This window comes from Hyaena hyaena, unplaced genomic scaffold (assembly GCF_003009895.1).
Source record: "Hyaena hyaena isolate Hyena2069 unplaced genomic scaffold, ASM300989v1 scaffold_1202, whole genome shotgun sequence".
Classification (NCBI taxonomy): domain Eukaryota; kingdom Metazoa; phylum Chordata; class Mammalia; order Carnivora; family Hyaenidae; genus Hyaena; species Hyaena hyaena.
The window spans coordinates 366,373-505,375 of NW_024081840.1; the positions used below are offsets into that span (position 1 = coordinate 366,373).

The 139,003-nt window shown below is 36.3% G+C and overlaps 2 protein-coding genes and 1 non-coding gene across 4 annotated transcripts; 1 reads left to right on the forward strand and 2 right to left on the reverse strand.

Annotated features, from left to right (window-relative positions):
- The first annotated feature begins 38,396 nt into the window (after nt 1-38,396).
- CHD1 (chromodomain helicase DNA binding protein 1) lies at nt 38,397-111,159 on the forward strand. 2 transcript variants are annotated; one of them, XM_039222868.1, is made up of 37 exons: nt 38,397-38,805; nt 40,907-41,102; nt 63,654-63,855; nt 64,817-64,918; nt 65,793-65,857; nt 68,269-68,418; nt 68,548-68,819; nt 70,159-70,384; nt 70,791-70,891; nt 71,406-71,584; nt 72,448-72,575; nt 73,553-73,769; nt 74,371-74,460; nt 75,496-75,686; nt 76,411-76,599; nt 78,410-78,572; nt 79,652-79,804; nt 82,323-82,394; nt 82,831-82,980; nt 86,623-86,771; nt 87,165-87,261; nt 87,366-87,461; nt 89,437-89,613; nt 91,912-92,072; nt 93,359-93,400; nt 94,477-94,607; nt 95,322-95,460; nt 95,685-95,835; nt 96,583-96,705; nt 97,529-97,657; nt 98,108-98,371; nt 98,726-98,866; nt 104,129-104,307; nt 105,996-106,092; nt 107,081-107,132; nt 107,636-107,846; nt 109,598-111,159. In XM_039222868.1, the coding sequence occupies exons 2-37, from the start codon at nt 41,050-41,052 to the stop codon at nt 109,941-109,943; spliced, it is 5,388 nt and encodes a 1,795-aa protein (XP_039078799.1). In that variant the 5' UTR covers nt 38,397-38,805; nt 40,907-41,049; the 3' UTR covers nt 109,944-111,159. The 2 variants fall into 2 exon arrangements, with proteins under 2 accessions (XP_039078799.1, XP_039078800.1); XM_039222869.1 differs by lacking the exon at nt 98,108-98,371 and having other exon boundaries at nt 38,400-38,805.
- Nucleotides 38,682-39,485, reverse strand: LOC120224608 (translation initiation factor IF-2-like). Its single transcript, XM_039222870.1, has one exon. It carries the CDS (start codon nt 39,483-39,485, stop codon nt 38,682-38,684), a length of 804 nt encoding a protein of 267 aa, XP_039078801.1.
- TRNAE-UUC lies at nt 86,402-86,486 on the reverse strand. Its single transcript has one exon. It is a non-coding gene; the product is annotated as a tRNA-Glu (tRNA).
- Nucleotides 111,160-139,003: the final 27,844 nt, after the last annotated feature.

The following is a 139,003-nucleotide window of genomic DNA, read 5'->3' on the forward strand; positions in this document are numbered from 1 at the left end:
CCAGGTTCAAGTCTCAGCTTTACCACTATCTCTGAAACTTTGAGCAAGACATTTAGCCTCATTTACCTCATCTCTAGATTACAGATGATAAATCTTTACCCTGACTCTAAGTGTTATTGTAAGACTAAGTTATAGGTTGTGTGGTTGACTGCCACATAGTAATTGCTCGATTAATATTATCTAGCCATATCTTGATTCTATTTTCATCTGCATTAACTTCAATGTCAGATAGGCTTTCCTTAAGCAGGCTTTTCACACATGGTGGCAAAATTGTCACCAACAGCTCAAGATTTTTATTATTGGTTTAAATCTGTTATGAAGAGATATTTTCAGTCCCCCAGCAATTCCAAATATAGCTCAGAAATTATCTTCCTATCTTCTATTGCATCATGGTCCATGACCCAAGTACTGTGGCTAGATTAATGTGATTCCTCAACTGGATCACATAATCAACCCTGGATCAAAGCCAGGAGAGGACTAGTCCCCACCTAATAAAGTGAATTGATAATGGAAGGGAGGCAATGCCCTAAAAAAAGCTGATGGTTTTACCATAAGAAAAAATAACATGCTGGCCAAGCTAAAACATTAAATGGCCAAGAGAAGGAGGGACCTTATAGGTTTTCTTGAGCAGCTCATCCAGGTAACAATTAGAGCTTTGTTTTTGGGAGGACAGGAAATGGGGAATAAGGATGGAAGCTTTGACTGCATGAATGTTGTGATTAGTTGAATGGGTAGAGCAACACACTCTTTGAAAATTATACTGTAGTGGATTATGCCTTGGGCCTGTATAGTAAGTAGCAGTGGAAATAATCTTCTAAAACATGGTTGGTGTAGTAACTGGTCTAAGATGGTGAGTGATGGACAAATGGATCCCAAGATACAGAACTTTGAGCAGTGACTGCTGGAAGCATGAGGAGAAAAGGGGTTAGTGGTAGGGTATCAGGATTAGGTAGTTTTCCTTAATAAATCATATGACAGTGACTAGGGGAACTGAGGCTTAGTAATGAGAATGAGGCCTGTCATTTTGCTGAATGCATGTACCAAATTTGTGATGTGGTCTTTGAGAAGATGTAAGTATTTTATCATCCTAGGGTGACTGTTCTGCAGATGGACTAGGGGGATTGGAGTGAATAAAGAAAGTCTTCCAGAATTTCTTAATCCCAAAGAAAGAGATAGCTGGGTGGTGTTACAGAATAGGGCATTGTGTTTAAAGAGGGAGAACTGAAATTTCGAAGAGCAACATCAGCATGAGAGTACAATTAAGACTTATGCTTGTATTTCCTCATTTAAATGGTGGAGCATGGTGTTTTTGTCTAGTTTAGGACCTGATTAAGGCTGTGTCTGGCTTACTACCAGATACTAAAAGGCATCATCTCCACTTGTTGTTTCTGCCTAATTGTCTCAATTATTGTCAGCTGTGGCCAACTAGTGGCCACAGTTTGGGCCAGCTTCCCAGTCAGCTCTCTCTTGAGGTCCTCCTGATCTAAGGCATAAAGTATGGGCCAGTTTCAGGCCAGTTGCTGCTAGAAGAACTTAAATTCTACACTTATACTTTCCAATACAGATGTGCTAAGCATTCTGTTAGGGTAGGCTGGATATTTCAAACATAGTCTAGAAGATGGCCAGAAACTCCCACACAACTCACCAATAGGAAACTGCCAGGTTATCTAAATAAAAGTATGCATTTTTTCTATAGCTAATTATCAAGAGACTAAATATATTGCTTTTTCGATTCTATTTCCATTCATTAGAAAAATATTTATTGAGCATTTTTTATGTGCCAGAAAACTTTTTTTAGGTGCTGGGAATGTTTCTATGATTACAGCAAATAAAAATTGCTGCCCTTGGCTAGTTCACATTCTAGAAAGGTAGGACAGACATTTTAGTCGTAGTAGGTAAAATGTACAGTATAGAAGGAAATGTCATACATAATGTCTGAGGTTTGCTTTAAAATATATCAGATGTAAAAGTAATGGGGATATAGGTTAAATAACATTAGTAAAATATTGATAATTATTGAAGCTTCATGATTGGAACATGGTAATTCATTATACTATTCATACATACACATGTATACACTCACAATTATTCATTTGTAATAAATGCTATATAGAAAACTAAAGCAGAATAGAAGAATAAGTTGTAGTTGGGGTACAATTATAAACAGACTGGTCAGAGAAGGCCTGTAGGGAGGTGACATCTGAGCAAAGATCATAGGGATAGGGTCACACTTTTACTCCCCATACTCAGATATGCAACAACAGCGAGCTCCTTTCATTTTCTATAACCTATCTGATCTTCCTTGTAAGCCCCCACTAGTCTTTGGGAAGCACATAAGAAAGAAAAAATCTAAACTTAATCCAGTCCAAGAAAACCTCAGCCTCATCTACTTGTTGCTTCAAAGGTGCAGGATGGGATACACTAATGAGGCAAGGCAGACACACAAACTTCTATTATCTCTATATTAAACACAACCTTCTCAGTTAAATATAACAGGGCAAAGGCACCCAAGTACTTTCTATGTATGCAGGTCTATATATGTTTATGCCTCACCTGACTTTATTATCATTTTTATGTTCTCATCTTTCTTCCGCAATTTCTCTCCCCCATACCCTCTGATTGCTACCTCATTTTTCCACAAGGTGACAATAACTAGAACACAGGTTGCTCTACCACTGTTCAACAACGACTTCATTTTCTTACTTTATCTTATTAAAATATCATTATCATGAAGAGGGATTCCATTGCTCAGGACAACAGGAGTGGGGCCTTCTACCGCGTAAGTCAGTTAGAACCTCTCCTTTGGTCAAACTCCAGTTGTGCTCTTTAGCTCTTCCTATGCTTATCATCATAAGAATGTAAACATTCTACAGTTGCTTCATCCTTATCTATTTTTCACAATGTTTTGGTGACCTTACACTTTCACCTGAATTCAGTGACCTCATACATTTTGCTCTGGATAACCCACATTAATACAATTTCATCCTCTAATAGAAGATATTTTCCTTCTGATCAATTCTACTCCACACCACGGATTTGAATACTCCCTCTGATTCTCTTCCTTAAGCATTCCCTCACCCCAGCAGCCCCCTCCAAAAGCTGACTCAACTTCTCTCCTTTTTCTTTCTAATTGAATTCTCCCTTTTGAAAAAACTGCTAGGCTAGGGGGTTTTTTGTTGTTTTTAACTCGGATCACAGTTCAGTGTGTTGTGAATAGTGCACTAAAAAGAAATGAAATCATAGTGGATAAAGTATATCAAAATGCATTGCAAACAACAAGTCAGTATTTTATATAACAACTTTGTTTCAGCTATGCCATAGACAGATGATAGATAGATAGATGATAGACATAGGTAGATGGTTGATAGATACATAGATGATAGATAGATAGATAGATAGATAGATAGATAGATAGATGATGGATAGATAGATAGTGAATGTAATACATACATGTGAATTGGGTCATAACACAATGTTTTCTATTGTGATTAGTAGCGCTTTGAAAGCCCAGTAGCTATCAGGCCTAGCTTTTGATATGTTAAATACAAGTAAAAGGAGTTTTGGAAAACCTTTTCACTCTCCAGGTTTGCAAGACAATTATCTTCCTAGAGAGGTCAAGGAAGTCAGCTTTTGAGTCTAAAGCTCTCCAATGTCCTTTTTTGGTGCAGCTCCTTTTGTGTAATAGCCTCTAGCTTTTTTTGTGTGTATAATAAGCCCCAAACCCTGGGGGAGGAAAGCTGTAAAAAGAAAGCACTAAGTTGTTTCATATTATATTATAAAAATCACCCTATTAAACATGTCAAGTATAAGTCTTGGGCTTCCATGTGGATTTGCAGTTGCTTAAGCAAGAAAGGCATTTTTTCACATTGACCCAAGACACGTTTGAGGAGATGAAGCAATGGTGACTTGCAGATCCCTTGGACAGCTGTGGAAGAAGATGCTGGTACCTGCAGAACAAGCAGTTTCTCTTTTTAACTAACTAGTTCAGCTGGGTGGATAGGTATAAATATTATGGTCAGCATTCTCCTCCCTTATCCTTGGGTTTCAACAGATGCACTTATCCCACTAGACCACAAGTATTTTTGTTGACTGCTGTATCATTAGTAGTCAGAACAGCATCTAGCATATAGTGTACGCTCAAAAATTTTTTTTGTTGAAAAAACTGCTGATTTAAAGTGTATTTTTGCACATATCTTTAGGAAAAGTATGTTTCTAGAATCAACAGCAGCAGAATGTCCATTGTCCCCACACAGGGATTAAGTATTAGGCTGCCCTGGGCTACAGACCTTTAAGCATGGGAATGACCATGGTAGTTACATTGCCTTCAGAGGCCCAGAATAAAAAAGAAAAAAAAAAAGGCAAGTCAGAATCAGAATCCCCAAATTCAAGATTTAAGAGCCAGAACATACACACAAATGCCAAGTTTAGGAAGTAGAAGAGATGGAGTGAGGACTCTGTGTGTGTAGAAGAGATGGACCAGAAACAGGGAAGTGGGGCCCAGAAGGGTTTTTGCAAACACCACTGAGTAGTGTCTTTTAGAGGCCAATGGTTAAGTGACATATAGTGAATAAGACTAAGAGGTACAGGAATGAGAGAGAAAATGGGAGAATGGTTAAAGGAGCAAAATTGGATATACAGATGGGCTTGTGGGCAAAAAATGTAAGGAAAAAATGAAGGTCTGAATAAAGCAGAGGAAAAAGTAGATTTGAGACCCATTTTTTTTAACCACTTGTCAAACATTTACTGTTTCTGAGACACATTTTTTATTATAATCTTCAAGACTAGGTGACCAAGTGTTAGTAAGCTCTTAAGGAAGAATAATGATGATTAAGGTAATATAGTTTGAGGAAGTGAGAAGATAATGATTGTATTAAAAAGGGATGGAGACTATGGGGAAGCAGTTTTGTTCACTTTATGAGTTTACTTTTGAACATAACGAATTTGCAGTGTCTGTAAAACATTCAACTTGCGAGGTCAAAAAGCCCTTTGGAAATTTTTATGTAGGTCTTAGAAAAGACATCAGGGCTGGAATTAAAGATTTAGGAATCCAGAGCACTTGGGTTGCCCAGTCCATTGAGCACCTGACTTTTGATGTTGGCTCAGTCATGATCTTGTAGTTCATGGGTTCAAGCCCCAAGTCAAGCTCCTCACTGACAGTGCAGATCCTGCTTGAGATTCTGTCTCTCCCTTTCTCTGCCCCTCCCTTGCTCTCTCTCTCAAAATAAATAAATAAACTTAAAAAAATAAGAAAGATTTTGGAATCTATTCATAAATGTTAATGAATTTAAATGTAATTTGAATGTAAAGATTGCTCATGGAATCATATAGAGAAAAAAAATGAAGCATGGAAAGATGAGGTAGTTTAACATTTAGGGATAAATGGAAGAAGATCATCCAGTAAAAGGAATATAGATAAAACAGGGCCAGTGGTATTTAAGAAAGTTAATTTGTTATCCAAGCCTTATTTCCTTATCCTTCCCCCATGATTATGCTACCTATTATAGCTAAAATTAATCACCTTATTCAAATTTCTTCCTTTCTCTCTTCTATTTCCACATACAATTGCAGGTTGCGATACCAGGAAACAGACTCTGAGATTCTAAGAGCTGCATGTAGGGATTCCATGCAGGGGGGAGGTCCTCTTGGAAACAAGATCTGTGAGAGGTAAGAGAAATAGGATTGGAAAGAAGGAGAATTTGTTCATTTTTTAAAAATGTTTATTTATTTTTTGAGGCCAGAGCAGGGAGGGGGCAGACAGAGAGAGAAAGGGTAAGAGAGAATCCCAAGCAGGCTCTGCATTGATGGGGGTAGGTGAAAGAGAAGGGTTCAGTCTCACGACTATGAGATCATGACTTGAGCCAAAATCAAGAGTCAGACGCTTAACCAACTGCCCAGGCACCTTGGAAAGAGGGAGAATTTGAACTGTGCTGCAGTTGTAACACAATCCTGTTAACCCAAGGGAACTCTGAAGCCCCTTCCGAGAAATTCCCCACATCAACAGAGGGAGTGTAAATTTGACATAGGAGTTTTTTAGATCAAGATAAATTTCCAGATAATGCAGCTATAAGCAGTCAGCAGCCAATACTCTAGGCAGATCCAAGCATTGGTGTCTCAGGCCTTAAAGGGTTGAAATCTAGGTGTCAAAGTACAGTATCCTCTACAGATTCTCATTATCTTCACAGGTGCGTGCATGCACATTTGTCATTTGTGTGTGTGTGTGTGTGTGTGTATTTAGTGATTCTCTGGTTTATCGTTGAGTATATAATAAAAAATGATTACTGATGACAAAAGCACTTTGGTGATTTAACAAATATGTCAGTACACTGACTGCACCTGCTGTTGTTGCGAAGCTACTAGTAAGAACAATTTTCCAACTTATATCCCAGAGGTGGGAACAACATAAACCTGGGAGGGAAAACCAAGGTCAAGGGAGCTTATCTCTTTCCTAAAAGAAAGAGTCAATGAAAATGTCTGTCTTGGGGTGCCTGGGTGTCTCAGTTGGCTAAGTGTCTAACTCTTTATTTCAGCTCAGGTCATGATCTCATAGTTCGTGAGATCGAGCACACTTTCAGTGTGGAGCCTGTTCAGGATTCTCTCCCTCTCTCCCTGCCCCTTCCCCATTCTCTCTTTCTCTTTCAAAATAAATAAATAAACATTTTTTAAAAAATGTCTCTCTTATGCCCTGATCTTTACAGTTTGCTTATACTGTAGCATCAGAATGATAAATGTATTATATTATTCAGAGCTACCAACATAATAACAAACAAGATTTTTGCCAGAAATTTTCACAGCCTATCATGGTGTTTACTAAGAATAATTTTTCACAAACACATAGACATAATGCATTGCAATGATTTCTTTTTTTCTGGAAGGGACTTACACTGTTTCTTTTGGGGTCACTTGGAGCTCTCAGCAGCACTCAGATGACAGTGAGGGCCAGGCTCTGGCCAGGACTTTGGTGTCTGGAGGTTATGTGCACACAACATATCCAGGGTTTCAGCTTTTTTTTTCAGGGAGGAAGGGGAACAACAGTTCAGAGCAGGGAAGGCCCCCAGATGCACCATAAGAAGGGCAATGCAGAATTCTTACTGACTGAATAATAAAAGAAGCATCTAGTCAAGCGAAGTAGTACAGATGTGGGATTTAATATGCAGTGATTTTTATAGATCATCCAAACTTGATACTACAGTACAAAGCAAATCTAAGACTCTCATGCTTTATGAAAATGTGTTTCTGGGTTGTCTCAAATCCCCTCTGTAAAAAATTCAGATGTATGTAAATACTAACATAGTAGTAGAAATACTAATAGTCAGCAGAAACCAGGAATAGGATCAGGAAGAGGCATCAGATTTATTTGTGAATTTGGGTAATGCAAGTTAATAATTTTTGACTCATTTTAAAAAATTATTAAATAATTCTGAGTGGATAAAGTTGACTTTATTTAAGCCCAAATTTCTCCAGATCTCTTCTGGAGAAAGAGATGGACACATATGAAAATGATGTTTGTTATGTGGGTAGGATTAAGGACAAAATTAAATTCTGCCATCAAGTAGTTACATAGTTTTGGATACATCACATAAGCTCTTTAGGCTTTCATTTTCTAACCTATAAAATGAGAGGTTAGACAATTACTAAGGATTCTTCATGCCAAAGGGATATATCAGAAGCATAACGGATCCATTAGTAATGAATTTAAAGATCTTAAAGCACATGTAACTGAAGGAAGCATCTTAAAATAAGAATTATAGAATTTTCCCTTTGACATATATGCTAAGCTATAGAATTCTTGAAAGTAGTCTATTACTGCCCTCTCCTGTTAATTGTATGGTGAAGATAAGAAATAAACAGCAAGAAATCTGAAAGGTACTAACAGGTACATGAAAATATACACAATATCACTAATCATTTGGGAAATGAAAATTATAATCACCATGAGACATCACCTCACATCTGACCATCTTCAAAAAAACAAGAGACAAGAAATGCTGGTGAGGATGTGGAAAAAAGGGAGACCTTGTGCACTGTAGGTGGGAATATAAACTGGTACAGTCATTACAGAAAATAATATTGAGGATACTCAACAAATTAAAATTAGAACTATGGCATGATCTGGCAATTCTACTTCTGGATATACATCCAAAGGTAATGAAAACCAACTCGAAAACACATGTGCACCTCCATGTTCACAGCATTATTTACAATAGCCTAGACATGGGACAATAGAAGTATCCAACAATGGATGGGTGGATAAAGTAGTCATCTACCCCCCCCACACACACACCTATACACACAATGGAATATTACTCAGCCATAAAAAAATCCTACCATTTGTTTTGTGACAACATGAACAAACTTCGTAGGCACTATGCTAAGCAAAATAAGTCAGACAGAGAAAGACAATCACTTGTATGTGGAGTCTAAAAAAACCCAAAAACCAAAACCAAAAACCAAAAATCGAAACTCATAGAAAAACAGATCAGACTTGTGGTTAACAGAGGCAGGAGTGTTGGGGGGAGGGGTAATTGGAGGAAAGTGGTCAAAAGGTACAAACTTCTAGTTATGAGATAAATATGTATTAGGGATGTAATATATAACATGATGACTATAGCTAATACAGCTGTATGATATATAGAAAAAAAAGTTATAGTAATCCTAAGAGTTCATCACAAGAAGAAAATTTTTTCATTTTTTCCTTTTCTTTTTATTATATCCTAATGAGAAAATGGATGTTAGCTGAAGCTATTGTTGTAATCATTTCAAATATATATAAGTCAAACCAGCATTCTGTATGCCTTATTGATGTACGTCAATTATTTTTCAGTTAAAGTGGAAAAAAAGTAAACCAACTATGAAGCATTTTTATTTTAAACTAACTTATTAGATTCCTAAAACCCTTCCCAGCAAATATTCATTTACTCAAAAAGGAGGAAAGATATTAAAATACTGCATTCATGTTGAGATTGATCAAACCTTGGAACTTTTTATAGTTAATAATATAGTTAATAAAAAAAGCCCATGACTATCACTGCATTAAGAAATTGATCCAGTCAAAAAGATGTGGTTTATATATACAACGGAATACTACATGGCAATGAGAAAGAATTAAATCTGGCTATTTGAAGCAACATGGATGGAACTCAAGGGTATTATGCTAAGTGAAATAAGTCAGGCAGAGAAAGACAGATACCATATGTTTTCACTCATATGTAGAACAGGAGAAACTTAACAGAGGACCATGAGGGAGGGGAAGGGGAAAAAATAGTTACAGAGAGGGAGGAAGGCAAACCATGAGAGACTTTTAAATACTGAGAACAAACTGAGGGTTGATGGGGGGTGGGGGACAGGGGAAAATGGTTGATGGGCATGGAGGAGGGCACTTGTTGGGATGAGCACTGGGTGTTATATGGAAACCAACTTGACAATAAACTATAAAAAAATTGATCCAAGGAAATAATATGTAATACATGAGGCATCATGAGTTCATGTTATTAAATGTAAGTGTAACACTTACAAAGGAAAAAAAATTTTAAGTGCCATAAAGGAACACAGCTGATCTAGTCACTATTTTGCCTTTGAAAAAACAGCAAGGAAATTTCTATTATATACATGCTTGCCAAAATCTCAAAGTTCAAGCATGTATCTCAAATATCTCCAATATCTCCTGACAAGTAATGCTATTAGGTATTTTATGTAAATTTCCTGTTTTTATCTTGTTTTATTTTGTTTTTGATTGTTGTTGTTGTTGTTTTATTCTTAGTGTCAAAAATCAAAATTTTAAAATTGCTACATGAATTCCATTTTACATTCAAAATGCAACATTCTATTCACTCAACACCTTTTTAAAAAATGTTTATTTAGTTTTTGAGAGAGAGAGAGAGAGAGAGAGAGCACACACACATAAGTGGGGGAGGGGCAGAGAGAAAGGGAGACACAGAATATGAAGCAGCCTTCAGGCTCCAGGCTGTCAGCACAGAGACTGACACTGGGTTCGAACTCACAAACCACGAGATCATGACCTGGGCTGAAGTCCAAAGCTTAACCAACTAAGCCACTCAGGCACTCCAGCAACTTTTTTAAATTGACACGTAACTCACATACCATAAAATTCACTCCTCTAATGTATATAGTGCAGTGGTTTTTAGCTAAGTCACAAGGGACAACAACTATTTATTGAATGCCTACTATGTGCCAGATTTCTGGTCAATATGATCCTCATGTACTAGCACAGTTTTCAAATCACAACATGAAAATTCCTTATCTATGCCAGATGAATCAGGCAACGTTGGAACAATTCTTAGATCTTGACCAGAGATGAATTTAGCCAATGCAAAAAATGAAATATGCTTCCAGAGTTAAAGACAATACAGAGTACAATCAAGTTTTGTTTCCCCTTTGGCATAGTCTGCCTTGCTCATGAACCTAGATTAAATCTCTGTATCACCTGGATAGATGTGGAATGGATTATAATCAGGTAGAAGGAGATCATAGAATTTTAGAGCTGAGAAGTGCCTTAGAGATCACCTATATCTTATATCTCCACTACACAAACCAGGAAACCTATGACCAGAGAACGTTAATAACCAGCTCAAAGTCACAAACTCAAAGCACAGCTTCCAAATTCTTACCTTGTGCTTATTTCTCTATAACAGTTTCCCAACTGTATTTCTCAGTGGCCCAGGATTCTTGGAGGAGCCAATAGGACTTCCAGAATGACAGAGAGGTGGCTGAGTGGAAGAGCCTCTGCAGCCCTCCCTAACTTCAATTCTAGAATCTCTACTTTTATTTCCTTGATTGCTTATGATTCTAAACAAGCTTTTGTTGAAAGATTAGCTTCATTGCTAAAAAAATAAATGCATTTAAAATTTTGGAAATGCTTAACACCTAAAAAATAAATAATCTACTTTTAAAATGGGAAGAAGACATTAATAACATTTTTCTGTTTTTTAAGATGTTTGATGGCGGGCCTGGGTAACTCAGTCGGTTAAGCATCCAGTTTTGGCTCAGGTCATGATCTCATGGTTTGTGGGTTCAAGCTCCATGTTGGGCTCTGTGCTGACAGCTAACTCAGAGCCTGGAGCCTGTTTCAGATTCTGTGTCTCCCTCTGTCTCTGACCCTCCCCTGCTCATGCTGTATCTCTCTCAGAAATAAATTTAAAAAAAAAAACATTGAAAAAAGATGTTTGTTTATTGAGAGAATGAGAGGGAGAGAGGCAGATAGAGAGGGAGAGGCAATCCCAAGCAGGCTCCATGCTGTCAGTGCAGAGCCTGACATGGGGCTCTATCTCATAAACTGTAAGATCATGACCTGACCCAAAATTAAGAATCGGAGGCTTAACCAATTGTGGCCATCCACGCACTCCATGAACAACGTTTTTCTAAAGAAGACATACAGATGGCTAATAGACACATGAAAAGAAGCTCAACATCACTCACCATCAGAGAAATACAAATCAAAACCATAGTGAGGTATCACCTCATACCTATCAGAATCACTAACATCAACAACATAAGAAACAACAAGTGTTGGAAAGGATGTGGAAAAAAGGGAACCTTCTTGCACTGTTGGTGGGAGTGCAAACTGGTGCAGCCACTGTGGAAAACAGTATGGAGTTTCCTTAAAAAGTTAAAAATAGAACTACTTTATGATCTAGCAATTGCACTACTAGGTATTTTCCCAAAGAATACAAAAATACTAATTCAAAGGGATACATGCACCTCAATGTTTACAGCAGCATTATCTACAATAGGCAAACTATGGAAATAGCCCAGGTGCCCATCGACCGATGAACATATAGAGAAAATGGGGTGTATATATATATATCTATATACATGTACATATATCTATATACACACACACACACACACACAATGGAATATTATTCAACCATAAAAAGAATAAAATCTTGCTATTTGCAACATCGTTGGAGCTAGAGAGTATTATACTAATCCAAATTAGAAAGTCAAATACCATACGATTTCACTCCTATGTGGAATTTAAGAAACAAAACAAATGAGCAAAGGGAAGAGAGAGAGAGAGAGAGAGAAACCAAGTAACAGATTCTTAACTATAGAGAACAAAGTGTTAAATTATTATATTGTATACCTGAAACTGATATAACACTGTATGTTAATTAACTGGAATTAAAATAAAAACTTTAAAAAATAAAATAAATTTTGGAAATGCCTGAAGTACTCCATATTGTCCAGAGGAGGTATGCACCTTATTACTTCACACAGTGTAAGTATTCTGCCTAGAAAACTGCTCAACACCACCTAAACACGTGAGAGGTTTCTTAGTAAATGATATGTTTTACAAATTGCTCCTTTTTCATGCCACCAAAATTTAAAAAATATATTGTTTATATTTGAAAGTCTAAAGAGGAAAGCATTTTTCATTTACTGACGTCATGTTCAGGTACTGAAACTATAGAAAACAAATACAGACGGGTAGATGATTGTATTTATTAACTGAATGCAAATCTACATAAAAAACAGATTCCTGAGTATAGTTTCCATAGTATTAATCAGAACTGAAAATATATTAGCATCTTCCCAAGAACACCTGATTTTTAAAAGAACTTATAAAGGCTTTAAAGTCTAATTATGCCTAAAGGAGTAAAATAGACACTTTGCCAAATAGTCTACTCACATACATACTCTAGTACTAGTACAGTACTTCTCCTAATACTGTGTTTATTTTCTAGGGGAACCAGTCTTCCAGGAGCACAAAAGGCTGATCTGACACATAGAGTGCCCAGCTGAATTTGGGGATAAAAAGAGTGGGGTGCAGACACTCGGTAGATCAAAGCTCTTTGAAAATCATGTCAATAAATTGTCTTCTGTAAGCTTCGATGCTTTCTGGGTTACTTACTATATTAGTTTTCCCAAACAAAGTACCACAGATTGGGTTGCTTAGAAAATAAAAACTTATCTTCTGAGTTCCGTGATGCCAGAAGCCCAAGATCAAGGTATCAGAAGGGTTGATTTCTTCTGGAGTCTCTCTCCTTGGTTTCTTGGCCATTTTTTCCCCTGAGACCTCACATGATCTTCCCTTTGTACCCATTTTCAAATTTCCTTTTCATGAAGACACCAGTCATATTGGATTAGCTTAATTAATTAATTCCCTCTTTTAAAACCTTATCTCCAAATGCAGTCGCATTTGACTTCAACATATGTATTTTGGGAAGGAACAATTTAGATTACAATGCTTACCATGAAGGAATAAATGCTGCTGGTAAATGTTTAACAAGCAGCTCTCAAAAAAGGAAAGGTACTGCTTGGTAGCATTTGCTTATTTCTGTGGTTAAAAATTCTCCCACCACAGCCAATTTCAAGCCACCATTGTGATTTCTCTGAACACAGATTTGGGAAGGAGTATGCCATAACATACCATTTCTAAATTATTTCTGCCATAGAAAAATGTAGGCATAACTAACCTTAAGAGACCAGGAATCAACGAACTTTTCCATACAGTGCTAGGTAGTAAATATTTCGATTTGCTCAACTCTCGTGTTGCAGGAAGAAAGCAGCCATAGGCAGTAAGTATATAAACAGATGGGCATAGCAGTGTTTCGGTTAAACTCCACTTTGTCATTGGCGTTTTCCAGGTGATACGAACTTGGGGAGATCTAGTGTTGCAATTGCTTCTTCAGTAGCTTTCAATCAGCCCTCGGTGTTTCAGCCTTCCTTCCCATCTCCTTGATCAAGCGCTTCAGCTACTCGTTGCTGGCACACCTGAGCCTTCTCAGGCTAGATCAGTAGGACAGCCATCATAGTGCACTACTTCGATCTCCTTTCAAGATACAACTTGTAGTTCAGCTGCAATTAATGCCATTAAGGTAATTGCCTCTACCTGCAGCATTTTTGAGTTTTGATACAGCTTTCCAGTTGAGGCAACCTCTTTTCTGGCAACCCTTGGCCAATGACTCAGTGTGGCAATCATACTAGGGCTCAGCCATTTCTCCCAATGTAGAATTTCCCAACAGACAATATTTGCTCCAGAGCTCCACATTGTGTTGGCTGAGCTTTTGTCAGATTTGTACCATAATCTTTAATCTTTGTTTCCCAATGCTGCTGTCTTTCCTTTTATCTTTTTTCCAACAGACTTCCTGTACAACTAACTTCATGTTATATTTTACTTAGAACACTCAAAGTGACACAGTTGATAAAAGGAGTCACCTGAGAAAGCAGTAAGATGGGTTTGGGAAACTGGATCAAAACTGTCCCACTGTCCATGAACCTTACCACACGTGGTATCTGGGCACGGATAGGCCCTGGTAGAATGTGGTGGCCTAGTTACACCAGTTGGTACTAAGGCGATTATTCTGAAGCAGAAGAATGCCATGCCTGGGACAAAAATTGCAGGCATTTCAAAAGTGTGTGTATGGAATTGAGAACTCAGAAGTGGATCCAAAAGTATACAGCCAACTGATCTTTGACAAAGCAGGAAAGAATATCCAGTGGAAAAAAGACAGCCTTTTTAACAGATGGTGTTGGGAGAACTGGACAGCAACATGCAGAAGAATGAAACTAGATCATTTTCTCACACCATGCACAAAAATCAACTCAAAATGGATAAAGGACCTGAACGTGAGACAGGAAACTATCAACACCCTAGAGGAGAAAGCAGGAAACAACCTCCTTGACCTCCACCGCAGCAACTTCTTACTTGACACATCCCCAAAAGCAAGGGAATCAAGAGCAAAAATAAACTGTTGGGACCTCATCAAGATTAAAAGCTTCTGCACAGCCAAGGAAACAACCCAGAAAATTAATAGGCAACCAACGGAATGGGAAAAGATAGTTGCAAATGACATATCAGATAAAGGGTTAATATCCAGAATCTATAAGGAACTCACCAAACTCCACGCCCGAAAAACAAACAACCCAGTGAAGAAATGGGCAGAAGACATGAACAGACACTTCTCCAAAGAGGACATCCAGATGGCCAACAGACACATGAAACGATGCTCAGCATCCCTCCTCATCAGGGAAATACAAATCAAAACCACACTGAGATACCACCTCACGCCAGTCAGAGTGGCTAAAATGAGCAAATCAGAGAACTCTAGATGCTGGCGAGGATGTGGAGAAACGGGCACCCTCCTACACTGTTGGTGGGAATGTAAACTGGTACAGCCCCTCTGGAAAACAGTGTGGAGGTTCCTCAGGAAACTAACAATAGAACTCCCTTATGACCCAGCAATAGCACTGCTAGGAATTTACCCAAGGGATACAGAAATGCTGAGGCATAGGAGCACATGTACCCCAATGTTCATAGCAGCACTCTCCACAATAGCTAAAACATGGAAAGAGCCTAAGTGTCCATCAACAGATGAATGGATCAAGAAGATGTGGTTTATCTATACCATGGAATACTACATGGCAATGAGAAACAATGAAATCTGGCCATGTGTAGCAACATGGATGGACCTTGAGGGTGTTATGCTGAGCGAAATAAGTCAGGCAGAGAAGGACAAATACCATATGTTTGCACGTATAGGAGGATTAGGAGGAACTTGACGGAGGAACAAGGGGGAGAAGAAGGGCGGAAATGGTGGGGGAAAGGGAGAGAGGCAAACCATGAGAGACTCTTGAATGCTGACAAAAACTGAGGACTGATGGATGTGGGGGGGAGGGGGGATGGGCATGGAGGAGGGCACTTTGGGGATGAGCACTGAGTGTTATGTAGAAACTAATTTGACAATAAACTATTTGTAAAAAAAAAAAAAAAAAAAAGTGTGTGTATGTGTATGAACAATAGATACAAGGTCTTATTAAGTTGTACAAAGGCCTCTCCAGAAGGTTCATGAAAGCCAGAGAGTAGTTAACCAAGTGAAAACTCACTACTTCACTAGCAGCTTCCAAAGACACTCTTACCTCCTGCCCTGAGAAAACAGAAAAGGCTTGAACAGCAAACTCCAAACTTAATCAATCAAGAAAGTTTTAAAATAACTGAAGCCAAGGATAGGTAACTTGCTGGAAAACTCAGGACCCTGACACATGGGTTATGGACAGCTGCGTGGATGCCCCTAAAGGTTCTGGCTTCTGAGACTCATCTGACCACTCAGAGCCTAGAGAGATTGCCCACTTTTCTGATGAAAAACTAGCACTCCCTTCAGGCAGAAAGTTACTACATTAAGTGGTTCTGAACAAAGCAAAAGAAGGCTCTCTCAGAAAGTAACTTCTCATGGCTTCTCTCATGACTACCACAGCAATAACTAGGGTTAAGTCATAGCATAATGCACCTGGGAATAAGCTAGGCCTGATCTATATCCCAAAAAAGCAGCAAGAACCAGTCAGCATATACTGACAGCAAACAGGAAAGTATTTGCGACTGGATTTTCAGAGTGCTTGATCAAGAGAGCTAGAACATAAACTAGACAAGGGTGAACTTACTGACTTGGAGGCATTCTTGGGATGTGGGATTTAACATCCTGGCAGGGTCTCAGGGGATGGTGCAAACCTCCTGTTAGGATGGTTCCTAGAAGTCTGGACAAAGTACTGGTCTATGCTGAGAGATGCCGAAATGCCTGAATTGCCATGGCAAACAATGGAGGCTGTGATTTAAAAGATCAGAGAAGTAGATATATTACTGAGGCCAGAAGCCCACAGGGAAGATTATGTTCCATGAGAGAGGTCAGAGGATACACCATTCACCAAGACAATTGGGTATGCCCTGGTAAGAGAGACACTACCCTCACAAAGAAGTTCAGTGACAGCTTGCCTCTAAAGGCCAGGGTTCATAATACATGATACTATCATAGAAGTGGGGTTATTAATAGCAACAGGAATGGTGGGGCCCAAATGCACAGTAGATCCGGAAGATAGAACTTAATGCCAGAAGTCAGGGTACTCACAATGATCCTACTGACTGGCAAAATCAGCATGAGAGCCAAAGGAGTCAACCCGGAAAGAATTGTGGAGATGTTTTCTAGAACTCAGTGTTCCTAGGGGGGGAAATTGATGGGCAGGCAACAAGGGTACTGCCTAATATATATAATCAAAGAAAGCAAGAGTGGATAAGGAGACTTGGGGTGGTCATGAAAGGAAATATCATGATACCTTGCCCCGTTCCCAGATCTGAGCTCATCTTCTGGCTCAGAACCTGATTACAGAGGTAGCCAGGTCCTGGAGGAAGGATTCCACAACTATACTGATTCTTCTAGTAAGTCCTTCTCCCAAAGGAACCTTGGCCATTTTCTCAGGTGACTGAACATAAAGGAAAAGGAAATATTCAGACATTTCCAGGAAAATTGTACACAGGGTATGAGTTGACATTGATATTTGGAGACCAAGAGTATAACCCTGGCCTCCCCATTAAAAATAGAAACATGTAAAGGCCAGGTAATAACTGTAGTCCTGGACAAATACGGGCTCACAGGGAGTATAGTGGGTCTATGGAAAAAGTTAGTGCTCTAATTTCTTCAATCCCTAAAGATTACGAGTACAATTGACATACGAGGCAGTTGGAGTAATTTCTACATTGGGTTTTAGCTCCTAAAGCAAAAGCTGTTATAGTGAGGAAGGCTAGATAGGAGTCTTGGAAACTAATACCCAGTTTACTTCTGAGTAAACAACAACAAAACAAAGCAATATATGATGTTTTGGATATAGGTGGTAAAGATGCATGTCACTTTTAAAGCTCACAAGGATGCCTGGGTGGGAGTCTGTGATGGTTAATTTTATGTGTCAACTTGACTGGGCCACAAGGTGCCCAGATATTTGATTAAACATTCTGGGTGTGTTTATAAAAGTGTTTCTGGATCCGAAGTTACATTTGAATACGTGGACTGAATAGATTGTCTTTCCCAACTTGAATGGGCCTCATCTGGATCTACAAACAAAAAGGCTAAATAAGGGAGAATTTTCTCTCTCTGCCTGTCTTAGAGTTGGGACATCAGTCTTCTCCTGCCTTTGGACTCAGACTGTAACTTAGCCCATCAGCTCTCCTGTGTCTCAAGGCTTTGGACTAGGACCAGAACGATACCACCAGCTCTCCTGGGTCTCCAGCTTCCCGAATGCAGACCTTGAGAATTAGTCTCTAAAGCATGAGCCAATTCCTTAAATAAATATATTTTATATATTATATATAATATATATATATTTTATATATTTTTTCCTATTAGTCTGTTCCTCTGGAGAACTGGAATACACTGTCCCTGTCACATTTTCATTTAATTCACTGTCTGTCCCCTGCAAAAACTGGGTGAATCCTGGAGAATGATCATATACAACTGTAAGCCCAACCAAGCAGTAGTCTTGACTGCAGCCAGGGCTTGGTCTGTCTCTTTACTAGAGCACATAATATGACTTCAGTTACACAGTATAAGGTAAATCAAATTGAGCACAGAATCTTCTACATGTTTACGCTATTTTACTTTTTTTTTTTTTAATGGTTGCCTCACACACACCTCATTTATCTGAATATTCTTAGTGAGTTGTCTTTCAGGTTTTCAAAAATCATTCCACAAAATTTTCATAGAAACTAGTTTGCCTTCTTAGTTCACCAGTTTATGTAATTTTTTTCAATTACATAACTACAATAACAAGCACAACTAGCATTAACAGGCTTCAAAGAACAAACACATAATTTAAAATATGCAATTCAATTTACAAGAGCAGAAATGCACCTTTAAGCATTTAGAAGTTCAGCATGCTGGGGCGCCTGGGTGGCTTAGTCAGTTAAGCGTCCGACTTTCGCTTAGGTCATGATCTCGCGGTTCGTGGGTTCGAGCCCCGCGTCGGGCCCTGTGCTGACTGCCAGCTCAGGGCCTGGAGCCTGTTTCGGTCTGTGACTCCCTCTCTCTCTGACCCTCCCCTGCTCACGCTGTCTCTCTCTCTCTCCTAAAAATAAAAAAAAACATTAAAAAAAAAAAAAAGAAGTTCAGCATGCTGATGACAGCAGTCAGTATTTTTTTACAGAGGGAATGGAGAGGGTGGGTTCTTCATTCCAAGGAGTTGTAGTAGATTTAAGATTAAGTGGCGCTCAGTTATGAATGTGTTTACACTCAGAAAGGACATGATTCTCCTCTCCTTCCTAGCACCATGTATGTGTGTATGGTGGGGGTCGGGATGAAATGAAAAGGAGTGGTACAGAAATGTACTTTTGATCTTTCCAACCCTAAACAGATCTGATCTTATCCTTTGCTGCCCGAGACCATTGCTAGTTCTCATTGCTCTCAAAACAAATAAAAACTCCTTGAAAGTGGTGTGTAAATCTCTTCACCAGTTCAGAGTCCCTATGTTTTCAGTCATATTTGTACCTTGATCCACATCTCCCACCGACCCTCCTGCCCTTGCCAAAGCAGAGGGGATCATGTTTTTCCACTTGCTTGTGATTTGCCACTCAGTCTAGAATGAAATTTTCTTTCCTTTTTAGGGTGACTATATAATTTACTGTCCAAACTGGCACATACTTGACATGAACCAGGTGGGACAATGGGAGAAAATATAAAAACTGGGGTAGTCAACAAAGCACTCTACACATTCAATGCAATTCCAATCAAAATTGCACCAGCATACTTCTCAAAACTAGAACAAACTATCCTAAAATTTGTATGGAACCACAAAAGACCCCGAATAGCCAAAGTAATACTGAAAAATAAAACCAAAACGGGAGGGATCACCATCCCAGACTTTAGCCTCTACTACAAAGCTGTCATCATCAAGACAGTATGGTATTGGCACAAAAACAGACACATAGACCAGTGGAATAGAATTGAAAACTCAGAGCTGGACCCAAAGGTATACAGCCAACTAATCTTTGACAAAGCAGGAAAGAATATCCAACGGAAAAAAGACAGCCTTTTTAACAGATGGTGTTGGGAGATGGTGTTGGGATAACTGGACAGCAACATGCAGAAGAATGAAACTAGATCATTTTCTCACACCATACACAAAAATAAACTCAATATGGATAAAGGACCTGAACGTGAGACAGGAAACTATCAACACCCTAGAGGAGAAAGCAGGAAACAACCTCCTTGACCTCCACCACAGCAACTTCTTACTTGACACATCCCCAAAAGCAAGGGAATCAAGAGCAAAAATAAACTGTTGGGACCTCATCAAGTTTTTTTTTTTTTTTTTTTTTTACAAATAGTTTATTGTCAAATTAGTTTCTACATAACACTCAGTGCTCATCCCCAAAGTGCCCTCCTTCATGCCCATCCCCCCCTCCCCCCACATCCATCAGTCCTCAGTTTTTGTCAGCATTCAAGAGTCTCTCATGGTTTGCCTCTCTCCCTTTCCCCCACCATTTCCGCCCTTCTTCTCCCCCTTGGTCCTCCGTCAAGTTCCTCCTAATCCTCCTATACGTGCAAACATATGGTATTTGTCCTTCTCTGCCTGACTTATTTCGCTCAGCATAACACCCTCAAGGTCCATCCATGTTGCTACACATGGCCAGATTTCATTGTTTCTCATTGCCATGTAGTATTCCATGGTATAGATAAACCACATCTTCTTGATCCATTCATCTGTTGATGGACACTTAGGCTCTTTCCATGTTTTAGCTATTGTGGAGAGTGCTGCTATGAACATTGGGGTCCATGTGCTCCTATGCCTCAGCATTTCTGTATCCCTTGGGTAAATTCCTAGCAGTGCTATTGCTGGGTCATAAGGGAGTTCTATTGTTAGTTTCCTGAGGAACCTCCACACTGTTTTCCAGAGGGGCTGTACCAGTTTACATTCCCACCAACAGTGTAGGAGGGTGCCCGTTTCTCCACATCCTCGCCAGCATCTAGAGTTCTCTGATTTGCTCATTTTAGCCACTCTGACTGGCGTGAGGTGGTATCTCAGTGTGGTTTTGATTTGTATTTCCCTGATGAGGAGGGATGCTGAGCATCGTTTCATGTGTCTGTTGGCCATCTGGATGTCCTCTTTGGAGAAGTGTCTGTTCATGTCTTCTGCCCATTTCTTCACTGGGTTGTTTGTTTTTTGGGCGTGGAGTTTGGTGAGTTCCTTATAGATTCTGGATATTAACCCTTTATCTGATATGTCATTTGCAACTATCTTTTCCCATTCCGTTGGTTGCCTGTTAATTTTCTGGGTTGTTTCCTTGGCTGTGCAGAAGCTTTTAATCTTGATGAGGTCCCAACAGTTTATTTTTGCTCTCGATTCCCTTGCTTTTGGGGATGTGTCAAGTAAGAAGTTGCTGCGGTGGAGGTCAAGGAGGTTGTTTCCTGCTTTCTCCTCTAGGGTGTTGATAGTTTCCTGTCTCACGTTCAGGGACCTCATCAAGATTAAAAGCTTCTGCACAGCAAAGGAAACAACCCACAAAACTAATAGGCAACCAACGGAATGGGAAAAGATAGTTGCAAATGACATAGCAGATAAAGGGTTAATATCCAGAATCTATAAGGAACTCACCAAACTCCACACCCGAAAAACAAACAACCCAGTGAAGAAATGGGCAGAAGGTATGAACAGACACTTCTCCAAAGAGGACATCCAGATGGCCAACAGACACATGAAACGATGCTCAGCATCCCTGCTTATCAGGGAAATACAAATCAAAACGACACTGAGATACCACCTCACGCCAGTCAGAGTGGCTAAAATGAGCAAATCAGAGAACTCTAGATTCTGGTGAGGATGTGGAGAAACGGGCACCCCCCTAGACTGTTGGTGGGAATGTAAACTGGTACAGCCCCTCTGGAAAACAGTGTGGAGGTCCCTCAGGAAACTAACAATAGAACTCCCCTATGATCTAGCAATAGCACTGCTAGGAATTTACCCAAGGGATACAGAAATGCTGATGCATAGGAGCACATGTACCTCAATGTTCATAGCAGCACTCTCCACAATAGCTAAAACATGGAAAGAGCCTAAGTGTCCATCAACGGACGAATGGATCAGGAAGTTGTGGTTTATCTATACAATGGAATACTACATGGCAATGAGAAAGAATGAAATCTGGCCATGTGTAGCAACATGGATGGACCTTGAGGGTGTTATGCTGAGCGAAATAAGTCAGGCAGAAAAGGATAAATATCATATGTTTGCACGTATAGGAGGATTAGGAGGAACTTAACGGAGGACCATGGGGGAAAAGAAGGGGGGAAATGGTGGGGGAAAGGGAGAGAGGCAAACCATGAGAGACTCTTGAATGCTGAGAACAAACTGAGGACTCATGGGTGTGTGTGGGGGAGGGGGGATATGGGCATGGAGCAGAGCAGTTGTGGGGATGAGCACAGGGTGTTATATGGAAACCAACTTGACAATAAACTATTTGTAAAAAACAAAACAAAACAAAACAAAAACTGGGGTAGTCAACATACCTATTCATTTATGATAGTACTTAACACTCAGAGGATGCTCCAAAAATTTTGGTCAAAAATTGATTATATGTTCTATAACTTTCTCCTCTTGATTTTTTTTATTTCCCTCTAATACATATAGAAACTCTGCGTGAATTATCAAATGTACCCTTTCTTCCCAGCAGCAAATTCCAGACTATGTAGCAAGCTGACACAGGCTGGATTTCAGCCACTACTTTCCCCTCATGTGGGCATTTTTTCTGTAGTGAAAAAAAATTAATGTGCCTCCAATTATTTATCCTGTATAAAAATTAAGTGGTGGTGGGAGATACTGAAACACTCCACTAAAATATATGTCAGGCGACTTTTGAAATCTGGATGAGAAAAGATGCAAAGCGAATTTGAGGTTAGAGGATGAAAGTATTAAATATTCATCTAGAATTTTATGCACAGTGAACATGAGAGTGCTATGAAAATCTATTGGGGAACAATAAATTTGCTTCACATTGAAACAGGAAAATATTTACAATTGGAGCATGGGGCCATAATATTACTTAGAGGAAAGCATACTATCAATATCCATCTAAGAAAAAAGAAAAATTGACACTCTTATTGCTCAGAAACAGGTTATGACAAATGCACACATAAAATGCTTATTTTGTTTTAAGAAATCTTAACAAAGAAGCATCTAGTATTGTTTGGGTTGCTCAATACTTATGCAGCATACTACATAGACTTAAAGGTATTATCCACTGGGCACTTTAAAAACAGCCAAAACTGCAAACTTTTTATCCTTTAAGAGCCTGCCTTTCTTTCTATGTGCACTCTATATACCCCACTCCTGCATTACCATTCTCTACATCTAAAACATCAAATACTTTGATTTTTAAATTGCTTGTATTAAGTAGTAATTAAAAAATAATTTTTTTAAATGGACTCAATTTAAAATTCTACACTTCAGGGTGCTTGGGTGGCTCACTCAGGTCATGATCCCAGGGTCGTGGGATCCAATCCCCTATCAGGCTACATGCTGAGTGTGGAGTCTGCTTGGGATTCTCTCTCTCTCTCTCCCGCTTGGAATTCTCCCCTTTCCCGCCCCTCCTCATCCCTCTTCCCTTCTCATGCTCTGGCTCTAAAATAAAATTAAAAATTCTAAACTTCATTGGTTCTTTTTGAAAAAGCCTAAATAATTAAAGTACCTGGTTAAAAAAATCAAATAGTTTTGATGGACTAACAACTAAAAGAATAACCCATGCCTCATTTCTCTTCTCTTCATCTCTGGGCCCTGAGGCAAACACTTTTCAGGTATTTAAAGCTGCTTTTTTGTTGTTGTTGTTGTTGTTAATGAACTCCATTTTTCTAAATAATATATATGAAAAGCTATTTCTTCATTTACATATATTAGACAATGTCTCTTTACGTGTTAAGAGACTTGTTGAGACAGGCCTGACAGGGTTTTGTCAGCTAGGATGCCTCAACTTCTAGTAATAGCATCCATCTCATTAAAGAAATAAGAACCGCACTGATTTCCACAATTGGAAGCCCAGAGTTTTTTGTGCACCTGAGTCCACTTCCAGTGGCACTGGCTCTACTTCTCTGTGGTTCCCTCAGTTCTATTATCCTCGGTGTGATGTCCCCATCCTCAGACTGCCTCTCCTCTGGGGGCAAATGAGTTGTAGCAATTCCTGGTTTCACATTAACACAGCTGACACCCAAAGGAAGAAAGAGGTTCATTTTCTGATTTTTCACATCAAAATAAAGAAATCCCTTTTTCTGAATACATAGACAAGTCCCTTATAGACCTTTACTACAGATTGGGTAGTATATTCATTCCTGAACCATTCCCTATAATCTAGGGAATGCCATGAATTTATTGGCTTAGAACTGTCCATCCACAGATTTATTAGAGTGGCAAGGGGAATTGGATTACAATAATAAATTTAATCAGGCTGAGCTCTAAAGGGACTACTGGGCTACTATGCAATGGGGAAAAGGTGGAATGGATGTTGGATCAACAAGGCCAACTTCCTCCTTAGGCATTTAGCACTCATGTACTACATCCACCCCCTACACTCCAGGAGCATTACAGCACCATATGTATTTAAATCTGTAATAGTGTTAACTTTATGATAGCCATGAAAAAGATGGCAATAAATAGGGCACTATAATTTTATTTTCTTTCCTTTTTTTTTTAATGTTTTATTTATTTCTGAGAGAGAGAGAGAGAGAGAGAGAGAGACAGTGTGAGCAGGGGAGGGTCAGAGAGAGAGGGAGATACAGAATCTGAAACAGGCTCCAGGCTCTGAGCTGGCATTCAGCACAGAGCCCGACGCGGGGCTTGAACCCACGAACCGTGAGATCATGACCTGAGCCGAAGTTGGACACTTAACCAACTGAGCCACCCAGCCGCCCCTTCTTTCTTTCTTTTTTTTTTTTTTAATGTTAATTATTATGGAGACAAAGAGAAACACAGCATGAGTGGGGGAGGGGCAGAGAGAGAGGGAGACACAGCGTTTGAAGCAGGCTCCAGGCTCTGAGCTGTCAGCACAGAGCCCATCGCAGGCCTCAAACCCACGAACTGTGAGATCATGACCTGAGCAGATCAGACATTCAACCGACTGAGCCACCCAGGTGCCCCAATTTTATTTCCTTTCTGTAGAATGTTTGTTTTATCCGTAGTTCTTAATTGCCTTTAAAAATCCTACCACAAAAAAGTTACTTTTAACATGTCCTGAAACTTTTCCAAATGTTTCATCGTATCAATTGATCAGGGAGTTTACCTTGTAGTAGGGGAGAAAACAATAGACCAGTAAGACAAGTAAAATGAGGTAATTGTAAATCCTAATCGCTATTTGTATGAGGAAAATAAACAAGGGAACTAGCAAAACTAACTGAGGAAAGCCTCTTTAGAGAATGCTGTTTAGAGGGCTTCCCTAAGGAAGTGACATCTGACCAGAGGCCTACAGGATGATGGATAGCCTGCAGGAGTAGAGCTGAGAGAAGCACTCCAGGCCTAGAAAGGACCAGAGCAAAAGCCTGAGAGTGAGAAGAATTTGGCAGGCTTGTGGATAGAAAGGAGGCCAAGTGGCTGGGACATAATGAGTAAGAGGGAGAATAATGGGGTAAGTAAGACTCTGCAGAGCTAGACTGAAGTGAGGTCATGTAGGCTCTTGGAAGACCATGGAAAGAAGGTTGGGAAAGGGTGTCAGACAGTGGAGCAATAGGATTTGCTTTAAGTTTTTAAAGACACTCTATGGATTGTTTGTAGATTCAGGGGGTGGGTGGGATAAGAGCTAAAACGGAAATATGAAAATAGGCAGGATACTGGCTGCCACACTCTTCCTTACAGCAATTCTACTGACTGTACTCTTCATCCTATGTTTCTTAAAAAGAAGTTAGAACAGTGTTGAAAATGCTTAATCTGCTTTATTTATTAATGACTAGATGTTAATTTAACTATGGAGATCAAAAGAACATCGAACTTAGACAAAGTACTTGTATTTGTTTCTCTTATTCACTTATTTCAGATGAATCCTGTAGCCTCACCTACCATCTCCTCTAAGTTTCATTAGTGACATATATAAAAAGATAGTGTCATGTAAATTTTACTTACATTTCTCTAATGAAAGTGATCTTAACTAGTCAGAGTCAAAAACAGGTGATCTGCGGGGCGCCTGGGTGGCTTAGTCGGTTAAGCGTCCGACTTTCGCTGAGGTCATGATCTCGCGGTTCGTGGGTTCGAGCCCCGCGTCGGGCTCTGTGCTGACTGCCAGCTCAGAGCCTGGAGCCTGTTTCAGTCTGTGACTCCCTCTCTCTCTGACCTCCCCTGCTCACACTGTCTCTCTCTCTCTCTCCTAGAAATAAATAAAACATTAAAAAAAATAGGTGATCTGCAATATTAATATTAAGGAAGCATAAAATCTAATTGATTTTTAGGGTTTTTATTTTAAATAAAGCATTTATGCCTTAATATGCCATATCAAATCTCTAAATACTTCACATTTCAGGGTAAAAAATTAACCTCTATGGAAAACTTAAAATGTGAAAAGCTGGGTGCCTGGGTGGCTCAGTCAGTTGAGTGTCTGACTTCAGTTCAAGTCATGATTTCACAGTTGGTGGGTTCGAGCCCTGTTGTCAGCCTCTGTGCTGACAGCTCAGAGCCTGGAGCTTGCTTCAGATTCTGTGTCTCCCTTTTTCTCTGCCTCTCTGGTGTTCTGTCTCTGTCTCTCTCAAAAATAAACATTAAAAATATTTAAAAAAATAAAATGTGAAAAAGAGAGAAGCTTCTAGCTAAATGAGCACTTTTACTTCCTCAGTGTTAATACAAAAATTAGTATAAACAAACAATTAGTATGGGAGTGCTCACTCTACTGAACTCAAATTAGATACCTTGCTGTATCATAAACATAATAAGTATCCTCTGGCCTTAGGGCTTTCGTCCTTGCTCTTCCTTCTGCGTGGAATGTCCCTGCCCCTGACAAATACCTGCAAAACTCCCTGCTTCACTTTATTCAGTTTTTGGCTCACATATCTATGACCTTATCAGAAAAACTCTCTGTGACCTTGTTTAAAATATCATCTCCATCACCCTCTCTTTCTCTGAAAATACATATTTTTTCTTACAGCACTTACCACTACTAGATATGATGTATATTTAATTTCCAGCTCCCCACACAGGAATACAAGTTCCAAAAAATGCAGACACTTGGCTTTTTCGTTGATTGCTGCATCTCAAACACCTAAAACAAACAGCACAATATATATCTTTTTCACATATAGTTGTTGAATAGAATGTGTCCTTATCAAATTAGGACCTACATTCTTAGCATTAAATGAGTCTAGGCTGTATTAAATTAATAATGGCTCAACTATATTCTTTTCAACAGAAAACTTTCTTTGCCCCTTTAAAGTGAATCTCAGGGTCAGGCTCTGGGCATGTCTTCCTTGTCTCTAAGAATATAAGGTCCTCTAAAGCTAATGTCAGCAGCTCTATCACTGGTCAGCCCTCCACAGCTGTCCACTTCTAGTCATTCTTTTATTTATTGACATCTTTATTTCCTGGTTTACTATCCTATTTCCCCTTTCCGACACTATACATAGCCATTCGTAGTGGCTTTCAAAGTATATTTAGATGACCCATCCGATAGCATAGTCTCTTAGTTCTTTACTGCTATGTTTTTGTTTGTTTTTTAACCTCCAGCATTTCTTTTTGTTTCTTTCTTAGGATTTCCATCTCTCTGCTTACGATGCCCATCTGTTCTTTCATACTGCCTACTTTGTTCATTATTGTTCATTGTATATTAATCATAGTTGTTCTAAATTCCTTGTCTGATAAGTCCCAACAACCCTGCCATGTCTGGTTCTGATGCTTAATCTGTTCAAGTTGTGGTTTTTTGACTTTTGGTATACCTGGAAATTTTTTCTTCATAGTTGGACATAATGTACTGGATAAAAGGAATTGCTGTAAATAGACCTTTAGTGATGCGGTATTGAGGTGTTGGTGGAGGAGAAACAGTCTACAATCTTGTGATTAGATCTTAGTCTTTTAGTGTCCCTAGGTCTCTGGACTGTGAACCGGGTTTCTCAGTTTTGTTTTGTTTTTTTGTTTTTTTTGTGTTTTTTTTTGTTTTTTTTTGTTTGTTTTTGTCCCCCTGAGGTAGGACAGGATGGCTAGAGTGGGTACGAGTTGGGTATTTCCCTTCCCCTAGGTCAGTTAGGCTTTGATAATAGCCCAGCAGGTTAGGGGGCTGGTAAACTAGTTTCCCAGAAGGCAAGCCTATTTTAGAAGAAAAGAATGGTGTGGAATATTTCTGAATGGTTCTTTTCTCCTCCCCCTGCAAAAGGCACAAGGGGATTCTTGTCAGATATTTATTGTGGGAACTTAGTCAAACTCTTGGAGGTAAATCTCACAATACTCGGGTGGGCCCCTCTATGACTGGGTCCCCTGAAGATTTTAACTCTCAGAGTTGTCTACACAAAGCCTCCATCAATTCATCAATTACAGTTCAGATTTCCTAATCTGTGTATTCGCTTGTCTCACCAATCTTAGTGGCAGGGGTTTGTCCTGTGTCATCACTTCTTTTACTGATCCAAGAAGAGTTGCTGATTGTATAGTTTACTAGCAATAGAGTGGAGACTTCCAAGCTCCTTACACGTGGAAACTTCATCATCTCCAAAGACCATTGCCAACCTCAGTTTATATCCTGCACTAACCCTGGATCACACAAACACTGATAACTGTACTCTGTGAAATATCAATTTTGAACATCCTTTTTGGTCTACTACTTCCTAACTGTCCAGCTCACTTTAGCTTGGTTGTTAAGTCTTTAGCTTCTTAGAGACCTCCAGTTCATTGACACCTTCCCGCACTTCCACTGCTTTTTAATTATGTGTTCACTCCCACATTTACCCAGCTTGGATTTCATTTTTTCATCATATGATCATTCCTCTTGAAGCAAAATCAACTGCCTTGGCTCCCATCTCTCTTTGTTGAGCTCATTTCACAAAATCTGAAACCTGCTTGAATTCAATTATTTGTTTCTTTGTGCAGAGACCCAAGCAATTTAGTAAAGAAATAATACAATCAGCTGACTCATTTCTTTTTAAATTCCTGACCACAGACTGCAAACAGACACCCAAGATAACCTAGAAGTCCTACTATGCTTCCCTGGGACGTTCATCTTTACATCATGTAAGGGGAAGATGTCATATTTTTTCCCTATTATGTCAGACTCCTTCACTTTTACATACTTTCAACCAGTGATCCTATTTCCATAATTCCATGGTAAGTACAGAAACTATAAGAGAGGATTTACTTCATTTTCATTACAAAAAAATATTCCAACCTCTCTGCATCTGCACTCGCCTTCTCAGCCTTCTTTTCTGTTAAAATGGAAATAGTGTCATTTTCCCTATCATGGGCAATTGTAACTCTTGACACCTATATTTTTCTCTTCTTCTCAGTGTTGCTTCTTTAGTTATTCCATTTGTCTACAGCACATCATCAAACTTTCATTCTCTGCTTATTATTCATGCCAGTGTACCAACATACATCAGTATTTTCAACTGAAAAAATGCTTTGTTGATTTACACCATCTATTACCACACACCTTTTCATAACAAAGGTTTTATACACACACACACACACACACACACACACACACGCTTTTCCATTAAAAAGTGATACTGAATGTTTATGGGAAAAACCAGCATCTCCCTCTCCCAGCCCCCTCTACTCTCAAACACCTTCAACATTTCTAGCTTTTTGATATTTATATCCGCATTTCCAAACAATATACTTGTTTGCTATTTACTGCTATATTTAGATACTAATATATAGCAAATGAGGACCTCAACTCAAATGTTGTTACTCTTCCATCCCAAACTAATCTTGATTCCACTTTTTCTACATTTCAGAGATACTCCTCTAATCCTGACAGCTACTGGACTACTAGAATAGCTTTATAAATGGAGAGTTAGAGCCACTTTCACTTTTGCCACTATTATCCATTTTCTACATAGCAGCTACAACAATTTTGTAGAAAGTAAATCAGATTATGCTATTCTTTGGTGTAAAGCCTTTCCATACCATCTTCTTGTGTTTGGAATTAAACCCAAATGCTTTCCAGAGACCATAAGGTTCTGGACCAAAGGAGGTTCTTTGAATGTCTTTGAGTCCATTATCAACTCAACTTCTCACACACTATGCTTCAGCTATACTTGCCTCCTTTGGTTCTTCACATAGAACCAACCCTTTCTTGCTTTAGGATCTTTGCACCTGTTCGTCTTCCTGCTTTTCCCATTCTTTATACAGTGGGCACTACCTCATCCTACAAGTTACAGCTCAAAGAAGCCTTCTCTGATCACTCTACTGCTCTTTTCATTTAAGTGTCTTTTTCCTTTCTCTGACGTTACCTTGTCTTTCCCCTACAGAACCCATCCCAATTTGTAAACTTATTTCCTTAATGATCTGTCTTCTTTCCCTCCCCCAAAGTAGAATATTAACTCCAAGTGAGAAAAAAACCATGGCCATCTTAACAGTGCTTTCCATGTACCTACCCCAAGGATAGGCATATAAAGAGCACCTAAGAAGTACTTGGATTAGTTCAATATGGGAACTAGACATAATTTCAACTAGTTCAACTAAATTATATATTATATCCAGCAGGAATGGGATAGTAAAGAATAGCCCCTTGAAATCCTATCAGGCATGAGCTAATGGGCCCACTTCCTAGTATGTTATTAGGAAATCTGTCTGTGCCCAATTGTATTCTCATTTACAGAGTCTTCCAGGGACACCCCTGACAAGGGACACTAAGGTCCTTCATCTGGGTCAAGGGTACCCACTTCTGGCTGGTACAGATTCTTTTGTACTAGAGAACGAGAGGTGCTTAGGGGATTGAGATGGTCTGTGATTGGAATCTACTTTGGTGTTTATGGCATGCAACTGCTCCACTGTGGAGGACTGCCTGCCAATGTTCTTTTAGGGAGACTTGTTTTGTATTTAGCTAATGCCGAAGACCTCAGTGGGTCAGGTTTCTCCTTAAGTTGTCAATTCTTCTGGACTTCTGTTTCTTAGCAACAGCTGGGACTCTGTCCATCCTCATTGTTCTCTGCTTTAGCCTCAAAGCAAACAAGAGAAAACGTGTGCATGGCAGCTTGCAGTGTGCCATTGAGTAATATTCCCAGACACATAGTGCATTCCAATCTTAGTAGCTATTGATAGACAATCCAAAGGATCATCACACTTTTGTAAGGCATGGGAGGAGATGGGCAGTGAAAAATGTTTTGGAGGGAACTGAAAAACTGGAGTTCCTTAATATCATTTGCTCCTTCCTGGTGCTCTATTGCTATTAATAAAATTTCACTTTCTGGTATTCAATGTAAAAACTTCAGTGTTAGAAATAAGGTGGCAAAAAAATATGTCACAATTCAATAAACCCCTTAACTAATTTCTTGATCTGTTTACATATTCTCAGACCAAGGGCAAATTGGCCTCCAATAATTGTCCAATGTGCTAAATTTGGCATGAATAGCCAAATTTGGTGCAATTGACTTTCATCTGAGACTTTTGTTTAGAATTTCTCTTTTCTAATGGACTTTTAAAAACTCCACATATAGTAACCAATGCACTTGACTTTTTTTTAAATGTAGCTACAAAATTCTCTAATGCCTTGCCTCAATGTATATATACTCTGAGTTCTAAGATGCTATTGGAGAAAGCCTAGGTAAAAGATTCACAATTGTATAACACAAGCTATCAATTCCCCATGTTAGGGCAGGAAAGTATTGCCTGTGGTTCTACCTTGATTCAGCCAAGTTCATTTCCTCTGAGGTTTGTTATTTTCAATCCCATTCACAGTCAAACTGGACAAAGAAAGATTCTTCTGGCAGAAGAATCCACTTAAGCTAGTTTAAGCAACGACATGGAATTTTATTATAAGGATAAATTATGATGAGAAATTCGAAGATAGAAAGCAAACTCAACTGAGATCAAGAAATAGAAACCTATCTGGAACGAAGGCTGCTATTATAGCTGTGTCTGATCCATCAGCATCGCTTCATGGAAGCGGAGACTTGAGTGAAACTGCCTGAGTTTTATTTTAGCTTCCTCACATATTTACTTTGGTGACAATTCTGATATTCCTAACCTGTAAAGTAGGGATAACAGTACCAACCTCACAAAGTTAGAACACTTAGAACACTGAATGACCTTGTAATCTGAGATCATTCTTACTCTGTAACACAACTCAGATTCTGAATTTGTACTGGAGAATGAGAGGTGATTGAGGGGTTGAGAGATCTGTGGTCTGACTTGCTGCTCCCAAGTAAGGTAGTCTTGACCTAACTTCCTTTCTCAGAACAGATCAACTGTCTGATGAACTTTCTCAATCCCAACTTTATTATTTTAATTTTTTTATTGAGAGAGAGAGAGAGAGAGAAGGGGTCATAGAGAGAGGGAGAGACAGAATCTGAAGCAGGCTTCAGGCTCTGAGCTCTCAGCATAGAGCCCAATGTGGGGCTCGAACCCATGAACCGTGAGATCATGACCTGAGCCCAAGGCGGATGCTTAACTGACTGAGCAACCCAGGCACCCCTCTTTCCCCAATTATTAAAAAATGGGGATATATCATATACACAGTAACAAAATTGAAATGTTCAGCTCAAACATTTCCATATGTTAACACTCATACAAACAGCCAGATCAAGACATAGAAAGACCATTTCTCTCATTTCATCATTTATGCCCCTTCTGATACCCATGCCCTTGTGTTTAGTTGCTCATTGAAAAAAAATTATATTTTTTCTCAAGTCAGACTTTTAATGTATTTCCTTTTCTGACTGATGAATATGTGTAAATCCTTCCAGCTAATTCTTATCCCTAACTCTTCTCTAATCAGCCTCTCTCTAAAGTGAATTTCTCATTGTCCCTAAAACATGTTAAGTCTTTCACTTAAACAAATAAAAATTCACAACCTTTCCCCCATCAAAAGCAAACAGAACAATTCATATTTCCTCCCAAGTCAAAGTTAAAGCATCTGAAAGACAATTTTAGACTCAATGATCCAATTTCTTCATTTATCACATTCTACTCCCATCTGGCTTCTGGCCCTATTATTTCAACAAAATAGTTCTATGGTAACAGATGCTTATTGTGTTACTAAATTCAATGGATATTCTGACTTTATTTCATATGATTCACAATAGTGTTATACACTATTTACCGCTCTTTCCTTTAAGTACTTATGTCTTTGCTCTCCATTGCACAACACCCTTGACATCTGTAACTCCTTATCCAGCTCATCTTCCTCTACCTAGCCAAAAATTAAAGTTCTTGACTGCATACTCCTAGGCTGTCTTCCAAGTTAATTTCATATATACTTAAGACTTTGACTTCTCCCCACACATTTTTTTTTTTTTTACATCTCTTTGTCTCCTCACACATTTAACAGTTTTTATTCAGTCCAGATCTCCCTTCTCAGTTTGACCTCTATCTTAAAGACTTAGATGGCTCAGAGGCATCAGAAAATCAGTAAGTCCCAAATTTATGATCCCCACACCTACCCATCTCCATATTACAACTGCAGTGAATGTCATTACCATTGGGTCCATTCCATTCCATTATATGTACAACTTCCCTCTTCCTCCTACCCTTGAATCCAGTTGCGTCAACAAATCCTGTGGACACTTCCTTCCAAATCTACTCTCTCTTCTACCATTATCAAGTTATTTTTTAGCCTAATTTACTTAAGAATGTTGTGTCTTCTTTGATATGCCACTAATCTTTTCCTTTAAGGCTAAATTTTCCAATTTGCAAATCCTTCATTACCACAGTTTAAAATCCTCCAGGGGCGCCTGGTTGGCTTAGTCGGTTAAGCGTCCGACTTTCGCTTAGGTCATGATCTTGCGGTTCGTGGGTTCGAGCCCCGCGTCGGGCTCGGTGCTGACTGCCAGCTCGGAGCCTGGAGCCTGTTTCAGTCTGTGACTCCCTCTCTCTCTGACCCACCCCTGCTCACGCTGTCTCTGTCTCTCTCCTAGAAATGAAAAAAAAAAAAAAACTTTCATAAAATCCTCCAAGTTTCCCTTTATTCCAAGAAAATAACCCACTTCTTTACCTAGCTTTAGGCCCTGAATAGCGCGGCTCCTACACAGCTTCATCTCCCTCATTACTGTTTGCTCCAGGAGTACTATGTTACATGTAGTCCGAACTAGAGCACTTCTAAAAGTGAAAAATGCCTATCCTTGGCAAACTAGGATATAAGTTGACCTCATCGCTCTGGCCCCAGCATTTTTGCCCATGTTATTTCTTTTATGTGGAAAACTTTTTAAATCTCTTTTGTTTACCTACTTCATATTGATTCTTCAGTTCTCAGATCATGTCACTTCCTTTGGGGGGACTTTTCTGACCAGGGTTCTCCATTATGAATTCTCATGATTGATTCTTCATACCATTTTTTCTGTTATGATTTCATAGTATGATTGTGTCCTGTACTAGACTTTAACTCTTTAAATGATCTGTTTTTGCTCTATTATAATCCCCTCACAACTCCACCCTCCCCCAGCAGAATGTCTGGTACGCAACTTACTGAATGTCAACATAGTGCACTGGGGAGGGGGAGTCTGTACTCAAGGAGCTCACGATGTAGTATGGAAACAAATGCTTTATTACGATACAAAGACATGCTGCACTTAGAGAATACACAATTAGATGTCTTAAAGGGGACATGATCAGGGACCTTACGCTGCCTGATCTGTCTTATAAGGTGTACAACTGCATCAGGACACTCAACAATCCTTGATTAACTTAAACCTGTAAGAGTCTAATTCATAAGAGAGATGGACTATATCCATTTACAATTAAAAGTGCCTTTCCAATGACCTAAAGAAACATATGGCTAGAGTGTCATGTGTCTCGTAGGAATGAGAGGAGGCAATGCTGGGGTCAGATTGTGAAAAGACTAAATAATATATTATGTATGCAGATTTGTGGTATATTTAAATATATGTGTTTAAAGCAAGGGAGTGATTCCATTGTATTTCAAGTCTGAAGGAAGCCTACAAGGTGGACTAGGGGAAGAGAAGTAGAGAAATCGGGGCCTATATAAACAAAGTATTGAGGATTAAGAGAAAGGCTGAAGACAACATATATGGAGTAAAATGGACAATGAAGAACCTGCAGGAGAGGAACGATATAGCATCAATGTACCAATTTGATATTGGCTAAACTTTTATCTATCTGCACACTTAACTTTGAAACTAGAAGAAGTAGAATCTCCATATAAACTCAAACGGTTAAGAGTTTATATATTGTTGTCCCTTAGTATCACCTCTTAAAACTTTCATTTAAACTTTGATTCAAGAATTTCAGTAAAAATCCCCAAATACAATGGCCATAAACATGGTGGATGACTTGTTGGTAGATGTCAGAAAAAATTTCTAAAGACTATCCAGAACCTAGAAATTCTGTGCATCAGAGAAGGGAAGTAATGGGAGTGTCCAATATGTATTATTAGGAAAAAAACTTCCTAGGTTTCAGACTCCTGCCCCTTGCCCAACATTGGGAACCATAGCTCCTGTTCTAAAATTTTAATGATTAGGAAAATAGAAAATGTAAATATTCACTATATGGTGACTTAGAATTTCATGGTTTCTATTTATAGAGGACTTTGTAAATTTAAGTATCATATTTGGAAAGCTATTCCTCTGTTTGGCAAGGATCTGGGGGATGATGACATAGGTTTAGATTCTAGGCTATTTTAATACTATTCTGATTGTTTTAGTAGCTTCTCAAACACAAATCCTCTAGGCAACAAGAACATAATTATGGAATTAAAATCCTATCTTGGCATCCAAAACATTTATGGGAAAAACAAGAGTTACCATTGTCTTTATGTTGAACATCACAATTACGGATACTCATCAGTAACTAGTCCTAGTAGAGCCTATCAGAATCAAGGACCCACAAAGTGCTATCCTAGATTTTTAAAAATGGAATATGCGTTCCAAAGAGTACATTTCTTAAATAGGAAATGATAAAGATTTCCTGGGTTGAGATTTTCAGGGATTTTTGCTAGTCATGTGCTGAGATTATCAACTATCTTTATTTTTTTCTTAAAAAGTTTATTGTCATATAATATTGGTTTCCACCCAGTGCTCATCCCAACAAGTGCCCTCCTCCATGCCCATCACTCCCCTTCCCCTCCCCCCATCAGCTCTCACTTTGTTCTCAGCTTTCAAGAGTCTCTCATGGTTTGCCTCCCTCCCCCTCCCCAACTATTTCCCCCTTTCTTCTCCCCCACGGGTCCTCTGTTAAGTTCCTCCGAATCCACCTATATGTGCAAACATATGGTATCTGTCCTTCTCTGCCTGACTTATTCTGCTCAATACTTATTGGTACTATATCTTTTTAGTACCAATAGACAGAGATAAGAACAGAGTTTGTTCAAACAAAGTGAACCTAAACATTTAACTGTGCAGATAACAAATAGTCAAAAAATACTCTTGCTTTATTCATCAAATAACTCAAAAAACTCAACTGGAAGTGTTCCCATTTTCTACTTACCTTGTATTTCTCCACATTCTCAACAGTCATTCTAAAATTCTGAGGAGTCATAAAGTATATTATGATATTACCAGAAATGTAAATCTCCAAGGTTCAGTATTTTATTACAAATGTTTTAAGACTATTTTTGCAAAAAAAAAAAAAAAAAGTGCCTAGTGTTTATATGTAGTATATCACATCCAAATGGCAATCGATTGTTTAAAAAGGTTTTCTAGAAACATAGAGTAAGTTCATACAATTGTTTCTGTAAGATAATGACAAACTGTAGTACAGTTATAACTGAAGACTTTATTATCTGAATCATGCTTCTGATTACAAAATTCTTTATCTGCAATGGTTACTGTTTTTCTGGGCCTTTTTCTTTTTACTTAGCACTCTAGTAATCCAAGGAAGAGATTAAAGGGACAGGAAGCCCCTATCATTAAGGCATCTTTATCAGATTTTCAAAGCATAATATTAAAAACTAGCAGTTATTCCTACTTTTAGGATCTTCAGAGATGGATATCTGTTATGATCCTATTATTCTTCAAAATCCAGCATTAGAACTATTTAACAACTAGGAAAAAAGAAAATAAATAAAAAGAAGAGGCTGAGCACACATCATTTTGCAAATTATGGTAGTGTTACATTTGTTTTACTACTCATTGATTAATGTTTTTGAGAAGACCACGTGTTTGCCTTTCCCTACTCCCCAAGAGTGAATATACTCGTCCACATAATGAATATGTATTTGGAGCTATGTTTTGAGATCTCTTTGAAGGATTTAAACCAAACTAGTCAACAGTTGGTAGACTAAAACATGAATGTTTCCCAAATGAGAAAATCATTATTTTGACGATGCAGCTACCGCATTCAAACTCCTTTGGCTTGGAAGGTGGGTCTTTGTACCAAATACAATCACTAGGGAATAGGATTAAAGAGTTTATCATTTACCTCCACTGATTCAAGACTGATCAATGGACTGTAAATAAAGTATAAAACAATTCTGATTTAAAAAATGCTTTCAAACAGAGTGAAACGGGAGACAATTAGGCCTGAAAAGTGTTTCCGTGACACCTCTAAAGGGTTGTAACAGGCTCGCAGTTACAGTTATGAAAGAAACCGTCAACTAAATTGCAGCAGGTTAAACCGACAGTTACTAACGTCCATTGAGTTGCTTTTCTGTTGCGAGTTGGCACCGCACCCTCCACCCCGCCCTCCAGGAACGGACTTAGAAAGGCAGTAAAAGCTTTTTACAGATCTAGGCAAGGGATACCCACAAATGAATCAAGTTATAGGAGGTCAACAACTCGGTCTCTATTTTTCTCCGTCTCCTCAGGTGCCCCGCCCAGTCGATCAACAGACCCCCAGGGAGCCTGTGTCGCAGGTCGCCTAAGCGTCGTAGGCGGCGGGAGGTGACCAAAGTTGCCCAACAGTTGGGTTCCCAGGCTGCCTGGTGTGACGCACAACCCCTCCACACCCCTCCGGACAGACGCTCAGTCTGGTCCGGGAGTCGGAGGGAGATGCGATTCGATTCCTGGGCAGCGGAACCCACGCAAGACCCTGCTCTCTCGACTTATCCAGTTCAGCCCTCACGCTGCACCCCGAGCCCCAGCATAGTTTTTAGCATTTCCCCACCCCCACCCCCCTGCTTCCCCGGTAGCTTCTCAGTCTCTCCGACGCGACGTCCTTGCGCAACCGTTCCAAGTGACAGTAGCGTCCATAGGCGCACGGAGCGGGCCCGCAGCTCCCACTTCCCGGAATTCAATTCCGGGCCTCTAAGGGAGAGCGGCCGAGCAAGGATCGGCTGCCCACGGCCGTGGCCAGAGTCCGGCGGCCTCCGCGCGACCGGCGTGCGCGCTCCCATGCCTGCGCGTGCGCGCCTCACTCTCCGCCCGCCTCAGCACCAATAGCATTCCTTCTATACCCCACGGCTCCACAACGTAGCCCCTCCCACCGCCCGCGCGCCAGCCGGAGGTGTTCGGCGTGCGCGCGTCCGTTCGCCCGCTGGCCCGCCTCGCGCAGAGTGGGGAAGGGGAGTGAGCAGAGGCGCTTACGTCGCGCGGGAGGCGGAGGCGACGACGACCTCGGTGGTGGTGGCGGCGGAGGCGGCTACGACGGAGACGGTTGCTCTCGCTCTCTCGGCGTCATGGCGGCTGCCGGGAGCCGATAAGCGGCGGGAGCGGGAGCGCGCGCGTGGCCGCGGCGACGACGACGGCTCGTTACTTCTCGCTTTTGCTGCCTTCGCCGTTGGTGCTTCAGTAATGAATTGATTGTTGGATCCGCTCCGCAGGGGATCGCGCGTTGGTGCCGCGGCCCGGGGCTTCCCCTTCCCCTCCGCGTCCTTCCCCTTCCCCCTCCCTCTCACGGACTCTTGCTTACCCCGAGACGCCCGGAGCCCGAGGACTCACTCGGCGGCGGAGACCGCGGGCCCGGGCGCGGGGGAGGCCGCCGATCCCAGTGGGCTCTCTCCGCCCCTTCGCGAAGCCTGCACGCCCGCCGGTAAGAAAGGGGGTGGCGGGCGGGTCAGGATGTGGCGGGGAGGACGGGAGCCGGCCAGGCGGAGGGCGGGGGCGGCGCGGTGTCCGGGCGGCGGCCCAGCGGCCGGGCGCAGGGCGAAGGCCGGGGCCGCTCTGCGAGGGCCGGCGGTGGCTGACGGGCTCGGAGCACAGGGGGCGTGTGAGTGGCGAGCGCAGGCCGGCGCCGAGGAGCGCATCCTCGCGCCGGACGGGCGGCCAGCTGGGCAGTCGAGCCCGGGCCTTCTCGGCCTGTGGCTGGCCAGGCCGCGAGGCGAGAGCTGCAAGGCTCGAGCGGCAGGCACTTGCCGGGTGCGTTGGTCCCGCCGCGACTCGGGCTTCCAGCACGTGGGGAGCGGCGGGGAGGGGGAGGGGGCGGCGGTCCGGGCGAGCCCGGGAGGGCGCGGGGCGGGTCTGCGGGAAGTTTGAGGCGGGAAGAGAGACTCTGGGACCGGGATGAAGGCCCGGAGAAGGACGGGTCTGGAGTGGGGTCGTGTACGCCTGGTTGGGAGGCTGATTGGAGCGAAGCATAGATGACTGAGGAGGAAGATTTCCAGCCTCTCTTCGAGTATCGCTTCGAAAACTTAGCAAGAGCAAAGCAACTGTTAAAAGACGGGGCGCAGAAAAGGAAGATTGAAGAGGTTTAGCCACTTTGGGAAGAGTCATTGTTAAGACGCGTGAAAGGCAGGAGAGAGCTGCGTGCGCCTGGAGCTTCACAACTTAAGGTTGTGAGAAGGCTCTCTGAAAGAGGAGTTACTCAGACAAGGAAGATGAGGAGGGAAAAGGAAGTTACAATGTACGGAGAAAGCCATTTTGAGGGGCAAAAGGAAGGTGAAAAGGAAAGAACGAAAAGATGAGTGAACTTTCTCGATGAAGAGAGACTTTAGGGGAGGAGGCAGTTTATTAGAGTACCTAGATTTTTAAGACATCATTGTTTCGGAGTGTAAAGCTCTTTGACTAGTTGGAATTAATATTTAACGTGAAGAATAAATGTTGTGGGGAATAGTTACTTTTTGGGTGGCCAGTTTTTGCAGAGCGTCTACTGGATTGTAGTCTCTGGAGAATTACAGTCCCAATCAGGATGCAGAGTTTACTATGATGGAGTTGGCAACAGTATAGTTTCCCCCTCTTTTTTGTGGAGTGGAAATAATCGTAGGAGTAAATTCTCTTTGCTGAGGTCGGCGGACAGCTCTGCTTTCAGTCGCCTGTCTCGGTACTTTCTGGCTGGGGAAGGATCTGACGTCTCCTTCCCCCGCTTCTTCCTCTCCCTCCCCTGCCAGAGATCTCCTTTGTTTATTCGTGGATGGCTTGTAGGTGACTCTCCACTGTTGTGCTGAAATCTTGAAAGGTGGAAATGCTATGTCTTGGCTCATGATTTCTACCCCAAACCCCTTTCCCCTTTTCTTAAATAATCCTAGTGTATGTTACCTTTCTCTCTCTCTCTCTCTCTCTCTCTCTCTCTCTTTTTTTCCAATGGAACCTCTACAGGCCAAAACTGTATAAATATTATTTAAATTTTATCACTCCACTCTCGGTTCACCTGTGAAAGAACACATTTGTTTTGTCCTATACATTTTTCGCTAACTTATATTCTGTACTTATGTGAGCATTTTCAGAACTTTTCCTCACTCAGGTACATGAAGTTCTTGGTAATAGGAATTAGTGCTTGATTAAAGGCAACGTTTCCCCCCACCCCCCTTCATTTGTTCGACTAAGTATCCAATAAGACTTCATTTTCGGTTCTGGGGACGTATGTATATGTTATGTACTACCACTTTGCTCTAGTTATCTATTTATCTATAATGTGTATATATGCGTATTGATACACAGTCATAGTCTGTCTAAAAGTTTTATCATTCCAAATATTTTAATTTTTTTGCCCAAAATAGCAATGATGTGCTAAATTCTAGTAAGTAGGCAGGAATGTAGTTAATAGAAGCCTTAGTATTTTGAGTGAAAGACCACCTGCCTCTTCCTTACCATCTCTAATCTAATTGACCTAAGTAGATTTGTATAAATTCTAAACAGACTTATTTATCTTTTTTCTACAGGATATTTTCTTAACTTTCTTAATATATTTTCTTTAGGTAAATCAAAAGGGCCCCAGGAAGCCTGTGAATGTTGGAGAGAACTCATCTGTGAATTTTTGATGTTTAAGGAGTTCGTATTTGTATTCATCTTTTAAACTGGGAAGATTTGTATTTTACTTTAAAACTTCTTGATATTTACAATGAATGGACACAGTGATGAAGAAAGTGTTAGAAACAGTAGTGGAGAATCAAGGTAAGCTCTTTATTATCAAGTATGTGTTATGAAGAGAATGAAAAACTGGTGTGACTCTAATAAGTGGCAGAGTTTTCAGATCAGATTCATTCTCTTAGTTATCCAAACAGTTAAAAGTTTCTGATAAGTTTTGTTGATAATACATGTTTTAATTATTTATTTTCTCATTGAGCTGTACAAAGAAGAATTTAAATACAGAAAGTTTAGGTGACTTAAATCTCTTTGGAGGTTTGTATTGTTTGGGTCAATTATTGAAACTAGAGCCAAGTACAAAGAGACATTTAAATTGATTTGACTGTTAGTGCACTCTCCAAATAAAGGCAAGAAGAAGTTGTTTACTCCCTTTTTCCCAGGATTTTGTCTTCTATACTTGTCCTGTCCAGTATAGGAGCCACTAGCCACATGTTGCTATTTGATTTAAACTATTTAAAATTACAAAATATTCAAAATTCAGTTACACAGTCATGCTCAACACAATTCAAGTGCTTAAAGCCATATGTTGTAATGGCTACCATGATGTATAGTGCAGATAGAAAACATTTCTATCACTGCAAAAGTTATTTTGGGCAACACTGATCTGGACATTTGTTTTAATCCTTTTTTTCTCTGTTTTCTTTTTAAATTGGAGTTTTAATTATATATGAAAAAGTAACTTGGGTCATGTCTTTGCAAAGAAGATATATATATAGTTAATAGGAACAAGCCATACTAAGTTATTTGAATGTGTAAGAAACCTCTTCAAAGCAAAGACTCTTTTATTCTTCCCCAAAGAGTTATCTGCAAATTTTGAGTTATCTGCACATTGATACAATCCACGTAGTTATATATACTTCTCAGTAGAGATAAGACCATTGGAATCAGAGTACCTGATTACTTTTCCCAGTTCTTCTTAGCAGTGTCAGGACAAATTATGTTGCCTCTGAGGCTTTGATTTTTCACCACAGGAGGGGAATTATGGTATTGTTTATTTTATGTAAAATTGAGAATAAGCGAGGTGTTCTGTGTAGAGGTTTTAAAATAGTTCCTGACATACTGAGTCCTCAGTTATTTATTATAATTAGCATCATGTTTTATATGCCATAGGATACTACATACATAGCTGGAACATTAATTATAGTGGCGGAAAAATGTGGTAGACAAGAAACAGGAGAGTTTTGGCAGTTGGGAGGATTTCAGAAAAAAATGTTGGAGAGAAAATGCAACAGTGGTATAAGTATTTGACTTGAAAATTGTGTTTTCTGGTCATGTTAGGTGTATTTTATCAACTTTCACAGGCAGACTGTTTAGATAACAAGAACATCGTAGAGAAAAAGGAACAGTTATGGAAAGCAGTATATTTAGTTAAACAGATATTGGTCTAAACATTACAAAACCTGAGTTGATACCTCTGTGTTAACTGATGTCTTAACTATAAAGAAACACTTAAACCAAATGATTTTGAAGTTTCATCCCTCCACTTAAAAAGTATAGTAACATGTCAGATAGTGCACTTCCAGAATCACTGGAGTTGAGAGGTTCAATTAAAAGAGTTGTGAATCTCATCTTTGATTCATATCTCTATGGGTGTATTGATTGTAGTAAGTGATTAGAAGAGTCACCTTGTCCACATTGTTTATTCATTAGTGAGCAATGAAATGGTTAATAGTAGAACTATCTAGGGAAAACCCACGAATTAAACTACTCACAAAATAGGAAATAAGACTTGTGAGAGTAAATCTTCTAGTTGCATAGAAATTGTGTACTTTTATACTGTGAGCCCTTACTTGCTCCAATCATGTTTTATGTATTTTGCTGCCATATCCAAGCAAAAAAGGAATAATAGTAAGTCAGATCTGGTAGTATAATTGAAGAAAAAAAAAGTCCTGTGAAATTAAATTTACTTAAACCATTATTTTATGGTGCATACTTATTTAAAATAATTGCAAATCATATTCTCTAATTATTCTGAGTCATTATTTCTACTGTACAAGTTTTATGTGCTTCTCAGAAGTGTGCTTGTCAAGTTATCTTGTTCTTGCAACTGCCTTGGTGTTTATCAGAACGTGGAAGACCTACTTCTAATTTGCTTTCATTTTCTTCCTTACTGGTGTTATGCTATCCTATTCCTCTGCTCTACTGTCATTGTTACCAACCCTCAGCCATCATCACCACTCACCCTAGAAAAAAAGTTTTCATATTAAGGCAGTAAAGAGAAGGGAGATTGTGCCTAGTTAAGAGTGAGGACATGAATTTATAGGTAGGGAGATTTCTTGCAAAAACAAAATTTATTGTAACACTATTAATACAGAGTTGAAAGAGGAGAAATATGCTTTACCTTTAAAATTGATATACATTATAAATAGCCTTTGAAGTAAAATTTGATTTTTGTTAGCTAGAAGTTTTAAATGTACTTTTGTCTTAGATTTTCTTTTTTACTTTGGGAGGTTCCATGTATTTCATGAAATGAAATAAAATTAAGCAAGTAGTCATTTGACAGTTTTGGTTGGTATAATTAGCTTTCTGCTAAAAGTTTTTTGATTCCATGTAGAAAAGTATCTATGATCATTGACTGAAAGGAGGAAGAATACACAGGAAGATGTCTCTGGCTATGCTTTAACTGACAGTTTTGAAACTTATTTACTAAGAAATGTGGGTCAGGATGCACCTGCACAGTTTAAACTCAGCATAAAGTTTATTATATAACTGAAGTTAAGCTTTTTTCTTTTTAAGTTTTTTTTTTTTTTAGCGTTTGTTTATTTTTGAGAGAGAGAGACAGAATGTGAGTGGGACCAGGAGAGAGAGGGAGACCTAGAATCCGAAGCAGGCTCCAGGCTCTGAGTTGTCAGCACAGAGCCCAATGAAGGGCTTGAACTCACAGGCCGAATGATCATGACCTGAGCCGAAGTCGGATGCTCAACCTACTGAGCTACCCAGGCGCCCTGAAGTTAAGCTTTAAAAATGCTTTTGGAAGATTTCAAAGCATCAATTTCTAGCTGTGTGGATTTGAAAAAAAACAAACAAAACCCCAAGTTTTCCAAATCCTGGTTAGACTTTTTATTTTAAAGTTCTTTTGAATGATGATTTACTCCAGGAATAGATTTGTGGATGAAGACCAGAAATACAGTCACATTTTGCTAATTTTCACTGATTACTACATGCTGCTTCATCCTCAGAAGAATTTCTCTTTTGCCTGCAGATTAAATTTTTAATAGTCTAGAATTGTTCATGTAAATTTGATAACGTTTTGAATCACTTTAATGTCTACATATTATGCTCTTGAAAAATTTTTACAGAATGAGGAAAATTGTTGGTGATGTGCTACAGTGGTTTTAAGTATTTACACTTAGTCTGTGTCAGGCAATTGAGCTTTATCAACCTGACTCTTAAAATTCTTAGATCTCAACCTTTAAAGGTTTTTGTATAAGCATTCAGTAGGAAATACGATCAATGGAAATGTTCTGACTGAAAATCTCCTTTTGTAGAAATTCAGAGTTCATAAAAGGCTTTTTAAAGGCTTTCGGAAGCCCTGTAGTCTAAAAGACCTGTTAAATTTAAAGAACACCAAGTTAAAGTTAATTCAAACACAGGCCATGTTGTGTTGTGTTGTTTTGTTTTACATATATTTACTTGTTAGTGTTTTGTTGAAAACTCCTATGGTATACCATTTTTGGAAACATTGCATTTATATGCACACGTACCAGAAAGATTTCTTGTATCAACAGTTTTTTTCACTAAGTAAATTTGAATAATTTTTTTTTTTTTTAATATTTTTATTTATTTCTAGGAGAGAGAGAGAGACAGCGTGAGCAGGGGAGGGTCAGAGAGAGAGGGAGACACAGACTCCGAAATAGGCTCCAGGCTCTGAGCTGGCAGTCAGCACAGGGCCCGACGCGGGGCTCGAACCCACGAAGCGCGAGATCATGACCTAAGCGAAAGTCGGACGCTCAACCGACTAAGCCACCCAGGCGCCCCAAATTTGAATAATTTTTAAGGGCAATACTAGTTAAAATGGTAATTTCTAAATTTCTTTGCATTTATCTCAGTTTTAAAAAAAGGTAATTCATTCTTAAATTTTTTTTTAATGTTTATTTATTTTGAGATGGAAGGAGAGCAAGCAGAGGAAGAGTAGAGAAGGAGAGAGAATCCCAAGCAAGGTCTGCAGTTTCAGTGCAGAGCCCCACACAGGGCTCAATCCCACTGACCCTGAGATTGTGACCTGAGCTGACAATTGAGTCGGGCACTTAACCTACTGAGCCATCATGGCGCCCCTCAGTTCATTTATAAATTTCAAATTTTGTGCTAAGGAACATATTAAGGAATGCAGGAAAATATGAAATCAGGTAGCGAGCATGGCCAGAAATCATTGAGTTATAGAAGCTGGTTTTAAAATTTTCCCATGGTGTCATTATTTACAGAAAAGTGTAGCTCTTTTACGCCACATCCTATTAATCCTGTTTTTCAACTCTGTATGTACTTTCTTCATCTTTTCCTATTAGTTTTTTCCTCAAATATTATATACATGCTACTTAATCTGAGATCATCTAAGGTCATTTCTTATATTTTGAAAATTCAGTAAGATGTTAACCAGGAGCTTTAGCAATAGGTTATTCTCTCTCCAAATAGAATTTATTGAGTTAAAATTTTCATAGTATTTCCTAGGATTGTGGTTAATCTAGATTACTGTAAAGTGTTTAAAACTTACTTATAACTGATAAGGATAAGAGAATTGTATATGATTTGACTTTCAAACACGTTATTTTTACCTACATAAGTGTTAGATAATTTGGAAGCAGACATTAATTTGTAATGACCCCTTTTTATACTGCTTAAGTAGTTGCTTGTTTAAGGTCTTGGTGACTGGTGGGTTATATCTGGCACAGTTTTGTATTTAAAAATAAAGAGTATTTCTTTGTGGTGAAGAGATAAAGAATAGATGGAAGAAGCTTTTTTACCTATTTTAAAGAAAATTTTAAAAAATACTTAAATAGAAAAGTTAAAGCTCCAGTTGTGGGCCTTAGACCAGTAGCATCATCTGGGAGCTTGTTGGAAATGTACAACCTTGCCCCCCCACCAGTCCTCCTGAATCAGAATCTTCATTTTAACAAAATTCACAAGTGATAACGTGTTCATATTAAATTCTTACGTATGTAGATGAAGCTTTTTGCCCAGAGTCATTCAACACCTTGCCATTTTTTGTTCTTGTTGTTATTGAAGTTGCTGTTATTACACATGCATTTTGTCCCCTGTCTGGGAACACCCAAAGGATGGTGTCATGGCCCATGCCAGCAAAAGGCTGAGTACATGTCATATCTCTTGAAACAATAATGGCATGCAATAATTCAAAAAAAAATTTTTAAATGTTTTATTTAAACATTAAATAAGAGAGAGACAGCATGAGTAGGGGAGGGTCAGAGAGAGAAGGAGATACAGAATCTGAAATAAGCTCCAGGCTCTGAGCTAGCTGTCAGCACAGAGCCCGACACGGGCCTCGAACCCACGAACCATGAGATCATGACCTGAACTGAAGTCGGACACTTAACTGACTGAGCCACCCAGGCATCCCAATGGCCTGCAGTAATTATTGAGCCCTTATTCTGACTGAGGCAGGCATGATGCACACAGTGCGTGGTGTATTACATGCATTTATCATACTTCATCCTGATAAAATTCCCGTGATATATGCAGTATTATGATTCCTACTCTCCAGAAGGGGAAACCAGATTTTTAGCCATTTTTAAAAATCTTTTTAAGAAACTACTAACTAAATTCCATACTTTACTTGGATTTCATTGGTTTTTTCCATTAATGCCACTTCTGTTCCAGGATTCAGTCCAGGGTACCGTGTTGCATTTAGTTGTCAACTCTCCCCAGTATCCTCTGGTCTCTGAGAGTTTGTGTCTTTCCTTGATTTCCTTAACAGTCTTTCTTTTTTTTTTTTTTTTTTAATTTATTTCTGAGAGAGAGAGATATCAGGGGAGGTTCAGAGAGAGAGGGAGACACAGAATCTTAAACAGCCTCCAGGCTCTGACCTAGCTGTCAGCACAGAGCCCAACACGGGGCTTGAACCCACAAACCTTGAGATCATGACCTGAGCCGAAGTCGGATGCTTAACTGACTGAGCCACCCAGGTGCCCCTCCTTAACAGTCTTGAAAAGTGCTGGGCAGGTATCCTATAGAATATCCCCCAGTTTGAATTTTTCTGATGTTTTTATTAGGGTAAACTGGGGTTATCAGTTTATAGAAAGAATATCACAGAGATGAAATGCTCTTCTAGTCACATAGTATGAGAAGCGTAATATCCACATGATATTCCTGATGATGTTAACCTTCATCATTTAGCCAACGTAATATTTGCCATAGTTCTCCAGTTTAAGGTACTTTTTTTCCCCCTTCAATACTGTATTCTTTGGAAGCAAGTCACTATGTCTATCCCTCTCAGATCGCTGGGGGAAAGTTGAAATTAAGTTCCATCTCCTGTTGAGAGGGAGTATCTAAATATATTAAATGGAATTCTTCTGTAAAGAAGTCTCTTCTCCATTTTTTCAGTCATTCCTTTATATAAGCCTGGACTTAATGCATCTGTGTTTTATAGTTTGGGTTATAATCCAGTAAGTTATTTATTCTGTTGCTCAGATTATCTAGCCTTGCCCATTGGGAACTGACTTTCAAGTTGGCCACTGTATCCTTGTTACATACTTTTATCCTTTTGCTCTAGAGCCAGCCATTTTTCCAAAGAGTCATGGATCCTTTTATTGGAGACAAGGATACTAGAAAACCAAAGTTTGGGTGCTAGGTATGCTTGCATACTATCCAGCCCCTCGGTTCTCTCAATGGAAAAACCAGACAGCTATGTAGTATATGTATGTATGTATGTATGTATGTATACTAAACCACCTGCATCTACATATTTGTAGATTCAGTATCTATCAGTATGCAGGTTAAGGTAAACATGGGTTTGTTCTGATGTCTTCAACTCTAATTCCGCTCCAACTCTCCAACTCTAATTCTGACTACAGGATTCATCCTAACCTTCCTTTCTTGCTCCTTTATAATTTCAATCTCCTTCAAAGAGAAACCTGGCTCCTACCATCCACCATCCCATCATGCACTTCAAGCTCATATACAGGTAAAGCAGATTCAGAATTTTTAGGCCATACTCTCAGAAGAAACAATTTATCAGCTAGAATACAGTGTTTATGTACAGTGTTTACACAGTTCATAATATATTTAGTCTTACAGTTTCTAGTCAAAACACTGTTTTTTAAAGTTACTAAAGTTAGCTTCTTCCTCCGTTCAGTGTGGTTGTCATAAATTTGTAATAAAGTTAGATTCATTTGGCACAGTTTGCATTCCATTCTGTGTTCTTCAGTCACATGGGTTGTTTTTTTTTTAACTTGCATATATTACATTTATTCTGTAATGTACAGTTTTATGTGTTTTGACAAATGCACAGAATCGTTTATCCTCCATCCCATTACTATACAGAATGATTCCTTTACCCTAGAAGTTCCCCTCTGTATCCCAGATCTACTGAATCAGAATTGTCATTTTGACAAGATTCCCAGGAGATTTGTATGCATGTTAATTTCATATGCATAAAGGAGAAGCTATCCACCTGGAATCATTCAGTATCTTGCCATATTTAAAAATTATAAATTAACTTGAAGAATGATTATTATTGTTGAGAAGTGATAATGGAATAGCTAGTTTTTAACACACAGTGAAGTGAATATACATGGAATTCATGGAATAAACAGGTGAATTCATGGACCCATATAGGTATACAAGTGAGGTGAAAGAAAAAGGAATTGGGCAAATACTGGAGTAATATAGTAGGCTATAGGGGAAGTTTTCATGGAGCTCTTCAATTTTTGTAGTCTTGAAGAAATGATGTAGTTTGGAAAGAAACGAAGAACAAACAGTATGTATTCAGTAGTAGGATGCAGAGGAAGGTTTTTACAGAGGTCATAGCACCCTGGTAAAAAATTGCAAGTTCCTCATAAAGAGAATGTGTTGGACCTGCTAGCTTTGCAGTTCTTTACTCTGACATGTAGTCCCAAGTGAAGGAAGGAGGAAAAAGGAAGTATAGCTGAATAAATGCAACATGTATTTTTTTAAATGTTTATTTATTTGAAGAGAGAGAGCATGTTTACATGCAAGCAAGTGCAAGTGGGGAAGGTGTAGAGAGAGGGAGTGAGAGAATCCTAAACAGGCTCCACGCTTGGCAAGAAGGCAGACGTGGGCTTGATCTCACAACCTTGAGATCATGACCTAAGCCGAAATTAAGAGTCGAACACTTAACCACCTGAGCCACTCAGGAGCCCCAAATGCAACATGTATTGAGAGAATATTACTCATGTGAATGGATTGGTCAGAACCACTGGTTTAAAGAGATACTCTAGAAGTTTATTGTACCGGAATCAGGTTCTTAATGTATGAACGACTGAGAAAATTGCTGTGTGTGGTTAAGGATATATTAGCTGTCACTGTGATATAGGGTGATTGCTTAGTCAACTATAAGTAAATGGTAAACTATTTGAAAGTTCTTTGGTGTGGATAGATTAAGATCTAAGTTATCATTGAGATTAAAGTACAAAGGCGTGCAGAGTTCTGCTAAACAGTACTGACTTCTGGCATCCAGTGTCTACAGTAACTCTCAGAGATGAGACATAAGGCACAAAAATAGTGGGGAACTCTTCTTTTTTTTAAATTTATTTTATTATTTTTAAGTTTGTTTATTTTGAGAAGGGGAGAGAAAGAGAATTCCAAGCAGGCTCTGTGCTGCCAGTGCAGAGCCCAGCACGAACCATGAGATCATGACCTAAGATGAAACCAAGAGTCGGATGCCTAACCAACTGAGGCATCCAGGAACCCCTAGGTCAAATAATTTGCAGCGTCAGATGGTTATAGTCAATGCAAACAGAATGACAGCATGCGTCAATTCAAAGGTAGGAGACAGAGAAGTTTAATTGTAAGGCATATGGTTAATTTCTACATCAAGCCCAATGTCAGAATGAAGTTTTTTATTATTTTTAAAAATTTTTTAATGTTTAATATATTTCTGAGAGAGAGAGAGAAACAGTATGAGCAGAGGAGGGTCAGAGAGAGAGGGAGACACACAATCTTTGAAGCAGGCTCCGGGCTCTGAGCTAGCTGTCAGCACAGAGGCCAACGCAGGGCTCGAACCCATGAACTGCGAGATCGTGACCTGATCCGAGTCGGACCCTTAACTGACTGAGCCACCCAGGCGCCCTTATTGTTGTCTTTTAAAGAGATCATGTAAAACCCTAGTCATCTTAGATTTTATGCAGGTTAAAAATTGTGATAATGGGGCTTTTATGATGGTGAGGTGTTTTGACAGGCTTAGGCAAAAAGCAAAGAGAAATTTTTATACCCAGGAAAATGATGTTAGATGTCAGTAAATACTGTGCTGAAGTGTTATTGTGTAAAGGAATGGGGCCGTTGTAGAAGAGTAGAGTTGCAGTCTAAGTTTCCTCAAAGAACACTGTTCTTTTTGTGCTTAAAGAGGATAATAATGATTATTGCCATTTGATGCAACTACTACAGTATTCCCATTTCTAAATGAGTAGATCCTGCAGTAATAAAAGAAGTATCTGAAAGGAAATTTTATAAGAATTACAATTAGTTGTATATGAGTACAAAAAATGTAAATCTCTTACAGTTTTAGTATGTATTTTACAGCAAAGGATTGACTTAGTTTTCAGTAGTTTATCTTAGTTATGTTATATTACATTGGTGATTTTACTTAAAAATTTTTGTTTTATTGAATGGCTCACAGTAAATGGAAGTTGTTATGTGCAGCACAGCCCCATGGGTATCTGCAGACTGATGAAAACCCACAAATAACTTTGCATATAGTGCTGGGAGCTTAGTTTTTTGCAGTGGTATTCATTTAAGTCATAAAACATATATACAGTATATATTTCAAAATCTTTTTAAATTTTTTAATATTTATTTTTGAGAGAAGAGAGAACATGAGTGGGGGAGAGGCAGAGAGAGGGAGACAAAATCTGAAGCAGGCTCTGAGCTGTCTACACAAAGCCAGATGTGGGGCTCAAACTCATGAATCATGAGATCATGACCTGAGCCGAAGTTGGACACTCAACCAACTAAGCCACCCCGGAGCCCCTCAAAAATCATTTTCAAAACAAATTAGTCAAATGGATAATCTCTTGATTTATATTTGAGAGAGAGAGAGAGAACTCAAGCTAGTGAAGGAGAGGGGCAGAGGGAGAGAGAAAGAATCTGAAGCAAGCTCTATGTGTGTGAAGCCTGATGTGGGGTTGATCTCATGACCTGAGCTTAAATCAAAAGTTTAACTGACTGAGCCACCAAGATGTCCCCTGGATAATCTCTTTAAAATTGAATTTTAAATATAGTCATTTATTTTATGATTACTGTTAACTTAAAAGTGAGGATAATTTTAAGCATATGAAAAAGTAGTGACCAGTAGTAAAATGAACCCTCATGTACACATCATCTAGCTTCAACACATTTCATCTCATGCCCAGTCTAGTTTAATATCTGAATTCTCCCACTCAGTTATTTTGAAATATCATAATTTCTACATGGATTAGATTTATGGTAGATAATACGTATGGAGAAAACATAAATGTCATCAATTAAGCTTTATCTACTTGTTTTTTAAATTACAGAATTAGAGATTTGTATCATGTCATTAATATTACAACAAATTTTATGTGTTTTATGAAACTACTATAGGGTAACTTTCAAATGTACATAGTAGCCTTTATTTCTCATCGGACTCCCTGAATATGTACTAGAGAAACTTTTGAGTTTACTATCTTCACCTAATATTCAACATGACTAAACCCAGTCATTTTTGGAATTAGTGATGCTAAATGTGACCCTTTCTAGCATCTGTTTCTAGCAGTTTTATTCTCATTTATTCAACTGGAAACTTTAAGGTAGCAGAAGCATACTGTATTTTGAGTTTATAGTAGAATTTTGACTTGGATTTGTAATTTAGAATGCTAAAAGAAACTGTTGGGTTGCTCTTCAGTGTTTAACGTAGCAGTGGCATTAGTTGGTTTTCAGAACCATATAGATGGGTAGATACATTCGAGATTTTTTCAAACCTTTGATATTTATTCGATAGCTTATAGTGAAAAATAAGCTGAATAGCAGATTTTAATACAGTGTTTAATTTTATTAAACACTTTAAAATACAGTACTTTAATTTTAAAGAATTAAAGTAGTCTGATCTTAGTTATCATCTAGATGAACTCTTCTCATTTTTTATTTTTTTAATTTTTTTATTTTTTTTCTTTTTACTGGAAAAAAGGTAATAAATGTTTTATTCATAAATGGGCATGGAGAAGAACTCTTCTCATTTTTTAAATGATTGTTCTAGGATAATATATTTTAAATAGTAAGTTTCAGCATTTAGAGGATTATGGTCAGTTTTTTTTTTTTGTTTTTTTTTTTTTAGTGAAAGAATAGTGTAACCTAGAATAGAAAACACAGTGTGCCTTTTGTAGAGTACTAGTTCATCACACTTTTATGCCTATGTATGCACACATGTGTATATGTATGCTGCATCATGATATAAAATGTATTATATAAGTCATAGTCAAGAGAGTTGGAAAGCCATTGCCTTTCACCACGAATTCATTTTTTTTAGTTTTAAGTATTTCCTAAGTACCTACTAATTTCCATATTGTTTCTCTAGTCCTGTTGAAGTAGATAATGGTCTATAAAAATAAATGAAGTCCCTGACTTCATGAATTCTAGGATGTAGTTAAGAGATATATGCATAAAGATAATTGTAATATTATGAAGGAATTAATAATAACATGAGAAAAATTCTGTGAACATGTAGGTTGGTACAGTGATGTGCCTGGAGAAATTGAAGAAGGTTACATAAAGAATATGATATTGTTGAGTAGCCAGTTGCTTCAGAGAGGAAAAGTATAGGGAATACTACCAGTGAGTTCTAAGATGACTGTCTCCATAAAACCGTGCCCCTGATTCCATTTCCCTTACCTCTGGTTCCTTAATCAAGAATCAGTCTTTATATTTTTGATTCTTATAAGTTTTACTTTTTCCCCATAGTATTTTGCCTAAAAATTCCTGTTAGTTGAAGAGATGAGCCAGTGAATTGACATGGTATATGTATACAACTTATTCTTTCAATAATGTTAAACATTATTATAGTATATTAACTAGAGAACCAGTCAAGGTGCTGTATAGAGACCTCAAAACACAGGGCTCACATAGTTAGTTCACATAGTTACTGAGAGTTCACTCTCAGGTAAGTGAGCTCTATTCCTTGAGGTATTGTGACTAGTAGGACAGTTTTTTTATCCTTAATACATGGCTCGTCTTGCTCTATTAGTTGCCATTTTCACACAGCAGGAACAAAGTGAGGTAAAGGAGGATTTAAAGCAAGCTACTTTATTAAGGCAATGACATAAGATTCTCACATCACTTCTAGCCATATCCCATTGGCTGGAACCTGTTCACATCTAGCTTAAAGATAGACTGGGAAATCTAATCTTTAGCTGGGTGGGCAGGCGTATACCAATGAAAACTGGACAAAAGTTATGCAGTACTAAAGGGCAAACAAAATGGATACTGGGGGAGTGTGGAAGAGCAAGTAGACAACATATATAAATATAAGGCACAAATATAAAAAGTTATTTTAAGATAAATGACATCATACTAGGAAATTAGTGGTTTCAATTTTTCTGAATTTTCTTTCATAGGTGTTTATAATTTGTACACTGTTATAATATTGATATTGGTTTCTTCATTTACCCTTCTCTGAGCCTCAGTTTATTTATTATATGAAAATAAAAGGATTAAATGAGAATCCAGGGTCTGGCACATAGCACCAATTAGCAATCACCTTGTTTTCTTTAAAGTAACTTGTATTGAAAATTTTAGTACATCTATAGATGTTATTCATAGACATTTTATATATTTATAATTACTGCAGCCTGAAGAACAGTTTAAAGCAGAACTTGAAGTAGTGATTCTGATCTTGAACTCGAAAAAGACCGATGGTTTTTTTGTTTGTTTTTTTTTTTTGCTTTCTGGTAGCTATTAGTATTGAATTCCCACAGTACATCAGACTATATGCTTTACATCTCTTTTAATCTTCACAGTAATCCTTAGGTATGTTTATTATTTCCATGTGGCAGAAACCCAGGGATGGTCTAATGGGTGTACATATATAAATATAATTAACAATTAGAAGAAGGAGCTTGAAAGCTAGGAAAAAATAGGTTACAGTTGAACTTCAAAGCACTCACTCAGGTTAGCCCTGAGTTTCCCCCATAATTGTCAAAAAGTTCTTTCAAAACTTCCCCCAAAGAACTCCTTTTGAATGGTATTGATCTTAGTACTTAGATAGGGAACAAGGCTTAAAGTGAGCATTTAGTATAGTATGCTTGTTCTTTAGCATAGTAAATACAGTTGTTTATGTATTACTATGTTTGTTAGACATTTAATCTTCTATTAATATTTCTGTGGAAATATCTTCTATCAGTGTAGCCAACAGCATTCCTTCCCTATCTTTCCACAGTGTAGCCTGCAATTTCTTGACTTTTTCAGTCCACCCCTAGTCCTTTATCAGAGCTAGTTTCTTCTGTTGCCAGTCTGATTGATGTTAAGGAAAGCAGTTGTTCATTGTTGCCATTTTCTTAGAAGATCATTCATTCTTCCTTTGTGTGCCATTGCAGACTTAGTTTCCAATTCCTGTGATAAAGAAAGCAAAAAATACTTGAAGACTTTTTTTTTTTCCTGTAATACAGAAGAATCTTTGTTTTTTTCACTTGAGAATATATTCTTTTTATGTACCCATTATAGATCTTGTTGTTTTTTTTTAAAGGACTGATTTGAATGGAGAGTTGAATGCAAGGAAAGGAGGTATTGCTATTCTATCATATGCTAGGTTAAGCTAATAGAGTCTCCTAAAGTATTTCCTACGCACAAGCATATGAAAATCCTAAATAAAATAGTGCAAATGGGCAAAAAATAGGTATACTGCTGAATTTCAGAGAAGACTTCATTGTGCCAGGAATTAAAAGGACCTCATTAAATAAAAAACCGGCATTAGGAGCAGTAAGCTCTGAACAAACATGGTAGCACAGGGGTATTTGGAGGGGATACAGGGTCTCTGGACAGCAGGCTGATATTGGAATCGAAAGTAAGTGTTAGACTATGGAATTAAGTCTCCTTAAAGTTGGGACCCTGTGTTGTATGGATAAATTAGAGTATAGTGATGGAGACATTTTGAAATCTATGAAGAACTACATTAAGTTTTGTTTAAACTAGAGTATAAGTGAGAGAAAGGACCAGAGATTCCAAGCAGGTAACATAAATGAATGAAACTGTCTTGGTGTAAGACACTTGTTTGGGGGAGGTGATGAGTGAAGATCATGCAGAGATTTGGTGATAATATATATCATTGGAAGTAGCCAGTGCTCCTTGGATATAGACAATTGTGACCATGTGGGAAATAGATTTGTGTTCTAGATTTTTTGATTCCTCAAAATTATTTTCCCCCAAACAATTTTTTTATTTTTTTAGCAATATTTATTTGTTTGTTTTATTTGAGAGAGAGAGCAAGAGCATGTGAGGAGAGGAGAGGGTCAGAGAGAGAGAGAATCTAAACAGGCATGAGGAGCCTAATGCAGGCCTCAATCCCACAACCCTGGGATCATGACCTGAGCTGAAATCAAGAGTTGAACATTCAACCAGCTGTGCCACCCAGGCACCCCACCCCAAACAATTTTAAATTAGATGACTTAGACAAAGAGAAAATCTGAAAAAAGAAAAATAGAGGCAGAGAGACTAGGAGGAAAGAACAAGAACATTTTGAAAGACTTAGGCTTAAGATATTTTTGAATAAAAAGCAAAGAGGTGGTAGTACTATTAATTAACTCACATATTTTTAGAGTCTGTTAGAGTTCTAGAAAGTAGGGGTAGAATTCAGTGAAACACTCCAGCAATACAACTGTCTTAATCATGTACCACTGCCAGAAATCTTGCTATATATTTTATGTAATCTGGCGGTGGAGATCTAGAAAAACTTGATTGGAGAAGTGAGGGATGAGTAGAGTAGGAGCACTAAGGAGGAGTAAAGAAAATTTGCAAAAATAGTACCAAGTAATTCTTTATGTACCTTTTCAGATTTGCTATTTTAACTTTTTACCTTTATATATATATATTTTTTTATATGTGATATGTATGTAATACATGTTTATTTTTTCTAAAGTATTTAAGGAAACATAGGAAAAATGATGCCACTTTACACCTTAGAATACATATACCCTTAGAATATATGTAGTCTAAGAATAAAGGCATTCCCTTACATAAGCCATGTATAGTTATTAAATTTACATTACATTGATAGAATACTTTAATCTTCAGTCAGTAGTCAGTTTAGTCAGTCCTGGTCATCTTTCCATACAGAGTCCAGTCTGAAATCACATACTGTATTTGACTGTCATGTCTCTTTAATCTCCTTTAATCTGGAACACTTCCTTTTCATTTTTCATGGCATTAGTATTTTGAAGAGGATAGGCTAGTTATTTTATAAAATAAAATTCTTGCTTTCTATTCATTTATGATTAGATCCAAGTTATGCATCCCATACCACATGCATCCGTGGCTGGAATACTGTGTAAGTGGTGATAAGTCTTTCTCAGCTCTGTCTGGAGGCTCATGTTGCCTGTCGGTCCCTATTGATGATGCTTGTTTTGATTACCAGGACAATTGGTTTCTGGTTTTTCAACTAGTTTCTCATTTATTAGCTACACTAAAAAGCAGTGTCTGAGAAGATTCTTTAAGACTGCAGATATCTTACTCATCAAACTCTCTCCCTAGATTTAGCATCTCTTGATGATTCTTGCCCAAAGTAGTATTTTCTACGGTAATTGAAAATGGTAATTTTTTTTAACACTACTCTCCTGGCCACATCGACCAGTTGGCATTCAGACCCCTCCACTGTCTATATATTTCTGCTTGTCTACCTACCTACCTGCTTATTAGCAGCATGGACTTGAGGATTCCTTTTATTTACTGGGTAATAAGCTTTTATGGACTGTTTTGATCCTTAGATCAGATTTGGCCAATGAAAGCTTCTTCAAGTTGGCTCCTGTGTTGTTTTGGTTTGGTTTGGTTATCCTGTTCTTTTGAAATGCCTTCATTTTCTCTCTCTCTTTCTTTCTCTTTATTTCTCTCTCTCTTTCATTTTGCTTTTTGGTATAGCAAAATAGTTTAGGTTCATCTTGTACTTTCCCAGTCCCTTGAATCTGCCATTTTTCCAAGGACTCCCAGTTTATTTAAGTGTGGAATAGTACTTAGCTATCAGGATCTGGGTGCTAGGCAATTATAAAATTTAAAACTTCAAAGGGGATATGTTTACATTGGTAAATGTAGCAAATCAAAACATAGGCTGTCATAAATACAAAATGATATATGCAGTAGGCCATGTTTTTAGGCTTGGAAGCAAAGCATATTCATTCTTTGAGGGACACATTGAAACTTTGATACATCTACAAAATGTAGTATGTGCAATTACATAAACGAAGAGGGAATGTATCTACTGCTGTGGAATGATTTCCAGAATATAATGTGTATATATCATTTTTTTAAGAGTGTAAATTTGTTAATGATTATTTATGAAAGAGGAGATACAAATATTTCCTTATTCATAATTTGCTTATATTGAAAAAAAGGAAACATTCACAACTTTTTAAAAAAAGAACTCTAGGGGGAGACGACATTGTGTGGAGAAGACAAAGATGGAAAGTAGATTTTGACTTTTATCTTCTGTAGCCCTCAAGTTGAATCCAGGTAAATATTAAAGCAAAATTAAGTCAAAATGAAAAGCAGTCTCTAAAATGAAGGAAAGGCAAATGACCCTGAGGAAACCAAATTGGTTGCTATACAGAAATAAATTATTTCAGTTGATTTTAAAGCAGTAAGTTAATTCTAGGAGTATTCTTGAAGGACAAAAGAATTTTAAAGAAATCTTAACATTTAGTAATCATATTATTAATAATGTGTCATGTTGAATCCATTATATACATTCTAAGATAAGCAAATAAATAATTTTGTTAGTGTCATTTGGAACCAGGAAACTCAATCCAAGTGGTACTATAAATATAAAACCAAAGAAATAAAAACCCACAAATTTAAATTTGAAATGTTAGGATAAATTATTTTTTTATTAGTATAAATTCTTACTGCATTGTCTTTGATATATATATATATGATATATACACACACACACAAACATATATATATATTAGCTCATTCCATTAAAAACAATCTTAAAAACAATGACCAATTCCATAGTAATAGACTCACCTAGGACTCAGATTGCAATTTAAGTTCTAATCTAAACAAAAGTATTTTGATGACATGGTTGAGTTACATTCTGAAACAAGAAATCTACAAGATGAGCCTGGTTAATCTTGTCAGTCCAGAAAGTAAGGAAGCTATCAAAGACTACTTGAGGCCTTTTCAAAAGGACTCTGGAACTAATAAAGTATTTCCTTTTGGCTAAAGATGGGACAGTTTGGACATCAAGAATGATATAGTGGATTAAAACTCATCAAATAATTCAAATCCATGAGTTCATTAGACATAAAAACTATAGGTCAACTTTGAAAGGGTGCTAGCAACTTAACTCACTTTCAAAACTAATAAATAAGGAAAATAAATAAAAATGACTTTCATGTATCAACTACTTCAAGGTTAACAAACATGAGGGAAAGTTATGATAAGTATTCCACCTATTAATGAATATATGGTATAATGGTTAAGTGAAGAATGGTATATCACCACTTTACTGCCTCTAAATAAATAGGTGATAAAGCCATATGATCAGTGGCTGCTAAAAACATTAGGTGTAGAGCTTATAGGAAACTATAATGGATAGATAGGGCTGAAAATGCCACAGCTAAAATTTATCCCCTTGTTAAAAGAGACAACCAAACTTAAGTTTCTTCTGATATAAGTTCACAGGAACTCTTAAAAAATATCCTTCCTAAAAGAAAAGCTGAACTTGAATCTGAACCTCTTGATCTAACAGTTTACAAGAAATACAAGGGCCAGAAAAATACACCACAAAGTTACAGTAAGCAAAATCTGAAAAAGCAGAAAAAAAAAAAACCTAATTTCTTCCACAAAATAAATTGCGGGGAATGCAAAAAGGAAGAGGAAACTGTCATGTTAAGAAGACTTAAAGAGAGGCGCCTGGGTGGCTTAGTCGGTTAAGCGTCCAACTTTCGCTTAGGTCATGATCTCACGGTTCGTGGGTTCGAGCCCCGCATCGGGCTCTGTGCTGACTGCCAGCTCAGAGCCTGGAGCCTGTTTCAGTCTGTGACTCCCTCTCTCTCTGACCCTCCCCTGCTCACGCTGTCTCTCTCTCTTAGAAATAAATAAAAATATTAAAAAAAAAAAAAGAGCCAGAGAAAAAACATATACCATATGACGTCACTCATATATGGGAAGTTAAGAAACAAAACAAATGAGCAAAGGGGGGGGGGGGGAAAGAGAGGCAAACCAAGAAACAGACTTTTAACATAGAGAACAAACTGATGGTTACCAGAAGAGAGTTGAGTGGGAGGATGGGTGAAATAGGTAATGAGGATTAAGGAGTGCACTTGTGATGAGCACAGGGTGATGTATGAAGTGTTGAATCACTGTATTGTACACCTGAAACTAATATTAGACTGTTTGTTAACTAACTGGAATTTAAATTAAAATTTAAAAACAAATGAAAGAGACTTTAAAAAAAAATGAAGTGCCGTGTGTGAACCTTATTTCGGTACCTACCTATTCAGTCAGTGGCAGAAATGGAATCATGTGACTAAAGAGATAAACTGAACTGGGTATTTAATATTATTTAATGTTCAGGAGTAACTGACGTTTTAAAGGTATGGTACTGTTTTTGTGGATACTTAAAAATAGTGTTTTATAAATTTATAATACTTTAATACCTAAGTATTTATGGATAAAATTTTACAGTGCCTGAGGTGTGTCTTTGGGAAACTGGATTATTTGAAACAAGATTGGTAAGAGTTGATAATTGTGAAGCTGGTTTTTAGATACATGGTAATTGATTATATTGCTCTCTCTTTTATATTTGAAGTTGAATATAAAAATAAGCCCAAAAAGAGACTTTAATTTGAATTGCTTTTTTTGAATCTTGTGTTACTATTTAATTTACTTTAAGAAATAATATAATTTTATCAAAGCACCTATAAATTTCTTGTAGGTTTTGTGTACATTGAGAAAGGTGAGGAAAAGAATTCAGAATTTCTAGTAATCTATTGCTTTATTGCTATCGTGCTAGTAAGATTTAATATAATTAATAAGGATAACTCTTAAGTGGCTTATGTTACTGAAAAAGTTATAAGTATTGGTTATTACCTAAATAAATAAAATGTTAGTTGGAGCTCGGCAATAGTTCTTGTAGGCAAATTATAATTGTGAATTTTATACAGGAATTTGAATCCGTATATCTTGGATTTATGTGTAAATCCGTCTACTTATCAAACATTTTTTTTAACGTTTATTTTGAGAGAAAGAGAACACTGGTATGTGGTAAGCAAGGGAGGGGTAGAGAAAGAGGAGAAAGAGAATCCCAAGCAGGTACCACACTGTGTGTACAGAGCCCATTGCAGGGCTCCATCCCATGAAGTGTGAAATCATGACCTGAGCCAAAATCAAGAGTCAGGCATGTAACGGACTGAGCCACCTGGGCATTCCTCCCTCCCCCCCCCTTTTTTTTTAATTTTAGAGAGAGATCACTAGTCGGAGAGAGGGGCAGAAGAAGAGAGAGAATCTTAAGCAGGCTCCATACTTGTAGAGCCTGACTCAGGACTTGATTGAGATCATGACCTGAGCTGAAATCAAGAGTTGGTCGCTTAATTCACTGAGCCACCCAAGTGTCCTCCCTTACCCATCAAACATACTGAGTTCTTTGTTTGGTATTAAACATACAAAGGTCAACAAGTAAAAATCTCAACACTCTAGGAACATATGCTAGAATATGAAAGGTAGGATACGAAAAACAAACAAAAAACATGAAAGAAAGCAAAACAGCAGTGATCATTGCATAGTGTACTCACAACCAAGATAGTAGTATCTATATAATGTTTTGGGAGTGCTGAGGGAAGATACCTGATTTACGGTTGGGTTGGGAATACTCTGAAATCAGAAGAGATTTGTTGGAGAAGTATCTCTGAGATGAGGCTCAAGTAGAAATTATATAGTGGGGGGGAGGGGAGAAGAGAAGTACTTGCGCAAAAGCAGGAAGTGGAAAGAGAAACTGGTTCTCAGAATTACATAGTTTACCATTGCTAGAACTAAGGGTTTAAGTGGGAAACTGGCTGATGGAAATAGGTTGGCAAAGATGATTCCTGAAAGGCCTCATGGGTGTTTGCACTTTATTATAGAAACACTGAAAACTTAAAAAAAAAAAAAAAAAAAAAAAGTAAGGCCCTGCCCAGATTTTATGCTGGAAAGAGCATTTATATCAGTGGGCTGAAACAGAATTACTTTATTAGGGAAATGTTAGTCAACAATTTTAGCTCAGTATTTTAGGTCTGAATACAGATTTTTTTTTCCTAAATCTGTGACTATTTTTCTTAAAATTTTTAGGATTTTCTTTTTTAAAAAATTATGTAAAATATATACATGGTTAGAATCTGATGATTCATTTCAGACCGTATTCTTTCTACTCTCTTCCCTCTGTCCCTCCCTCTGTAGATAAGCGTTTTTAACTTAATTGTTGGTTTATCCTGCTGTTACTGCTTTTTTTTAAAAATATAGGCAAATATGTATGTTTTTCCCTCATGCAAAGGAAGCATACTATAAAACATTGTTTTTTTTTTAATTTAACTATATCCTGGAGATTGTTCTTCTTACTTAATCTTTGTATATCTTCTTATTCCTGTAGAGAGCAACTAAATAAATTATACTTTTAATACGTAAGGTGAAGATCTTCTATAGTAAATCTGTGCCATTAGAATAACCTAGATTCAGGCTGTTAGCTTTTATCTCCAGCCATAACTACTTCTACCTAAAGGTGTTTACACTTTAGGTAGTAAAAAATCTTAACACTGTAGGAACGTATAATAAAATACGAAAGGTAGGATGCCAAAAACAAAAAAAAACCCAAAACCATGAAAGAAAGCAAAACTACTTTCTTACTTTTGCTTAGAATTTTGATATATTAACAAAGAATTTTGACCACCCATTCATCTGAAATGGCTGATCAAGATGTAATCAAGAATATAGGCCCAGGATAACCCCCCAAGTTCAGTCATATTTATGTGTCTGCTTTTCAAGTGTCTATTGAACACCCTCATTGTGTAAGGTGGTGCTGTTAGGTATCATAGCCTTTAACAGGCAAATTTTGCTTACTGTTTTCTATGAAGAAAAACATTTATTCCACTAGATTCCCAGATTTAAAAAAATAAATGATTCTGTTGGAATCAAATGTCTTCTTTCAGACTTTTATGTCTGTGTTTCCATGTGAATACTAAACTCCTTGCTCTAGAAAAGAAGATATTACTATTATAAATGAATTACTTATACTATTGCAATCTATTTCCCTAGAGTAATACCTCCATCTGGTGGTATTTCTGAAAATTACAGCAGAGGACATGAAGCTTGAATTTAGCTGTGGATACACAAACTCTGTATTACCTGTCGTTTGTCTTAAAGCCAGGTGAAATTATATCAAAAGCTGAGTCTACTGTGTGCATAAAAAATTTAATGCCCTCTAGTTTTCAACAATTCAGTTGTAAATACTTTGTGAATAAACAGCCTTGGGAATATTAGTAATTTACACAATCACCTGTTTAGGCCAGACCATTTCTAGGTTACTTTGGACTAAAAATTAATTTTGGGGAAAAAGGGTAGTTTGTCAGTGAAGTGTTAATCGCTTTTATAAGTACATATACAGAGGTTAAGAAAGACTGTGAGAATTTACTGTTATTTCATATTTACTGCCGTGGAACCATTGACAGTCCAGTGATATCCTCAGAGATGCAATTACTGATTTTATCAGTAAATTGTATTTGACCATAGCATAATTTCAATAAATTATTTCCCCCTGGAATAATAGAACATAGATAAAGTTTGAAAACAAGTAGAAGCTACAAAATTTTTTCTGCTTGTGACTGAGAATTTTCAATAAATGTATCCTTTATCTCACACAATTTCTACATTATATTTACTATAGTTAAATAGCCTTTTAAAGATAGGGATTATGGCTTCGATTTCTTGTTTTCCCAAGTTCATAGCCCAGAATTCTGTAATTTGATAGGTTTTGCTCATTATCTTGGAGGAAGATTGTGGTCTGATGCTTATGTTTTTGTCAAAATTGTACTAAATTTATCAAGTATGTCAATTACTATAGATTAACATTCTTTTTTCTATTTGGCTATAGAAAGTTGAAATATGAAATAAACAAGATTTAATGATTTGGGGCTTTCTGCTGACTTTTAAGGAAAATTGAATTCCTAATAAACAGGAAATCTCTTTATTTTTAAATTGTAGCCAGTCGGATGATGATTCTGGGTCACCTTCAGGCTCTGGATCTGGTTCAAGTTCTGGAAGCAGTAGTGATGGAAGCAGTAGCCAGTCAGGTAGCAGTGACTCTGAATCTGGATCTGAATCGGGCAGTCAGTCAGAGTCTGAGTCAGACACTTCCCGAAAAAACAAAGTCCAAGCAAAATCACCGAAAGTTGATGGAGCTGAGGTAATAAATACAATATCCTGAAAGGTAGATTTCTTGTATCGCTTTGGGAAAATTTATAACATTGGTTTATAGTATTCTTAATCTAGCTTTTAGAAAACATTAATTTTAAACATTAAAATTTACTTTCAGTTATTCTCAAACTTGTGGTTAAATGTCTCAAATTTGTGGTAAATTGGTGTTGAAGAGAAACTGTCAGCAAGTACAAAATAAACACACAAAACTTTCTAAAGCAGAAAGTGGATCTCATAAATATTTACTGTCTCGTGTATAAAAATTAAAGGCTTTATGCAGTCTTTCTTTTAATCTTAGCGTGTCTGACCTCTACTTTCAAGATATTCAAAGAAGATACTTTATTGCTAATAGTAGGAGAATCTAATAGACTTGCTTCCTTGAAGATACTTGGTGGAGGAAGCTAAGGGTCCCTCTGAACAAAAAGCTTCTATAAGATTTATTATAAACTATGTATTTTTCATAATAGAATACAGTAGTGTTACTTAGAGCACCGATCGTAATAAGATGCTTATCTTATCAGAATATACCTCAACACACTTCTTTTATGGAGAAAATCTTGTTACCTAATAAATAAAAAGTTGAACTGAAACTGTGCTTAGAAACATAGTTGATTTGCATTCTGACACAAACTCTGCATCTTCACATCAATTAAAAAACTAGGCAAACACTTTTTGAGTGGCACTCACATATTGTCACTTTGTTTTTTGAAAATAATATTCCACACCAAAGAATATGTTGATTAATATTGTTTGTATCAGCACACTGTAAGTTTTTTTATATGCAGTGAAAACTCAGAATTTTAATTGCTATAATACTGTATTACATATAATGTAAAGAAAATAGTCTGAATTTATTATTTGAAGGCAGTAAAAATGTTCAGTAATTTAACCTTTTAAAAACTTTTTGCAAAACTTCATTCTTCATTAGTTCATATTTCTTTCTATTACAGTTTTGGAAATCTAGCCCTAGTATTATGGCTGTTCAAAGATCTGCAATGCTCAAGAAGCAGCAGCAGCAGCATCAAGCTTCATCTAATAGTGGATCAGAAGAGGTGAGTTTTTATTCTGAAAGCTTTTATTTTAAAAGGAGATACAATCTATCATCATTCAACTAGATGTAGATATTTAGGAATTAATCCAAAAAAAGCAGTGAAAGCGTGTGTGCATTGTACATCACAGCAAAACTAGAAATAAACTATATGTGAATATTATGGCAGTCTGCACAGATACACATGTCTATTAAATATTTGTTACTCATAAGGAATAACAGAATTCTCACCATGTCTTTAAAAATACAGGCTACAGCTTTAAACAGTATAGTTCCTATGTGTACAAAAGCACACTTGCATGTTTGCCTGGAAAGATTTAGGAAGAGTTGTATCAAAAATTATCTAGGAGCACCTGGGTGCCTCAGTCAGTTAAGCATCTGACTTTGGCTCAGGCCATGATCTCGTGGCTGGTGGGTTAAAGTCCTGCATCAGCTCTGTGCTGACAACTCAGTGCCTGGAGCCTGCTTTGGCCTCTGTGTGTCTCTCTGTCTCTCCCCTGCTCATGTTTTGTGTCTCTCTCAAAAATAAACATTAAAAAAAATTAAAAGAAAAAATGCTAATGGGGAAGAAAAATACTGAATCAAAATTTGACATACCAACAATTAGAATTCCTTTTTAAGGCCATACTAAGAAATAATAATGGTCTCTAAAGATGGTAGATTGTGATATTTACCTAATTTCAATGGCTGTGTTTTAAATTTGTGATAAAGATGTTATCAGTTACTTTATGTGCGAATGGTACAAATGTAACAACATGGGAAAAAAGCTTTACAGTTATTAGCAAAGTGAATGTTAAATAGTATGACAAGCAAAAATTTGATATCATGGTCAAATTCTAATCATTAATAACGTTAACCTTGTATTTTTTTCTCTGTAGGATTCTTCTAGCAGTGAAGATTCTGATGACTCATCAAATGAAGTCAAAAGGAAAAAACATAAAGAGTATGTTGTTTTGTTCAACTGATCACTCTCATATCAGGAAGACCCTGTTGATTTTGTGTTTTTTCTTTTTTGAAAAATAATTGTCAAATGTAGACTTTTGTAAATTCTTGGTTTATTGCATTTTATTAGGTTAATTTAAACCATTAATTTATAACATTTATCTTTCTGTGAGGACCTGAGATTTTTTTTTGTGTCACTTGTTTACCTTCTATAATCTCACTCTCCTGAGGGATGTTTCTAAACTCCAGAGATCCACTTAGTCATAATATCAGAAAATATTAATGACTTGGGAAACCTATATAGAAACGTAGGGACAAGTGAATATGAATATTGGGTATTTCTGTTAAGTTTATGTTAACAGCTATCCTACTATTCATTTGCACATGAATTATGCTTTCTCTGTAGAACTCATGTAGAAACTCACAATAATTTCCTAAAGATCTTGACCTAGGAAGTGCTTAATAGTTCAGATTCTCAGTTATTTAGATGGTCTGAGGTGGGGAGGGGGGTTTTTGTATTTTTTTTTTTAAAGTTTATTTATTTTGAGAGAGCGAGTGTGGACATGCATGAGCAAGGAAGGGGTAGAGAGAGAGAGAGAGAGAAGAAAGAATCCAAGCAGGCTCTGTGCTGTGAATGCAGAGCTTGACATGGACCTCAATCCCATGTACCAGGAGATCATGACCTGAGCCAAAATCAGGTCAGACACTCAACTGACAAAGCTACCCAAAAGCTCCTGGTCTGAGTTTTTTTCTCTCTTGTTTTGTCAAAAATGCTATTCCATTGTCTTGTGTCTTATTTTTCTACTTTCCTTGGATATTCTGCAGTTTCACTTTGGTGTATCTACCTTTGGATTTTTTATTTATTTGTTCCACTTTATTCACTCCTTTTATAAAACATCTTTAATGTGGAGATTCCTATCTTTTATTTCTTCAAATTCAGTTATTGTATCTCTGGACATTTTCTCATTTTGTAAATCTCTCTACTTTAATATACATCTTTCTTACTGGATTATATTTGTGGTATATATTGGATCTTCCATCTCCTCCTGCATAAATCTTACTGTATCATATTTTTTGTCCCTTTATTGCTATGTTACATCTTGGCTTATTTCTTCAGATCTGTCTTCTGGTTTACTAGAAGTTTACTAGTTTACATTTGCAACTATTGTGTCTCATTAGCTCTATAACTTTTCCACTGAGTAATTTCTAAACTTGATGTAGGTGCAGGCAAGGACTATTTTTAAATACTAGAGATTTGGGATGGTTAGGTTTGGTTAGATATAAAAGTCATAATGTGTATTATAAAAAACATGGAAATAATTTTCATATATTTAGCTGTTACTATTTCTAATGTGCATACTCTGAAAAGATCTCAAGATAAAAAGGGAATTACTTGCCTGTTATGTTTTCACCATGAACTAGATTTTATCTCATGTGCTTGCTTATGAGTTAGGGTTATGTTAACCCTTAACATAGTTATAATTGATGCTTGAGCAGCGGAGTAGAAGCAGTAGCTGAGACCAGATAGGGAGTATATATAAGAATTTAGTGTGTATCTTATCTTCCACTTGAAGTTGATATTATAGCAGATATTAACATGTGCATCCAGTAATTTTTCTCTGCGTGTTTACTAGAATTAAATAGACTGAATAGACTAAAACTAGCAATAAAGGTAAGCTAATAATGAAATGTTGGTTAAAATGGACTAATTTATTTCTTACATTTTTTTATACTGTATTTTAGGCTTAATGAACATGTACTACTTTAAAAATCAGTTTCAGAGTGCATTTTTTTAGGTTTATTTATTTATTTTGAGAGAGGGAAAGCACGCGTACATGGGGAAGGGACAGAGAGAGGGAAAGAGAGAGAATCCTAAGAAGACTCCTCACTTCACCATAGAGCCCAGTGTGGGACTCAGACCCATGAACCATGAGATCATGACCTGAGCTGAAGTCCGATGCTTAACCAACTTGATCCACACAGGCGCCCAGAGTGTATATTTTGAAAATCACAGTCTCCAGAAAATTAAAATGAAAGAGATTAGAATTGGAATCTTGTTTTTTTGAGAGAGCAAGTAAAATTATATAAGATTTTCAAAATTAACCCTGTGATTCTTTAAACTAGCTTTCCATATTTTCATCTATAGTTATAATCATAATAACATTTACCTATTTGCCATTCATTGGGGTATAACTAAATGATTAACAAAACCCTGGAGTTATAGGAGAAATGTATGAAGAATATTTTACAGCATTTTTTTATTCTACACACATTTTAATATGTTGGTGTGAATGAAAGCAACATTTTTTATATTAGCTGAAATATAATTTTGTTTTTTTGTAGTTTTATAAGAGGTAAAATTTGCTATACAACATAAGGAAAATAAACATACTTTGTATATTCTGTATACAGTGAAGATTGGCAAATGTCTGGGTCAGGATCTCCATCTCAGTCTGGTTCAGATTCAGAATCTGAGGAAGAAAGAGATAAAAGCAGTTGTGATGAAACAGAATCTGATTATGAGCCAAAAAACAAAGTTAAAAGCAGAAAACCTCAAAATAGGTAAGTATAGTTCTTGATTTGATGTTAAAAATTGTTGGTTACAGAGGTATTCTTTTTGTATATAGTATCTTATGTCTTGTTTTATGCCATTGTTTCTGTAAAACACCTCTATCTCCTGGTCTTCCCTAGATCTAAGGCAAAAAATGGAAAGAAAATTCTTGGACAAAAAAAGAGACAGCTTGATTCATCTGAGGAGGATGATGATGAAGAAGATTATGATAATGATAAAAGAAGTTCTCGTCGCCAAGCAACTGTCAATGTTAGCTATAAAGAAGATGAAGAAATGAAAACAGATTCTGATGACCTACTGGAAGTCTGTGGAGAGGATGTTCCTCAACCTGAGGAAGAGGAATTTGAAACGATAGAACGTTTTATGGATTGTCGGATTGGGAGAAAAGGAGGTATTTTCTTAACAAACATATTTATTATTTGAATATTTCAGTGATATTTACTAGAATAAATAAAGTGTTTCTTGAAGTTTTTTCAGTTTTGAAAGCCAGGAGGAGGGTCGCTTTTCTTCTGTTTTACTTATTTTTTATAAACTTTAGCGTGAGTACTTTCTCCCTTCAGAATGATCCATTTAAACTCACTTGACCTCACTTGATTTATTGCAGATAATTAGAAAAATTTTTAACCTATGTGTTTTGAGTTTTTCTGTTGTCATACCCAAATAATAATTGTTATTTAGGTACTTTGAATTTTACAAATGGTTTGGTTATTTTTAAATGCTTTTATATAGGTTATTTTTAGTTATCTTGACATGCAGTTTTTTCTTTTCAATATTTGAGATATGACATAGAACATTGTATAAATTTAAAGTGGACAGCATAATGACTTACATATATTGCGAAATGATTACCACAGTAAGCTTAGTTTATATTTTTCCACTGTTTCATATGGGTAGAATGAGAAAAAAAAAACTTTGTTATGATAATTTAGAATCTTTTCTCTGAGCAGCTTTCAAATATACCATATAGCAGTGTTAACTATGGTCATTATGTTGTACATTATAACCCCAGTACTTTTTTATTTATCTTATGACTGGAAATTTGTATGCATACACATACACACACAGGCTGCCTCTGGTAACTACAGATCTGATCTCTTTTTCTGTGAGGTTTTGTTTGTTTTAGATTCAGTGTATAAGTGAGATTATCCAGTATTTGTCTTTGACATTTCACTTGGTATAATGTCCTCAGTGTTGTATTGCTGCAAATGTCAGGATTTCCTTCTTTGTGGCTGAATAGTATTCTATCCGATATATATGTGTGTGTGTGTATATCATCACATTTTCTTTATTTGCCTGTTGATGGATACTTAGGTTGTATCCATGTCTTGGCTATTGTAAATAATGCTGCATTGAATATGAGGGCTGCAGATATCTCTAACATAATGTTTTTGGATATGCAATTTTTAAAGATGATTTTTCATTGTTTTATTTCCAGTTATCAGGCTGCCTGTCATCAGTTATTTATAAATTGCTGTATAATCTTTGGTCTGCCACTGTCTTCACCTTGTTTTTTCTAATTTTAAAACTGAGGGGATTAAATTAGATAATATTTCCATTCTAAAATGCAGAATTTCTTTTATGTATGCGTAATATAATTTTCCTTAAATTCTTGTACCCTGATACTTACTTGAAAGAGGATATATTTTTCTATTCATATTGAGTTTTTGAGTTGAAAGAAATAAGCTTCTAACTGAATTACATGGAATGTATTGTGCTTTTTCTTTTTTCAGCTACTGGTGCTACTACAACCATCTATGCAGTTGAAGCAGATGGTGACCCAAATGCAGGATTTGAAAAAAACAAGGAACCAGGAGAGATCCAGTATTTAATTAAATGGAAAGGATGGTCCCATATCCACAATACGTGGGAGACAGAAGAAACCCTTAAGCAGCAGAATGTTAGAGGAATGAAAAAATTGGATAATTATAAGAAAAAAGATCAGGAAACAAAAAGATGGTAAGTGTTTTATAGTATACTTAATATTTTAACCGTTGAAAGATTATTACTAAGCTTTTTGTTGATAAAGAGTACATAGTCAAGAATCGAGTAATAACCTAAAATAACTATTTATAAACTTATGTGTATTTCCTCTCAAGGTAAAACTTTTTTAGAAATAGCCATATCTAAATTTCTTCTTGGTGACAGTCATGTAGAATGTGTCTCATATATATAAATTACATGTTTTTAAAATTAACAATTAATTATGCTTCAGTTTATTTTTATTTCATTACTTCATTATTCAACTGACTTCTATTTAGATACGTGGCAAAATGGGAGATTTTGTGCTACAGATAGTATGTGGGGGAATGGGTTCTTTAGGGGAGATTTTGAAGTCTAATTCTGGATTAAAATAATTTTTCAGGTTGAAAAATGCTTCTCCAGAAGATGTAGAATATTATAATTGCCAGCAAGAACTTACAGATGATCTACACAAACAGTATCAAATAGTGGAACGAATAATTGGTTAGTAATAAATGATTTTAATTAAATTCTAATTTAATTTCTGTTTGAAATCAGAAAAAAATTAAATTTACTGTTTATACATCAAATACAGTAGCTTAGGGGCACCTGGGTGGCTTAGTTGGTTAAACGTCTAACTTCGGCTCAGGTCATGATCTCATGGTTCATGGGTTCGAGCCCCAGGTCGGGCTCTGTGCTGACAGCTAGCTCAGAGCCTGGAGCCTGCTTCAGATTCTGTGTCTCCCTCTCTCTCTGACCCTCCCCTGCTCACACTCCCGTGCGCGTTCTCCCTCCCTCTCTCTCTCTCTCTCTCTCTCTCTCTCACTCTCACTCTCTCTCTCAGAAATAAATTTTTTATAAAATTAAGAAAAAAACAAATACAGTAGCTCAGTCTTACTGTAATAAGGGTATTATAAACCAGATGACTAATTTTTGCTTGTGTTGTTTTTTTACTAAAAATTAGTCCTTGGATAAAATTCATTGTAAAAATAAATAAATAACTTGATTTTTCTCACAGCTCATTCCAATCAAAAGTCAGCAGCTGGTTATCCTGATTATTATTGCAAATGGCAGGGCCTTCCATACTCAGAGTGCAGCTGGGAGGATGGAGCTCTGATTTCCAAGAAGTTTCAAGCATGCATAGATGAGTATTTTAGCAGGAATCAGTCAAAAACCACTCCTTTTAAAGATTGCAAAGTGAGTATTATTTGAATTTTTTAATTGTTGAAAATAGTATTTGTGCATCATATAAATATTAGAAGCTCAAATAAAGAGATGGATCCTGTCTGATTTCAGATAGACTAACAGAACTGCTTGGTTGGTAGGTCATAATAGAAATGGTGTTCCTATAATTGGCATGTGGTCTTAGATATGGCACTCTCATAGCTCTGTTGGGTGAAACTACATCAAGATGATAAGTTGGTGGTGGTGTTGTGAGGAGTGGCCTAGGAAGACCAAATAGGGAAAAATCCCTGGAAAATAGATATATATGTTTGATTTAGAAGATCGTATTTTCTTTGAAGGTAGGAAAGAAAAAGGATGTACCTATAAGAAAAGAGATGTAGTACCCAGGATTACCTTGCTTAATATAAGATCTTTATACTTAAATTTATTAGTAATAGTTTTGAGGACCTATATACTAGTAAAATTTGTTTTCTAATTACAAGATTGAATTAAGTTGATAATGGTAATTGAGAAATCAGAAATTTAAACCATTTGTATGGTTTATTTCTGGGTCAGGGCTATAGCAGCAGTTAATTGAATGAATTAAACATAGGTTTTCCTTGTGAACTATGTAAGACTCAAATATTTCGACCAGAACTTACTTATTATTCCTAACATTTTTTGTCAAAAAAGTGCAAAATATTTCACTATACATTGTTGTTATAGTAATAGAAAACAGTCTTTGAATGAATCCTGAGATACATTTTGAATCATGGAATTTCTGAGTTTGATGATTTGAGTTGAAATTTCAAAATTTATGGTAAAAGCTGAGATTTTCATCTTTCGAATAATTTCTCACATTTAATAGTTCTTGTTAACATTTATTTCTTCTTAAGGTATTAAAACAAAGGCCAAGATTTGTAGCCCTAAAGAAACAGCCATTGTATATTGGAGGACACGAGAGTTTAGAATTAAGAGATTATCAGCTGAATGGTTTAAATTGGCTTGCTCACTCTTGGTGCAAGTAAGTATATTTTGAATTATCTGTTTAATTTGAGGGCATACAAATTTAATAAAAAGTTTTTCCTTTAGTGTTTATAATTTTTGAGAGACAGAGTATGAGCGGGGGAGGGGCAGACAGAGAGGGAGACACAAAATCGGAAGCAGACTCCAGGCCCTGAGCTGTCAGCACAGAGCCCAAAGCAGGGCTCAGACTCATGGACCTCAAGGTCATGACCTGACCCAGAATGAGACCCTTAACCAACTGAGTCACCCAGGCACCCTTGAGGGTGTAAACGTTTTACAAGTAGAGGATTTGGAAAAGATTTCCACCAATATAAAGGATAAAGACTGGTTTTTATATGAGATTTTTAAATTTCCTTAGTATATAAATAATACTACATAGTAGAAGAAGAAGATCCAGTGGAGTTTGAGTTTAACCTGTTTTCTGTACTACTTCATACAGAACTTAAAATCAGCATATGTATATATATTCCTATCCCACATTAGTCCTGGACTATTTCTCTTCCAGTTACTTCTGATACCCATTTAGGCCTCTTTCCTTCCAACTCTCTCCTGTGTTTCTTGTTCTGTTTTTGGCAATATTAGTGAACCTAGTGTGTAAATTTTTTGTTTTTAAATTTTACTGGAGCTATAGTTTTTCCTGCTGTATATTTTCTTTCTGCTAATTTTTTTTACTTATTTAATATGTCTAGACTCTATCACTTGTAGATTGTGTTCTTGGCTACATAACTGATTAAAAATAGTACTGTTAATCTTTAAGCTTTTTTTGACTAAAATGGTAAACCTTATCCACTTCTTTTACATTGTTACAAAGGCCTTTATATTTATTACTTATAGGTGATAAAAGTGGCATATTTTTTGTATACCTATCAGATTTATTTTAACTGTTCATATAAATTTGTACATGGGTTATGTAAAAAAGTTTCTTCACAAATTTGAATCTTAGTGCATATATAATTTTTGTTTTTAACTTTGTAGAGGAAATAGTTGCATACTTGCTGATGAAATGGGCCTTGGAAAAACAATACAGACGATCTCCTTTCTGAACTATTTGTTTCATGAACATCAATTATATGGACCTTTTCTATTAGTAGTACCACTCTCCACTCTTACTTCCTGGCAAAGGGAAATTCAGACATGGGCTTCTCAGATGAATGCTGTGGTTTATTTAGGTGACATTAACAGCAGAAATATGGTAAGTTGTTTCTCCACAAATTTATAAATCTAGATATACTTGTCTTTGAGGACAGGCATCTTATTTGTCTTTGTAGTCTTAGTTTCTAGAAAGAAACATACCACAGAGAAAGTGCTCCATGTTTAATTGGCTGAACACTAAAAGTCAGTTTTCAGTTGAGTGTTACTTTATGTAATAATTTTTTTGCTAATTTATTATGGAAAGTTTCAAATACACATGAAAGCAGACAGAAGAGTATAATAAACCTCCATGTGCCCATCTCCAATTCCATAGTTTTAATGCATTTCCCGTTTTGTTTCTCCTCCCAAATATTGTGAAGCAAACTGAATATCATATTATCCATAAATGCTATGTTAAATGAATTAATCACTTGTGTTTTGTTAAATGAGGACTTCCTTCAGTGGAAAATGAAGTAAGACTAGTTCAGCTTGTTGAGCTGTGTTAAGAATAAAATAATTTTAACTAAAATTTAAATTAAAAAAAATTATTGCATAAACATACACAGAAAACATTGTTTTTTTGTGTATTTTGAATAGATTTTGATATTCAAGTACACTTTTTGTAATGTTGTCTTAAAATTATCTTTATAATTTCTTGATAGATAAGAACTCACGAATGGATGCATCCCCAGACCAAACGGTTAAAATTTAATATACTTTTAACAACTTATGAAATTTTATTGAAGGATAAGGTGTGTATTACTTATGGTTTTCTGTTTGGTGTATATCCACTTTTCCTTTACCATATATTGTGGATAGGATGAGAGGATAACTTAAACCAAGGGTCAGCAGACTACACCCTGTGGGTCAAATCTGGTTTATTTTTTATGACCTTTGAACTAATGTTGTTTAAATTTTTAGTGGGTGGAAAAACCAAAGAATATGCAACAGAGATCACCACACATTTGTCTGCAAAAGCTAAAATATGTACCATCTGTGTCTTTACTGGAAAAGTTTGCCAACTGCTGACTTCTGTACAACTAGTTGGGCATAGTGCTTTGATTTGTAAGGTCTTTTAAAGAGGAGGAAAATACCTAAGACGATTAAGCTACTCCTGGATGAAGCACTGTACTAAATGCTTTATAGATGTTGTCTTATTTCTTTATAGTTAATATCTTAAGTAATCCCCATCTATTTTATAACATCCTGCTATTGTCTCTACTTCATTGGAAAGAAAAATCCAGTCTCAGAGAGGTTAATGAACTAGTCTCTTGGGTCATACAACAATTAAATAGTATAGAATCTGTCCTGTCTTTATTTTAAGTCAGAGACCCATATTTTTATACACAGATCCACAGTGTTCAAAGGTCATACAATGAATTACTACTATACTTGGAATAAGACACTTCCAAATTTATATTTTATTTTCTCTAAATTGACAGTAATAGAGGCTTCTGCTGGCCTTAGGCCAAAAATATTTTTTATTAAGTGATACTATTTTAAATGACACTGTTTTTTTCTTATTCTTTTTTTTTGATAATGTGCAAGCTAGTAAAAATTTTCATTTCCTCTTCTCTGTTTTCCAGCGGGTGAGTTAGTCATGGAGGGAACTTTATTTTGCATGTCGAGTTACTTGATTTGAGGATTCCAATATATCTTGAAATAATACATAGTTTTTCTCTGAAACAAGACAAAATATTGTTTTTAATTTTAATTTGCCTTAGTTTAATAATTTGAATTTCATTTTTCTCTTAAAACATCACCTGTATTCTTCTGTTCGTTTTAAGGCATTCCTTGGAGGTCTGAATTGGGCGTTTATAGGTGTAGATGAAGCACATCGATTAAAGAATGATGACTCTCTTCTGTATAAAACTTTAATAGACTTTAAGTCCAATCACCGTCTCCTTATTACTGGAACTCCTCTACAAAACTCCCTTAAAGAGCTGTGGTCTTTGCTACATTTCATTATGCCAGAAAAGTAAGATAAATTGGGATATATAAATTTAATGTTAGTTTTGAATGTTAAACTTAGTAAGAAAATACTTAGTATAAGTAATAAGGTCCGTAAGAAGTTTTATTGTCCTAGAACATTAGATCACAGATTTTTAAGAAAGGGAAGGAAAAAGAAGAAATGGGATGCAGCGTTTCATATACCTAATAATATTTTAACTTTTCAAGTTAATAAATGAATAAGCTTGAGTCATTTATGTGTAATAAATTACAACAGTTGATTTCGCCCGTGTTCAAAATATACTTTGCTTGAAAAACTGAAACAGTATCATTCTTAGTACTTAACAGTAGAAATAACAACAATAATAAGGTGCTGGTAATCCCTTTTTCTAAATGGGGAAAACTAGACTAGGTAAGGATAAATAACTTGTCTAAGATCACAAAATTATTCTCTTTGAGTAGATTCAGATCTTTAAAATTATATTCTTTGAGAAATATTTTAGTGATAATTCTGTATTTGAAAATACTTTAATATGTTTAACTCCAGGAGAATCATAATGTTATAAATCTATTTTTCACCTTTACATAGATATAAGATGGATTTCTTGGGAAGGATAGTTCTTAGAAGTGACTATTGTTAGCTAATCTTTTTTCCTGAAAACCTATATTTTGCTTATAGATGACTACCCTGAAAAATCTCGTATGCAGTATGACTCTTTTCAGTGCTTCTTCCATTTTCTTAAATTTTTAAGGTTTTCTTCCTGGGAAGATTTTGAAGAAGAACATGGAAAAGGCAGAGAATATGGTTATGCAAGCCTCCACAAGGAGCTTGAGCCGTTTCTGTTACGCAGAGTTAAAAAAGATGTGGAAAAATCTCTTCCTGCCAAGGTTGAACAGATTTTAAGAATGGAAATGAGTGCTTTACAGAAACAGTATTACAAGTAAGTCGTAAACAGAGTGCATGTTCTGGACCTTTTTTTTTTTTTTTAATTTTTTTAAAATGTTTTATTTCTGAAAGAGAGGGACAGCGTGAGCAGGGTCAGAGAGAGAGGGAGATACAGAATCTGAAACAGGCTCTAGGCTCTGAGCTAGCTGTCAGCACAGAGCCCGATGCGGGGCTCAAACCCATGAACCGTGAGATCATGACCTGAGCCGAAGTCAGATGCTTAACCAGCTGAGCCACCCAGGTGCCCCTCTGGACCTTTAATTCTAACTAATCCCACCATCCTTATGGAGGTGCCCTCTCTCCCCCAAGTAGGGTCTTAGAGCAATAACAATTATTGAATATTAGAATAGGTTTATTTCATGGCACATTGAAGCAAAGAGAGATTGAATTACATGTCCAAGATAATGGGTAACCTAAGATTAATCCATCATAAATTGCATTTGTCTACTTTGTAATGCTCTTGTAACATATAGAGAATTTCTCCTAAGTATTAGTTAATATTGGTTACTTAAGTGTTAGTAATAGTAAGGCATTATTATATAATTATGATAGTTGCAGAATTGACAGAAGTAGAGGACAGAAAAAGAAACTTAAAGTTTTAGGACACACCGCCTTTCTCCCCCATGTTGAAGAATATTAATCACACTTTAGATAAATTATACATGTCAGATCTATACATAATGTTTCAAAGAATCAAAAAGAGTATATTTATCAAAAAAATCCTGATATCTGTTTAAACATTTAATTGTATAAAGTGCTTGGCTACATGTGTTTGGATTATCATTTATTTTATGGTAAAATCTATAAGCATCATACTACATTACAAAAATTCATTGCATGAATTTTAGGTTTGTATTACGGAAAATCTCAAACATATACAAAAAGTGGATGACATAATAAACTCCCAACACCCAACTTTGTTTTCAGCTCATATAGCCAATCTTATTTTATCTCTAGACATTCCCACGTCCTATCATTTTGAGGCAAATCAGAGATAAAATTGTTTTAAGTCCCTTCAAAGATTAACCTTATAAAAATAAAGAAAATAAAAGGTGGTAGAAGACAAAGTACATCATAGTGAGAGGAAATGTTATATAGTTATATAAATAGTTTGAAGTAATAAAATCAACCCATAACTTTTCTCTAAGTTATTATTGTGTCACTGTAATTTAGAGAAAGCGGTGTGGTTAAACCAGGTATGCTCATGAGGTTACTTATAGGTCTACTTATTGGTTGCCTAATATGCTAAGATTTGTAGGAAGGTTAATATAGATAATAGGTAACCATTAAAAAAAATTTTTTTAATGTTTATTTTTGAGAGAGAGGGACAGTGTGAGAGAGGGGGAGGGGGAGAGGCAGAGAGAGAGGGAAACACAGGATGTGAAGCAGGCTTTAGGCTCTGAGCTGTCAGCCCGGAGCCCGATGGGAGCCCGATGTGGGTTTGAACTCCCAAACCGTGAGATCACAACCTGAGCTGAAGTTGGACGCTTAATCGACTGAGCCACCCTGGTGCCTCGATAGTTAAACATTTTTTAAGTAACTTTGGGGCAAAAAGGAATAATATACTCTACTTACTATGTTACATTAAGCCTTTATATTGATCAGATAACAAGTTATGTGTTCTCATTAGTCTTATGAACAAAGTTCATGAGTCTGTCAATGAGGTTTGGACCAAAGTATATCCAGTTGTGAACTTTATAGTGGTGCAATTTTGCTTTGGTTTTTTTTTTTTTAAATGGTTTTAGAATTCATCCTGGTAACTGTTCAGCTATCATTTTCATGGTATTTTTTTTTTCTTTAAACAGATGGATATTAACTAGGAATTACAAAGCCCTCAGCAAAGGTTCCAAGGGCAGTACCTCAGGCTTTTTGAACATTATGATGGAGCTAAAGAAATGTTGTAACCATTGCTACCTCATTAAACCACCAGATAATAATGAATTCTATAATAAACAGGAGGCCTTACAAGTAAGGATTTTAAAATATTTTACTTTTTAGTAAAGCAAAATTCTAGAAATGTTTATTTCAGTTATAACTGAAAATGACATGATGCTTTAATATATTGGTTAGAAGTTCTCTTTGGTATATTAAATAATGGTGTTAATTATTTTCTTTGTCTTTATTTAAAAAGCCTTCAAAATTATAAGTTATCCAGTTATTTTGATTTTTTTTTCTAAAAATGGATTTGTATGGACTACTGAGATTTATCCAGCAGAAATCCCCTAGTGTATTCTTAAATGACAAAAATTCACATTGTGATGGTGAATTTGTGATATGGCAAATGAGAAGTTTTTTTTTTTAATATATTTTTTTAATGTTTATTTTTGAGCAAGAAAGACAGTGCGTAAGTGGGAGAGGGGCAGAGAGAGAGAGAGAGACCGAGAATCCAAAGCAAGTTCTAGGCTCTGAGCTCTCAGCACAGAACCCGACACAGTGCTCGAACCCACTTACCACAAGATCATGACTGGCTGAAGCTGAAGTCGGGTACTTAACCAATTGAGCCACCCAGGCGCCCCAAATGATAGTTTTAAGAAAGGCATCTTGACGTCAGAGTTTATCCTTCCTGTCAGTTCTGGAAGACAAATGAGAAATGTGAATAAGGCCACAGCTGCCATCCAGCTACCATAGTGCTTTAAAAGTGCTAGGTTCAATGGCTGATACATATAAATTAAAATCTGTTTTCTTCTTCTTTTAAAACCTTTAGTTGCTTAGTTGTTGCTGGTTTCAGTGTATTGTTTATCAGCTGACATTTTTGGAGAAGTAGTGCAACAACTAGCAAATAGAGTGAAACTCAACCTCTCCCCAAAACAAAACAAAAACCTAGGTGCTAAATGGCAAGGAAAATGTAGTTTAAATTATAGATAAAAATGATCCTAGAAAAGGCTCTAGAAAATTTTGAAAACTGAAATAAACTGTTTTCCAACATTATAAAAATACAATATATCAATTTTCAATAATTAAAGAAGCTGAAGTATAAAGTGGGGCATTTGTTTCATTTGATTGATTCTTTTCAAATGCTCTAACCATTGTGATTTATTGTTTCCTAGCACTTAATCCGTAGTAGCGGAAAATTGATTCTCCTTGACAAACTGTTAATTCGCCTAAGAGAACGAGGCAATAGAGTTCTTATATTTTCCCAAATGGTGCGGATGTTAGATATACTCGCAGAATATTTGAAATACCGTCAGTTCCCCTTTCAAGTAAGCATTTCATTTTTTCCTTTTTGTTGACTTAAATTTCATCAGATTATTGAGCATGTTCTACAAAATTACCTGTGAAATTATTTTGTAAACGAAGTATAGATTTTTAAATAAACTGAATTTTCAAGATACTTTTCAAGATAATATGTCTATTTTTAACATTTCTATTTGTCATTATTCCCTTTTTTCTTCTTGACCTTATATTTAGCAGCAAAGTAATTTTTCTTTTCTCCAGTTTTATTTTAATTCTTTATTTCTCTTCTTTATTTTGAGGAAGGGGGAGAGCGTAGTCTTCGTGAATGTTACCAGGACTGTTGCAGATTCTGAAGAATAATGTTCTCATAATTATTCTAATGCATAGTTTGCTGGATATAACTTCTAGATGACTCTAGGGAAGCTATTAAAGACCAAAGTGAGCTCATATTCAATCTGAATACTTAGTATTTATTTTGAAATCTCTTCAATGTAATTAAAGCTAGTATGAGTGTTTAATGTTAGAGTCAGGTGCTAGTTTCAGTACCTACTAATAATTTAATCCTTTCTTGAACAGTGGCTAGAACATAGTGAATATTCATATAGCTAATAAATGATGAATATTAGTACAGGCAATAAAATATAAGTAGAATTATAATGATGAACCTCAACAGATAAAATCCCTGCTCTATTGGAGCTTACAACCTGATATGGAAGTTAGATATTAAGCAGGTCAGTACAAATAAATATAATTGGTAATGTCTGCTTTGAAGGACAGGTCTTTGGTGATATGAACATGATTGAGAAATATATGGTCATTTAGGCTAGGGAAAAAGTATAGAAAAAGTACCATTGTTTGACTTTCTTAACAGCTTTATTGAGATATAATTTCCATTCCATGCAATTCATCCCTTTAAAGTATACAATTCAGTGATTTTTAATATATTTACAGAGTTGAGTAGCCATCAACACAATATATTTTAGAATGTTTTCATGACCTCAAAAAGAAACTGTACGCTATAGCTATCGCTCTGTCCTCATTCCACCTCTTTGTCCTTACCCCTGCCCTGTGCTGGTTTGTTTTTAGAAAAATTGCTGTGTGTACATGGTCAAAGAAAACCTATAGTAAAAGAGTGCTTGTAACCAGTTCTCTGCCCTAATCCCTTCTCATTCTAGGATTACTTCCCAGAGAAAATTATTTTTAACATTCTTTTGCTTTAGATCATGCCTTAATAAATGATGTTGGATTTTCTTTTTTTGTTCCGTTTTGTTTTTTTTAAGTTTCTTTATTTTGAAAGAGTGAGCAGGGGCGGGTCAGAGAGAAGGAGAGAATCCTAGATAGGCTCCATGCTGTCAGTGCAGAGCCAGATAATGGGGCTCAAACTCACTAATCATGAGATCATGACCTAAACTGAAATCAAGGGTTGGATGCTTAACCTGCTGAGCCACCCTCTGTGGTGCCCTGATATACCACTGTTCTTAAGAAGTTTTTACTAATTGTAAATTTTAGTGAAAAAGAAACAGATGGCACTATTTAAAGGTTTTTTTTAAAAATCTTTAGTTATTTATTTTGAGAGAGTATGTGTTAGCTGGAGAGAGGGAGAGAGAGTCTTAAGCAGGCTCCACCTTCAGGGTGGAGCCCAAAGAGGGGATGGGGGCGGCTCGATCTCAACTGCAAGATTACTACCTGAGCCCCCAGGTACCCTAAAACTTTTAAAATTTTGTACATCAGCTAATGTTTAGTAAACATTCAGTATATGTCAGATACTGTGCTAAGTGTTTTACTGTGTTCTTTAACTGAATCCTCTGAATTTTGTGAAGGAAGTACTACTGTTATGTTCTTTACCTGAGAAGGAAACTGACAAGGTGGAAAAGTCAGATCACTTGCCCAGACACCCGTGGATACTGGACACTCAAATGCGGGCTTTTTGACTAGAACCCATTGTGCCTCAAATCATTGACTTTCAGACTTCAATCAGGGGCTTTGCTAGGCCTCTTTCTCAGTCTCTGATTCAGTAGATATGAGATAGGAGCTCAAAAATATGCATGTCTGAGTTCTTAGGTGACAGCATGTTGGTAGAGTAACCACACTGGACTTCATCAATGTTTTTAAAACTGTGGGATGTAACCTATTAATTGATCTGGGAATCAGTTTAATGAGTTGTACCAGCATTTTGAAAAACTGAAATAGATTTTAATATATGAGGGCATATCATGGTACATTGTGTCATGTAACTTGCTTTGGATGTACAGCTGTGTATTCATTCACGTGTAAAATGTATTTCTTACAGTGAGACTCAGGCATGATGATAACCAGTGCTATTATTTGCTGTTCTTATCTGGGAAAATAGTCCTACCAGTTAAGAGCACAGACTCTAGAGACAGAATGCTTGGGCATTGTTTTCTTGCCTAATAAGTACCTTTTACTCTTATAGTCTTAATGAAAGTAATGCTGCATTTTCATACTTAATTTCAAAATTGATTTTAATAACTTTTAAAATATCTGATTCTGTTATGTGGAGTATTTTAATGTCTTTTATTCTAGAGATTAGATGGATCAATAAAAGGAGAGCTGAGAAAGCAAGCTCTAGATCATTTTAATGCTGAAGGATCAGAGGTATGAATGTTTTAAAATTGTAAATAATTTTAGTCATATTTGTTTTTTTAAAAAGTCTTATTGTTAACTAGTTTTGTTTTCTAAGTGAGGTTTTAAAATCAGTATTTTGTGTTAAGTCTGAAGAATTTTACTCTTCCTTATCAATACTGCTTCAGCATAGAACCATTAATTTGTTTCAAAACAAATTGTCCCACTTACATTTAAAATTCTTTTTAGATTTGGTGTTCATTTTTTCCATGTATATTTGTATTTTGGAATCCTGTTGATTGGTTTTGCTAGAGGTTTTTGTATTTTATTAGTATTTTTTAGAACAATCTCAGTTTTATTGGTAAAATACTTTTAAGTTCAAAACATCATTTGTAAAAATCTCTTACTGATTATTCATAGTCACGGTTCACAAGAATTTAAAATTGAGCCTGTTTATAATTTCTTACAGGATTTCTGCTTTTTGCTTTCCACGAGAGCTGGAGGTCTAGGAATTAATTTAGCCTCTGCTGACACTGTTGTTATATTTGATTCTGATTGGAATCCACAAAATGATCTTCAGGCACAGGCTAGAGCTCATCGAATTGGGCAGAAGAAACAGGTATTTTTTTATTTCATTTATTTTACTTTTAGAATCTTTTTTATGTTTAGTGTTTGGAAGTGATTTTGATTTATTTTCCTAGAAAGATCATTGGAACACAGTCATGTTGCTCTACCCCTCATTTACCAAAATCACTGGTAAGGTGTGACACACTTGAGCTAACTGTGCCAGAATAGGATCATGCACTCTCTTTTAGTCAGAGTGTTTACAGCTGTAGAGTGCAGTGGTTTTCATTCAGTACATAAATCTTAAAATGTCTTTATTTACTTAATTTTAACTGTTGAAAGAGATTTTTATATTACTACCTTTTTGTTAGACTGTATTTGATCCATTTACCTAAAATTCTTTAAGCAAAAAAGGCATTCTCATTTTGTAGTTTTTGTATAGCTCTCTGGCACAGTAATAGGCCTTGAGAAAAACCATCTGTCATCATTCTGATGTGTTTTGTTTTCTTGTATTTTAATTCATTTACCTCTATCTAGGGCAGTTCTTCTCAAACTTCTCTAGTGCAAAAGATATGAACAAACAAGTAGCACAGAAAGACCTATTGGCACATTTATATTACCTTTAAAAAATGTCATATGTTCTATTGAAAAATGTGTCCATAATTTTATACTAAAAAAATATTTTACCCAAATAATTCTCATAAAACTATTTCATTGAGAATGTACCATACTTCTTCCTGTAATTTTTTATACTCTGGAACAACATTGTGCACCCTTAAGTAAAAGATTGTATGTAGAGTAGAGGTTCTTAACCTCAGACCCAGTGACCCCTATTTACAGCTGCTGTTTTTATGAGTCCCTTTTCCTTGAATTGGATACATGAATTTGAAAAGTAGTGTTTTTTTTGTTTTTTTTTTAATGTTTTATTTATTTCTAGGAGAGAAAGAGAGAGACAGTGTGAGCAGGGGAGGGTCAGAGAGAGAGGGAGTCACAGACTGAAACAGGCTCCAGGCTCCGAGCTGGCAGTCAGCACAGAGCCCGACGCAGGGCTCGAACCCACGAACCGCGAGATCATGACCTAAGCAAAAGTCGGACGTTTAACCAACTAAGCCACCCAGGCGCCCCTGAAAAGTAGTTTTAATACCCTAACAACAATTTAGGTTAAAAAAATTGTTTTTTAAAATATGTATTTTAATATAGATGACTACACTCGGATATAAAGAATAAATTCAGACTTGGGAAAATAAGAGCAGGACTAATTATCCATAGGAAGTTCAAAGGAAGGAAATCACAGGGGTGTGTTAGTGGATGAGAGAATAGAAATTAGTAATAGATTAGATGATAACATTTATTTGCACATTATAAAGAGAGAGAAAGTGGTAGTAGGGATAATAACGTGCCAATATAAATTATAGATTGTCAGAGAGGAGGTGGTGAGAAAATAAGATAGTCTTACAAGTGAGCTGGGCCTAATGTAGATGTGAATACTCAAAATAGACCTCTTTTAGGAATGAGATGGGGAATAGTGATTAATTGCACTAAATAGCAGATACCTCCTATATTGAAATCCTTGACACATGGCTGAACTTGCATTCTGTTTATACTACTCAGAGAACTACATAAAAACTATTTAAAGACCACCACATTTTCTTTTTTTTTTTTTAATGTTTTATTTATTTCTGAGAGAGAGTGAGCAGGGGAGGGTCAGAGAGAGGGAGACACAGAATCTGAAGCAGGCCTTAGGCTCTGAGCTGTCAGCACAAGGGCCTCGAACAAGGGGCTCGAACCCACGAACTGTGAGATCATGACCTGAGCCGAAGTTGGGACACTCAACCAGTTGAGCCACCCGGGCGCCCCCAAGCCACCACATTTTCAAATAGTGATAGAAATAGAGGGTATTAGAAGAACCAATTAGACAAGATACTATAGAAAGACAAGATACTATAGAAAGTTGTGTGGTAGACCTCTGGGAAGAATATCTGAATGAAATGGCAAAATAATGGTAACATGTATTTCTAACCATTATGTTAAAAAACTTTGTAAAAAACAAATGTGATATAAGTATGAATGTTTTAAGTATAATTTAATACATTAATTATTGTACATTTAATTATTTAATATATTATTTAGTACGTTTAAAATTAAATGAATATGTAAATACATTTTTATTAATGATTGTTGACATAAATGTTTTTTATTATTTCATTATTGATGTACTGTAGTAAGATTCCTATGCTTTTGAACCTGCTGTTTTTTGTTTGTTTTTATTTAAATTCCAGTTAACGTACAATGTACTATTAGTTTCAGGTATACAATATTGTGTGATTCAGCACTTCATACAACACCCAATGTTCATCACAAGTGCACTACTTAATCCCCATCACCTATTTAACCCATCCCCTTAACCCTCTGGTAACCATCAGTTTGTTCTCTGTAGTTAAGAGTCTGTTTCTTGGTTTCTCTCTCTCTTTTTCCCTCCCCAGTGATCATTTGTTTTGTTTTGTTAATTCCACATACGAGTGAAATCATCTCTATGTACCTCCTGTTTTTTTACTAGTATTTATTTCTAAAGCTGACCCAAGGTGTTGCATGCATGAACTACAAAATGAGTATAGATGAGCAATACAGATGAGCTTTATTCCTGACACTAATACTGTACACATATGGAGATGATAACTTTCACAGAGATCCAAATAAAACAATATCCAGTTATTTACTGATTTAGGCAGTAGTTGCAGTGCTGAAAAACTATAGTGTATATTATAACTTCATTAAAACTCTTGTTTACCTTAAAATAGAGGTTGAATTGAGACGCAGGATAATTTTTAAAAGTTTTGAAAAATCATTTGGAGGACTTCAAAAACTCAAGATAGTTTTTCTTTGTGTCTCAGTGCCCAGTTTAATGCAGAACGTCTAGTGTCCCAGGTCCCTATGTTCTTAAGTACTCGTAAACCCACCTTATTACAAAAGCTATATAAACGTTCCCATAAAATTTCAAAATGTCCCTTTAGTGGTGCCATTTGGTATAGAACTGCTGACCTTGAGAAATAGGGCAAAATTACTGCACATCAATTTTTGCCTATTTTGGAAGTCTTTGTTTTATGGCAGGACTTTATCATTAACCTTGGAAATGGTTCATAGAATTTCGAATTATGAAGAATATGAAACAAGGGAACAGATAAAAGTTGTTATAAATTTACCACTTTTTTCCCTTTTTTTTCTCAACTTAAAGATAAAAATTACCATCATCCCTTAAAATCTAATCGAAATGTAGGAATACACAACCATAAAATACTGTAATTGAAGAAATTTAGCTCTTATATATTTTGCTACATATTTTTTCATTTTTTTTTTTTTTTTAAATATTTTTATTTATTTCTAGGAGAGAGAGACAGCGTGAGCAGGGGAGGGTCAGAGAGAGAGGGAGACACAGGCTTTGAAACAGGCTCCAGGCTCTGAGCTGGCAGTCAGTACAGAGCCCGACGCGGGGCTCGAACCCACGAACCGCGAGATCACGACCCGAGCGAAAGTCGGACGCTTAACCGACTAAGCCACCCAGGCGCCCCTAATTTTTATTTTGACCAGTGAAAATTTCATGTAAGATAAGCTTCACTTCAGGGACAATATTTGGGTATTTTGCATTAGCACAGTGAATCCTTTTTACTCCATTGTATGTTTCAACTGTGTATCTTTACAGGTGAATATTTACCGTCTAGTTACAAAGGGATCCGTTGAAGAGGATATTCTTGAAAGGGCCAAAAAGAAGATGGTTTTAGATCATCTTGTGATTCAGAGAATGGACACAACTGGGAAGACAGTACTACATACAGGTTCTGCGCCCTCAAGGTAGTTACCTTAATATATTTTTAAAAAGTCATTTTATAATCATACTGTGCTCATTTTTCTGAAGTGTTGCATGCTATAAGCAGATCTTTGAAGTACTATATTTATATTGTAATTTTTTAGTTTTTTACAACACTGGAGTAATTTCTAGTCAAAGACACATACTCGTTACTGGTTTCACCACTCTAGTTTTGTAAGTCTTGGGGAAAAATTCCTTTAATTTCCAGGTTCAAGTTACATTACTTATCAAAATGAGTAAACAAAAAATATTTCAGCTATCTAACTCTGTCATATAACTTCCACAAAGTTGACTGTGTCAATAATAAAAGTGTAATGCAAATGTTAACTTGTTAACTGTTATAATTAAGCATTTTTATTTATTTTTCTTGATTTTAGTTCTACTCCTTTCAATAAAGAAGAATTATCAGCCATTTTAAAGTTTGGTGCTGAGGAACTTTTTAAGGAACCTGAAGGAGAAGAACAAGAGCCCCAGGTTAAAAAAAAAAAAAATAGCATTTCTTTAAACTATAAGTATAAGGTATATTTACTTTAAACTGTGTTAAAGTATACCTAATAAAGATTTCTTTCTAATTACAGGAAATGGATATAGATGAAATCTTGAAGAGGGCTGAAACTCATGAAAATGAACCAGGCCCTTTAACTGTAGGAGATGAATTGCTTTCCCAGTTCAAGGTAGATTTTCTTTGTTTTTACTTTTTCTTTGTAATTATCTCAATTTAGAGGGAGTGATTATTTTTTGTCATTATGTGTTTTATTAAAATCTCTTTAAGCACAGTTGGCAGGATCATTTCTTAACAGTTTTGCTTTAAAATTTACTGCAGTATAAGAAAACTTTTCTCCCTTATTTTGAGAAACCGGTAGCAACTTGATGTGGAAGGGACCAAATCATTTCTGAATAGTTACATTTAGTGGAATGAGGAGGGCTGTTATTTCCTAATTAGCAAAAAAAGTGCTTGGCAAATAGCATGTCTTCAAATATTTGGGCAAATGAGAGAATGTGATAGGATCTCTAAATTTAGATTTCTGTGACTGAAGGCTTTTAGCTAATGTTATGACATTAAGTTTAAGCATTATCACAACTAAGAAAATTCAAGTTAATCAGTCCAAGTTAGCGATTAGTTCCTCTTAGTAGCTTATTAATACTGGTTTGGTGAGGGCTAACAACATTGCATTGAGTCCTAAAGCAACAAAAGTCAACCAGCCTCACAGAGTAAGTTGTATGCCACATTAGTGTGAAGAAGCAATTCCTCTATAACCTTTTCCACAACCAGAAGGTTTTTAAACTAAGGTTTCTTGTGTGTGTGTGTTTTTTTTTTTTTTTAATTTCGTGTGTGTTTATTTTTGGGAAAGAGTGAGAGGGAGACAGAATCCAAAGCAGGGTCCAAGCTCTGAGCCTTCAGCCCAGAATCTGATGCAGAGCTCGAACATGAGCTTTGAGATCATGACCTGAGCCAAAGTCAGACAGTTTACCAACTGAGCCACCCAGGCACCCCCACAAACTGGAAGTCTTAAGGAGCAGTTCAGTTTATGTCATCTGTTCATTCACCAGTTATTTTTTGAGCACCTGCTGTGTGCCATGCACCAGGCACATAGCAGTGAATAAAAACTTTTGTAATTATAGTGAATCACTCAGGCTGCAGTGTGGAGGATCTACTATATATAATGGAACAAGAATTAAAAGCAGAGAGATAAGTTAAAGACTATTCTTTAATCTTGAGGAGAAATAAAGGTTTCTGAAACAAGTACTCGTCCTGGATACGGTCTTGTGAACTCTACGTTAAGTTATACTATTTGGTTTTAATTTGACTAACTGGCAGTCTGAAAAAATGTTACTGATAAGCTAACTAAAGTAAATACAGATTATTTTTACACCAGTGAGTTTTCTTTTTTACACTAATAGACTGCTGGCTTTAGAGCTTTCATTACACTGAAATAATAGACATGAGAGAATAAACACTATTTCTGCAGTGTCATTCCTTACACAGGGTAAACATAGGTTCTTTCATCTAGTTTCTGTAAGTTTTAATGTGTCACTGTTGGCACATTGTTGGCTTTCTGTGTACCAGAGTCTTCATAGTTCCTTAAATGTATTATCTCATCTAATCGTCGCAAAAGTTAGTGAGCTCTTTCTATCCCTTTTTTTTAGAGATGAAGAAACTAGGAACCTAAGTAAGTTTATCTATGGACTCAGAGCTCTTTGTGTTTTGTCAGTTCTTTGTACTGTTTATTATGATCATAAAAATAAGCATATTGGATTGTCTACAGCACTTTGTAATTAATGGACTGGTGTGATATTTTCTGCAGAAAATGAGTAGCATGTTACTATACATTATTTTGTTAACTGTTCTGTTAACTAATTTTGTTGAGCAGCAGGACAAAAGAGAATCATTCCTGGAGGAGATTTCTTAGAAGTGTTTTGGTTTGATCTACTTTGATCTAATAAAGAAATCATAAATAATAAAGGACTAATAAAGAACTTAGTTTAGCAGGCAGTTTTGGTTTAATCCATAGTCACATTCATTATCCTGAGGATTTTTAAGTGTTATTGTCTTGTTCTGGCATGTCACTTCCTCTAAAATGCAAAATATAATTTAAGGATGAATTCTTCTTTAATGCTTATTGTCCTTTTAAAATTCTGGAATTTTAGGTTGCTAACTTTTCAAATATGGATGAGGATGACATTGAGTTGGAACCAGAAAGAAATTCAAAGAATTGGGAAGAAATAATTCCTGAAGATCAAAGAAGACGATTAGAAGAGGAAGAAAGACAAAAGGAACTTGAAGAAATTTATATGCTCCCAAGAATGAGAAACTGTGCAAAACAGGTGACATTTTAATTTAAAATATATGTCTGTTGATGTAAGAATATTCATACTTGGGCTAATCTGGTTTTGTTTATAAGGCATACTGGTCCATCTTTTTCTTCTTTTGTGTCTTCATTTGATTTGATAATTTTTGCCTTATAAAATGAGTTGGAAAATGTTCTTTTCTGGTTCTCTATATAAACAAGAGTTTGTATAGAATTGGTATTCTTCATTAAATGGCATTGTTTGTCAGGAAAACCATCTAGACTTGGAGTTTTCTTCATTAAAATTTTTAACTCTAATTTCTTTTATAAATAAAGAATTATTCAGAATATATCTTGAGTGAGTGAGTTTGGTAGTTTGTTTCTTTCAGAAAATTGTCCATTTTATCTAAGTTGTTGAATTTATAGGCATAAATTTAGTCCTCTCCCAAAGAATCATCCTAGTTTCATTGATTTTTCTGTTTTAAATTCATTGATTTCTGCTTTTTCTTATTTCTTCCATTTTGCTTTGCTTTAATTTGCCCTTTAAGTGTCTTCAGATATATGCTTACTACAGTCGAATCAAGTCCTTCCTTACTGGCTTTTAATACTACAAGTTTCCCACTAAGAACTGCCTTTTCTGAATCCTGTAAATTTTTGATACCTGTTGTGTTTTGATTTTCATTCGAGAATATTTTCTAATTTGCCTTATGACTTCCTCTTCGGTGTTTTTTCTGTTGGTTTTGTTCTTTTTTTATTGGTGTAAAGGGTGTTGTTTAATTTCCAAGTATTTGGGAGATATTCTCAGTATCTTTCTTTGTTAATGACTGCGTGTTGAATTCTGTCATCATCATAGAGCATACCTTGTGTGATTTGAATTTTTAAAAACTTACAGATTTTTATTTTATGACCCAAATGAAGACTATAGGAGATTTTTAAATAATGGTAACAGTGCTTTGCCAGGCTGTATCAGATCCTGTAGCAAAAGAAATAAAGTTTAATACTGGATTTTTTTTTTTTTTTGCATCAACTTTTGTCTTTTTGAATATTGTGTTACAAGATTATTTGTGTGGATTACTGAATCTTTTGGTGCTTCCTTAAATTTTGAGTCTGAGGCAATTGAAGAAATTGTCTAGTCATTGTTCTGCTGCTATCCTTTCCTCAGGGGTAGAGTTTCTTGTTTTCTTTTTGTTTTCCTGCGACTATATTAGGTCTTCTGTGCCCTCAGTGTAGTATATAATTGCTTCCTTTCTCCAGGCCATCTTCAGGAAGAAAAGGTTTTTTTCTGATCTCCTGTGCTCTGGTTCCAGTCTTACTCCTGAGCACCTGTTGGGAATTATGTGGAGGAGTGCCTGAGAATGGGTACAAATTCTGTTCTCCATGTCTTTGCTTTCCAGGAATCCTGTGCTCTCATGGTTATCCAAATGGAGCATTTAGCAAATTTTAGCTAACTTCCCTTCCTGTTTATATATTATTTGGTGTTTACCACTCATATTTTTCACAGGAGAGCCAGTGTTCAAGTTTCATCTCTTCTTACAACCTCTACTATATTTCCTTATATGTTAGACGATTAGATTGCCTTGTGGTTTTTATGAGTGTAAAGTTAGGATTTTGTAGATGAGGTTTGTTGTTAGGATGGGAGCATCCTATCAGCTTTCTATATCCCAGGCAGAAATGGAGCCAAATGATGTGTGTTTGGTTTGTAAGTGTCCTTATACATAGTTCCTTATTAGTGTTTATTTCTGCCAACCCCAAAATGATTTCCTTTTATAGTACACAGAAAGCATAGCATTATATTACATCTTGTGAAACTATGAAAGGCTACGGGTAGAGTGAGTAAGAACTATATACCAAGCTTGACTTTGAATTAGCTTCAGCATATTAGAGCTTCAAAATATGCACTGTGTATTGTGGAAAAACTCCAAAGACTTACAGAAAATATGTTTTGATGTTTCTGTTAAATAATAGATGTTATTAATAAATATTGCTACTTTAATTCTCATTTGAAAAAAAAATTACCAGAATTACTATAATTCTATGTTTATGTTATTTGAGTAATTACTTATTAGTAACTTTTCTCATATTTTTACAAAAGGACAATCTTTATTTTCCTGCTGATTTATAAGAATGTTTAAAAAAAATATTAGGGCTGTTACTGACTCTTTGTCATTAACTTGCCGTGTTTTTCTCTGTTTGGTTTTTAATATTACTTTTAGAAAATTTTTGATATACAGACAATATTTAAATTTGTTCTGTTGATATTTTCTTTTGTAATGTTTTCTTTGCTCTTACAGTAGAAGCTTTGTTTAAGCTTTGGTAAATATTTTTCCAATTTCAGATTAGTTTTAATGGAAGTGAAGGGAGGCGCAGTAGAAGTAGGAGATACTCTGGATCTGATAGTGACTCGATCTCAGAAAGGAAAAGGCCAAAGAAACGTGGAAGACCACGGACTATCCCTCGGGAGACTATCAAAGGATTTAGTGATGCAGAAATTCGGCGGTAAGATGACATAAAACTGTTTTACTTCAACTTAATTTTTTTATAAGTTGAAATTAAAATCTACAGATCCCAGATTTTCAAAGATTAAGATGAAAGTGTTAGAGGAGGCAAATACATGATTGTGTAGGGATTGGATAGTTCTACTTTTGGGTGTTCATTATAGCTATGCAAAGTAAAGTTTGATATCTAGTCTTTGCATGTTATTTATTGTTAAACTATATAGACTGCTACATTTTTTTGGTTTTATTAATGTGGTTCAGAATAGTGGCCCTATTGAATAATGAATGTATATTTTAGTACATTCGATTTATTAAAATTTCTCACTGAATTAATGATTCCCAACATTACTATTTTTGTGTGAGAATACTTTTAGTTCTATTTTTCAAGTTTTTTAACACTGAGATTTTAACAGTGTTAAAAATTATTTCTGATATGTCCAAGTAGGAACTGAGGTAAGATAGTCATGTAGAATAAATTATAGTTCTCTTTCAAAATATGTTTTTTTCTTTATACACATTTATTTAAGGGCAACGGGATAACAGCCTACTTTTGTTTATGTCATATTTTTGCTTATGAAATTTGTAAAAAAGGTTGCTCATTAATGTACTTTGAGAGTTTGTTGTTTCTTTCAAGCTATTGTAACTCTCTTCTTTTAAATCATAGACCTGACTGATAAAGTTCTTCCTCCTTCTTTCTACCAGAAAACTAAATATACTAGATTTTATTAAGGGTACTTTTATGACCACCTCATTTGCTGGACTTTCTGTCTTTAGTTGAAGAACATTTCAGCTTCTACTTTTCCTGGATATTTTCGCTCATCCATCAACCACTTGGGTAGCTTTGTTCTTAAGTAAAATCTTCATTTTCCATTTTGGTATAATACCATACATCTGAGTTAAAGCTATTATTCAGAAAACTTTTATCAATACTTGGAATGTGAGGAGGTGTAGTATGATTGATTAATAATTCTGGAGACACTTCCTGTGGTAGCCTTGAACTTGTCTTGTGAAAATAATAAAGTAATTTCTAAAATAAAATTTAGCTTCTATTGTTTTATTTTATTTTGGTTTCTGAACATCATCCTGGATGTTAAAATATGTCTTGTCTTAGTTGGTATATCTTAATGTTATTGTCTTTAGCATAGTTCATTCATTTGTGTTGGTAGTAACAGTGCCTTTAACTATCTTTGCACTAACAGTGTTTTCTGTTTTTTCTATATATTTACAAATATCTTTTTTAATGGCTAGTGAAGCCCACATTTAAACCAAACAATTATTTTCTGTTAGGTTTATCAAGAGTTACAAGAAGTTTGGTGGCCCTTTGGAAAGGTAAATATGTTTGTCGTTCTCTTAGAATTACATGTGTATTACATGCTGTCAGCTTTATTTATGCTAACAGTCACTTTAGCTACTTTGTTAAATTTGCTTTAAAAGTCATTTACAAAGTCTGTATAAAGCAGATTTCAAATAGATTTTCAAAAAGATTTTTATATTCTCAATTCCTTCTAGTCTCTCAAATTTTACCTACAAATGAAGTTTTATGTAAAATACGTAAGTCTGTAAAAAACTCAGCATTTTTAAAATACTATTTTCATAATTATACTTTGCAAGTGCTTTTATCCTTTTTTTTTTTCATCACAAACACAAAAAAAAAACAGATTTATCCTTCAAGAAGGTGAGCTTCTAACTTCATTTTTTTAACTTAAAGACCAGTTCTATTTTCCCTATTATGGAAATTTTTTTGAGTTTCCCTAATTATAGTTCCTTCTTACACAAACTATTAAAATTCGGATTATTGGGACAGGTTTTTGGGTGGGTTTTTTTTTTTTTTTTTAAGTTAATGATTAATCTCAGTAATTGTTGGTGATTTGAATATTCTTTGACCTTTGGTTGTGGCAAACCCACTGTCCGAATATATAGTGGCAAAGGCTCTGTTTGGCTTAATTCTATTTTTTTCTCTCTTAACCTCTGTCGTAAAAGTATTTTATTTGGAATATTTAGAATCTGTATTACAGTTACTGAAAAAAATCCACATATAATTGGACCTGCTCAGTTCAAGCCTCTGTTGTTTAATTCATCTATATTACAGTCCTTAACTGCTTTTGAATTTAATAATTGATTAAGCTTTTATAGAATTATTACATAATCTTCAAATTTGAAGCATACCATTTATTCTGTAATGAATCTGTTAGCTTTATTGTTCTTGAATATATAAATGAATTGCTTTCATGCCTAATATTTTAATATTTTTTAAAACTTTTTTTATGTGCCAGTTATCTGAACCAGAATTTATAGGGCATGGAAAGTGACTTCTAGAGCTTGAGATAGAGTGAAACTTAGTTTCCTTTAAATGGTACCACTTTAGTCTGCATATTTACCTGAAAATTGTGTTATTTCATTAACAGGTTAGATGCAATTGCACGGGATGCTGAATTAGTTGATAAGTCAGAGACCGACCTCAGACGACTAGGGGAATTGGTACATAACGGTTGCATTAAAGCTTTAAAGGATAATTCTTCAGGAATAGAACGAACAGGTAATATTAAAGTGAGAATGATTTAAAGAGAGGTAAATAGAAGTTTCAAATTATGCTTTTATTGAGTTGGGTAGTTATTATAGCTGCCTATTCATCACTTTGGAAAGATGCTTTAAAAAACAAAGCAGGACCATTTCTGGGTAAGAGGAAATGGGTAATAGAATTTTATTATTGAAAGGAATAGATTTTGTCGTTTTGTCTGGTATAGTCTAGCCGGTTGGTAGCATCAAGAGTTACTGTATGTAGATGGCTGGGAAAAGATAGTGTACATGTTATGATATGGCCTATGGGCACAATTACTTTATCATGCTTATTTTGTAATTTATCAGTTACTTCATTATGCTTATTTTATAGTTTATCTACCTAAAACTCTTTAGATAAGATTTAGTAATAAAATGTACTGGGAAAAAATCATGCTAGAACTCATTTTTTGAAGGTGGCAGCATTAATAGATTGAAGTATCTTGTGCAGTTGATAAAACCATTAAGAAAGGCTTTCTATGAATCTTCATCTGCTATAAGTACTAGTATGTACTGAAAAATCTTGTAGGGAAATTTAAAGTTTGCCAACTGGTGCCCCCTCCCAATAATATAAACAAGTAAAGTTTATCAATATAGCTAAATAATGCTTATTAATATAAGTCATAGCATATCTTGCTTGTGTTTTGTAGAATTGTATGTTTCATACTTTTTTATGTCTTTAAAAAAATTCTAGGTGGTAGACTTGGAAAAGTGAAGGGTCCAACATTCCGAATATCAGGAGTACAGGTTAATGCTAAGCTCGTCATCTCCCATGAAGAGGAATTGATACCATTGCATAAATCCATTCCTTCAGATCCAGAAGAAAGAAAGCAGTGAGTTGTTTACTTTTTATCCATTGTAAAATATTGCTGTTTCTCAATAATTTGATTGTGTATGGATGTTAAAAATGTTTTTTATGTCATTGGCTAGTTTGAATGAATGTTTTTAAAAATAAAGCATAGTATTTTGAAGTTCTGATGATTCAAATATGTTTCTTAAAGTTAATTTTTAATATGGCAGTTATAAACTTGACAGTGGTTATTAACTTTGATATTAGGTATACTATCCCATGCCACACAAAGGCAGCTCATTTTGATATAGACTGGGGCAAAGAAGATGATTCTAATTTGTTAATTGGTATCTACGAATACGGATATGGAAGCTGGGAAATGATTAAAATGGATCCTGACCTCAGTCTAACACACAAGGTACTTAAATATTTCTTGTTTCTGTTGACCACTGATTTTTGCTTTTAAATTAAGTTAGAAATAAATTTGACTCGGGGCGCCTGGGTGGCTCAGTCGGTTAAGCGTCCGACTTCGGCTCAGGTCATGATCTCACGGTTTGTGGGTTTGAGCCCCACATCGGGCTCTGTGCTGACAGCTAGCTCAGAGCCTGGAGCCTGTTTCAGATTCTGTGTCTCCCTCTCTCTCTGACCCTCCCCTGCTCACATTGTCTCTCTCTGTCTCTCAGAAATAAATAAGACATTAAAAAAAAAAAATCTCTAAAAAAAAAGGAAAAGAAATAAATTTGACTCATACCAGGAAACCAACACTCTAACTAGCTGTATGACCTTGGCTTCTTGGTTTTCATGAAGGAGTTGAATGTAAACGATCTGAGACTTTGCTTTACCTTTAAAATTATATATTTGTTTCTAAGAAATAGGTATATTCTTCTTCATATCATATCTCACACTTAGTATTGTTATTTTGAATGGAGGGATTTTTTTCGTGTATTTATGTAGACCTCATTCCCAGGCAGGTTAAATCTTTGCTATGGTGTAGGTGTAAAAAAAAGTATTTTGCATTCTTAGTTGTTTAATGCTCATAAATTTTAACAATTGTAAACCTGTCAGTAAATTATATGTATTTCTTTCAATGAATGAGAATTTCTTAGGCTATAGTATTTTCATGTTATTTATTAAAGACAACCTGAAAAAATTAATTTCTTTTCAGATTCTTCCAGATGATCCTGATAAAAAACCACAAGCAAAGCAGTTGCAGACACGTGCAGACTACCTCATCAAACTACTTAGTAAAGATCTTGCAAGAAAAGAAGCTCAGAGACTTTCTGGGGCAGTAAGTTAAAATTTAGATGCTTGAGAGCAATTTACTTTTCATAAGATAAGTGTAATTTATTGATAGCCCTAGACATCGGAGTCTAATATGATCTTATAAGTATTCTATTTTTTTTGTAATTTAGTAGCTTTAACTGTGTTTGGTGTTATTTTGCCTTAAGTTTTCTTTGTATTCCTATTTAAACTGGTCAGTCTTACCTTTTGGAAGTAGGATCCTATTTTTTTGGGTTTTGTTTTGTTTTGTTTTGTTTTTTGTTTGGTGTTTAGATAGGTAGTGGGGCAACTTGTTTAGAGCAGAGTAATTTTTGAGAGGTCGGGCGGGCCTCTATTACTATTTTATTTGGCGGTATTAGAGAGCTAAAGGTACAGCATTAAGGGTCACTGAGCTTATATATGAGAGCAGTCCAGAAGAGTAGGAAAAATACACTGAAAGAGAGGTCATTAGAAGCAGTCTTTACCATTTGCATTATAATCACAATGTGATTATAAATCACATTATGGAAAATAATTTTTAATGCTATCTCTGTTGGGATCAAATTTAGTTGAAGATAATTGTAATTTAGGAAGAAGAAAAGCCTTCCTTCTGTTTGAACTTCAACTTTAATTCTTTAAAAGGATAATTATAGTTAGTATCTTTTATTCATGATAATAGTACTTGGTTCATTAAATTATATCACTTTTGTTGATTTTCTAAGATTGTTGTAGCTTATTACCAATAGAATAAGGATTGGGTAGGAATATGTGTTAGCTTTTTAGATCTATTACTTAAGAAATTTTTAAAATTGAATCTGTGGAGTTGTTTAGAATAAAATAATTATTTTTAGGGAGGCTCAAAGAGGAGAAAAGCAAGAGCTAAGAAGAATAAAGCAATGAAGTCTATAAAAGTGAAAGAAGAAATAAAGAGTGATTCTTCACCCCTGCCATCAGAGAAGTCTGATGATGATGATGATAAGGTAAGAATGTATTTTGGAAGAACAGCCTTTTATATTAGAAAGGGAACATAGCGTGTTTTAGTATACTTGACATTTAAAATTTGAATTAAGACCTAAAATTTTACATTTAGGTACTGAAGTTCCTTTTTAGTAGTTTATTACATAGTCTCACGTACAGAACAGAATTCTGCTTGTCCCATAGAATGTTACTAAGAGCAATAGAGCATAGGTCCTTCCTTTTCAAAGATTTGCCATTTAAATGAGGTTCTGTCTCTTGTTTTTATTTTGAGTGGGACTGGCTTATTTTAGTTTTTATAGGAAGGTTGAACATTGCATGTATCATTATTAATGGGATTCTGGGTTCTTTCTTTCCGAATCCACATACGTGCAATCCATAGTCATACAAATAAAAGAAATTAGTCTTTGTCAAGATTTGGTTAGTAATACATTGGCCGTACTTGCACTTTTCAGGATGAGATCACTTCTGTGAAACATCCAAATAAAAAAATTAAAACAGAAAGAGACAGTGAAGAAAGACCTGAGCCAAATGTTTTTATAAAGAAGGAATCAGAAGAAAAGAGGGAAGCAAAAGAAAAAGAGAATAAAAGAGAACTTAAAAGGGAGATAAAAGAAAAAGAGGATAAGAAAGATATAAAGGAAAAAGATTTTAAAGAGAAAAGAGAAAACAAAGTAAAAGAAGCTATACAGAAAGAAAAAGACATAAAGGAAGAAAAGGTATGCAAATCATAATGTAAAACTTAGAAAGTGACACAATCAGCATATTTACATTTTAGGAAAATAAATTGCCTATCAGCCCAAATTATCCTGAATATAACTTAAGTTCTTTAAAAATACATGTGAGTATCTAGAAGAGGAAAAAATAGGTTTGAATCTTTTTTTTAAATGACTTACCTGTAGGGTAACATTACAGAGTAGATTTATTTTTGGTTTCCCCAGTAAAATTGAGAAAGATAAAGAGTATGGAATGTGAACAAGCAATTACAGAACAAAATGCGGCATTAATTGTTTTCTGGAAGTGTTTAATCATTTCACTTTTGTTGTTGGGTTTTCTTTTCTCTTTTTCTTCAGTTAAGTGAATCCAAGTCTGATAGCAAGGAAAGATCCAAGAAATCTTCAGTGTCAGACGCTCCAGTTCATATCACTGCAAGTGGTGAACCAGTTCCCATATCTGAAGAATCTGAAGAGCTGGATCAGAAAACATTCAGCATTGTAAGTGGTAGACTTAACTGGTTATTAATAAGAATTCATACAATATTTTATTTTAATTGGCAATTTTATCTTTTGGAGCTTTTAATTTAGAAATGTACTTGAATTGGGTAGTATTGCAATTCAGATTGATAAAGGCAATAGATTGAAATTTTGAAAGTTACCTTAAATTTAGAATTAACTTGGAAAAACTTCTTAATAAATTAAAGACTTTAAGGAAAGGCATTTAGGGGAACACTCAGAGGGAACTTTAATTGTTTTTTATTTCTTAAATTTTTTTAACGTTTATTCATTTTTTGAAAGACAGAGCACAAGCAGTGGAGGGGCAGAGAGGGGGGTGACACAGAATCTGAAGGATGCTCCAGGCTCTGAGCTGTTGCACACAGCCCGATGTGGGGCTCCAACTCATGAAACACAAGACCGTGACCTGAGTCAAAGTCAGACGCTTAGTCAACTGAGCTGCCTAGGGGCCCCTAAAGGGAACTTTAGAATATTAAACTTTTCAGTTCCTGAACCTTTAATCTATATAAAACAGTGCTTCTTATCTACAGTGAAGGATCAGCGCTTTTTTCCCCTCAATATTTTATAGGCCCGTATTCTTAGAAAGTATAGTATAAACAAAAAGTGAAAATATTTCATTAGAGAAGTGAAAATAAGGAAAAAATATGCAAAATGTAAGCCCTAGTGTTACATTACTACATTCAGTAGACATAAAATTGCACTGTCAAATTGATATGAAGGTTTCTAAAATTTCTGTACCTATCCCCCCTTGTGGACTAGTACAGGATCATAGACCACTTTGAGTAACACTGGTCTAAAAAATACTGGTTTTGCATGCTACCATGCTTTTATGTTCATCAAGTCAGGGAAGATCTATCTTGGCTTTTTCCAGATAATTTATTTACTGAATATAATTAGGAACCCAAAGTAGTCTCAACTGTGAAATTAATTGTGATACAAATTTTGAGGAAAACTTTACAGTGATGTTGCAGTGTGGAAAACCAGTTTGGTATAGTGATTGAATTTTCTGGCTTTGTAGTCAGAAAAATAGGAATGGTGGTTAAATGAGTTAATACATGGAAAGTTTTTCGGCTAGTGCCTTTACTTAAAAAACTGGTAGTAGTTGTGGTGGATGTTGTTGAATATAGACATGTTGTCAGATTGGTAAAGGACTAACAAATCCAGATACAGAGCAAAATCAGGAAGGAGTAATAATGTTAGGAAAAAAAGAGACTGAATGATATGAGACAGGTACAAATTATCCTTGAATAAGAGACATGCTATTATTGGTAGCACCCAAAGGAATAATTTATAGTCTGATATATAAATGTATCTCATTGGGGTGCCTGGGTGGCTGTCAGTAAAGGTCCAACTCTTGATCTTAGGTCTTGTTCTCGGAGTTGTGAGTTCAGGCCCTACATTGGGCACCTCTGCTGGGTGCAGAACTTCCTCAAAAAAAAGTACCTTATTTATATATAGTTATAGGAAGCACAAATACATGTAAATATATATTTGTATAAGAAAGAGTACTTCTTTAGGATTTCTAGAATCTGAATCTTTTGGCACTGCTAAGGTGTAATATTAAGTCACTTTTATTGCTGGTGTGATTTAAATGCTCTACTTGAAAGGTAGACATTTTTACCTCTAAAATCACATTTTTGTTTTATCTTCTGTACCATTGGAGATGCCTGGGTTAACCTCTTGTCCCATTTTTTTCTACTTTGTATCATGTCTAGAGATTGTTGATCAGTGAACCCATTTATTCATTCCTGCTAATTTCGTGGCATGCTCTAACAGGGTTTCAAATATTATTCATCCACTTTAAGTATAATAGTTCCTACCACAGGCTTTTCTCCTTAATTTTGGCTGTTCACATCTCTCCAATCCCTAATAGAATTGGAGGCATTGAAAATAAGCTATTCTGTTTTCCATCTTATTTATTTGAACATATCTCTCGACTTTTTTTCATTTTATCTTTTTATTTTAAGATTCCTTAGCATCTTTTTAACACTAATCTTTCTGTTTGTGACTTGGTTCTTAACTTAGCCTATCCATTTTCTATCATTTTTTTTTAAACTCCTCTGTTGGGTGGAAATGGGGAGGTAGATGATGGTGTGCTTTTATTTTCTGAGGTGAGAATGAACTCTCCGAACTGCTTCTTTTATCTGCTTATTACTGAGTTTGGTGAAATTATACCTCTTGCCACCTCTTTGCCCACATTTCCTCCTTGGCCTGTGACTTGTTCATGTAACTGATGAAAAGGAAAATTTCCCTTGCATTGTGCCCGATGCATGAATTTCTTCTCCATTAACCTTCATAATTGATGTTAAAATCTCTTGTATTGTGGAGATGAAGAATGGAATAATTTTAAACATGGACTCTGGAGCCAGAGCTTGCATGATTAGGATTTTACTACTATACAAATTTTATTTGGGAATAGCTCTAATTAATAAATTCGATGGCCTTTTCTCAGTCTTCATTTTTCTTCACATCCTTGCTTAATTTGACATCTTATTTTGTGTCTTATTGATCTGTCTGTCTCCTAAATATCGATATAATTTAACAGTCAAGAAAGAATACAGAACTCCAGGTCAGACCTGGGTTTGACAGATGTTATTTCACTCTGAACTGTATAGTTTCTTCAATAAAGTAAATAATATCACAAAGGTCTACTACCAGAATCAAATAACACACAGCTTCTGATACGTTGTAAGTGCTTTATAGATATTTATTACCATTGCTCCATTTACATCTTCAGGCCTTGGCCTTTAGCGCATAGATTTTAGTCATGAATTCCTCCTTTTTTCTTTACTCCCTCTCCCGTTCCCCTTCAGGCTACAATCATCTCTTCCTTGGATTATTTCAATAGCTACATAGCTGTTTGTACCACTCCCACTCTTCTTATCCCCTGCTTATGCCCTTTTCATTCCTCAGTGTATATGCCCCACAGCAACCAGAGTGATAGTGACTGTCAGGGAGAATGAAGTCACGCTTATTTTTTGCTTAAAATCCTTGAGTGGCTTTCCCCCTTACTCAGGATAAAAGATTCATAATTATAGGCTAAATGATACTGCATCTGGTTTATTACCCCTATCATCTCTGCTACTTCCCTCACTCAGTAGGTTCCAGCCACACTGGCATTTATACTATTCCTTTGAACATAAAAGTTTTAGAACTCCCTCTCTGCTCAAAATGGCTTACTCCTTCATTTTCATTAGATGTCTGCTCAAACATCACTCTTCTCTGATACTGTATATGAAGTAGAAACCTCTCTACTTTTTCTTGCTTATTCTTTATCACAGTTGTCACAGTCCAACACACCATCTTGTTTGTTTATTGGCTGTTTTTTTCCTACTGAAGTACAGATTCTACAAAGGCAAGGTGTCTCTTATTTACTGCTCTATTTCCTGAGTCTAGGCCAATGCTTAGAATAGGGTATGCACTCGAATGACATACATTGAATAAGTCATTTTCTAGCAGAATATAAACTACCAAAATTGAACAAGAAACAGGAAATGTAGAGAACAGATACAGGAGTAAAGCTAAAAATTAGAAAAAGTTTTTGCATTTTTTAAAAAAAGACATCAGGCCTGGCTGAGTTCTCATTTTAACTAAAAAATATTTAATTCTAATGTTATTTAAATTATTCCTGACAAAAGTTGGATAGCTTTTTTTTTTTTTCATTTTTTTTTTTTTTTATGTTTTATTTATTTCTGAGAGAGAGAAGACAGCATGAGCACGGGAGGGTCAGAGAGAGAGGGAGATACAGAATCCGAAACAGGCTCTAGGCTCTGAGCTGGCTGTTAGCACAGAGCCCGACATGGGGCTCGAACCCATGAACCATGAATTCATGACCTGAGCTGAAACCAGACGCTCAGTGACTGAGTCACCCAGGCGCCTCAAAAGTTGGAAAACTTTCAAACGTTTTGAAAAAAATAAGTCAATAAAACAGAATAAAGGTCACAAAAACGATCACACACATAATATAGACTGTTAATTTGTAATGAGAATGGCCCTTTCACACCAGCAACACAAGGATTTCTTTTTTTTTTTTTTTTTTTTTTAATTTTAACATTTTACGTATGACAGGGAGGGGGAGCGTGCAGAGAGAGAGAGGGAGAACCAGAATCTGAAGACAGGCTCCAGGCTCTGAGCTGTCAGCACAGAGCCCAACATGGGGTTTGAGCTCACAAACCGTGAGATCATGACCTACGCTGAAGTCGGTCGCTTAACGTACTGAGCCACCCAAGTGCCCTAAGAATGTTTTTAAAGAAATGGCATTGAATCAACTAAATATATTATGTGTAATTGATCCATCCTTAACATTCCTGAACTAAATCAACTTTACTACTTGTAAATTATTAATTATTAATCATTGTTCAATTTGTTTGGCATATTAATATACATAGATTAGTTTGCTTTTTTAGTGATATTTTCCTTCTACTTTTGGTGCAAGGTTATAGTTTTTATTGCACAAATTGGACTTTAACTGAATCATACAATTTTTGATATGTCATCCTTTTATTAGCATGCTAGTGATATGTAGGCTAAGGAAAAGGTTGGTTTCTATCAAGTATTCCCAACTCCTTGACTAGCCAAAATGTGGTAAAAGCAAAATGCATTAGTTACTTTGTTTTGTCCCAAAAGTTTAGAAGAAAATAGACAATTTATACTTCCAGGTCAGTTGGTTTTAATTGTTTGGCTAGTGTATTTTATTTTATAAAGATTCTTACTTTTTTACATTTTATTCTATATTAGAGTGAGTCTAGGCTATTATATTCTGAAATATTTTATTTTTTAACATTCTGTGTTTAAGACTGCTTGATGATAATTGAGGTGCCTGGGTTAAGTCGGTTAAGCACCCAACTCTTGGTTTCAGCTCAGGTCATGATCTCAACCTTGTGCTGTCAGCGTGGATCCTATTTGGGACTCTCTGTCTCCCTCTCTCTCAAAATAAATAAATATTTAAAAAAAAAAAAAAAAGACTGCTTCATTGTGTTACAGTGTAGAAAGTAACATTTTTACAGAGGTAAATTAATCCAAAGCTTTAACATGGGCAAAGATTCAATTTAAATGATAATGAAAAACCTTACTCAGAAGAAAATCTGAGGGGGGTAAACCCTGATATTTAAGAGCTGTGAGATGAGCTTTAATGCTTATTTTAGCATCAAACAGTGCTATATTTACTTATAGATGCCATTGAAAGAAGTAGATTTTTGTTGAATTCTTATTTTTAATACGTATTCTTATTTTCTCATTTTAAAGTGTAAAGAAAGAATGAGGCCTGTCAAAGCAGCTTTGAAACAACTTGATAGGCCTGAAAAAGGCCTTTCAGAAAGAGAACAACTGGAGCATACTAGACAGTGTTTAATAAAAATTGGAGACCATATCACAGAATGTCTGAAAGAGTATACAAATCCTGAACAAATCAAGCAGTGGAGAAAGTAAGTGATGTACTTTTCAGGAAATGTTAATTTCCTAAACTGTATTTATGTAACCATCTAATTGTGTCTTATATTTCAATTTATTTTTCTTATTTTGAAGTTTAGGTAACAGAATACTACTTAAAGAGGTAATCTGAGGATCTGAGGGCGATTGTTTTCACTTTTTCCCTTTTAAGCTTTTTATTTATGAATCATTGCTCAATTCTGCATCATGATGAACCACAGGTGGCACCTGTCTTTAAGAAGTAGTCAATATTGTTTCATTAAAATGCAGATTGCATTTTATTTTTAAAAATATCTGCACTTCACCGAAGTATTCTTAGTAATATCTTTAGAATTTGCAGTTCCAAACAAATTTATTGTTACATAAATATAGCAATTCATCTTCCAGGTATGGGTATATAGCCTTGTAAAAAGTAATATTCTCAAGCAGTGTAAAATGCACACTTTTATTTTCCCCTTTATTTTAGAAGCAACAGCACAGTTGATCTTAAAATTGTAAGTCTGAGCTGCTGTATTATACAAATCACTTAATAATTATGAGATCCAGATCAGTATTAAGCCAAACTGGGAGACAAGTTAGGAACACTATAAAATGACCACAAATCTGTGCTGTTAGTTTATTAGTCTGCTGATTTCTTTGCTCTCTGCAGCACAGCTACATGTCAAAGCAAAAAAAAAGGAATGACATATTTCTGGAGTGATGATTACATTAAAGCTAAAAAAGAAATTCTATCCTTTTCCCCTTTCTCCTTAATACACATTATCTGGTGGTATCTTTACACAGACTGCTAACATAACTTGTTTCTTCTCTACCTAATATGAATCATAATAAGTCCTTTCTGATTTGTAAATTTACATACTTAGGGTTTCAGTAGGATGAATTACTGCTTTTCACTCTAAAAGGTTATAAAATTAAGGGATTTGGAAGAGAAGTAGAACTTCATGTTTAGTTTTATGTGGAATCTTATCCATATGGGGACATCAAATTTGGCTCAGTGGGTGGAGCATGCAACTCTTGATCTCAGGGTCGTGACTTCAAGCTCCATGTTGGGTGTAGAGATTACTTTCAAGAAAAGAGAAAGGTTGAAGTCTTGGTCATATAAAGTTTTTATTTTATTTTATTTTATTTATTTTTGAGAGAGAAAGCTCAAGTGGGAAGGGGCCGAGAGGGGGAAACACAGAATCTGAAGCAGGCTCTGGGTTCTGAGCTCTCATCACAGAGCCTGATGAGGAGCCCATACCTGCGTGCTATGAGTTCATGACCTGAGCCAAAGTCAGAGACGTAACCAGCTGAGCCACCCAGGCACCCCCATATAAAGTTTTTTGTTTGTTTGTTTTTTGTTTTTTTAATTTATTGTCAAGTTAACTAAACATAGAATGTATACAGTGTGCTCTTGGTTTCAGGAGTATATTCCCATGATTCATCACTTACATACAACACCCAGTGCTCATCCCAACAAGTGTCCCCCTCAATGCCCTTTACTCATTTTTCCCTCTCCCCTGTGCCCCGCCTTCCAACAACCCTTTTTGTTTTATGTATTTAAGAGTCTCTTATAGTTAGTAGAAATAATCTTTTTAGATTTTGTTTCATGGAAGGCTAAGATGTGTTTCTCTAATAGGGTATAACAGTTCCATGAAAAAGCTAAGTAATTTTCCACCAGATTGATTACCTGTTCTTTTTCTAGAAACCTGTGGATTTTTGTATCTAAGTTTACGGAGTTTGATGCAAGAAAATTACATAAATTATATAAGCATGCTATTAAAAAACGGCAGGAATCTCAGGTAAATTGATGCATCATATTTTTCCCTTAATTTATGTTGTTAAAACTAAGACATTCTTCCTTGTGGAAGAATTCAATTAATGTAGAAGGAATGAAGGAAATACAGAATCAGTGTTACAACACAGTAAAAGTTACTGCAGGTAAGATGTTCTGAAGGAAGCTAAAATTAGTGGACAAGAAAGCAAGATATTGGCATAGTCTAAAAGTATCTTCTCTGAAATGTTTATTAATTACAAAGAGAAAAATAATAACTTTATAGAAGAGAAACCCGCCTACCAACTTAAATGGTCAAGGTTAATATAAGCTAAAATAAGATCTATCAACATTATGAACCATCAGTACAGTGCACTAAGAGAGGTACATCACTTCTGTGGAATACTTGGCAAAAATGTATTACCTTAATTTGATCATGTGAAAATACCATACAAACCTCAGTTGAGAGGCATTCTACAAGATAACTGTCTAGTACACTTCAGAAGTGTCAGGGTCATCAAAGACAAGAAAAAAAGTAAAAGCTGTCCTAGATTGGAGGAAACTAAGAAGACATGAAAAACTCAGTGTAATATGGAATTCCAGTTTGGATCCTGGAGCAGAAAAAAAGATCTTAGTGGAAAAATGTAAAATTTGAACACAGTTGCTAGTTCATTTCATAGTATTGTACCAGTATTACTCAGTTTTGATTATCATACTGTGGTGTTATGTAAGATGTTAACATTAGGAAAAGCTGGGTAAAAAGCATATGGGAATTTTAAATTTTTGCAACTCTTCTGTAACTCTAAAATTATTTTCAAGGTCAAGTTTTTTAAGAAAGTCAGACAGATAGTCTATGCTTTTTAAAAAATATCTGCGAATGATGCATTTATACATTCTAGTATATGAGGATTCTTTCAGCATCAGAATTTTCTTTTTAGGGTGTTTTTTCTTTTTCCTATTTTGTAAGCGTATTTGAAGTCACTTAAAAGATTCTTATATATGTGCATTTATTTTAGCAAAATAATGACCAGAACAGCAACTTGAATGCTCAAGTGATTAGAAATCCAGGTAAGTGTTACTAATTGTTTTAAAAAGTAAAATTTGTTTTCCTGGTTCAAGTTTGTTTTAGATAATACATCCTCAGGTTTTAATATTGCATCTGTTATCTTAAACAGTAACTTTAGCTTATTAACCTTTCCATAAATCAACCTTTTTTGGCCAGTTTCAAGAAATGATAGAATAGTTGTTAAAATGAATGTATTTTTAAAAAAATATTTAAGTTATAATGTATTCTGTCTATGCAGGAGTCACAGAAGTATAGTCTGAGAAGGAAATGGGCTTTAAATTTTTTAGTTGTGTTTTTTCACATTTCATAATACAGTAACCCTTGATAGGCCTTATTAGTTCTGCCTTTATAGACTATTTCTAAAGTCTTTAACTGTCTGTATTTGGCAACTGATTTTGTTTATCAGGAGTTGAAATAACAGTTCTTATAATCTAGCAGCAAAGTTACTTTCATTTACCATGTATTTTTTTAAATTATTAACAAAAACTGGACCTTTATCTAACAGATGTGGAAAGATTAAAGGAGAATACAAACCACGATGATAGCAGCAGGGACAGTTATTCATCTGATAGACACTTATCTCAGTATCATGATCATCATAAAGACCGACATCAGGGAGATTCTTACAAAAAGAGTGACTCTAGGAAAAGACCCTATTCTTCTTTTAGTAATGGTAAAGATCATCGTGACTGGGATCATTACAAGCAAGAAAGCAGGTAAAATGGACAGTTTTGCTTATTTATGTCATTCTCTTTTTGACTTTTCTGTGTACTCTGTTTGACCTTACCAGCCAATTATTCAGTACTCAGGTAATCAGAATCTTATGTGAAATAAAGGCATTTGTTTACAAATAAAGAAACTGATGGTACTTTCTGTTAGTATTAACTGAATTTCTCCAAAAATTTTTTTAATGACAATTTTAAGATCAAAGTGTGCAGTAAGATATGAAAGTATGGGGTTCTGTATAAGTCATAGGATTCAGTTTTGTTGGTTTTAGAGAATATTGGTCCAAATATTCTTCAAAATACAAGAATAGAGTAAATTAGAAGCTCTATGGAATATGGCTTAAATTTGCTGGGGGGATTCTATGTTCCATTCCATTAAAAAGCTCCTAGGGAAAAAATTAATTTATGTGAAAACACTTCATTGAGGATAAACTTAATCATGGCAGTCTGGCATAGTCCTGAAATCAGGAAGTTTTCTCTGTTTCTTACTGTTTTCTTGTTTTTTGAAGCCTTTAAGTAGTAAACAATCTGAATATAACAATAATATGTTTTATTTCATAAAGGAGTATTTTTGTCAGTGATAATTACAGAAAGTAATAGAAAAAACTGAGCATAAAAGATCAGAAAAAGAGGGATTAGTAGATTTTCTTTGCATTTAAGTTGTGCTCACTGCAATAATTTCTTCTCTGATAGAAGCACTGTCACGTAATAAATATCAATTGTAGAATGGCTATTATAATTAGAAAAAGGCACAAAATGAAAAGCCCTCTTTGTAGCAGTAAATATATATAATTTCACAGGCTTATAGAACATAATTGGTATTTTTTATAACAAGGACCTTTCACCAACCAGTGAAAGCTCTCTTCTACAAATTAGTTCATAGATTGCATTTTAGGGCTTTTATTTTTCCTGCTTAGAGTTTCATAAAAGGCTCTGATTTCAAGGATGTTCTAGTTTGTTATCTTAATCCCCAGTTCCAGATAATTAAGATGGATTAATACAAATGTTGCATAGAATAAAAGGTAGAAACCAGTCAAAATGTTGGCATGTAAACTAAGTGAAAGAAGTCAGACAGAGACAAATAGCATATGATTTCACTTGTATCTGGAATAAAAAGCAAGCAAACAAACAGAAAAACAGTTGACAAACAGAAAAACAAACTAGACTCATAAAGAGAAGAACAAACTGATGGTTTCCAGGAAGGACAGGAATGGGGAGCGGGGTGAAATAGGTACAGAAGATTAAGAGGTACAGACTTCCAGTTACAAAATAAGTCATGGGGATATAAAGTACAGCTTAGGAAAATAGTAATATTTTAATAACTTTATATGGTGACAGATGGTAACTATACACTGACCATGGTGGGTGAGCATTTCATGACATATATAATTTCAAATCACTATGTTGTACACCTGAAACTAACATGATACTGCATGTCCATTATACTTAAATTAAAAATAAAATTATGTTAAGTAGTTAAATAAGTTTAAAAATGGGTGTGTAAAATTAGATGCTATCTGAGGTTCACTTTAGTTTTGTGAATTGAATGATTTTTCCAGAAAGGCATGCAGAGACAGGTCCAGTGTCTTAAACTCACTTAGGAGGTCTTGTGAAACAAGAGCTTCTCTACATTTTTAAAAGATGACTTAAAGCATTTTTGTGTTTTATTTTTTTAATAATTTTTCTGTTTGGAAACACTAACTTTCCATTATTAATTTAATCCCTAATTTCTCTTTCATTAGGTATTACAGCGATAGAGAGAAACACAGAAAACTGGATGATCACAGGAGTAGAGATCACAGGTCAAATTTGGAAGGAAGTTTAAAGGACAGATCTCATTCTGATCATCGTTCTCATTCAGACCATCGGTTACATTCAGACCATCGGGCAAGTTCTGAATATACACACCATAAATCTTCCAGGGATTATAGGTATCACTCAGATTGGCAGATGGACCACAGAGCTACCAGTAGTGGCCCCAGATCACCACTAGATCAGAGGTCTCCTTATGGCTCCAGATCTCCATTTGAACACTCAGTTGAACACAAAAGTACACCTGAGCATACCTGGAGTAGTCGGAAAACATAACAAAAACTGATACTTTGTCTTTCTGGACTTTTCTTTTAGCCATAATCATAAACCAACACAGTAATTGCCTTACATGACTTGAAAGATATAAACAGATCTTCTATCAGTAGCAGTATTGTTACTTCTTTCCAGGATGCAAGGTCTATTATCCCAACAGAAGAGAAAATATTTTTATATTTAAGGATTATGCTGCACTGTACTACAGTTACTGTAGTACTTTTTTTTTTTCTTTTTTAAAGAAATGGAAAATGTTTACTATTACAGGGACCTCAACACTGCCCTTCCATATAGGCTGGATAAAACTGTTTTTAAGTCAGTGATTTTAGACTGACCTCCATTTAAATTATGTTTGTATATGAACTTTACTCTGACCTGTGATCATGTTTCAGGAAGGAATGAAAGAGAGTTCTTTTCTTAATAAAGAAAAAACACTCAAGGACTTTGTTCACTTTCCAAAGCTACTTGTTTACATTGTACACTGCGACCACCTTGCCGCTTTTCATCACAAGCTTGAATATTTAAATTCTGTACTTATATCTGTAAAATAGCCAGGAATTTCCTGTTTGTGATCTATTATTATGCCTTTTTACACACACACACACACACACACACACACACACACACACACGGCTGTAAATTATTGTAAATGGATTAAATGAGCTTTCCTTACTTCCTTTCCCTGCTCAGGCTTTTTTTGACTGTTCCTTTCCCTACCAACTCAGGCCTTCTTATCACTTAAAAAAAAAATTATCAGTGTAATAACACTTTTTAATGATTTGTCTTGATGGAATCATTGTTTAGAATGTAAAAAAATGGGGAAAGGGGCCACTTAATTCCATTAGTCTCTTTTTATATTGACTATTTTATTAGATAAATGTTATTTCTCTTTTTTTCTTTTTTAGTAAATATTGTGTTTGTAGTAACAAAATGGTGAGATAATATGTAAAATCTAAACTGCATGCTCTGGAAACATTTTTTTCAGATGCATTTGGTTTAAAAGGGTAGGTGTATGAACACTTTACAGAATCCAAAATGGCCAAAAGTTATTGTAAAATCCATTTGTTTTCCCTTTTCATGTGGGCAATAATGTCAAATGTGCTATGCAGCCAGGTAACATTTTAGATAAACTTGATTGACTTTTAATATAAACTGTTACAATGCACACTGATTGTATATAAAAACCTTATATATGACAAATTAAATTTAAGAAAAAGGATATGTGGGCTCCTGTAATTTTCTGCTGCATTCTTAATCCCTCAAGCACTTAACTTTTTTTTTTTTTAAAGTAGTAACATTTAGCTACCAGGAAAAAGGTATTTTGGTAAGCAGTTGAATATTGTTAGTGTGTGGCACTACAAAACTAAGTCTATTTGAAGACTATATGAATCTATGAAGTAAAATTTAGATCATAGAAATCTTTGTTGAACTCTTGTTGGTTTCCTGCAGATTTTATTTCAGAATGCCTTATATTTATTCACAGATTTTTATTTTGTTATATTCAGTGGGGATTTTTGAACATGTGACATACATTCTTGGATGTGTGCTGTGATGTAACAAATTTGAGTTTTAATGTTGACAAATATAAGTATATTGGTATATGCCTATAATATTCCTTAAAGTGTCCCTGTTGATTAACTGTGGGAATAATCTTTAGAAATTTGTCCATAGATGGATGTATTTTTTTTAAACATTTCTGTTTTCTCCATTTAAGTCTAAAATTTTATGCATACAAAACAAAGCTTTCCTTCTTTCTTTTTTTTTAAGTGATCCCTCTTTTAGTTACCTGAAGAGTGATAATCTATTTTTTACTGGCATATCAGTAACATAGGAACAATAACTCAATTTTTAAACGTTAATTTCTAATTCTATGTAAAAGTGACAAGACAGTGTAGTCCTGGTAAACATTTTTAAGCTTTTCTACTTTTTCCCACATTTAATGATTATTCCACAGGATAGCATTTAACAACATAATGATTAATGAAGTTATTCACACAGTAAAAAGATCAGGGTTGCATTTTTAATTCATCACTTTGTAGCTGGGATATTTGCATTATATCCTGTTGTACAGATATCATAGAAGAACAGTATTACATTTTTTGAGGCAGTGGAATGGGCTCTTAACAATGCCATATTTAGTTGAATATATCAATCACCTAATTAGCTGAGTTGAATGAAAAATCTAAATCTGTATGTAACATTAATTGATGGAAAATATGTTCATTATATGTAAAAACTCAGCAATCACGTAGAAGAGGAACAAGCCATAAACTTACTAAGACACAATGGAGAAGAACATTGGTACATAGATATAACAGGGAACATTCTCTCTAAAATATGCTTAAATTTTGTCTATTACATGCTCATTCTGCTTTGGTATTTTTATCCATTTGTGTTTAAATTTTTAAGGGTGAGAGATTATTCATAGTACTGTACCAGTTAACCCTCCACTTTAATAATATACAATAAATGATTTCTTATTAAAAGCAATGGCCTGTTTGCTTATAAAGAAAATATTCTTTTTTCAGGAGATGTTAGAAAATAATTTTAGACTGGAAAGCTGTGGAAAACTGGAGTGTGAATGACTCATTAATTTCAGAGTGGGTGACTTAATAAAACTGAAATTTTGATAAAAGTTGCATAAGACATAGTAAATTACATATAATAATTTCTGTAATCCATTTTTGTAGTTAAATAATGAAAGAGTTGTATAGATATACTGATTTACACTGATTTCACTTCCTTGAGATTTATCAAGACTATGCAGTGGGGTAAATGGCATAAATCCTATCTTCGTTACTCAGTTTCTGACTAGACCATGATCTTTGAGCTATAAATAATAATGTAGTTTTGGGGCGCCTGGGTGGCTTAGTCGGTTAAGCGTCCGACTTTCGCTTAGGTCATGATCTCGCGGTTCGTGGGTTCGAGCCCCGCATCGGGCTCTGTGCTGACTGCCAGCTCAGAGCCTGGAGCCTGTTTCAGTCTGTGACTCCCTCTCTCTCTGACCCTCCCCTGCTCACGCTGTCTCTCTCTCTCTCTCCTAGAAATAAATAAAAAAAACCTTAAAAAAAAAAAAATCTTTAAAATAATAATGTAGTTTTGTAGTTGTGATATTTCTTGACAGGGGCTGTGGTGACTTGAAAGGGGTAGGGGGTTGAAAAGCAACTAAATTTTAAATATGGGCTTCTTTAAGACTTTCCTTGCTTTGTCTGAAATTTTAATGTGAACTCATGAATAGGGCTTTATTGTTAAATTTGTGAGTAGTTCATTACTTAGCAAGTAATGGAATAATATTTTTAAATGCTTCTAAACTGATATTTAAGCTTATTAATATAAACAACCATCAAACCCATTAAGTTCAAGCCTCGATTTAAAAGTACAGACAAAACTATTACATATATAGCAGCATTCATGTAAGATTTCTGATGAGCATGTTTAAGGGGAGGCAACTAGGCAATAGTACAACAAAAATATTTTGACAGAATTTCATAACTTCTGTGTTAAAATTCTTCTAATTTTAGACATTTAAAACAAAACCATTGAAATTATATTTTCTCTTGACAATGAATGTAGTGAGTAATTTGATAGACACTTTATGCTCATTTTTTTTTTTCTTCCAACAGCCTAATAGACTGATTTTATTATAGGAAATCTTTGGACTCTTTTATAAGGAAAGACCTAAGGATAGGAATATTAGGTATGTTAAAGAATGAAAGATAAGATTACTAGGTAAAGTAGGATTAAAAAATACTTTCCAAACTTTTTCCAAGTATCTAAACAATTGTTAAATGGAGCTTGATGTGAGATTTCTATTCTAAAAAGCTATTAGCCATCTTGGCCTTTAATTGAAAAAAACAAAATTGGGGGCACCTGGGTGGCCCAATCAGTTCAGCATCAGACTTTGGCTTAGGTCATGATCTCATGGTTCCTATTCTGTCAGCATGGAGCACACTTAGGATCCTCTGTCAGCTTGCTCTCTCTGCCCCTCCCTGCTTGTGCATGCACTCTTGCTCCCTAAAACGAATAAACATTTTAAAAAACTTAACCAGCCTTTATTTGAAACAAGGTTGGTAGTTCAAACTCCCAAATGAATAAGATGCTTTTTAATTCTATGTCCCACTCTGCATTTGAGTCTAGATCTAAATATTAAGTTATATAATATTTAACAGGTATAAGTAGGTGTGTGTGTGTGTGTGTGTGTGTGTGTGTGTATATAAACAGGTATAAACAGCCTCAAAACAAAACATAAGCTCATAAAGCTGCTGTTAAATAAGCTAGGATATTGATTGCATTGATGATTTACATTTTCTGACAGAAATGGGAATTGCATTGTAATTTTGTTACTGTAGGCTACTCTCAGGTTTTCAGTCTATAGGTGAGCTGTGGAATTAACCTGGCACTCATTGTTTTCTCTTTTTCCCTTTCAAAACTTCTCTTTGTCTCTTGGGTTGAGGTGTGGTTTTGTTTATTTTTTTTTCCTTTGATCAGGTCTTGCCTCTTGACCAGTTCTTTCTACTTTCTGGAAACCTGTGGTATTGCTATCATAATACTTCTGTTCTCTGTCTTAACACCTTTATTGTTTTTCCCTCTCCGTTTCTGTGCTTGGTCTCTTCAGCTTCAACCACTCCCCTGAACTCATCTTCACTTACATATCTAATAGGTATCTACTATTTTTCTTTAGTTTTACGCATTTTAGAGAGAGAGCAGGAGCAAGGGAATGGGGCAGAGGGAAATAGAATCTTAAGCAGGCTCTGAGCTAAGCACTACATACACAAGACTTGATCAGTCACCACACCCCTGAGATCATGAGCCTAAGTCAAGTCGGATGTTCAACCAACTGAGCCACCCAAATGCCCCTAGTAGATACCTAGTGTTAAGATAGAGAAAACCAGACTCTTCTCCACCAATGACATTAAATTAAAAACAACAACAAAAACTCTGACAGGGTGCCTGAGTGGCTCAGTCAATTGGGTGTCCAACTTTGGTTAGGTCATGATACCACGGCTTGTGAGTTTGAGCCGTGTCGGGCTCTGTGCTGACTGTCAGAGCCTGGAGCCTGCATCCAATTCTGTGTCTCCCACTCTCTGCCCCTCTTCTCGTTCTCTCTCTCTCAAATAAAAATAAACATTTTTAAAAAAATTAAAAAACCTGGCAGTGTTCCGTAATTTTTGATAAGGGAGTAGACTTAGCATTAACAACTTTTATAATCTATCGTGCTTTACCCCTAGTTTTTTCTGGTTTTTTTTCTGTTTCACTTACACTACCCTCATGTTCTTAGAATACATCAAAGAACACTTAATGGATCTTTGTATTGCTGTTTCCTCTGTCAAGAATGCCTTTATCCCTGATTTGTACAAAGCTCATTCCCTCACTTGAATAAGTCACATCAAGTCTCTAAACTGGTAAACCTGCCCCTACCATATTTATGTCCCTTATCTTGCTAGCACTTAACTGTTACTTTTTTTTTTTTCCTGTCATTGCCTCCTTACTAACATGTAAGTTTCATTAAGGGAGGAACCTTATCTTGCTCACCGCTGTATTCCCAGCACTTTAAACAATGCCTCGCCCTATCATTTATATTTTTTTCATTGCTTTGGTTCTTTCCTAGAAATCCTATATCCCATAAGTGGCCAGTGTTATTAAACTTTTTATGTTTCCATTGTTACCTGATCTATTAGTATTTTTGGAAACATTTCTATGACTTACTGTTACGTCTATAACTAGTCTTTTACTGTCTTTTGTTTTTTAACCCAACTAATAAAAAGCACCTGAGACACAGAGAAACACCCAAGTCTCATGTTTAGAAATTAAAATAGGCAGAGAAAGACCTCAGGTAATATGATTTTAGGGATTTTAATATTTATTCTATTGACTTGAATAATAGGTTAATTCCCATATTATAATTAAAACACTTACGCTATGTAATGAAAAACTAGTTTTTGTAACTTATGGTATTTAAGAAATGTGATACTTCATGAAGAGATATTCAGAAATGTATGTTAGGAAAATATAAAACATTTTGATTAGTCTGTCTTCTGATAGGCATATATTTTTAGGAGGCATGATAGAGTGTCTACTCAAGGAAAGAACACAACTTGTAAAAAGGCTCCATAATGCAAGAGAAATGTTGCATTTCCAGTGTTTTTAAAGTGAAATAGAAAAAAAAATGTTTTTCGATGTTTTTTCTCATTAAAAAAACTTTAGATCATGTTTATATAAGGTTAATTCATCCTTTTTAGGTGTTCAATGTAATAAGCTTTGACATATTATACAGTTGTTCAACCACCAACATATTTAAGATCTAAAACCTATCCATCACCCTGAAAACATTATCACATGCCGATTTCCCCATACCTAGTCCAGCAACCACTGATTTGTCCCTATAGTTTTTACTTTTCTGTAATGTTACTTAAAGGAATCATACAAAATAATTGGCTTTGAGCTGGCCTTTCACTTAGCATATTGTTTTTGGAATTCATCTGTGTTTTGCATTTATCAGTGGCTCATTACTTTTTATTATGGAGTGATAATTCTTTGTACTGAATGTTGTACAATTTGTTTATCCATTCAACTGGATTTCTAGTCCTTTGGCCATTATGATTAAAGATGCAATAAACTTTCACATACAAGTCTCTGGGTACATACTCTAAATTTGGGGGAAGTACTTTGGAGTGGGATTGTTATATAATATATGCTATGCTAAAGTGTATGTTTTACTTTATAAAAAACTGCCAAACTATTTTCCAAAGTGGATATAACATTATATGTTCCCACCAGCTATAGATGAGAATTTTTGTTACTCATCAACCATGTGAGCCTTCTGTATTGTAGGGTTTTGTTTTTCATGTAGCCATTTTGATAGGTGTGTAGTAGTAATGCTTAATTTGCATTTCCCTAGTGACTACTGATATTCAACATCTTTTAATGTGTTCACATGCCATTCTTATTTCTAGTATTCAGTGTTTCTAAATTTTATAAAGTAGATTTGTTGATACAATTCATGTATCAGATATACTATGATACGAGTTTAGATAAACTAGTCTATGGCTTATTTTTATTTTCTTAACAGTGTATTTTGAAATGGAGAGTTTAAAATTTTTTGATAAAATCCAGTTTTTCCATTTTTTCTACTATGGTTCCTTCTTTGTGTGTAGAAATCTATGCCTAGCTCAAGATCACAAAGATTATTCTCCTATGTTTTATTTATTAAAATGTTTAATGTTTGTTTATTTTCAAGAGAGAGAGAGACACAACGTGAGCAGGGGAGGGGCAGAGAGAGAGAGACAGAATCCAAAGCAGGCTCCAGGCTCTGAGCTGTCAGCACAGAGCCCAACATGGGGCTCGAACTCACGAACCAAGAGATCGTGACCTGAACCGAACTTGGACCCTTAACCAACTGGTGGCCCTCCTATGTTTTCTTTTAAAAGGATTATACTTTTAGGAATTGCATTTAAGTCTATGATCCATTTCAAGTTGATTTTTGTATGTATTGTAGGGTATGAACCAAGCATTGGGGCTAGGGGTTTGGTTTTTAGGTTTTGGCTTTGTTTTTTGGATATGCATATATAATTTTTCCGACACCATTTGTTGAAAAGACTATCCTTTTCCACTGAATTTCTGTTTTACCTTATTGAAAATCAATTGTATATGGCTGGGTCTGTGTCTGGGCTCCCTATTCTGTCCTATTAGTTTATATTTGTCTATGCCAACAACATATTGTCTTGATTCTACATTTGAAATAGTAAATTATGAAATCAGGTAATCTAAGTTCTAAATTTTGTTCTTTTTCAAAGTTGTTATGGCCTTCCAAATTCCTTGGCTTTTCCACATACATTTTAGAATCAAATTATAAATTTCTACCAAAAGCCTGCTGTGATTTTGATTGAGATTATATTGAACCTATAATCAATTTGGGGAATATTGTCAGTTTAACAAGATTTGGACAACTGACAGGAACACAGTGTATATCTCCATTATTTAGGTCTTTAATTTCTCTCATCGTGGTGATTTTTTGGTGTACAAATCTTGCATATATGTTGTTAGATTTACCCCTTATAAATGCAAAAAAGCATTAAAAATATTTTGATTTAGTATGTTTTGATTTTTGGATTTAACCTTTTTCCTATCATCTTGTAATCCTCAATAATTAGTTAAAATAGCTTCTTCCAGATGCTTTAAAATTTTCTACATCTATCTTCTGTGAAAAAAGTTTTATTTGTATGTTAACAGTCTTTTACTTCTGCCTTTTGTTCTTTTCTTACTGTACTTCCTAGGACCTCTATTACAATGTTGGTAAGAATGGTGTCCTGTTATTCTCATCTGGGGTGAATTCATTCTTTCACCAATGAGTATGGTATTAGCTGTAGTTTTTTTGTATGTGAACTTTGTCTTGTCAAGGAGGTTCCCTTCTAACCTTAACTTTCTGAATATTGAAAGAAAGAAATGATACTTACTTGTATCCTTAATATAACCACAAGTACTTATTCTTGAAATGTTTGCGTCTGTCATACAACTTCTAAAATCATGGAATCAGATTGGAGACTGCCGACCTCACCTCTTCGACACTGATTTTCTCAGAGGACTGGATTCTTATGAAAGAAACCATCAAAAAACAACTTCATAATGTAGTGGGATCTAATGATGAAACAACTATCTCAAGTGGATAATTAATGTTGTTTTAGACAAATGGACATTACCAATATGTTTGCTTCAAAAATTTAAAATTTCCTATAGCACCTCTATTTTTTCTGCTTTTGCAAGCCACAGCACTAGGACACGATCAGCCTTTAAGAATCCATTAAAAATTAATGGTTTGGGGGTGCGTGGATGGCTCAGTCAGTTAAGCATCTGACTCTTGGGTTTTGGCTCAGGTCATGATCTCACAGTTCATGAGATTGAACCCTGTGTGGGGCTCTGTACTGGATTCCCTCTCTCCCTATCTTTCTCTCTCTCCCTCCCTCATTTGCGTGTGTGCTCTCACACTCTCTCTCAAAAATAAACATTTAAAAAATGTTTGAAAAAATTAACTGATTTATTCTTTTGGTTGTTTTTAAATAGTCTCTGCACCCAACATGGGACTCTAATTCATGACCCCAAGATCAAAAGTCTCATGTTCTTACTGACCTAACGAGATGTCCCTAACGGATTCTTAACTGCTTTTATGCACTCTTTCTTGTCAAATATATGGTCCATTTATATCAGATCCCTTGGAGAGTCTTGTCATTTTTTAGAATTCAGCTCACTTTGTTGTCTGGTGACCTCTACTCTCTAATGGGTTCAAGTAAAATATGATTTTTAGATTACCTGTATTTTTTCTTGTTAGGTTAGGAGCAATGTTCTATTATAACTATATCCTAGAAGAAGCACTCCAAAATGGGTATGTGTATGTTTTTCTCTTTTTAGTCACCTTTATTGAGGCATAATATACCTACAATAAATAGCATGCACTGTACTTGTGCAGTTTGGTGAGGTTTGAGAAATGTATACATTAACATCATCATACAGAATATGTCCATCACTCCAGAAGTGTTTATTGTACACTTCACTATCAATCCCTACACTTAAAAGGTAGCCCAGGAAAGCACTCACTGATCGGCTTTATATTACTACAGATGACATTTGTCCAACTAGAGTTTAATAAATAAATTAGTGAAATCACACCTTTTTGTTTGACTTCTTTTGCTCAATATAGTATTTTTAAGATTAGTTAATATTGCATGTTTCTGTATGTTCATTACTTTTTATTGCTGTATAGCACTACACTCTGTGGCTATACTGTTCACCTAATGAATGGGTTTACAGGTTTTAGCTAATATAAATAAAACTTCTATGAACATTCCTGTAACACATTGTTTTGTGCATATGTTTTTATTTCTTGGATAAATACTTTAGGGAAGAATTGACAAGGCATATGGTAAACACTTAATGAACTTTTAAGGAGGCTGCCAAACTTGAACAATGTAGCTGTAGAATTTTATAATATATGAAAGTTCCAGTTCTTTTGCATCTTTGCCAGCACTAGCTGCGGTCTTTTTTTTTTTTTTTTTAGGCTATTATAATAGTTATGTAATGCAATAACATGGTTTTATTTTGCATGTTGTTGATGACTAATGATGTTAATCTCTTCATGTCCCTTTGGCTATTTATATGTCTTATGTGAGGTACCTATCAAAACTTTTGCCCATGTTGTAGTTGTTATTGTTTGCTTTCTTGTTATTGAGTTGTAAGCATTTTTTTCTGTCCGATTTTTTTAATAGATTTTTTTTTTATTAGAGAGCGTGCACATGTGAGTGAGGGAGAGGGGCTTAGGGAGAGAGAATCTTAAGCAGGCTCCATGCTGAGTGTGGAGCCCAGCGCAGGGCTCAATCCCACAACCCTGGGATCATGAGCTGAGCAGAAATCAAGAGTTGGATCCTCAACCGACTGAACCACCCAGGCACTCCTAGATTTTATTTTTTAAAGCAGTTTTATGTTCATAACAACATAGAGCAGAAGGCAGAGATTTTACATATATCCCTTCTGCCACACATGCATAGCCTCTTGCATTATCAACATCCTCTGTAAGCATTATAAATATAAATATTTTATGTGGATATAAATAATATATTTTGAATACTATTCTTTTATCAGATATGTGTATTGTAAATATTTTCTCCTAACCTATGACCTGACCTGCCTTCTTTTTCTTTTTTTTTTTCTTTTTTTTTTTTTTTAAATTTTTTTTTTTTAATGTTTTATTTATTTCTAAGAGAGAGAGAGACAGCGTGAGCAGGGGAGGGTCAGAGAGAGAGGGAGACACAGACTCTGAAACAGGCTCCAGGCTCCGAGCTGGCAGTCAGCACAGAGCCCGACGCGGGGCTCGAACCCACGAACCGCGAGATCATGACCTGAGCGAAAGTCGGACGCTTAGCCGACTAAGCCACCCAGGCGCCCCTACCTGCCTTCTTTTTCTTAACAGTAGTTTTTAAAGAGCAAAAGTTTTAAATTTTTATGAAGTCCATTTTCTAATTTTTTCCTTAATATTTCATACATTTTGTATCTCACCCATACAAGAAGATTTTGTCCACCCTAAAATCAAAAAATGTTTTCTTGTGCTTTTTCTAGAAGAGTTATTTAGGTCATTGTTCCATTTCAACTTAATTTTTCTGTGTGATGAGAGCTAAGAGTTGGGGTTCATTTTTTTCCTCCATATGGATATCCAGTTTCACCAGCATCATTTACTGAAAAGAGTAATTTTCCTCATTGAGTTATTTAACTAGTTTATAAAAAAAAATCAATTGATTGCAAATGTGTGTCTATTTCTGAACGTTCTATTGGCTATATATCTATGCCATGCTAAAATCATCTTGATTACAATAGCTTTATATTAAATTCTTGAAGTCAGGTAGTAAGAGTGTTTCAGCTTTGTACATTTTTCGTATTGTTTTGGCTACTTGAAGTCCTTCATATTTGTCAACCTTCAAAGAGCCAGCTATTGAGTTTGTTGGGGAATAGCAGAGGAATTGGATTTCAGGACAAGTAAACCATGGTGAACCAGAAGCACGTCTGGAGAAGAGATGGGCTTACTTTTACAGAAGAAAGGAGGAGGCTGAGAGGAGTGTCTCGCTGAGTTCTCACTAGCTGGGCTGTTGCTGGACAAGGAGAAACTCTTCCTTCCCACTGCTGGGGTATGAAAAGTAAGTTTCCTGTTGGGAATTAGGTATGCTTCTTTCAATAACTGACAATTCCTGAAAGATCATCCTTCAGGGCTTCCTGATTCTTTTTGAAATGGGGTTTTCTTTTATTTATTTTCACATTTCCTCCTTTTGATTAATACCTTACCTCAAAACATTACTGCTCAAGATCAGGGGGGGTTCCTTGTTTGTTTTTGTTTTTTGTTTTTTTACTGTTTATTTTTTGATAGAGCAGGGAGGTGCGGGAGTGAGGGGGAGACAGAGAATTCAAAGTGGGCTCTGCACTGACAGCAGAGAGCCTGATGTGGGGCTCAAACTCACGAACTATGAGATCATGACCTGAGCTGAAGTCAGATGCTTAACTGACTGAGCCACCCAGGTGCCCTAAGATCAGATTTTTGATATTCAAAATATCGAAACAATGATTTTGTCCTTTTGTGCCAAAAAGGACATTTACAGGTTGTCCTGCTCCATGTCAGACGGAAAGTGCAGAGATTGCAAACCGCTGAGGCCACATTTGAGTAACAAGGAAGGGAATGAGGGTGAGATCGCAGGCATTTTCCAGCTGAGGCCAGTAGCTTATCAAGGTTGTAAGCATCAGAGATCATCTCTAAGTGCTAAGCTAACACCACCCTACTGAGTACATCACTTCTGTAGAGATTTGACAGACCACACATGCAAAGTTTAAAAATGATTATATAGCATAATAATGACCCAAGTTCGTATGTAGTTTTAAACCAGGAATAATCAGGTTGCTCCAACATACTTGAAGGCAACCAGCTAAAGAGGTATGGTTATCATTAGAGCAAGGTTAAAACAGGCATGAGAACATTTGTCTCTAACAGCATAACTGGATAGGTCTTGCGGATATAATTTGGGATCAAAGAGATATTTCTTACTGATAAGACCAAGGGATCCCTGACATCATGAATAGATTGGAGTTTCTGATAATAGATCCAACAGTCAGAGAGTTTTCCTCTTTTTGCAACAGATTGGGTCAAGAAAATAAAGAAGGATACAAGAAGCAACAGCAAGAAAAAGGCATATGGGCCTGGCTCTGTCATCCTGGGGAAGCTATCACCTTGAGCTGTTTCAATTACTGGAAATCTTTATTTTCACGCCAACAGTTGGTGTGCAGGTCCAGTCAGGGTTTGGTGTTTTCTTTAGATGCAACACATGGATCCCAGAGTCTATTCCTTGGAGTTTGGCTTTGGTCAGCAGTTCCTGAGAAGGGCCTTTCCCACAGTCTTTCTGGAGATATCGTTTCCAATAGACAAAATCTCCAGGCTGCAATTTGTGATGTTTAAGGTCTTCGCCTCCTGGGGTATGCTGCGTAAAGATTGTTCTGCTAAAACGTGTTTAAACAGGCCTTTACAATACCGTCAAAAGGGATAGACCAGAGATTTAGATGGCCAGGGTATTTGAAGGGTCTCTGCAAATTTTGCTAATTGGGTTGTAATTATGCAGTTTTTGTGCTTGGGGACTGAGGATGGTAAGCACGGTGGAAGTGTAAAACTGGCCAGCCAAACAGCACAGACCTGTTCAAGCGTTTGCTGAAGTGCAGTGAGTTCGCCCATCACTATGAAGTGCCAGGGCGGTTCCTCAGGTGGAAATAATCTCTAATTGATCAAGATCCTTTCTTGTTCTGAAATGAGGTGCCCCAAATATCAAACCTCTGTTAGGGAATTAAAAGTGCGTGGGAGCAGTAAGGATAGGTCTCCTTAAATTGCAGGTGGAGCAGGCAAGCAAATCAGATCTTTTTAGTATTTCATTAATCATAAAGATTATCATTTTTCCCCAGTATACCAATGATTCAATGTATGGATAGTAGTTGGTAATAGAAATTCAGAGTCTCTGACAAGACTGAATTATTATTTAGCTGGAGTTTTCTTTTTTTAACCAAACAACAATTAGATTTCTAATATTGGTTTTCCTTTGCTAGGGTCGATTGTTGGGCATCTCTAGTCAACTTTTCTAGATTATCATTTAGAGGAACATCTCAGGCCACGACAGGAATTTGGTTGTTGGTTCCTTTGAGAGCAGTGTTCTTTGTGGCATTCCAAAGTCAGAGCTACTGCAAAGCATATCTACTGTCATACAGGAATATGCACTTCTGCTTTTTGCTAAACTAAAGGCCAGAGTAAGATACTTTAGACTGTTGGGCTGAGGAAACCAAGGGCAGATGACTTCGAAAAGAGTTGAAATAGCAATATCCAGCATATTTACCCTTTTAATCCTTTGAAATAAAAACTGTCGGTACAAAAAGTCTTAACCAAAGGAGTTTCTGGTAAGATATCAGGCTGAGTCAGGGAGTGATCTGTCAAATAGTCCTGAGGAGCACCCTCCACAGAAGAGGGAGGGTTCATATCAGTTATGTGGGGAGCAGGTATGTGTGGTGAGGGCTTAGGAGGGAGAGGAAAATAGGAAATTGGTCAGTGGGATGTCCATGGGCAGGGAAATTCTTAAGCTTTCCCTTAGGGTTTTAAAGGCTAAATCATCCTGATCTTCTCAAATGATAGGGTCACATTTGTTGTCCTTTAATACAATAGCCTGCTAGTCTGAGAAAACCTTGTAAATGGCACTTAATTTTCAGTTTGGGCAAGTTTAAGAAGCCATGGAACCTATTTGGATTTAAATGTAGCTCTTGTTCTGAAATTAGGTGCCCCAAATAGCAAAGTTTAGTTTAAGCAAATTGCAGTTTCTCTTTGAAGACTTTGTGTCCCTTTAAGACTAAAAGCTTTAACAGGTGGATGCTGTCTTCCTGTGAAGAGGCTGGAGGAGGGGAGCAGAGAAAGCAAGTTGTCTTCAGAGTGTCAGAAAACAGAGACTCCAGGTAACACTGTATCATCTAAACTGCTTTTAAATTTGAGGAGAAGTAGGAAGGGCTTTTGGTAAATCCTTGGGCATTGCTGTCAAGTTGTAATGTTTTCTGTCCTAAATATAGGCAAAGAGATATTGGCGGTTCTTATCCCCAGGGCAGAGGTAACGAGGCCCTGAACCTTACTATCTTTTATTATTAGGGTGTGATGCCCTACAGCAGATACAATAGGGACCAATGGTTAATATCTTTAAAATTAGGTCTAGTGTTGTCAGATATGGAACAAACAAAGATGCTGAAGGGTTATTTGATCTGGTTGCCTATTTTGGTTGCTGCTATCAAATTCTAGAATTACCTCCTCCTTTCAGGAGAAAGAAATTCTAGTATGATATTTCTCTAAGAAATCTCGGCCCCAAAAGAAAAGAGGTGAAAGAAGGAAGGAGAAAAGGATGAGGATCTCTTAGAGGGCTTAAATAAGAGGGAATAGGCTTAGAGACAGGAATACATTGAGTTTTATTAGAAATCCCTGGTATTTGAACCATTTGACTACTCTGCGGCAGGGGTTCTTTAGTAACAGTGGGGTTGAGGTCTGTTCGTGTAGCCTTGCTGTCAATAAAGACAGAAAGAGATTTGTTTCCAAACTTGAGCACGTACAATGAGCTATAAATATAAATAAGTCAGAGATTCTCTGATAATCATTATGTATCATACAGCTGGGGCCACTCTACTCATACCCGGTCTCCTAAACCTGTTCCCCAGTAACAGGAGAGACCGCTGTGGTTAAGTTTGTGCTTTGTGGGTATATTGGTCAGGGTTTTCCAGAGAAACAATATCCTTCTCTATATCTCCCTGTCTGTATTTATAGAAGAGAAGGGAAGGAGACAGAAGGGGAAGGGAGAGAGGGAAAGATTTAACTTTAAGGTCCGGGTCACATGATTTTGGCAGCTAACAAGTCTGAAATCCTGGGTCTCTGTGCTCTTTGCTCTCAAGGCTTATAACTGACTGGACGAGGCTCACTCAAATTTAGGGGAGGGGGGAGGGAGTTAATCTGCATTACTCAAAGTCTACTGATTTAAATATTAATCACATCTAAAAAATACCTTTAACAAAGCAGCATCTATACCGGTGTTTGACCAAACAACTGGGCACCACAGTGTAGGCAAATTGATGTAAAAATTAACCATCACAGTGATCCTGCCACTCCTTGGCCATAGCTAATTGAGAAAAGATGGCACATTTTAAGCTTAGACTAATCCAGTTTCTCTCATGGAAATTTACTGCGGGAGCCTAAGGGACTCTTGTGGGTCTTTATTGATCCCTTGACCTAAAAAGTTATATATTGAAAGCCTTCAAAGGAGCAGTAGAATGAAGCAGACACACAGACCAGGAGGAGCAAGGGACTAAGCGTAACCAGAGACATCCAGTGAATTATCTTCTAAGGCTTGGCTGTATTTCCTGCCCTTAAATTTTGTGAGACAATAGCTTTTTTTTTTTTCCCCAGATGAATCTTTGCCTATTTATGTTACTTTGAATGAGTTTATATTCTTTAGCACCAAATTATTCCTAAGATACCATTTGCACATGCCATATTTTTTGTTCATTTGAGCGGTCAACTGTCAGAAGCTGCTAAGGAATCCATTAACAACAGACAAGGTCTATTGGATTTGGTGTCAGAATTAAATTTCTGACTTTGACAAGTCTCAGTCAAGGGGAAGGGCATTATTCCACATGGAGTAGACTGAAGAAAGCATGTGACAGAAAATAGACAACTATAGTTGTCACAGAATATAGTTGTGAATATAGACAACTCTTTCAAGATGTTTGATGAAGGGGAACAGAGAAATCGATCATTATCCACAGGGTTATGTGGAATAGAAAGATCACTTTTTTTAGGGGGTAGAAGTTTTGTTTGAAAGAGAAGCAGATACTCGGGGATATTTTTAATTAGAAAGGAAACTAGATGATGCAGAGGAGGGGGTTAATTGCAGTGGTCATACCTCCATAGAAGCAGGTCCTCTCCATAGGGAAAGAAGTGAGTATGGCCTTGCTGTCCAGCTGTGATTACTGGCGGGCTGGTAATGCAGGGACTGCATCTATTTTCTTGTTATAAAACCAAGTTCAATCACCTGAGGAAGGGAGAAGAGTGAGCAAGTTTAATAGAGATTTTTAAAAAGGTGAAATACTTCAGAGTGTAGGAAAGAAAACACTTAGGAAGATATGGCAGTGCTGTGACTGAGTAAATAAAAATGACCAAGATACCTGAAGTGATTCCTTGTGACTATATTCTGTATCCTCCAAATGGAAAGACCTGCTTCTCTTTCACATGTGTAGAATACAATAACTACAGTTGGTTGCTATTTCTGAGCACCTTATCTCTGTGTTTTCACAGTTGTACCTGGTGTCTGTGAGGTCAATAATTTACTGTTGTAGAAACTGACCAAGAGATTTCTGTTAATTTTACCAAGATCACAGTAAATGATGGGTGGGGTAAAAATTCAGATACTAATCTTCCCGATTTCATTATCGCCCACTATGCCACACTCTCTCCATGATGGATAGTCTAGTTGTTGACAACACCAAGGTATGTGGCACCTGGGGGTAGAGATGGGAGGAAAAGGGCAAGGAAGGAGAAAGTTGTTGCAGAGACTGGAAAGAAGGTAAAGCTCCACTTTTGCACAGAGAACAACCCAAAAGTATAGGCTGGTTTTGCATTCAGCCGATGAAGTGTCCGTCTCATAGGTCTGGATCTTATGTACAATCTAGATCTCGCTGGAAAGCAAAAAGTTGGTCAATACCAAATCACAATTACTGAATGCGCACAATCTGGGTTTTTGGATCCATCAGGTTGTCATATACTAACTTTCAAAATCCTTTTACCATATCCACATTTCATAAAACTAGTACGACTGTGTGAGATGTGGACATCTCTATGACCAGTTGCTATTTACTCAGTGCAACAAGAACGAAGGGCAGTTCCGTATTTCCAAAAAGCCTCATGTCCAAGTTTGTACTTCATGTGTCCCACCAGTGTAACCACAAGAGGGCAGTGGGGATCCACCCGTTGAACTGGGCAGGGGCTCTGCAGCAGTTTTGCTCTCAGACTTTTAAAACTAATTACAAAAATTGTGAATCCCCTCAGAGAATTGATAACTAAATTTAAGATATTTCAAATTGAGTATCTTTATTTATGTTGGTATCTAAAATTTTTCAAGATGAGGGCGTAATTTTTACATGACAAGATGTCATTTCTCATATATTTTAAACAGTGACATTTCAAAATTCAATGTATATCACGTTTTCTATATACCTAAAGGAATGTAAACACATCCATTTAAAAGTTAGGTGGTGGGGTATGGGGGAGGGAGGGCCCAAGGGACTGTGCTTTCTATGGGTGGCGCGCATCTACTCCTGCCCTGCCTGGCCTCACCAGTGTATTTAACTACTTTAAAAACAAAAAAACAAACAACCTTTGTTAATTCCTTAAAAAAAATTACAAGGATAATCTTTCTTTAAAAATTGGAAAGTTTGTACCTTTTCCTACTTCTTACATATAAATTCCACCTCTATCATAACATATATACTTATAGTGTTTTCTAGATCACCCTTTTAAGTTTTTCCTGCACAAATATAAATCAAAAGAGTTTATATTTAAAAAAATCAAGTGACCATAATTCTTAGCTATTACTAACCATGATAGCATGAGTATATGTTTGAGTTATGAATAACTTATGAAGGTTGACAGTTATTGAACTTAAAAAGTAAAATTATATTTGAAATGTAGATGTTGATGAGATGGATAAGGATATATTTATTTTAGAATGATACAGGATACAGCATAATTTTATTTCTTCTACTCTGACAAACATCATCACATAAATATGTCGATAGAAATGGAAAGTGTTTTGTTGGGGCAATAACATGATTCCTTAACCTCTTCCCATGTCATATGCTGACAGTCACAGAAACATCAGAAATGTTTTAATATTTAATGTTTTAGTGGCCTAGTAGTTAATGACTGGATTAGGTATTCCTAATTGGTGGTAGGAAAGAATTGAAAACTATTTGGTTTGTAAAATGCTTGTTCCTCATTCATGAGAGTCATTCACTTGCTTAAGTAGTATTTTGACTTGTCCCATGGCTTGCTTGATGCTCTGGAGGTTTTTCAAATCACGGCACTATCCCTCGGTAAGACAAGGGATGAATGAGGGATACGCATTTCATTTTGTAAACTGGGAGAAAGGGAGTTATGTGGAAGGAATGTGTAACAAAACCTAGCATTGTCTTCAACCCTGGGGATGTCTTCAGGCAGAACAATTTTAGGACATACTACAAACGAAACAAGAGAATCTGGAAATCATGGGCACAGTGAAAAGTCTTAACATAAGCTAGTTGGAAGATCCTTGTCTAACTTAAAATACAAGGCCTTTATGACCTCTAGACCTTTGAAATCAATTGAGTTGAGAACATGTGATGAACACTGAGAAGGATGCAAACCCCAAATTTCATTTTTATCTAAATAAACATCCTGTTTATTTTTATTTTTATTTTTATTTATTTCTAGGAGAGAGAGAGAGAGACAGCGTGAGCAGGGGAGGGTCAGAGAGAGAGGGAGTCACAGACTGACACAGGCTCCAGGCTCTGAGCTGGCAGTCAGCACAGAGCCCGATGCGGGGCTCGAACCCACGAACCGCAAGATCATGACCTAAGCGAAAGTCGGACGCTCAACCGACTAAGCCACCCAGGCGCCCCTCCTGTTTATTTTTTCAAGGAAGAAATTTCTTTCCCCAAATCAATGTATTTATTAGTTCATACCTTTTTTAAGTTTATTTACTTATTTTGAGAGAGTATGTGTGTGTGTGTGCACTCTGGACAGAGAAAGGCAGAGAATCTCAAGCAGGCTCCGCCCAATGTGGGGCTGAAACTATGAGATCATGACCTGAGCCAAAATCAAGAGTCAGAAGCTTAACCCACTGAGCCACCCAGGTGCCCCTATTAGCTAATACCTTCTTTTAATTCTTGTTCATATTAAAATAGATCTAATTTTGTATTCTACATTTTAACTGTTTGAAATATACTTTTTGACTTTTATTGAAATTAAAAATACACCTATGATAAAGACATAGATACTTCCAGATACCTATTATGAAAAGGAGTAGTCCTCTGTCTGCCCCACTCACCCCTCACATTGTTTACCTGCCTTTTTAGACTCTCCCACCTGATCTTATAGCTGTAACCGACATATGCCTAAATACAATGTGTATAGTGCTACTTCTCAGTCTTACAGTTTTAGGCACTCACTATTAGCTTTTCATTTTGAAAGAAGAGGATTTGATTCAGTTTTACTCCATCTGAGTCCCACAGAGTTGCCATGCTGATCTTTCCTGTATAGATAAAAGTTTAATAGAAACAATGTTCAGTTTTCATATTATGATGACCTAGTAAGCACTGTCTGCTGCTGACTCCAACAGTACATTGTGATCAATCTGCCTCATCTACACATTTTGTTTTCCTTGGAATTTTAAGTGTCTCGTTTATCACTTACATAGCTTTGTGTACTGAATTCACTTCCAAATTCTCCCTGAGTTGTATAAATCTTCAATTAATATGTTCCAACACATTAAGTACTCTTCCAATTCCATCTTTAAGAAGTCTTTTCCAAATCTACTGATCTTTCTCATTTAAGACAGGTGCACCTCGAGCTTCCTGCCCAGACATGGTCTTAGAATCTCCCTTTACCTCATTTTGGGATACTGTTTGACTTCCCTCCTGTGTTGGATGGTTCATGGATCACATATGTTCCTTCTTGGTTTATCCCTTTATTTTGGCAGAGCATATTCTCCAACAGCATTCTGTAAAAGGGTAAATATGAATTAAATTTCTGAGAGTATATTTATAAAATGTGTTTTTTCAGTCCTCCAACTCAATGGATAATAGGGAAGACAGCAAAATTCTAGGTTGAAAATCTTTCTTGCTTTTTTTTTTTTTTTTTGTAATCAGTGAGTTTAGTAGAACATGATACATTCCAATCTTTGTCCTTATTTATGACACATTTTTCTCCTACCACTTTATTCCATTGTACCAGAAACATTGTTTCCCTTATATTAATTTCCACTCCAGGGAACTGGTCCACTCACCTCTCACAAATGCATCTATGTTTTCATACTTCTTTGCCTTCTGATTGCATAATTTTCTGGGCCTTCAAACATGTCTATTAGCAAAGTCTTTCAATTCTTAGATGAGTTCCTATTTTCTTCATGACATTTTTACCATTTACTTCTTAAAAAAACAACTTTAGGGGCTCCTGGGTGTCTCAGTCGGTTAAGCATCTGACTTCGACTCAGGTCATGAACTCATGGTTCATGGGTTCCAGTCCCGCGTCGGGCTCTGTGCTGACAGCTAGTTCTGAGCCTGGAGCCTGTCTTTGGATTCTGTCTCCCTCTCTCTCTGACCCTCCCCTGCCATTCTGCCTCTCTCTCTCTCTCTCTCTCTCTTTCAGAAATAAATAAAACATTTAAAAATTTTTTTTAAAAACAACTTTATTTTTTAACATTTAATGCAAACTTACAGTAGCTTTGGGCTACCTTATATGTAAAGCATCGCCATCAATAGTTAGGGAGATAACAAAAAACAAGACTTCATCACAATGAATGTTGAGGTATGTTCCCTTTATACCTACTTTGTTGAGAGGTGTTTTTTTTTTTTTTTAATGTTTCATTTATTTCTGAGAGAGAGAGAGGGAGAGAGAAAACAGGGGAGAGTCAGAGAGAGAGGGAGACACAGAGTCCAAAGACAGGTCCCAGGTTCTGAGCTAGCTGTCAGCACAGAGCCCAACGTGTGGCTCAAACCCACTAACCGTGAGATCATGACCTGAGCCAAAGTCGGATGCTCAACTGACTGAGCTGCCTGGGCGCCCCTAGAGAGAGGTTTTTTGTTTTTTTTTTAATTGTTAATGGATGTCAAATGTTATCAAAACTTTTGTATGTATTGAGATGATCATAGAATTTTTACCCTCCTTTTTATTAATGTGGTGTATCATGTTGATTGGTTTGTGTATATTGAACTATTCTTGGATCCTTAAATAAATACCACTTAATCATGGTGCATGATCCTTTTAATGTATAGTTAAGTTCAGTTTGCTAATATTTTGTTAATATTTACATCAATGTTCATCAGGGATATTGGCTTGTAATTTTCTATTTTGTGGTATCTTTTTCTAGTTTTTGGTATTAAGGTAATGCTAGTTTCATAGAATGAGTTTGTAAACTCTCCTTCCTCTTCAATGTTTTTTTGGAATAGTTTGAGAAGAATAGGTATTAACTCATATTTAAATGTTGAGTAGAATTTACCTTTTGGTATTAATGGTATTAATCCATTTGGTCCTTGACTTTTGTCTGTTGAGAGTCTTTGATTACTGATTCAATATATTACTAGTACTTGTATGATCTTTTGTATGTCTATACTATGGTTGCAATTTATCTTTCACTTCTTAGTTAATTATTTGGGCCCTTTTTCTTTTTTTCGTGATAAGTCTGCTTGTTTATCAGTTGTATATATCTTTTAAAAGGACCATTTTAGTTTCATTCATCTTTTCTATTGTTTTTTGTCTCTGTTTCATTTATTTTTTTCTGATCTTTATTCATTCCTTCTACTACATTCTTTTTCTAGTTCCTTTAGGTGCAAGGTTAAGATTGTTTGAGATTTTTATTGTTTATTCACTTGGGCCTCTAGTACTATATACTTGCCCCTTACAACTCATTTGCTGAGTCCCATAGATTCTGGAAAGCTGTGTTTCCATTTTCATTTGTCTCAAGGTATTTATTCTTATCTCCTCTTGGATTTCTTCATTGCCACATTGGTTGTTTATAACATGTTTTTTAGCCCCCACATGTTTGTGTTTTTACAGTTTTCTTCTTATAATTGATTTCTAGTTTCATACCCTTCAAGATGCTTGATCGGATTTCAGTCTTCTTAAATTTATTGAGACTTGTTTTGTGGCCTAACATGTGGTCTGTCCTGGAGAATGCCCTGTGAGCACAGGAGAGAATGTCAATTCTGGTGGTTTGGGATGAATGTTCTGTATAGATCTCTTAAGTCCATCTGGCCTAATGTTGTCATTTAAGACCAATGTTTTCTTGCTGACATTCTGTCTGGATGATCTATCCATTGATGTAAGTGGGGTATTAAAGTCCTCTTAGTCTTGTATTACAGTCAGTTTTTCTGTTTATGTCTGTCTATATTTGCTGTATGCATTTAGTTGTCTCTATGTTGGGTGCATAGATAATCATAAATGGTATATCCCCTTGTTAGATTATTACATATGCTCTTCACTGTCTTTTATTACAGTCTTTATTTTAAAGTCTATTTTGCTGATTTAAGTATTGGTATCCTGCCTTTGTTTTTGTTTATATTTGAATGAGATAAATTTTCCATCCCTTCACTTTCAGTTTGTGTGTGTTATTAGATCTCAAATTAATCTCTTGTAGGCAACATATATGTGGGTCAGCCATCCTGTGTATTTTGATTGGAGCGTTTAGTCCTTTTACATTTAAAGTAATTTTTGATAGATATGTAGTTATTGCCATTTGTTGATTGCTTTCCTGTTTTTGTACTTCCTCTCTGTTCTTTTGTCTTCTTTTATTCTCTTTCCTTGTGATTTGGTGAGTTTCTTTGTGTTATTCTTGGACTCCTTCCTCTTTATTTTTTGTGTATCTCTTATAAATATTTGGTTTGTATATAGCAGTATGCTTTAATTTGGTGATCATTTAAGTTCAGGCACATTCTAAAAGAACTACATTTTTTTGGAATGGCCTGAGTGACTTAGTTGAGCGTGTGACTTATCGCATCATGATCTCACCGCTCATGAGTTTGAGCCCCACATTGGGCTCTGTGCTGACAGCTCAGAGCCTGGAGCCTGCTTTGGATTCTGTGTCTCCCTCTCTCTCTGCCCTTCCCTACTCATGCTCTGTATCTCTCTCTCTACTATTTAGATATAATAAATAAAAGCACTACATTTTTTACTCTCCCCCACCACATTTTATGTTTTTGATGTTATAATTTGCATCTTATTGTTTTGTGTATCACCTGACTAATTAATGTAGGTCTAGATGATTTTACTATTTTATTCTTTTAGTCTCCATAATAGTTACGAAGGTAATTGATCCATTACCTTTGCTATATGTTTATCTTTGCCAGTGAGATATTTTTTCTTTTGTAATTTTCTTCTAATTAGTACCTTTTTTTTTTCCATTTTAAAAAGTCCCTTGAACATTTCTTGTGAGATCAGTTCAGTGTTGATGAACTTCTTTAGCTTCTGCTTGTTGAAGAATATCCTTATCTCTCCTTCAATTCTGTGTGATAACTTTGTCAGGTAGAATATTCTTGGTGGCATTTTTTTTCATTTCAGTACTTTTTACACTTTTTATTTTTTTGAGAGAGCATACACACAAGCAATGGAGGGGTAGAGGGAGACGGAGAAAGAGAATCCTAAGCAGGCTCTATGCTGAGTGCAGAGCCTGATGTGTGACTCAGTCTCATGACCATGAGATCATGACTTGAGCCAAAATCAAGAACTGGACACTTAACTGAGCTACCTTAGGTGCCCCCTTTTTTCAGTGTTTTCAGGAAAACACTTTGAAACACACTGTCCGAAAGCATTTACTTCACAGTTTAAAAGCTCTATACTGTGTTTCAGAAAAGTAGAACTCAAATAAACTAAAGACCTGTAAGTTGACAAGAGGCCTTACTAACAGCTTCAAATACAGCCAGATCTATATTCTAGCAAGTATTACCTTAAATTTCGCCTTGTTACCCAGGAAATCCCCTACGATATATCATCATACTATCCATATGCTTTCAGTGAACAATTTTTGGGATCTGAAAAGTTTATGTAGATATTATAATCATATTTTTAATTTTTTAGGGTAATCATGTTCCTAATTTAAATTTTTTTAAGTATGGGGGCATCTGAGTGGCTCAGTCAGTTGAGTGTCTTGATTTCAGCTTAGGTCTTGATCTCATAGTTCTTCATCGGATTGAATCCCGCATTGGGCTCTGCACTGACAGCAAGGGAGCTGCTTGGGATTCTCTCTCGCCCCCTCTCTCTGCCCTTCCCATGCTTGCATGCATATTCTTTATCTCAAAATTAACTTAGAAAAATTTTAAGTATGAAAAGGCTTTAAAAAACCCCATAGAGTTCCTATTCCCCTCACCCCCAAAACCCACTCTTCAAAAGCAACCACTTTCAGTTATTAGATTTTGTCCTCTGTATTTACCTCTGTGTTTCTCCATACTTATTGCTTTTTCTTAATTCATCAATTTTAAGCATTTTCTATGTTTATAGAAAATAATAGTTTTTGCCTTCTTACATCATTTGTCCACCTCTTTTTTCACTATGGTGCAACCACAAGTTATAAATTCATGTAGTATTTCCATTAGTATATTCAAGTATTTCTCTTCAGTGGACCAAGTAGTGCACTTGACATTTTTGTACAACTTTGCCACACTCCCCTACCAGGAGTTGTTTCATGTTTTCATTTGCTTGTCATTCTTCAATCCTTTTTGTCTTTTCCAAATGAGTTTTTAGTTCAATCTTTCTGCAATTCCCGAGTCAATGTTCACATCCAGATTTGATACTCAAAATAAAACCAAACCAAACAAACCTTTTCTCTCCCCAGTTCACTACTTAGTTTTTCTGTTCTACCTTCTTAAAGATTTCCTAGACTTATTTTCCATGTCTCCTAGTGGTACCTTTAATTCTGCTGCCATATTTTTAGTCTTCCAGAATTCCTCATTTGTTCTCAAGATTTTAAAAAATAGAATCCAGTTATTTGGCTGTGGTTGTGATAATCTTGTTTGTTTTTTCCCTGATTCCCCCCCCTTCCCTGACACCTTTGAAGCCCAGGACAGGGCTGGGGTAGGTTAGAGGTAGGGGTTTTTTCTCATTCATGAAGGGGTGTCCCTTGACCCGTTGGTGACCCTGGGTCTCCCATTCATGTGTAGGTATGGACACTCAAAGGCTCACTGAAAACTCCGTGTGAGTAGTGGGTCTTACTGACCCACTTACTGACAAGTAGGGTGTTCGTTTGTCACTCTTGATTGGTCTCCTCTAGGAGTACTGGTCTTTTGGTTGTTTCTCTGCATGAGTATTTCAGTGGAGACCTGGGTTCTTATTGCTTCATGTGTAATGAGCCTGTGTTCAGTTGCTAGAATCACCCAGACCTTTCTTGGTACCTAGTATCTCCCCTTTCTGAGGCTTTCAGAAATGCTCCAGGGCAAACTGACTTGTTTTCCACTGGTATTTACCTTTACCTGTTTCTTTATCTGGTAAATGCATGCCCATTCCCCTAGTCACTTCTGATTTAATAGGGGATGGTTTAGGGAATGCGGATTTATTTTAGTATCATCTAAAATTGACTTTCTTTTGTTCTCATTTTTGGGCTGATTTTAAAGTGAATAAGCATTCAAAAGCTGTTTTCTTTGCCATTTTGTTCTTGGTGGTGAGATTAACCTTGTGTGAACTGATAATTCCTCCTTCAACCACTGATTTGTCCACAGCCAAACTCAAGGACATAATATCAACCCAGGAGGAAAAGAGCACTGTACTTTGGGAGTAAAAGACACATTCACATTTGCCCTGCTAATTAAGCCAGATGTCCCATGATTCTTAATAATTCAAGAAAATATTCATAGCATGCTGCACTAACAACCTCAAAAAGAATCCTTAAAATACTCATGGAAATTCTGTTCCTGGGTTCTCAGGATTTTTGAAGATGTGGAATATTTACATTCAGGAAGCTAACAGGACTATTAAGGAATAAGATGAGTGACTGAAGCCATTCACTGGAGGCATTTTTAGGTACTATCAATTTCTAAATAAAGAAGCAGGAAACATACCTCTCAGAAGTCTGGGAAGAAGTATACTCTGAAACATCAAATCACTGATGTTTCACTTACCTTTCAGTACCTCAGTTTTTAATCACCTCTAAGTGGATATAATAATAGGTACTACTGCATGGCATAATTCTGAGGAATCATTGAGTTAACATTTGTAAAGTACTTAGAACAGTGTCTAGCACATGGCAAATCCCATACAAGGTTTTTTTAAAAAGAAAACTAACAAAAATGATAAAAAGTCAAAATAAGTGAGGAGGGTGAGACATGTGGAAAACAAAATACTTGGAGACAAAATGCAATATATAAAAACATGCCCATGAAATACCTTACATTAATAGGAAGGGGAATCATGGTCTTAGCTTTGAGCTTTCTGCTACCAAGACAAAGTAGAAACATAATCAGTTATGATTCATAGAGCCCATAACTTAAAAACAAGAGCTAGAATTGTTCCTTATATGAAGAGCAGAGAGAAATATATCCCTGGCTCCTAATATTTACTGTTTCCCTGAAGGTTTTTTGCAGTTATTGAAGCAACAGGTTTTACTGGACCGTGTGTCATCATCCTTTTCAGTCGCATCATAAATAGTCCATTGAGAGCAATCTGGGGCTGCAGCAAACCTACAGAAGGTGGACCATTGCGTCCGTTACAGCCTATCTTTATGGCCTGGCTTAGCCTAGGACTGGTTTGGAGAATGTCCTTAGGAAGATAGCTTATCTTCCAGGACTCCGTTACCTAAAATTAAAAACAAAAGGCAGGGTCGGGTGCAGAACTTAGCACATGATAAACACTTAAAATCCACTTAATGAGAGAGGAGGGGCAAGATGGTGGAGAAGTAAGGAGCTCCGTACTTGCACTTGCGCCCATACCTCACACGGAAAAGATCTGAAGCCGTTGGAAACCTTACGAAACTGAGAGACTGGGAGAAAAAGGACACAGAATCCACTGAGAAAGACTTCTAACGTGAGTGCGAACTGGGGAAGATAAAATCGGCTAGGATGGGAGACTCCAGGGTTGGAGGCAGCGATCCCCCTCTGCGGGGAGTGAGAGGGGAAAAAGAGAGAGTCCTAAACAGAAAAACCTCCGCTCGGGGGAAAAACCTCCACTCGGGGCATAGAAAGACCGTACTTGCCAAATACCTGCATGTCAGGTACCCTCGCGCCAACTGGTCCCGGAGGGGCTGAGCACACAGACTGCTGCTATGTGCTGCTCCTGGCGGCTGGACTTCTAGAGTAGCGGCGCGCCTGCCGCCATTGTCCTCCCAGCGGGCTTGGGCCCCTGAAAGAGTTGTGCGTGGACACCGGGCGCCCGCGCTCCTGGCTGGCTGGAACTCTAGAGGGAAGGCAAAGAGCTAAAAACTGGGAGATTTTGCCCGTGTTGTTCCTGTCTCGGGTGACGAGACATAGAGGGACCCGGTTGTCCTCACTCCAGTGGGCTCGGGCTCAGAGAACCCTGCAGGCAAGCCCCCGCCCATGCTCGCCAGCCCGACCCAGAGAAGGAAGCAGCGATTCTGACTCCACCCCCAGAGCTCGGCAGGGGGCCTGGAATTGCCCCAGGGGTTGCCTGCGAAGCTGTGTCTAAGGCAATTTCACCCGGGCGCACGGACTGGGATTTGGAGATTGGAACTGGCCTGGGTTGAAGAGTGCAACTCACTTCGGCTGCGCCCCCAGTATGGGGAGTTTACACGCCCAAAAAAGCGAGGTGCAGCGCTTGGTTCAAGAAGGGACTGGAGCACCGTCACTCTCCTCCCCACAACCGCCGAGGCAGAGCTCCCGCCTGAGGCCTTGGATCACGCCACGCCCATCCCTGCCTGAGAGGTGCCCTCCTCCCTTTTTTTTTTTTTCTTTCTCTTTTCTTTCTTTTTTCCCCAGAACACTGACCAGGTTAACTCCGGTCACCGGCTTGCTTAAACAATCACAACTAGTCCATTCTGTAGATGTAAATTCTACACCTACCGACATTTTCATTTCTTTCTCTCGAGTGATTAGACTACATAGTCTGTCTGGATAATACCAGCATCCTTCTCTCACCTATCCAACCATAGTCTACCCTTTAGCTCTTTGAAAAAAGCTTCTTATCCCTTCTGCCTGTTCATTCTATTTCCAATTGTGTCTCATCCCGCCCTGATTTCTCTCTGTTTCTCTATGCTCCTCAACCAGCACTGCATACACACGGCTATTTAACTGTAGCTGGGAAATCCAGTTATATGCTTTAAACTGTTCTATGTCCATCGGTTTTCTTCCTTTTTCCTTTTCTTTTCTCCTTTTTGACCCTTCTATGTATTTTATACTCTATTATTCGCCCTCCCTCCTCCATCTTTTCTCTTAACTTTCTCGTTTTCCCCTCTCAGTTTGCATGTTTGTTGAAATAGTCTGTGTGTTTGTGTGCTCCTGCTCCCTGTGTGTTTGTCTGTCTGTTTTCTTTTCCAGGGCTACCTCAAGAAACAAGCTAGAGTACACAAGGTGGAGACTCCCAAATATCACTACGAATAGGAAAAAAAAATAACCAAGGTCCCAAAAAGGGAGACCAAGAGATACCATTCAAAAAACACTCTGTGAAAAGATAGGCCTTGGACAGTCAAAGAGTCTTCTTGGATACAGCAGCACTCATAGGTGCAGAGAGCATAACAGGTCTTTAAAACCAACAAGAGCCGGAAAGCTAACTAAAATGATGAAACGAAAGA

What these genes read in the sequence shown, in the direction of transcription:
- LOC120224608 (XM_039222870.1), bottom strand. Translation starts at nt 39,485, where the DNA reads ATGACTCTTCCCAAAGTGGCTAAACCTCTTCAATCTTCCTTTTCTGCG.
- CHD1 (XM_039222868.1), top strand. Translation starts at nt 41,050, where the DNA reads ATGAATGGACACAGTGATGAAGAAAGTGTTAGAAACAGTAGTGGAGAA. An exon ending in AATTGCTTTCCCAGTTCAAG is followed by an intron (nt 87,462 to 89,436) that starts GTAGATTTTCTT and finishes CTGGAATTTTAG; the next exon opens with GTTGCTAACTTTTCAAATAT. An exon ending in TTTGGTGGCCCTTTGGAAAG is followed by an intron (nt 93,401 to 94,476) that starts GTAAATATGTTT and finishes TTTCATTAACAG; the next exon opens with GTTAGATGCAATTGCACGGG.